The 144,179-nt window shown below is 42.6% G+C and overlaps 1 protein-coding gene, 1 long non-coding RNA gene and 1 pseudogene across 2 annotated transcripts; 1 reads left to right on the top strand and 2 right to left on the bottom strand.

Moving 5' to 3' along the window:
- Positions 1-34,052: 34,052 nt before the first annotated feature.
- On the bottom strand, positions 34,053-41,477 carry LOC143442446 (uncharacterized). The gene is made up of 2 exons (XR_013110668.1): positions 40,052-41,477; positions 34,053-34,390 (listed from the first exon to the last, which is right to left on the bottom strand). It is a non-coding gene; the product is annotated as an uncharacterized LOC143442446 (long non-coding RNA).
- Positions 41,478-41,708: 231 nt separating this feature from the next.
- Positions 41,709-80,585, top strand: Rad23b (RAD23 nucleotide excision repair protein B). The gene is made up of 10 exons (XM_034502403.2): positions 41,709-42,107; positions 59,105-59,186; positions 60,358-60,437; positions 62,289-62,557; positions 68,936-68,991; positions 71,803-71,930; positions 73,205-73,340; positions 74,304-74,431; positions 75,143-75,328; positions 79,235-80,585. The coding sequence occupies exons 1-10, from the start codon at positions 42,042-42,044 to the stop codon at positions 79,346-79,348; spliced, it is 1,245 nt and encodes a 414-aa protein (XP_034358294.1). The 5' UTR covers positions 41,709-42,041; the 3' UTR covers positions 79,349-80,585.
- Positions 80,586-143,299: 62,714 nt separating this feature from the next.
- LOC117709718 (small nucleolar RNA SNORA17) lies at positions 143,300-143,449 on the bottom strand (annotated as a pseudogene).
- Between the last annotated feature and the right edge of the window lie 730 nt (positions 143,450-144,179).

Raw genomic sequence — 144,179 nt, 5'->3', positions numbered from 1 at the left:
AAAAAACAGTGAAGCAGCTCACCCACGAAAGCTCTTCTGTGGTGGACTTAATTCAGAGCAAATTTTAAAAAGCCCTCACAGCAGGGTAAGTTGGTAACTGTGGACGAATAGAAAAGTATTTTTGAGGCAAGACTGTGAAACCAACAAATCAAGAGTAATTTCTGTTGCCTTTGAAAGAGCAGCAGATGCTAAGGATGCAGCCAGCACTCGCTGCACTTCCAGAGAACCTGAGTTCAGATCCCACATCAGAACTCACATCAGGGAGCTCACAACTGCTTGTAACTTCAGCTCTAGGTATCTGACACCTTCTCTGGCCTCCTTGGGTACCTGCATACCCATGGTGTGTGCTCTGTCATGCACGTGGACACGTACACTCTCGCTCGCGCGCGCGCGCGCGCGCGCACACACACACACACACACAGAGAGAGAGAGAGAGAGAGAGAGAGAGAGAGAGAGAGAGAGAGAGAAAGAGAAGAGACTGTTATAGAGGCTGCCACAATGGAATCCCTGACTTCTTACAGAGATGATATTGGTTTATCTCTAAGAGATGATGATGATGAATACAGTCTTAAAACTATTCAAGCAGAGAATACTCAATTTCTCATAAGACAGCGATTATACTCCACCACCAAGAGGCTGAACTTTAACTGTGGTTCTAGTCATTAATACGGTTCATGTGATGACTGTTTATTAATAGTCTCTAGAGATACTGATGTCGAGGTGGCTCAGCAGGTAAAAGTGGTTGCCATGCAAGACTGAGGAGCAGAGTACGAGCCCTGGATCCTATGATAGAAGGAGAGGGCTGACTTCCTGAAGCTGTCCTCGAAATTCCACACACATGCCATGGTATGCCCAACCCCAACACAATAGATAAACAAAACCACTTGAAAAGAAAAGGAAAAAAAGGAAAGAAACTAGTCTATAGTCAGGTAGAAGAGATGGCTCATCAATTAAGAGCACTGACTCTTCTCCCAGAGGAACAAAGTGTGAGTTCACCCACACGACAGCTCACAACCATCTATAACTACACTTACAAGAGATCTGACATCCTCTTTTGGCCTCTGCAGGCACCAGGCACACATGTAATGCACAGACATACATGCATGCAAAACACCTATATGCTTAACATAAATAAATTTTTAAGAAAAAAATGAGTCTGTAGAGATAGAAACATATATGGGCAGAATCCTGACCACTGACATCATCCAAATGGAAATGTCCACAGAAATTCATATAAAGGTTATGTTAAGTCAAAGTATGCAATCTATAGAAAGGGCCCCATCATCTCCTGGGAGAAACAGCCACTATGGTGATTATAGCAGCCCAACTGGTAAATATGGCAATGTGGGACAGTTACTGAAGAGGCTTCTGTGGTCTTAAATGGTCAAGACTGCACTGTCAGAGAAGATTAAGGCTCCCCCTTTTATGGCCAGGAAAGCCAATGTGATGGAGGGATACTAAAACAGATACTAAATTAGACATTTTAAAATTTTTATTTATTTAATGTATATGATGAGTACACTGTAGCTCTTCTCAAACACACCAGCAGAAGGCATCAGATCCCATTACAGATGGTTGTGAGCCACCATGTGGTTGCTGGGAATTGAACTCAGGACCTTTAGAAGAGCAGTCAGTGTTCTTAACTGCTTAGCCATCCCTCCATGCCTAAAAAAGATACTAAAACTCAGCAAAATTTTGTACAAAAAGCAAAGAAAAAAGTTCTGTTCTATCAGAGTTCAAGGTGCTCTCAGAGTTCTATCAGAGTTCTAGGCTGGCCTTGAACTCAGTAATCTGTTTATCTTTGCCTCCAGGGATTGAAGGCTTGTATTACCATGCCTAGACCTAAATTTAGCTGGATGGGATCTTGCCCCAGGGTCACTACTCCCTTAATTCAATTTAATATCCGTGAACACAAGATTCAGCTCCATTTAACTTCCTGGCATCCTTTTATATTCTTCCTTTCCAAGCTTGCTATGTTTGTTCAAAATGCTCTTCATGAGACTTAACCAGAAAACACAGTCTATGCTGGGTGTTTCTGAGATGTCCTTTGTCAAAGCAGTTAATCTGAGTCTCTTCACCTTAGCATCAGGCAGACTCTTCAGATGAGGGCAAAAAGCAACTACATTCTTTGACAAAATACCACAGAAACAGTCTCTAGGTCACATATTGAAATCACTCTCAGCAAAAAAAGTCTTCCATACTCCTACTAGGACGGCCCATTAAGCCCCATTTAAAAAATTCCACTGCTTTCCAAACCCAAAGTCCCCAAATCCACATTCTTCCAAGCAAAAGCATGGTCAGGCCTATCACAGCAATACCCTAGTCTGTGGTACCAATTTCTGCTTTAGTCATGGTTTTACTGCTGTGAACAGACACCACAACCAAGGCAACTCTCATAAGAACAACATTTAATTGGAGCTGGCTTACAGGTTCAGAGGTTCAGTCCATTATCATCAAGGTGGGAACATGGCAGCATCCAGACAGGCATGGTGCAGGCAGAACTGACAGTTCTACATCTTCATCTGAAGGCTGCTATTGGAAGACTGACTTTCATCCAGGCAGCTAGAATTAGGGTCTTAAGCCCACCCCCACAGTGACACACCCGCTCCAAATATTGCCACTCCCTGGCCCAAACATTCAAACCACTACACATAGCTATCCAAAGATCAGTAAGAACTAAAAAATTGTCATAATGATTACTCTTTAATATCAACTTGAAGGGATTTGAAATCACCTAGTAAAGCATACCTTTGTATTTCTGTGAGAGTGTGCCCTGAATTTTGGTGGTACATTCCAGGGTGGCTCTGCATCTGCCACCTGCCTCCCTTTGCTTCTTCCTTTCCGTGTGTCCTCAGTAAATGAGACAAGCAATCCAAGACCTTCACAACCATGTAGCATTCTAGGATGTCCACTGGCCGCCATGGAGAGATGAATCATCCTGCTACCCAGACAAGCCAGTGATGATGGGGTGCTTAAGCATGCTATTCATAGGACTGAGATCTCAACATTTTGGTATGAAAATCCAGAATTTAACATTAGGAAGTGATATTCATAATCCCAGCACTTGGGAGGCAGAGGCAGGAGGATTTCTGAGTTAGAGGCCAGCCTGGTCTACAGAGTGAGTTTCAGGACAGCCCGGGCTATACAGAGAAACTCTGTCTTGAAAAACAAACAAACAAACAAACAAAAGTGATATTCACCCAGTAAACCCAGAAAAGAGGTAAGGGTGGGAAAAATAATACTGTCTATAATTTGCTTTTCTGACATTTTCTTGAGAATCTGCCAGAACCTTTCCCTCCCTCTTCCTCCAGCACTATTTAAGTGTATGTTAAAGAAAAAAAGGATACTATATGAAATGTTTGACCAAAAAAAAAAAAAAAAAAAAAAAAAATCCAGCCGGGCAGTGGTGGCGCACGCCTTTAATCCCAGCACTTGGGAGGCAGAGGCAGGCGGATTTCTGAGTTCGAGGCTAGCCTGGTCTACAGAGTGAGTTCCAGGACAGCCAGGGCTACACAGAGAAACCCTGTCTCGAAAAACCAAAAAAAAAAAAAAAAAAAAAAAAAAAAAAAATCCATGAAGCTGGGGATGAGTTGACTAAGGCAGGTATGGAAACACACACATGAAATCCCAAGACTTGGGAGGAAGGTTGGAAATTCAGGGTCAGCCTAGGCTTCTCAAAAAATTTTTACTTCTATTTTTGAAAAAAGTTGACGAGGCGTTCCTGTCACACTCTGGGAACTGAGCTGACAAGCAGCCACTCACCTGAGTATTGCTGGCCTCTGTAGCAGAAAGAGAAGGTCGTAGCCATAGTTAAACGCTTAGTTCGGAAATGTCAAGCATTTATATTCATGAACTAAAGAAAAGGAGATGCTAAAGAGCCCCACCTAATCCCCAGGGGTGGGGGTGGGGAGAGCCGTCCACTGTCCATCAATGAGCTACATCAGTAACTGTCCTGAAGTCCAAGATGGAAGCTACCTCAGGATGTGAATATGTGAAGCCAGCGTAGAAAGAAGACACAAAACACTTGAACGAGGAGAAGAACAGGACAGCAGCAGCCAGCCATAACCAGGAAGAGAAGTAGTGAAGAAAGGAGCGAATGTGTAACCCTTAAACAGCGTGGTGCATAATGGGATTTATCAAGAAGGCCAGTTGGCTATTTCAGTAAGAGAGCTTTAAACATGACGTCACTTCCTTGCTGGATTTCTTGGGTCACGTGCTTCTACTCTCCAACCTATACGGAGGCCTGGCACCAAAACCTCAGTTGGGATACAAACCTTGGGCTGCCATAACTTACACCACTGCGCATTTTAGAAATGAAGCCCCAAACCTCTTCTTCCAAATTCACCCTTACTAAGCACATCTTTGCTTGGTGTTCAGCTTTCCCTGCAGGTCTATTTTCAGCAAGACAGACTGCTCATCACATAGACTTTGTAAATTTAAACCACACGACGGTTCCACAGTTGACGGAGTAGATTTGAAGCCTGGCAATCCTGACTTTGTATTTCACAGCGAGGAGCGTGGTGTTACGTCTCCTGGCGTATAGTTCCTCAGTGATATGCAAGGAAATGTACGTTCTATGAGCCTTCTGGAGGATGCCTGGTTTTTCTGCAATAAGCATTTAGAAGAAGAAAAAAAATCCAACAAAAACAAGCTCACACTGAGAAGGAAGAAAAGTAAAAGCTGCCCACCATGTTATAAGAAAGCAGACGAGCAGCCACAGAGAGAATTGGAGAGAGACCCCAGAAAGACCAGAGGAGTTGGGTGGTCTTTATTATTGTTGCCAATTTCAAACATTTTCTTTATACATTATAAAGAAAATGCAATGTAGTGAAAATTCAAGTACCAATAATGGGATAACAACATCACATCTAAATTAATCCAGATTTGCTTGGTTGTTTAGGTTTTTTGAGGAAGAATGTTTCATGGAGCCCGGACTGACCTTAAATTCACGATCCTCCTGCCTCAGCCTTCCAAGTGTTGGGGTTCCAGGCATGTGTGACCACATTCAGCTAGATTTTTGTATTTTTAAAAATAGCAATCATATTAAGAATTGCTAAATTATAAGAGACCAAGAATATGTATTACAATATAAAATAACACACATAATATATCAACTGTAAGATATTATAGAATGAGGGAAAACAATTCAGTCTTACAAATTAGATTGTCGACAATTTTTAATGAGAAAAAGAGAAGGGAAAAAAAGTGGTCACAGTGTTATGTGGGAAGCCAGCAGCATATAATAAAACACATATTATTTCAGTAACTTCGAAAAATAAAAAGGGCTGGAGAATCTCAAGAATGGAAGGGAAATGGCAGTGTGATTGTGTCTGGTTTTTAATTTTATTCTTTATGCTTTCCTGCAATTTTCAAATTTTCTATAATGAACTCAGGGTCCTTTTATGATCATGTAAATTACTTCTATGGAGAAGCGTCCCTCCATCAGCAATTCGGTTTTTCAATTATTTTTGTTAGTTAGAGTGGAATTAAAAACTCATTAGATACATTAAATGTAGCATTTTTAGATGCTTGGGGTATACGTGCTCCTGACTGCTTTTTAAAATGAATCTGTAATTAGAGAGAATAAGAGAAATGGGAGTAGAAAGGCTCTCAGGGTAACAGCAGACATGAAAGGCCCCACTTCAAACATTGTCAAATACTTACCATGGAAATGACTGCCTTGTGGACATAGTTTACAGGAATAGACAATAAATAGAAATTGAGATTTGACTTCAGATCTGCTCGTGGGTTTTAATACGGATAGAACATGTAACCCAGATTCAAATCAAACTATAAGTTTATTTTCACATCATATGAAAATGAGGTGATCATCAAACCCATATTAAAACAAGGTGATACACTAAAACCCATTACTTTGCACATCAACTGAAAAAACTAAGTCCAACTGCCTAGCAGAATATACTGTTTTAATTTTCCTTTTATTTTTTTTTAAAGATTTATTTTTATCTTATGTGCATGGGCGTTTTGCCTGCATGCCTGCATGCCTAGTGCCAGCAGAAGCCCAAAGAGAATACATGATCCTCTAGAACTGGTCCTATACACAGTTATTAGCTACCGTGTGGGTGCTGGGAACTGAACCCTGGAGTACAGCCAGCACAATTAACTGCTGGAGCCACTCTTTAGCCTGTTAGGTAATATATTCATTATGACATGTATGTTTGTGTGTTCAGCGGTGTATTAAGTGTGTATACATGCATGTAGTATTTCCAGGGGCCAGAAGAGAGTACTGGATCCTCTCGAACTGGAGTTACAGGTGCTTTTAAATCTGGGTGCTAAGAGCTCTGGTCCTCTGGAAAAGTAGCCAGCACTGTTAACTTCTAAGGCATCTATCTCCCCAGCCCCAGAATATCAGGATATAGTATTTTCAATGAGTGAAGCCATCCACTACATACTTAGTTACATGTATGGGATTTGTTTGTTTGTTTGTTTGGTTGTTTGGTTTGGTTTGGTTTGGTTTGGTTTGGTTTGGTTTGGTTTTTCAAGACAGGGTTTCTCTGTGTAAGCCTGGCTGTCCTGGAACTTACTCTGTAGACCAGGCTGGCCTCCAACTCAGAAATCCACCTGCCTCTGCCTTCCAAGTGCTGGAATTAAAAGCGTGCGTGAGCCACCACTGCCCGGCTACATGTATGTTAACTAATAAATATTCTGAGTTCTGAGCTCTGTTTGGTAACACAGAAGGCACTGAGGGTGTCTTCTCACTCAGTGAATTTGATTTATACAAACCAAGGCAAGTTCATTAGAGAGTGAGGAACAATGTGAAGACAAAGAAGCCTCAGCAGAAAAGAGGAGAGGGTCACCTGTTGAATGAAAGGAGTTAACTTTGCAATGGCTTCAATGTTGAGACCTAGCTAACGAACTGAGACGATCATTGCTTTCAGCGATACTAATGTAATGACCCACACTGAGGATAGTAGACTCTCTTAGGCTCAAAGAGGACATAATGTCTTCTTCACCTCCAAGTCAACATTCCGTTTGTGTCGTTGGATTTTTGTTTTCTCCGGTTTGTTTTTTGCAGGCTGAGGATTGAACCCAGACCTCATCCATCCTAGCCAGCACTCGCCCTCTGAGGCCGACCCATCTGGATAGTCTTCTTCATTTAGCTCTTTTCCTGCCTTCCAGGCAAGACAATGGATAGTCTCGGACTATAAACTGTTCTCTGGTTACTTCACCCTGAAATTATAGTCTGTGTTTATACATCAATATGCCTGGAACTATTGTAATTAAACTTCAAACTTTATTGTGAGTTTGGGTGTGCTAAGCTTAGACTTCAAGAGCTCCCATTGGGAATGAGATGCTCACCCCAACTTCCCATTCCAGACACGCCCCTTAACTCCAATTCCATCTCTCTACTGCTCACCTACTAGTGTGTGTTGGGAGCAGAGGCAGTCGGGTAGTCAGGGGGATGGGGGAGTCCTTGTGGCACAAAGAGATGCTGATGTAACTGCTCTCTGGCTCTATTCTCTCTATCAGCACCTACAGCCTCCTCAGCCTCTCTCCTGCAGGACCCCTCCCACTGGAATTCCTTTGTTCAGAGAGTCCCCGCCTCCCGGAAACAGCCGTTTATCGTCCCTGCTCCTCCATTCAGTGATACCTCCAGTCCCTTCTGTGCTAACCCTTCACCTATCAGAAGATCAGGTCAAGGGTCTTTTCCAACGATCCAGACACATACACTTTCTCTGAGTTTTATAGTTGACTCTTGGAGGAGAAATGTAGTTCTGACTAAAATCAGACTGACTTTGGTCTGACTAAAAGCCAAATCTCTCCCATCTAGCTGCCTCTTCAGTAGCACTTCATGCATCTTGTCCTTTGGGCATGAGTCAGATGCTGTCAGTGTCTCCTAAGCTTTCAGAGACCTGTTTCTCTCTGTATGAAGCTCTCCCATGAGAGAGGCAGACAGGAAGAGTTCACAGCTAAAGAAAAGCATACTGAGAACTACAGAGTTGTTCTTATTCCCTCCTTTAGATGCCATGAATGCTTGGCAATGCTTTGCCCTGGGGCGTGACAGTATTGAACATCCTTGGTCTTAAGACCTCAATGGCAGCTGGGAATGAATCCTGTTAACTTTTCTTTCCTTCTCTGTTGCCATACCACTCAGCCTCCCAGGGTGAAACAGAAGGTCATTGAGTGGCCAAATTATGAAAATAGAAATGACGGCAAGAAGAGGAACTCAGGACACCGGAAGATGGTAACAGAATGATGTGCCATGGACTCAAAGGTGGAGAGGGGAGGAAGTTAGAAAGATTTCTGGAATAAAGGGTTTTCAGGAGGTCAGAAAATATAGAAGAAATTATTGAATAAACACTCTGGGAAGATTCAGTTAGCGATGCAATTGATTGGCAGAAGGCAAAGAAGATGAGAAACAGCAAAACTGACCTTGGTGTTTCAGTTTAAGGATCAGCTATGAAGATCGTCGATGGCAGGGTTCAAGTATCCAGAAGACTTGCTCTTCAGAGCACAGTGATGATGCTTTTGAATAAGCTGAACTTGAGGGACAAGTTATTAACTTTTCTTAGAGTACAAGTCAAGGCCTAATCTACCCAGATAGGGAACCAAAAAAGAAAAAAAAAAAAAAAGAAAGAAAGAAATTGTTGCTCAAGTGATGGAGCACATGTTCAACCAAACTGAGAGGCAGAGGCAGGCAGACCTCTGTGAGTTCAAAGCCAGACTGAACTACAACGCAAGTTCAGGACAGCTGGGGATATGCAGAGAAGCCCTGCCTCAAAAAAACAAACGGGGGGTGGGGGGGGGGAGAGAGAGAGAGAGAGAGAGAGAGAGAGAGAGAGAGAGAGAGAGAGAGACAGAGACAGAGACAGAGACAGAGAGACAGAGACAGAGACAGAGACAGAAAGACAGAGAGAGATTGATTATTGCACTCAAGTCTAGCCAGGTGCATTCATTGCTGTTACTTACAGGAGCATGGGCTAGACTTTACTTAAGGATTACGGGCAACTTACAGGTAACTACACCAGCAAAGAAGAAGTCTTCCTCCCCATCAATTGTTAACTGTTTAATATCTTCAGTGGGGACTGGGTCTCATATACTTTACTCGTCAGCACTCATGTGCATTACCTTGTAAGAAGCCTGTGCAACTTCTCCAAAGAGCCCTTCATTCCGCAGGAGAATGTTAATGTGCCCAGGCGTGTGATGATGGCCTCAGGAAGGTAATCACAACTACTCTGATTTCAAGGCTACAATGATCATGTCATGCCCAAAGGACAAAGTTCCTTAATAACTAGTAAGATATCCAAGTGGAAACAAACCTGAACTCAAAACACTTCTTAAGATGCATCTTTCAGAGCTGGGTCAGAGATGTCACCAGGAGTCAGACTCAATAATTTCAAAGTAGCAGGTAGAAAGACTAAGAGGCAGAAGTTGTGACCTCCAGGGAAAGTTCCATCTTGTCAGAGGACATAACTCTCACAGAGGAAGTGGAGCTCACTGATATCCCAGAGAAAGAACTTCATATGAATCTATTAATCCATTCTAAAAAGCACTATAGCCAAAACTACCTCCTCTGCTTTCACTGCTTGGTTTTAAAGACAAAAAGAAGAGAAGGGAGGGGAAGGGAGGGGAAGGGAGGAGAAGGGAGGAGAAAAGAATTCAGAGTCCACATCTGCAAAATGAAGATAACAATACTATCTCCCTCCCAGGGTTCTAAGGAGCAGTAATTGAGGCAAGGGGATGTCCCTGGCATAGAGCACAGTCAGAGAAAATGTGGACTACTCTAGTCATTGTGACTGTTTGTCTTGGTTTGCCTTCTACTCCTGTGATAAACACCATGACCAAAAAAGCAACTTGGAGAGGAAAGGGTTTATTTCCACTTACAGTTGTCCTCCATCATTTAGAGAAGTTGGGGCAGGAACTCAAGGCAGAAACCTGGAGGCAGGAACTAAAGCAGAGACCGTGACAGTATGCTTATTGGCTTTCTCCTCAGGGTTTGCACTGCCTGTTTTCTCACACCACTCAGAAGCAGCTACCTGGAGGTGGAAACCATGCCCTGCAGTGGGGGTAGACCCTCATCTCATCTATAATTTAGCGATCAAGAAAATGCCCTAAAGACTTGCCTGCAGGCAATCCAATGGAGAGATTTTTCTCTGTTGAAATTCCTTTTCCCATTTGACTCCAGCTTGAGTTGACCAAAAACATCTAACCATCACACTAAAAATATCTCTAACAGTTGCTTCTGCTTAATCAATAGTCATGAAATGAGGGTCTCACACTTATTTCTTTCTTTTCTTTTTTTTTTTTTTTTTTGGCTTTTCGAGACAGGGTTTCTCTGTATAGCCTTGGCTGTCCTGGAACTCACTCGGTAGACCAGGCCGGCCTCGATTCAAACTTATTTCTAACACCCTTTTCTATACACTAGACTGCAGGTTCCCTGGCACAGCTCATATAAATACATTGCCATTCTGCTGTTGCTTTGACTTTCAGGTCTACTCTACCAGGGTTTGGATTACTCCTTGCAGGCAGTACAAGAAGTTGAGTAGCATTGCCACTAGCTGAATAGGGGCTGTTGAATTACAACATGTACTTGGTACGCTGGTTTTTTACGGCTGTGTTAACAAATTACCACAAACTTAATGGCTTAAAACTACACCCTGTGTTTTAGCTCACGGGGCTGAAATCTGAATACCACTTGGCTGGGTTCTCAGCTTTAGATCTTATGAGGCTAAACTCAAAGTGTAAGTCGTGATGCTTCTTTAGGGGATCAAAATCCTGTTACACGATAACTATTGTTGAAATCTGTTTTCTTCCTATGTGTTATCTAGAGACCTGGTTTAGTTCCTAAAACCCTGCTAGATTCTAAGAGCAGTCGCTACAAATCGGCATCCTTTTTTTTCTAGGCCAGATGTAATGCTTTCTTCCAGCACCAGGAAGAGATGCAACTCTGTTTCGCCCAATCAGGATGGATCCACACAAGACAATCTCCCCTTTTCAGCATATAATCTAAAAAGAAAGGGGGCTGAAGAGATGTCATGCATGTTGGAAGACCTGAGTTTGAATCCTTAGAATCTGTGGAAAGCCAGACATGGGAGTGTATATCTATAATACCAACACTCCTGTGGTGAGAGGGGAGATAGAAACAGGAGAATTCCCAGAAGCTCATGGGCAAGCCAGCTTGGAATACACAATGGTGACTAATAAAGAGACTTTGCCTCAAGCAAGTAAGAAGGTAAGGACCAACACCCAAGAGTGTCCTCTGACCTCCACCACAGCAAGCATTCACCTGCCTTTCTCTCTCTCTCTCTCTCTCTCTCTCTCTCTCTCTCTCTCTCTCTCTCTCTCTCACACACACACACACACACACACACACACACATACACACACACATACACACATGCGACAAAGATGTTGAAAGGCACCTTAACATTCTACTTACTCCATGAATCTGTGGAACAATGTCTATCTTCTAGATGTTTCACAAAGCTATGTGACTAAAATGACATATTACAAATCGTCTTTAAGCTGCACCTCCTCTAGTTCAGCACTATCTAACAGAGATATCACCAGTCACCTACTGCCATTGTGCACTGGAAGTGTGTTTAATCCGAACTACAATACACAGTATTGAAACGAAGAGACTGTAAAATATTCCATTGATTTTTTTTACATTGCTTGTGTTTGAAAGTGACAATACTCATGTTATGTTGATTTAAAAAAATTTTATTAGAATTCATTTCACCCATTTCTTGTTACTCCTTTTATTGTCTACCAGAAAACTTAACAATCACATATGTGGCTTATGTTTTATTTCTATGGGACATCCAAGAGAAAGCTAAGACCAAGAAAAGAAATCCAGACCAGGCCCAGACCAGGAAAAGGGTCATCACTTTCACAAATACATGAGAGGAAGTCAGTGACATTTGGTGGAACAGTGGTCAGTTTAGCTGGGGAAACATGGTGACTAGGAGACTTGATTCCCTGTTTCTAGCTGAGGAAGGACTTTATTCTCCCATGCAAACCCCTTCCCAAGGGCCAGAGACTTTATAGGAAACTGCAGGACAACTGCTAAGTGGGTGTTTATTTTCAGCGACATCATCCGTAGCAAGGTTACAAAACAATCAGGAGTGTTGGAGCGCATGAGCCCTTCCTTGCCTGACAAATCCCAGGCTGGATCCTTTGTGCTTTCTCATCCTTCTCTTTGGCACTGGCAGATGTGTCAGACTCTCAGCTACTTTGTACAAGCTCCTAGGCTCTCACCACTGGGAGCAGCTTGTCTGCAAAATTCCTCATTGGCAGGGCTTCCCTGGCTTTTGATCTTGCCAATAGAGGGCAGCTATTATCAGCTTAATTAGAGGGTAGTTAATTACCCTCGTGGCCCTCCCAATTAGTTCAAAGAGCTCCCTTAGCTTCTTAGCTTTTGAAAAAAAAAATAGAGAAGGAAAGAGATGGGAATGCTATGTATAATTTTTTTCAATAACATTTTCCCCCATAATGAATATCCCTCTCTGTTACCTTTTTTGCCTGAGTCCCCACTTCCCATAAAGACTCACACGAATCTTTGGTATTCATTAGACAAACACTCTTACATGAAAAATGGTGAATATTTATTAGGCATGCAACATGTAAACATACAACATCTCATTTAACCTCTTCAGCTGATAAATGAGAAAATAATAATTAGTAGGCATTTTCCATGTGCCGAGGCTTTTTCTGATCTTTTTTGTGCGCGATGTCCACTTAAAGATTTAGCATTAAATGAGCTGAGACATGAGAGGTACCAAGAATAGTTCCTGCACTGAATAAATAGTCAAAAATGTTAGTTAATATTTAATCCTCACATTCTTGCACCATAAATAATATTGTCCTTCTTGTTTTACATCTAAGTAAACAGAGGCTAGCAGAGTTAAGTTGCAGACTCTATGTTCTTGTTTTCTTGTCATTTCTTTGATAAAATGCACAGCCAAGGAGCTGGGGTGATGGCTCAGCAGTTAAGAGCATTTGTTCCTCTCAAAGAGGTCCTGGGTTCAGTTCCCAAGAGCCACGTGGTGGACCATAACCATCTGTGGCTTCAGTTCCAGGGGATCTGATACCTTCTTCTGGCTTCTGTGGACACCAGACACATACATGATGGTCATAGTTCATCACTGGGGGAAGTCAAGGCAGGAACACAAAGGCAAGCCTGCTTGCCATTCTACATAGTGTCGTCCAGAGAACTCACTCACAAGCAAGCAAGTACAGCAGACACTGGAAGAACGTAGCTTATGGCTTACTCATAGGCTCATGCTTAGCTAGCTTTCTTCTACAGACCAAGACAGTTTGTCCAGGGAACATAGCTGCTACAGTGATCTGGACCCTCCTACATCAATTAAAAATAAAGTTTTAAAAATAGAGCTGCAGGGAGAGAACAGACCCATGAGACTTCGTGTATGGCATGCTTAATGGTGTGGTGCTGTTTGATTCAAAAGTTCCGATGAGCAATGTGAATGAGTCCTCTTTTAAGTTCTACTATAGTTTGCATAAAGTAGTCAAACTTCTGACATTAACTTGAATATTAGACACCTCCAGATCTAAGACCACAACCTGGCAGAGAGGACAAGTTATGATGGGACAGACTAGAGACAGTTGAGGGCGGGGAACTTTACTAACTTTATGGCCTCCAGCCCTATAATCTTCAGTGCAGCATGGTGAAGGCCCACTCAGGAACATGCTAGAAACAGAAATCCTCTGACCTCACAAGAGACTCACTGCTTCACAGATCTCTGAGCGTGAAGCCCAGCGCTTGGTTCTATCAAGTCTTGTGGGTAGAATAGGGGGAATGTTAAAGTTTGAAAGTAACTGATGGAGGAGTCTTAGTTTTAACTGTCAGCTTGGCACCGTTTAGGTCTGTCTATAAAGGGAATCTCAATTGATTAGATCAGATTGGTCTTTGGGCTTGTCAGTTTGGAATTGTTGAATTATCTTGACTGTTAGTTGATGCAGGAGGGCCCAGCCTACTGTGGGTAGCACTGTTTTCTGATCAGGCAGTCCTGGGCTGCATTATGAGTCTATCTAAGGGACTGGAGTAATAGACACTGGTTGCTCTTTCAGAGGACCCAGGTTCAAGTCCCAGCACCCACATGGAGGCTCCAAACATCTTTAACTTTAGTTTCAGATGTTCTAACACACACACACACACACACACACACACACATGATTACACAGAGAGAGAGAAATGAGGAAAGAAGAGAGAAAGAAAGAAAGAAAGAAAGAAAGAAAGAAAGAAAGAAAGCAAGCAAGCAAGCAAGCAAGCCGGGCGGTGGTGGTGCACACCTTTAATCCCAGCACTTGGGAGGCAGAGGCAGGTGGATTTCTGAGTTCGAGGCCAGCCTGGTCTACAGAGTGAGTTCCAGGATAGCCAGGGCTACACAGAGAAACCCTGTCTTTAAAAAAAAAAAAAAAAAAACCGAAAGAAAGAAAGAAGAGAAAGAAAAGCATGAGCCTATGACCTAGCAACTTAGATGGAGATGAGTTTTGGCCATTCTGGTGGTTTGACTATGCTTGGCCCAAGGAGTGGCACTATTTGGAGGTGTGGCTTTGTTGAAGTGGGTGTGGCCTTATTGGAAAAAGCGTCATTGGTCTTTAGGACCCTCATCCTAGCTGCCTGGAAGCCAGTCTTCTCCTAGTGGCCTTCAGATGAAGATGTAGAACTCTCAACTTTTCCTGCACCATGACTGCCTGGACACCGCCATGCCGTATCAATATTCTTGTTCTTAAAAAAAAACAAAACTTTTAAGGGCTGGTGAGATGGCCTCCTAGGTAAAGTTGACATTTTTAGTCTGGTTCTTGGGATCCACGAAGAAGGAGAGAACTGACTCCCTAAAGTTGTCCTGTGATACACACACAAGTAAATAAATGTAATTTAAAAACTAAAACAATGTTTTGAATAATCCTGGTTAACTGTCAGTTTATGAAAACCACCAGGTGAGTATAGAGGACTCGTACTGACTGCTGAGAATTATTGTACTGGTTATTTTGCTTAACATGACCAAATTCCTGCCAGAGTAGCCCCAGGAAAGAGGTTTATTTCAGGACCTTTTTGAGAGGCGTCAGTTCATCACGGTGGGAAGGCTATGACATAGCCAAGCAATTTATGTTACGGCGGTCCAGGAAACAGAGGAAGGACACGGTCACTGGTGCCTCTTTGGCTTTTGCCTTTCTTCCCTTTTATTGTGTCTGAACTCCTATCCGTGGAGTGATGCTACCAACATTTAAGGTGAGTCTGACTCACTACTACTTTCTCTGTAAATACGCAGACACATCCAGAGATGTGCATGTCCCTTAGGTAAATGTAAATCCATTCAAGTTGACAATGAAAATTAACCATCATAATTATACAATTCTGTATATATTTTTCTGAATCTTTGAACTGTATTTTGTGTATATTTAAAGCCTGATATTTACTATTTTCTGGAAAACTCAAGAAGCCAAACCAAATAGCCTCATCTCCCATGGGAGTCACCCACCTAATGAAGGAGATATTTCAGAATTAAAGGATCATGAGTAGATCATTTTATGTTGTAAACTGTAATCTGTGTTACAAGGCAAGCTGTTTAGCATAGTGGGCAAACTTTTAACTCTTAACATAAAACTGGAACTTTGAATCAGAAGATACTCCCCTGAAAATGTAGAAACTCAGCTGTGAGATGAATGATAGATACACAGATATTGACTAGGATCATGTGGTTTCTGACTGAGAAGCAACTTTAAAATAGTGAAGGGATTGAGTAGCATCTGTGTGTCTCAAGAGTAGTAGCAAGTGAAAGGACAGAGAATGAAGTTTTAAAAGTGACTGAGGATAGATGGAAAGATGATAGCACAGCATTTGAAAGCACATACTGCTCAATAATGAGAACCAGTGTTTAGATCCCACAACTTATACAGCAAGATGGGCATGCTGCACGTGAATACAAGTCTAGCTCCATAGTGGGGACAGACAAGAGGATCAGGCAAAAGCTTGCTGGCTTCCAGCCCAGCCCAGAATATACCTCGGGTTCTAAGGAAGACATTACCTCAAAGGAATAGATGCAGAGTGGTAAAGGAGGATACTCAATGCCTTCTGACTTTTACAATGACACACACATGTACACACACATGCACACATATGCACACATGCATAAATTCACACACACATACATGGGTGTTGGGGAACAGAGAGAGAGGGGGGAAGGAGAGAGATCTTTAAAAATGAATTGAGCAGAGAGGGCTTGGACATGGTGGTCAACAATACAGCACATGACTGGCCTCATGCAAAACCATCTTGCAAGCAGTGGTGCCTCACAGAATATAAGCAGCCTTTGTGAAAACAGGATGAAACTACATATGTTAGGTCTCAACTACTCAGCAAGTCTTACATATCAGGAGGCAAACAGGCAAACCAGTTCCCAAGATTTTTTTTTTTTTTTTTAAAAAGTCCTGGATACGATGTCTGTCCACATCTGTGATATAAATACTTCTGTTAGATTTGATTTCAGACAGGTGACATGAAGCCATGGGACAGAGAGTGGAGACGAGATGTGTACCTTGCCTTGGCATGCTAATATAAGTTGACCTCGACTTGCCATTCCATTAACCTTCACTCTAGATGAACCCCAAATATTATAGAAACAGTAGGCAGCTGCTGAAGGTAAATAGGATGCCTGCCACGCACCTTCCAGAGAGTGAAAACTGTCCCCTGATTTTATGAGGAAGTCGTGAGGAGGAATATGATGCTTTCCTACTTTATGTCGTCAAAAGCTGTGATTCCAATGTAACCTTGACTTTACAAGTTTCATCAACCCTCCCTTTCTGTATGCATAGAATAAGAAGCTCCTTTAATGGGTGAAATCTTTACAATTTAATAGAATGAAGCCTTTTATTAATCAAGATTTGAGTTATACCATAAAGTGTTTTAAATTTTCTAGTTTTATTATCAGGCTATAGGAACACACACACACACACACACACACACACAATCAACCATCCATTTGTTCGTGGTCACTGACTCATAAAATGGCACTTTGGAACTAGAGAGAGAACTCAGCAGTTAAGAGTGTGTACTGACCTTTGCAGAGAGCCCATGTGCGGTTCACAACATCCACGGTAGGTAGCTCCCAATAACGTATGACCACAGCTTTAAGGGGACCTGACTTCCTCTACTGGCCTGTACATGTACTCTCCCAACCCCACATAAAATTTAAAGTAAAATAATTCTCTTTCTCTCTCTCTCACTCTCTTTTATAGGCATTTCCCTCTTGTTGCTGTGTGGTCAACATCAATGCCAGTTAGATGACTTAACTGCCACGCACCTTCCAGAGCCTCCTATAAGGAAGGGCCTAAAAAGGCAAAACACAAGCCAGGTGGTGGTGGCACACGCCTTTAATCCCAGCACCTGGGAGGCAGAGGCAGGCGGATTTCTGAGTTCGAGGCCAGCCTTGTCTTTAGAGTGAGTTCCCGGACAGCCAGGGCTACACAGAGAAACCCTATCTCAAAACAAAACAAACAAACAAAAAGTGATTGCCTTGGTAGAGTGTCCAAGGCAAGATCCTCCAGCATCATGGAGGCTATAACTGCCCTTCTAGATTGTTCCCCAATGATGCATCTATTACATTTTTAAAAGTGAATGGAGTATACCAGCCTATGGACTAGCACTTGAAATCTCTCCAAAGACTTACTGGTTTTAAAACAGCCCCTTATAGTGATCAATTGCGATATCTCCTTCATCCACATTTGCTTTGAGAGCTGCACATGGTACACTGAAGAAGTTCTACTCATGGGCACAGGGCCATGAGCTGGCCATATTGCTGTGAGAAGTCTCCTAACTTTCTATTGTGGCCATGAATTTTTAAACACACCCCAAATTAGAGAGAAATGAGCCACAATGCACACCTAAGTCTCATCATTGTCAACTCACCATCAACCTTCTTCCATTTTTGCCCTCCCCCTTCAATTCATTCAACCCCAGTTCATATTTCTGAGCGGCTTTCCCAGGAAGCTGCGCAATCAGCCTGCCTTCCTAAAGATGTAGATGTTATTGTCGCCCTCCTCTCCAAGCTCAGCCACCAAAGAAGGAATGAACACATCCCCCAAGGTTGTCTTCAGTCACTTAAGAGAGTTTCATTTTCAGCTCAAGCTAGAGACTCAAGCCAGAAAGGCAGGTCACTGAGGCCAAAGGACACTTTCCAGTTTAACCTGTTCTACAGCCCTGAACACCATAAATTTCCCCTTGAGGTTTCAGTTCTGAGAGGCACTGTTTACTGAGTGCTATAAAGAGTGACTTCAGGACTCATTGGAGGCATCCTCGTTGTGGAGACTAAAATTTAAATCAGATTTAGAAGTAAATTCCTATCTTTAGAATCAATGCAGCAGACCATTTGAAAAACACTAGGAAGAAGGACAGTGAGAAATTTTCTTTCATCCAGCAAGTCTGTGGATATTGGGTTTTTTTTTTTCTGCTTTTAAAGTAGATTCATATTTATTTGTTTATTTGTGTGTACATGTGCACATTGTGCGCGCACGTGTGTGTGTGTGTGTGTGTGTGTGTGTGTATGTGTGTGTGTAGGTGCTTATGGAGGCCAGAGGAAGATATCAAATGCCCTAGAGCTGGAGTTACAAGCAGCTGTGGTAACGCAAGCTCTGGGAAACAATGCAGTCCTCCGGAAGATCTGCAGGTGCTCTCAACTGCTACGCCATCTCTTGAGCCCCTCTCTTAGATTTTTCTTAATGAAATAAACAAGTAGGGTCAAGAGAGACAGATGGCTGAGGGGGTAAAGACACTTACGACCAAGCCTCATGACCTGATTTCCATCACATGATCCACAAGGTTAAAAGAGAAGTATGTGACCTCCTCAGGTACAGGCGTGCATGCACACCCACATGATTTTAAGATTTTTGAAAGAAATGTAAATAAGCAAGTATTCAGACACAGGTACTAGTTGAATATTAAGAAAATGTTGGAAATAACTACCCAACGATGGGAGATTGTGAAACTAACTCACAGAATATTGGTACGATGAGAGTTTATGAAACTTTGGAGCATGAAGACAATGTATTAAGTAAAAGGAGGTATATCTTTGAATAAATAAATAGTGGAAACAGATGGCAGAAGAACCTAAACTGTAAAAATACTCAGATTATATTAACCAATGACATATTGTGTTCCCAAACAACTCTACACCTGCACATATAAAAACCTTGAGGTAATAGTCGAGCACTGACTAGTTTTTGAAAGTTACAATGGTATGCTTGTAATTACTCTTCGCTGTTACAGTGGCATGCAGTTTTTCAAGTCCTAGATTTAGATATGAAATGTTTTGCTGACAGATGTGGAACTGTAGATAAAACAAGCCCGGTGAAGTTTGGGGGGTTATTATATGCTGGTCTCTATAATTATACGTCTTGAAAATATCTACTATGAGAATGTTGGGGGAGCTGGAGAAATGATTCAGGAGTTAAGAGTACTTGATGTTCTTTTGGGAGACTCAAGTCAGGCTCCCCAAAACACCCATGTTGGATGGTTCACAATTGTCTCAACTCCAGTTCTAGGGAATTGAGATGCCCTCTCTGGACTTCAGGAGTACCCATACACAGATGGGAAGAACACTTTCAAAATCTGATGGTTGTGACTTTATCTCTCCCTAAGACTCCAAGTCATTGACTCTCAACCTTCCTAATGCTGTGATCCTTTAATACAGATCCTCATGTTGTGGTGACCTCCAAACATAACATTACTTTTGTTGCTACTTCATGGCTGTAATTTTGCCACTGTTATGAATTATAATGCAATATCTGTGTTTTCTGATGGTCTTAGGCAACCCCTGTGAAAGGGTCATTTGAATCCCCCCAAAGGGTCATGACCCACAGGTTGAGAACTGCTGATCTAAATTATTTAACTAGAAAATTCTTCTTTGTCACTACTGCTTGTCATACCTCCTGTGTTTGCTCAAACACAGACAAGTTAAATTCTGTCCCACTCAGCTTCTGAGTCCACATCATTCATCCAGAATGAGTCCCCACTCTACCCACAGCATCAGTGGGTGGAAGACAGTGGTCCTTATGGCCTGGCCTCTAGTCAGATGGGTGCAAAGGCCAGGAAGCTGTTTCTCTTCTGCAGCAGCACCTCAAGGCTTCAGTTCTAGTTTCTGGATTCCACCCCTGGCCCACAACCAGGAAGAGGCCCTGGCTTAGCCTTCTCTCGCTTCCTCCAGTAACCACAGCCTGAGGTCTGGTGCCTACATGAGAGACCATAGTATACCTCATTGTTCACTTCTGGCCTTTGCTGTGAGCATCTTCCATCTTCCATCTCTGTGGGCACACAGAGCCTTTCTGGGGATAGGATGAAATGATGATAATCTACCACCTCTAGAGGAAACTAGCAGTAGTCTTCAGTGATCAGTTTTAAGGATTTTGGTTTTTTGCAAGCTGGAGTGTTAAATACAACTATTATTAAATTTTCAGGACTTTCTATCCGTTGTCCCAGCACTCTGGAGGCAAAGACAGACAGATCTCTGTGAGTTCAAGGCTATTCTGATCTACACAGTGAGTTCCAGAATAGCCAGGGCTACATAGTAAAACCCTGTTTAGAAAAACAAACAAAAAGATGTCAGCTAGACACACTTACAGTGAATTTATATTAAAATCAAAAGTCCTATCATTTTGTTTTGGTTTTGGTATTTTTGAGATAGGCCCTCTCTATGTCGATTTGGCAGTCCTGGGACTCTTATGTTGACCAGGTTGACCTCAAACTTACAGAGATTACCCTGCCTCTGTCACCATAGTGCTGGGATTAAAGGTGTGTGCCATCATGCCGAGCCTATCACTTCTTAGTTTACCTTTCCACATCTTGCTTTTATCTATGATCTTGGATTATTTCCATCTACTACATGGATGAACTGCTAAAACAGGTTAAATTTGGAGACAAATATTCAGCAGAAGTGAGAACATTCTGTGAAAATCAACCAGCCATGTGAATCTTAAAGGGTACACTTTATCATTATAATAATTGGTCTGTAATTTACAAATTATATAAATGATCCCTTATATAAAGTGGGTTGTGTCCGTGCCATGTGCCACCCCACCCCCACCCTACCCGCTGCCCCAGCAAGTCAGTTTTCAGACATTTAAAAGCACTCTTTTGTATTTTTCTTCCGCTGTGGAGCCAATTTTAAAGTGTCCCTAACTCTCTCAGTTGTGCTGGCTGCTCATACAGACCCAGAACCTGTTTGTTCATGCGTGACTAACTCTTAGCTTCTCTTTAGCACAGTTAGCACAACACCTGTGTGGGGCTTCTTCACACACTCCTCCAGAGAGAGGCGAGAGCTGGCCTAGTTGGTGAGTTTGGAAAAACTGGGGTATCATTTAGAGCTTTTTCATCTGTTCAGAGTGACATTCTTCTCATAGGAAAAGCTGCTTTGCTTTGGTGTTGCCAAAGACCACTGGGAAGCTGACCAAACCCCAAATCCCGGATTTGAGCACTGGAGCCCCCATTCGTCAGATAAGGAAGCTTCACTTTCCCGGGTAGCACTGACCACTAGCAAGTACCATCTATTGACTTCTATCTGCTCGCTTCTTGTTTCACTTCTCATTTAGTTCAAAAAATGAATAACAAACTAATGTACTCTTTATTGAGCCCCCTTCAAGAGTTCATAAGTCCCCTCTCATCAGCCTTTGCTCCTGAAGTCCCAGAATGCCTTGTGGCCTGGATCATATATATCAGCACATGCCGTATAAACCCTTTCCAAGAAAACCTCACTTAACAAAGCTAGTTTATTCAAATCTTCTTTATTTCTAATATAGCTATATTTATATAAAGAAGCTAAAACTCTCCAGCAATTGAGTTCCTTTCTCATGTCAGAAATTGTATATGTAAACTTCATGTTATATATATATATATATATATATATATATATATATATATATATCCTTTACAGAAATGGAAATTATGACCAAGAGTGTTTAAGTAATTTGCCCAAGGTCACAAGGTGACCTAGCTGGCTGCTGGATGCCAAGGCCCTCATCTTCCCAATGTGGTTTTTGCTTCTTCTGCTTTTGTTTCTCCTCCCATTTCTATCTGTCCAGGAGTCCTCCATCTCTGCTTCAAGACCAGATCATCGCCCCCACACTTTATCCAGCTGGGCCCCACCTCCTGAAGTTTCTAGCTCACCTCAAAATAGAACCACCAGCTGGAGAGAAAGCCTTCAATACAGGAGCCTTGGGGCAGAGGGAACTTTATATCTACAGCACTCTGCCCCTGCCCCCAAGCATGATTTTTAGCCCATCCCCTTTCTTTCAGTGATCCTCTGTAGACCTTCCCCCGTCACATTTTCTAGCCTTTTGGCCCAACAGAAAACTAAAAGACTTTTGAAGCCATAGAAATCTCAGTGTACATTTTTAAAATGATCTTTAGAGCTTCACTCCAAGAGCTAGGCTCCCACAAAACTTGGCAGCAGGCAGCTGGTAGGCTGTGGCTGTCTTTTAGTTTCCTTCTTAGATTTCTCACAAGGAATGTCCAGCATCCACTTCAAAAGCCTAGGGGAGAAAACCAGTATGCACAGAGCCAGCAGCTGGATCCATCCAGGCTTGACCTAGGAGCTGGGCTTTATCTGGAAAGGGTAGCCGTTTCGTAAGTAAGTCAAGGGTCCTTCCCACAGGTCAAGAGTTGTGTAATATGTTCAAAGACTGAACAAACATTTTTGTAGGCTACTTGAGGAATGAGAGGAGGACGAAGAAGAGCACACATATATGCACATATATGTGTGTGTGTGCATATGTATAATGTATATATCTGTGTGTATGTATAAGACTGTTACACACATAATGACAATCTCAGTGGAAATAAGATAACCTAACCTTCAGTGGACATGTGTTTTAGTTTCTGCTCTGGTTGTTGTAATTTAAAAACATGATAGGCATATTGTAGGGTTTATTTCAGCTCACAGTTCCAGGTTATAGCCCATCATAGATGGGAAGTCACAGCAGCAGAAGCTTGAGGGACATCCACAGTCATAGAGATCAAAGGATGCATACATACTTGTGCACGGTTCATTTTCTCCACTATTATTCAGGTCATACACAAATCTCCTGAGCCTGAGGAATAGTTTCACCCACAATGGGTGGATCTTTTACCCCAATTAACATAATCAAGACAATTTTCCATGGACAGACCATAGATCAATCTGATCTAGACTGTCCCCCACTGAAACTCTTTTCTCAGGTGATTTCAGGTTGTGTCAAATTGACAGTTCAAACTAACCCCAAGAGGGAGCAAAAAAAACGGATTTTCTGAGAAACAACAATCTCACTTCAGGGTTTAGAGGAGTGGTTCAGGGGCCTAGCACATACTTAGGATACATGAGACTCTGGGCTTAATATCTAGCAAACACACACACATACACACACACACACCATATACAAATCAGTGTAATTTAAAAGAAAAATTCTATCACTTCCAAAACAGTGCCACCAGCTAGAAAACAAAACTTGGGGCAGGGGTAAACTTCTAAACCATAATGTTTTGCCTCTAAAAAGGCTCAAGTCCATTTCATAATAGATAATTCATTCCATATGTCTCCAAGGGCTCCCATGGTCTTAACAGTTCTGCACTCTGAGATTTTTACCTCCTCTGAAACTGAAGGCCAACCCTTAACTGTGAGCCCCTATAAAAATCAGAAAACAAAACCAGGTACAGGGGCACACGTTAGTACTAGTACTGATGCAGGAACTGAGAGAGTTCAAAGCCAGACCGGACAACACAGTGACTTTAAGACCAGCCTAATCTATATAATGAGACAACATCTTTTTAAAAAATCAGAAAATGTGGTGGTTTGAAAAAGAATGGTGTCGCCGGGCTGTGGTGGCGCATGCCTTTAATCCCAGCACTTGGGAGGCAGAGGCAGACGGATTTCTGAGTTCGAGGCCAGCCTGGCCTACAAAGTGAATTCCAGGACAGCCAGAGCTATACAGAGAAACCCTGTCTCAAAAAAAAAAAAAAAAAAAAAAAAAAAAAGAGAATGGTGTCTACAGGCTCGTATATTTGAATGCTTAGTCTTCAATGATGTGACATTCCTTGAGAAGAATGAGCAGGCGTGGCCTTGTTGGAGGAAGTGTGTCTCTGGGTGTGGGCTTTGAGGATTCAGAGGCCCATGCCAGGCTCAAGCTTTTTCTCTCACTGTCTCTGTCTACAGGTAAGGATGTAACTCTCAGCTTCTGCTCCAGTGCCTGCCCACATGCTACCATGCTCCCCACCATGGTGATAATGAACTAAGTCTCCAAAAGTATAAGTGGCCCTCGAGTCAAGTGAATAAAGAAAAATTAGATCAAAGCAGAACACAACACCTACAGGACAAACATTAAATCCGGTAGTTTCATGGCTGGTATCAAGCACATGGCATTGAGATATGGGCCCCAGAAGGCCCTGGACACCCTCATATGGCCCTGGCATTTACAGCACACAGAGAAAGTCTCTCTAAGGCTGACTCCATTCATTGCCTATGGCTTTTTTTCTGGCAGCTAGTCCACATTCCTAGCATGTCTAACTTCCTGGGGTCTCTGTAACTGTTTAGAACTCACCATCAGAGCTTCACACCTCACCAGCTGCTGCCTTTGGAAATCCTGACTCTACTGTCAGACATTGCTTCATCCTCTGACATTTCCTTTAAGGTCTGGGTCCTGGCCTCCTTGACCCCTTAACTGCGTTTGGAATACATATAAAACCAGCCATAAGTGAACAGTGCCGGCATCTGCCCTCAGCCAGCTCAAGCAGCAGCTGGTCTCACTTGAACCACAATTGCTGTGCCGTCTAAGTGCCTGTGTGCCTCACAATGGCAAACACTTTTCTAGACATTTCTGGCCAGCGACACTACTCTTCTCCACGAAGGAATTTTAAATGAGTTTTTTTTTTTTTTTTTTTTTTTTTTTTTTTAATTCTTTAAACCTTTGAGCTTGCATTAGGTGCAGTCGGCTAGTTTCAGCAATGCCTTCGTAGCATCTCTCCTATTGTTTTTAATGCAAAGTACTTGGCTTCTTTTTAATGTTTCCAGTCTCTTTCATAACCATGACTTCCTTAGCCCCAACTTTACACAGGCTTTTATGAACAAACTATAAATCTGTCAAGTCTTTCTGCTCTGTTTTTGTTGTTGTTGTTGTTCCTGTTTCTCACTGTAAATCTGGCCAAACCCAGAAAACAATAGCTATGCCATCACTTGAATGCTGTAATGCCTTGACACTTCTTACATTAGGTTAATTAATTCATCACCCTTAAATTCAGCCTCCCAGACTTAGGATATGGAAAACGTATAGACAAGTTCTTTGCCAGAATATGACACGATCAGTCTTATATCCCCAGTAGAGTGGTTGCTCTCATCTGAAACCTCATGAACAAAGTCTTCACTACCAGATTTTCTGTCAGCATGTGGTCTTCTGACCTCCCACCAGCATCAAACATCACACTCTGTGCACAGCATTCCAGGGTTTCTCTACCATGTGTAACTTTCACAAATTCCTCCCACTGGCCAGTTCCAAAGGCTTCTGAGGCTGGCAATAAACACCTGACCTCACCTACAGGAGGAAAGATTTATTTTGACTCACAACTTCAGAGCTTGCTGTCACAGTCTCTGGCTCTGTTGATTCTGGGTCCAGGGTGAGGCAGACCATCATAGTCATGAGATCACAGGGCAGAGGTGCTAGCTCATGGTGGAATGTGAGAGAAAGGTGGCCAGGGGAGAAAGGTAGGAGCCAGGACCTGCCCCAGTGGTCTCATTTCTTCATCTAGGCCTCACCTCCTAAAATGTCTAGTACACCCCAAATTGTGCCACCAACTGTAGATCAAGCCTTCAATTCATGAGCCTTTTGAAAATATTTCATATCCAAACCATAAAAAATCTTTTAAATCAAAAAATAAAGATACATGTTAAGATATATGTATACCTCTTAGTATATGTAACATGTTGGACGTGAGGTGGCTCATGACAGACCACACCAGGCCAAACAGTTCCTCGAGAGGTTTATTCAAGAGATAAAGGAAAAGGTAGCAGCAAGAAGAGGGAGAAGAGGGAGAGAGAGAGGTCAGGGTACTCTGCCTATTGATATGGATAGTGACAGTAGCCTCTTGCAGGGAAGGTTGGGAAGTGAGCCAAGTGGATTCTGGGAACGTGAGGCGGTTGTCACCTAGATGTGATATCACTGAGTTCAGAGCCTGATACCAACATATAGTAGATGTTCAACAGGTAAAAAAAAAAGTATAATTATTGTTTCATGGTAAAAGCCTGTTATGATTATCCCACTAGTCAGTTAGAGAAACTACTTTTCTGATCATGGTTCTGGTATGGTGTGCATTGACAGATGAACTTAGTGTTGATCCTTCCTGAACTGGAGGTCTGAATGACATGGTTTTCTAGAAAGTAAGCACGTTTTTGCACATTGTTGTGATGACCTATTGGAATGCCAGAGGACATGTGAGCAAAAAACCATTAAAATCCAGCAAGTGAATGCAGTAGCATGCCCACGGTTACAATGTTTAGCATGACTTTCTAGGGAACGGGCATGCTCAATAACTATGTTAATATGGGTTTGGAAAAACACTGGTGACTTCTCACTTATAAAAAGTGTCCTGCTGGGGTGGTCAGTTTGAATGAAAATGATCTCATCTCCTTAGACTCATGTTTAAATACCTGGCTTACAGTTGGTGGAATTACTTGGGAAAGAATAAGAAGCATGATTTGTTGGAGGAGGTGTATCACTGGGACTAGGCTTCAAAGACCCATGCCGTTCCCAACATGCTCTCTGCTCCTTGTTTGTCAATCAAGACCTGAACTTTCGTTGCAGCTCCTGTGCCGTGCCTACCTGCCGGATGCCATGCTCCTTATGATGGTGATGGATTCCTATTCCTTTGGAACTGTAAACTCTAATTAAATCACCTCCTTCAATAAGTTGCCTGGTCATGATGTTTTACTACAGCAGTAGAAAAATAGCTAATACAGCAGGTTTGTGAAAAACTAAATAAATGAAAATCAAACCTGAAGCGTACGAATGTATCACTGTTAGTGTACACAGTGTTTTTACACACAAGGTCTTGTGAAATCACCCCCGACAACTCTTCAAAGCTCACTACAAGGTCCTCGGGATGGATAAAAGTCCTGAGGCTTACAGAGTCCCGCTTAGTTATTTACCCTTGTTAGCAACCCAGGCAAAAGCATTAAAACAAGCTTCATTTTCTGCTATCCTGCAGTTCTTCACTTAAGGATCCTTTCTCACAGAGAAAGGTATGGGATGGGAAAGCTATGGAAAGAAAGTCACATGTTGGAGCCTGAAGAGTCCCTATGAAGGACACAATAATGTCCATGACTGCCACCATCTAATTACAGCAAGTTACAACTGGGTGTGGTGGTGCACACCTATTATCACAACACTTCAGAGAATGAGACAGGAGGATTACAGTGAGCTCAAGGGCAGCCTTGGATAACATAATAAATTCAAGGTCAGCATAGAAGACATATGAATAGCCTATCAGTTAGAGAGAGAGAGAGGAAGGTAGGTTTAGGACAGTTTGTGCAGAGCCTACTGAGGTGGCTCTGCACATCAACTACTAAGTGTCAAGGAAATAAAAACACACCCAAACAGTAGAGAAGCCTCTTGAGATGCTGTGAAACTTAATAGATAAAATAAAATACTGCAGGGAATAAATGTTGAAAACAAAAATACAATTTAAAAAAAGAGAGAAAGGAATGATTAGGTACGAGAAGGGTGCCACCTTTCATTTCAAGGTCGTTATTTCAAAAGTAGGAATGATGGCTATTTGGCTAAGAAGAAAGATCATTTTCAAAGACTGAAAAGAATTTGTTTAGTCAGAGACCAGCTCATCTGGCCAAAGGATTACAAACACAAAACAGATGGAAAGGAGGGGAGGGAACCACCTAGACAGAATTGAGATGGGCTTCCATGTATGACATCAAAGAAGGCCTGGGAAGAGTTTCAACAAAGAGAGAGAAGAGGGGAGAGAGAGAGAGAGAGAGAGAGAGAGAGAGAGAGAGAGAGAGAGAGAGAGAGAGAGAGAGAGATGGGGGTCCTGGGTAATTCTTAAAGATGACTGGGAAAGATATCACAAACAAGCTGTTCACCGTGTTGTCTACGTCAGGATTTCTCATTAGCCTGGTACTTGAGCATTAGGCTAGGCTATCTGGCCTGAGAGCCCCAGGGATCCTCTATTTTCTGACTCTCCAGCATTGGGATTACAAGGATATATCACAATACTTGGCTTTTTATGTGGAATCTAGGGACTGGATTTAGCTACTCATGGTTGTGTTAAGCATTTGCTAACACCTCAGCTTCCAATTTGGTGTTTTGAAATTTTTTCATTTTTTCTTTGTTCCTCGTTTCTTTCTTTCCTTTTCTATACACATATGTCAATAACTGTTTTTTCTCAGCATTGCCTGGCATCAGTCCTGCACATACTGAAATCTACAGCTCTTCAGGCCCTTTATGTGTCATGGCATACTGTTACCTGTGACCACATCCTCATGCACTGTAGATCATCTCTAGGTTACTTGACACCTAATGCCATGTAAATCCTATATAAACACTTGTTATACATCCTTGCTTAGGACATAATAACAAGAAAAGGCATCTCCATGTATTCATTATGGACATTTTTTGTTTGTTTGTTTTTTGAGACAGGGTTTCTCTGTGTAGCCCTGGCTGTCCTGGAACTAACTTTGTAGACTAGGCTGGCCTCGAACTCAGAAATCTGCCTGCCTCTGCCTCCCAAGTGCTGGGATTAAAGGCGTGCGCCACCACTGCCCGGCTATGGACAACTTTAAAACAAAACTTTTATTTTATTTTTATGTGTAGAGGTATTTTGCTTGCATGGCTGTGTGTGCAATAACCACAGAGGTTGGAATAGGGTGGTGGAGTCCCCAGAACTGGAGTTAACAGTTTTGAGCTACCATGTGGGTGCTAGGAATGGAATCTAGACCCTCTAGAATTATAGCCAGTGCTCTTAACTACTGAGCCATCTCTCCAGCTTTTTGATCCACAGAGGATAAATCTGTAGCTGTGGACCCTCAGCTATAGTGATATCTCTAAAATATAAATTCTCTAAAAGCAGATCTCTCCCTCATTTGAAGGGACCAAGGAAACACAGAAGAGTGAGCAATCTGGCAAAAATCATTTTATTGTTAGAAGAATTAAGACTTAGGACAGTCCACGAACATACTAGAACTGCAGAAATGCCTAGTATCAACCACACTTTATCAACTAATTATCTCTTCTCTGCGGCTTTTCTTTATATGGCTTTTGTGATTTTTCCTAATTGACTCCTAACACTTCCCCAATCTGTATGAACAACTTGCATATTTACACTTTATTTGTCACATGCTAGAAATATTTTAGGAGAAAATAAAAATAAAAAAAAAAAGAAATATTTTAGGTTCGGGACTAGAAAAATGGCTCAGTAGTTAAGAACATTGACAGTTCCTTCAGAGGACTTGGGTTCAGATCCCAGCACCCACATGGTAGCTCACAACTGGCTGTAAACTCCTGTATCAGGGGATCTGACATCCTCACATAGACACACTTTCAGGCAAAAAACCAAATGCACATAAAATAATTTTTTTTTTTTTTTTTTTTTTTTTTTTTTTTTTGGTTTTTCGAGACAGGATTTCTCTGTGTAGCCCTGGCTGTCCTGGAACTCACTCTGTAGACCAGGCTGGCCTTGAACTCAGAAATCCGCCTGCCTCTGCCTCCCAAGTGCTTGCTGGGATTAAAGGCGTGCGCCACCACCGCCCGGCGCGATTTTCTGTTTATATTCTTATTTGATAATGAGATAATAAATTTCTGTTTGTTTTGTTCTAGGGTTTTGCTGGCCTAAAACCACGATCATTCTGCCTCAGCCTCTTCATGTTCTAAATTCCTTGTCCCAAGCAGATGATGTTGTGTTGGAAGAGAAAGAGGAGCTGTATGTTTTACTATGTTTAGGAACACATTCCATTCACAGCTCTCGTGTGTGTGTGTGTGTGTGTGTGTGTGTGTGTGTGTGTGTGTGTGTAAAATGTGCTTGTACCCCAGCAGTGGTGGCACAAGCCTTTAATCTCAGCACTCAGGAGGCAATGGCAGGCAGACTTCTGTGGCTTCAAGGCCAGCCTGGTCTAAAGAGTAAGTTTCAGGACTGCTAGATCTACACAGAGAAACCTTGTCTCAAAAAATAAAATAAACCCCTGGCAGCTAAACATCTAGAGAGACTTAAAATGCTAATCTAATCATATCTTGTGAAGACTGTCAGTCCCGGAAACACTTTCTATCCTCTTTAAGATAATGAACAATGAATTAGGGATCCTGTCCGTTTTTTAAAAATGGTATTTTATGGACATTGAACTATTACTTTTATGCATGCTTTCTATAATAGCATTCTATTAATGAAATAGTAACACTACCATTCCATTGCCTAGCTGTTCCGGAACAGCCAGGACTATACAGAGAAACCCTGTCTCAAAAGCAAGCAAGCAAACAAACAAAAAGAACGCAAGAAACAAAACAACAATGTGCTTGGATGTGGGTGAGTGTGCATGGTGCCTACGTGTAGGTACTCATGCCACTGTGTGTGTGGGTACTCATGCCACTGTGTGTGTGGGTACTCATGCCACTGTGTGTGTGGGTACTCATGCCAATGTGTGTGTAGGTACTCATGCCACTCTGTGTGTGTGTGTAGGGGGGCGGGGTCCGAGGACAACCTTGTGGTGTCACTTCTCCCTTTCCAACTAACTTTACGTAGAATCCAGAGATTGAAGCAGGTCACCAGATGTGAATGGCAAGTGCATTTACCTGCTGAGCTATCTTGCTGGCTCCCTTGATTTCAAGTTTAATTAAACTACAATGCAGACTATATTTATCTTATAATAACTTGAAATTTCAGGGAAGAAACAAAAAAAAAATGAGACATACAAATATAAGAGGGAACCCTAAACTATAAAACTAATTTCACCTAACAATGAACATGCGTGGGTGGGCAGACTAATAGGTCAAGCTGAATGTCATGAACTTGTAGACTTAAAGCTCCTTTGTCTTTGGAACAAAGTCTGTCTGCAGCCCAGGTTGCTTTGAACTGCAATCTTCACTACTGCTTGTATTAATGGCACATATTACATACCACACCTGGTCCTGAAGCTGCTTTTAATTCATACAGAGTGGAACAGCTCTGCAAAACACAAGCAAATTTACACTGCAAAAATAGAAATAGTAATATTAGATCAATAAAAAAGGAATTTGCATTATTCATTTAAAATTTTAAAAAAAAATTTTTTTTTTTTAGCTCTCTAAATTTTCTTCCAGAAAGCTACAGAATTATGTAAATTTGTTCGGGATTTATTTTATGAGAGGATGATATTCTAATTCCAGCAGTACATTCAGAACATTTAGCCAACACGTAGATTAGATAACCAGCTGTGAAAGGCCAAGAGCTGAAGCAGACGCCCACCCCCGCTTTCTCAGAGCCAATCAAGGCTTCCTGGCTTTCTGGAACATTCCTTCATCTCAACCTAAAACAAATCTTTTACTTTTATTTTGTTCTCCACTAAGCACCTCAGGTAGAGATTCAGACTACTATCTGATATGGCACCCTACATATAAATATATCCCAATAAATGCTAAAGAGTTAAATGATAACAAATTAATTAGCAAATACACATGATTTAAGCAAAAGGCCAGCTACGGTTTTTGGCTAAAGAGAAATAAGCCAGGTATATTTGAAATAAACTAGGTGTAAAAGTCAGCTTTAACTAAAACTGAGACCCCTTTTTGGAACGAGAAAAGGTGTTGAGGGGGTTGGGAGCAGAGGGAGACTGTTTAAACTCGCTGAACTTTAGTAGATCTATTTCACAATTTATTGTCAATAATTTTTTTAACTCTCTTGCAAAACTGATGAGAAAAGCAGTTCAAATAAGAAAAAAGAATGTTGAGTTGTATAAACAGTGCTGTTTAAACATAAAAAGGGGGGTGTGCCAGACCTTTGTCCCAGTAGCTGCTGCTGTGAAACAAAACCATTTACCATGAGGATTTGTTAAAGAAAATCGTGCAAGGGGGGATTGCTTGTTTATAGGACTCTTGTGTTCATTCTTAGGGTTTCATTGTGCCCAGAGGCTGAAGAAAGTAGGTGTTTGAATCACAGGGACGAGGAAATATAGGAAATTGTATTTCAAATGGGGAGGGGAAATTTTAAGTAGGACAAAGGTGATGATATATAACTGGGTTTGAAATAATTTATATCAGGTCTAAACACATGATAAAACAGCAACTGTGTTAAACTTACCTCAGTTTAAGTTTCTTGTGAAGGATCTTAGGTAAGGAATCACCTCTTTTCAGAAAAGGATCAAATCCAATTGTGTACATTATTGTATTTTCAACTGAATCAGTTTCGCCATCATTATAACATCTGAGAATAGTAAATTAAAGGGAGAGATTAATTTTAGCTCATGGTTTCAGAGGACCTGGTTTGTGGTCATGTGGCTCTGTGTTCTAGGCCTAGAGCAAAGCAGAATAGCATGGTTGCACAAGTGAATGACAGTGGCTGCTCAAATCATGACGGACAAGAAGCAGGGGCACAGGAAGGAGCCATGACAGGAAATGACCCTGCAAGACACATCCTTAGTGATGCTTTTCCAGATCCTAGCTCCTAGAGTTTACACCACTTTAAAACAGAACCACCAGCCCAGCTCCAAGTATTCAACACGTAAGTCCATGGGGGACTTTTCAAATTTTAAGCTGTAACATTCTGCTACAAGCCTCCAAAGGCTCACAGATTTATACATACATAATAAAAATGTATTTAGTCTACCTCCGGGAACCTCCAAATTCTTTTCTTGGTTTGTTGGTTTGGTTTTTAAAGACAGGGTTTGTGTCCTGAAACTCACTCTGTAGACCAAGATGACCTTGAATTCACAGACATCTACCTGCCTCTGCCTCCAAAGTGCTGGGATTATACCATGTGCCATCACCGCCCAGCAAGTCTCCAAAGTCATAAGAAGTCAATTGTTGAAGAGTTTAAGTCTCGATACTCAACAATAAACAGAAAGAAAAAGAAAAAACCTTACATTTGTACCAAGGCATATGGGCTAGAGACGCAGCTCAGTTGGCAGATGTTTGCTGAGCATGCGTGAACCCCTGGTGTCTACACAATCACCACACGAACTGGGTATGGTGGTGTATGTCTGTAAAGACCTGGAGTTTAGGGTCATCTTCTACAACATAACAAGTTCAATGTGAGCCTGGACTATATGCAACTATATGTCTCTGTCTCTGTCTCTGTCTCTGTCTCTGTCTCTGTCTCTGTCTCTCTCTCTCTCTTTCTCTCTCTCTCTCTCCTCCCTCCCTCCCTCTCTGTCTGTATGTGTGTATGTATATATACACATATACATACACACATACATACATACACACAATATAATAAAACAAAATACAACCACACGAAGTAAATAATAACTTTCAAAAAGGAAACCATGGGGCCATAGACAGGAGAAATGGGACCAAAAGAAGACGCAAATCTAGCAAGGCAATCATCCGATTTTGTAGCTCTATATTCAACATCTATGCATATGAAAGAATGCTGTGAGCTCTAACAGGCTGGGGCAGCCTTATGGGGCAGGACTTATGGCTTGCCACTTACAGCCCACATAGATGTTGTCACAGAGGCTGACTGTTGCAGAATATTTGACCACACTGTGAACCCCTAGATTGTATTATTTACTGGAAAAACCTAATATTTAGTCGTGGTGTGGCTCAGCCCTAACACACATCTTTAATCCCAGAGCTTTCTGTTTATTGTAAACAGGATTAAATAAAGTCAACCTTAGGTCAAGAGGTGGAGTTGAAGGGGAGTGAACATAGGGGAAAAACCCATAGAAAGTAAGAAGTCAGGAGGACAGAGAGATGGACAGGAACATGGAGATGGAGAGGGAGGAACATTTAGTTTGAGGAGTTTTTGAGGTGGGGTGGAAAGGAGAGCTTGCTTTTCCATTTGGGACACTGGCTGAGGAGGAAGGTCAGCTTGCTTTCTCTGCCTTTCTGAGCTAGCAGGCTTTTACCCCAGCATCTGGCTTCCAAGTCTTTATTGGTAAAATCAAACATGTGAGATTCTGTTTAAAACAACAGTTGACTCTATTCAATGGCTACAGCCTTCATGACAGACATTCCATGTTGGGGGCGGGGCTCCACTGTGGCTTAGGCTTCATCTTCATGGATCTGCATGCCAGACTGTCAGGACTTCTTTCAGAGATGTTGATTCTGCAATAAGTTGCTTGGTTTGACACACTTTCCTTTGAAAGGCAGATAGCAGCTTCCATGAGTCCGAGGCTCTTGCATTCTACATGCCTGACAAACACTACTTGGATGTTGACCAGATTGCAGCCATCTTGAGCAGTAGCCAGGCCTCCTGAAACCAACACAGGAGTAGCTTCTGAGTACTTGATGAGTACTGGATACTGTTAAATACTTACCTGCATGCCCCTGTGTCCCTGGGTGTCTTAGTTAGGGTTTACATTGCTGTGAGGAGACACCATGACCAAGGCAACTCTTAGAAAGGACCACATTTAATTGGGGCTGGCTTACTGGTTCTGAGGTTCATTATCATGGAGGGAAGCAGGGCAGCATCTAAGACACAGTGCTAGAGGAGTCGAAAGTTCCATATCTTGTTCCAAAGACAGACAGAAGGCTATTGTCTCCCAGGCAACTAGGAGGAAGGTCTCAATGCCTACCCCCACAGTGTCACACTTCCTCCGAAAAAGCCTCACCTACTCTAACAATGCCATGCCTCCCAATAGTGCCACTCCCTTGGGTTAAGTATATTCAAACCACCACACTGGGTGAACTCTCTTAAAAAAGCAGTCTTTTCTGGCTTATCTGCACATCCCCACTGCCCAATTCCAAAAATTATGCTTTGCATTTTGCTTCTAATTCTCACTGTAAAGCCAGCAATATCCGTGCCAAAGCCTAAAGGCTATGCTGTCTTAACATTTCCTCTATCAAATTCATCACTGTGTGATTTAGATTCAATATCTTGCAAAACCCTAGGAAGGTAGGTGAGCTACTATTGTTGGGGTGCATGAGGTGTCCCACAAACCACACAAACACTGATCTCAGTCAGACAGGGTTGCTTTACTGAACACACACCCTAATGCTGAGAGATCAGGACCCTAGCTCAGAATTCAGGGGCTGAGCCGCACCATTCAACATCTTTCTCTGTTAGCATATAAAGGGAAAAACCACAAAAACCATAGTGAGCTCATATTCAGGTGCAAAAAGTGCTGCCGGGTGGACAGCTCTGACTCAAGCAAGCCATTTTAGACATAATAGTTCATATGGACCTTTATTTGATGGGTCCTACATAAAGCTTTGTGAAATTTCTTAAGATTAACAAACATAACAGATATGTGATCATCATGATCTTGCTCAGAGTTGAGTTATCTTTCTGTGTCAATGACTGGCAGGCATATTACAGGAACAATATGAAATAGCTGCCAGGTATGGAACAAAATGGCTACAGCTATGCTAAGGTAGGTAGACTCAACACTATAAAAGGGCCTATCTCTTGAGGCTTCAAATACTTGGGGCTGGGGAGGGAATGAAACATAGCCAGAACATTGTAGTAACATTCCCCTTCCTGAGCATGATCCTTTAACTCTGAAAGGCTGTTTAGTCTCCCTTCTGTATCCCTGAAGCCAGAACTGTTTCTGGCATGAAGAAATTAAAAAACTGAGCCAGGCCTGGTGCTGCATACATTTCAATCCCAACACCCAGGAGGCAGAAGCAGGTGGAGCTCTGTGAGTTCAAGGTCAGCCTGGTCTACAAAATGAGTTCCAGGACAGCAAGGGCTACACAGAGAAACCCTATCTCAGAGAGGTGCTGGGAGGAGAGAGAGAGAGAGAGAGAGAGAGAGAGAGAGAGAGAGAGAGAGAGAGAGAGAGAGAGAGAGGAAGAAGAAGAGGAGGAGGAGGAGGAGGAAGAGGAGGAGGAGGAGGAGAAGAAGAAGAAGAAGAAGAAGAAGAAGAAGAAGAAGAAGAAGAAGAAGAAGAAGAAGAAGAAGAAGAAGAAGAAGAAAGGAAGGAAGGAAGGAAGGAAGGAGAAGAGACGGGAGGAGAGGAGAGGAGAGGGAAAGAAGACTCAAAAATTGTTGAGGGAATGAATTTTTTCAAGTCTGACACTTTCATCCTGGTACTAAAAGGCAGAGGAAAAAAGAGGGACTTGGAAGAGAGAGTAGTGCCTCATCCTGCTGGCTAAGAATTAAATCCTCACAAACAAGATTATGAACAGTTCACAGTAAAAACACAAGCCTAAGCTTCCTGTGACATGTGGGGTAAGAGTTTCTCTTCTGACCTATGTTTTTATCTTTTCAGCCTGTTAACTTGTACAATGTACTTCATAAACCATCTTATAATCTTGTTTACTAAAGTAGCTTAGATAAAAAGAAATGTACCAATCATTTGGCTTAGTCTTTTAAATTTTTAAAATATTGTCACATTGTCACTACCAAACCTCTTCAGATCTTATAGTGCTATTGTTAAGACACTTGGGAAGTCATCTTGGGGTACAGTTATCTAGTTCAGTGGTAGAATGCTTGCATAGGCCCTAGGGTCAATCCTTTTTTTTGGTCTTTCGAGACAGGGTTTCTCTGTGTAGCCCTGGCTGTCCTGGAACTCACTCTGTAGACCAGGCTGGCCTTGAACTCAGAAATCCGCCTGCCTCTGCCTCCCAAGTGCTGGGATTAAAGGCGTGCGCCACCACCACCCGGCTCTAGGGTCAATCCTTACAAGAGCAAATGATTTTTTTTAAATGTTTCTTTCTCTCTCCCCTTTCCTTAATGCTTAAATCTCCATTGAATCTTGTTTTTGTTTTAGACAGGGTCTCACATTGTAACTCTGGCTTTCTTTGGACTTGTGGTAGATCAGGCTGGTCTTGAGCTAACAGAGATGGCCTGCCTCCACCTCCTGAGCACCGAGATTAAAGGTGTGCGCCAGCGCCTCCACATCCAACTAGAATATTTTCTAAGAGACTCCCACTTGCCTCACACGCTTCACTCATAGCTCTTTGGACCTCACTGACAGTGCCTTAGATACAATTTGAATATGTCTGACAAAGGTTCTTATGTTGTCATTTCTCAGTTTGAGGCATTATTAAGAAGGTAGAAAGTATATTCAAGTATATTCATATTTACTTTTGTTTTTGAGACAGGGTCTTGCCTGCCGCTTAGCCCAGGTTGGCTCGAAGCTCAAGATCCACTGCCTTAGCTTCCCAAGATGGACAATAGGTGTGCACCATAACAATGTGATCAGGACCGGAGGTCATTAGAGTGGGGCCTCCATTGGATATTAATGGCTTTATATAAGGAGAAACGACACAGACACAGAAATAGCTACCTATCCACCCACCTACTCAGTGTTTCTAGTGATGCCTTGTAGTACTCCCAACACTATCAGCAGGAAAATCATCACCAGATGAGGTATCTAAACCTTCTATTTGTATAAATGAGAGCCAAAATAAACCTTTTTAAAAAGCTAATTCCCACGTCTCAAGCATTTCATTACAGTAATGGCAAAATGAACTAACACAATTACCTGTATATCTTCTTACTAATTCTATTCTCTGAAACCATTTGAGTGTTTTCCAAAGCTAACAATGGTAAGGCATTAATGATATAGTGGCACCATAGCTGCCTTCTGAGAATGCTAGTAAAACCCCTCACCTGGTGCCCTTGCCTTTTTTTCAGCCTGGTAACTGCAGAACCTCCCTGAGCCTTTGCTGACAGATACCTCCTCTTAACAGCTTTTCTGTTATGCATAAGGATGACATTTTATTATCTGGCACATGAACTATGGTACTCTGGGCTTAGGTATGACACCCTACAAGGATCCAAACAGTGCATTCAACCTGTGCTATTGGGTCGACAGTAGGTATGTGTAATGCCCACATGAATTCCACAGATCTCATCTTATGGGGAATAAGAGATAAATTTATTCTGGAGTGATTCCGAGTGACTGTGGCCCAGCAACACGGAGTTAGGTTACTCCAAATTCCATGTTCCACCATGGAAGCAGTTTTATGAAGTGTTTATACGTTTACAGAACTGAAAAAGTCATAAACCATGGGAAGTTTAAGATATATTGGTGGCTACATCCAGAGGGAGGGACGGTGAGATGGGGAAGCTCATCTGTAGGTGTCACACACCGTCTGAAGGCTTTCTTAGGTTTTTGATTGGGATATGCTAGTTGCCTCCTAAGTCGATAGATTCTAAAAGGCTTTTATTTGTTCCAAAGTGTTAGTAAGAACACAGAGGGGAAAAGAGAAGCTGTTCTGGAGGGCTAGAACTGATATAAGGTAACTAGCCTCTGGACCTGCAACATTCCAGTTTCTGCACTGTACTGTCTCTAATCAGCTGCTCTCTGCAGACACAGATTCCTTTCCTGACTCTACCCTCACACTAGATGCAGCTTCTCTTCAGAAGTGTTAAAGAACAGTAATATGTAGTTTTTCTAGAAATCAAAAACAATTACTCTAGTCATACAAAAGATTTCCCAGTACACCACTTAGGCTGCTGAGTGATGTATGAGCACCGCAGCCATTAGCCTGGCTCCAGAGTTTCTCTCAAACACAGCAAGGAGCTACAGAGATGGCTCAGCAGGGAAGAGCATTTGCTACTCTTCCAGAGGACATGGGTTTAGTTCCCAGCATCCATGTTGGGCAGTTCACAATGGCTTGTCACACCAGCTCCATGAGATCTGTCACCCTCTTCCAGACTCTGAAGTCACCCATAAACATGTGACATCTACTTTTACAAATAAACATTTATTTTATTTATTTATTTACTTATTTATTTATTTATTATTTATAGACAGGGTCTCTCTGTGTAGCCCTGGCTGTCCTAGAACTCTCTTTGTAGACCTGGCTGGCTTCCCAGAACTCAGAGATCTGCCTGCCTTTGTCTCCTAAGTGCTGGGATTAAAGGCCCTCACCACTACCGCCCAGCCTAAAAGTAAAACTCTTAAGAAAAGAACTAATGACAAAAACTGGAGAAGAATCCGAAAAATGAAAAATAGCCATTTAACTATTGGGAAAGATAGAGTTTCAGGCTGAAGAAACCTCACGTACAGAGGACAAAACCAGGTGTTTGAGAGATCAAAGAAAGATGGTCCAGAGGATAGCAGTGAGTAAGAGGGAGACAGAAGGAAAGACACAAGCTCAGAAGATTTGGCAAGAGTCAGATGATGAGGGCTCTTAAAGGCCAGGGAGAGTTTGCATTTTATTCTAATATACAACTAGGTATTGTTAGCATTTGGCTCTTAAATGTCTCATAAAGGCTTATGTGGTGAAGGTCAGGCTGCCAGTCAGTAGAGCTGTATAAGGTGGAAGTTGCTGGGGATGTGTGCTTAAAGGGAATAGGAGACCCCCATTTCTTCCCTGTTTCTTGTGTACCGTAAAGCAAGCAGCCCCAAGGCCACGCCCTCCCGATACAACATACTGTGTGGCCACAGATGCAAAACATAAGCAAGCATCCATGGACTAAGACCTCTGGAACCATGAGCTAAAGGAGATCTTTCCTCCTCTGTTGATCACTGTGACATTTTGTCATACGGAAGTAAAACACAAATATTAAGAATGTGACATGGTTTGGTTTATGTTTTCTTTTTTTCTTTTTTCTTTTTGGTTTTTCGAGTGATTTATGTTTTCAAAAGACAACTTTGATATAGTGGTGCACACCTGTAATCTCAGCACTCAAGAGGGCTGACACAGGAGAATTTATTGCAAGTTTCAGTTCAGCTTAGGCTATATAGAAACAAAATCACAACTAAAATCCCCAGTTTAACAAATTGAGTGCTTTGGCTGCTGGACTGTTGTTGGGGTGGGGATTGGATTTGAAGACCCCTTAGGAGCAACTGATGATGGCTGTCGACATAGACATCATGAGGAAAGTCGCTGAACTTGAGGGTACAGATTGGAGAGTAAAAGTGATAAGATTTAACACTGGGTTGGATGTGGCCAGGCAGCAGGAGTCAGGGAAGACAGGGACTTAAGGATGATGATTATGCTTTGATTTGAGTACCTGAGAGATGGAGATGTCATCCATTGAAGGGATAAGGAAGTCAGCTGCTACCTTTGCCCACAGGTTTTCTTTTCCCAGTGTCTGGTCACACTGGAAACAGTCATACTGCTTTTGCCTTTGGCTGACCCTACAGCTAAAGGAAGAGATCCCAGCTGCCAGTTTTTCAGAGCAAAAGTTGAGGACACCTGGTGACTAAGACCAGTCACCAGGAAGACTACAGGAAGTCCACAGGAAGAGAGAAGGCAGAGAATTCAATATGTGCCATAGTGCAGGGACATACCTTGTTAGTGGAGAGGGATCTTGGTTAGGGAAAGTTCCTTGACAAAATTATATCCTAGTTTCTGGAACCATGAAAATCTAAATAGTGATATTGTAATCATTGACGGTGCTGGCTCAGAGAGGGAGGTTGTAATTGTCCTCACTGTAGTCTGATGGTAGTAACTGTTTTTTATTCTCACTTTTTAAGTCTAACAGGGGTCACCACACTATTAAGAGGCTGCATACAGACAAGCACTTAAGGTGTCACTATTCTGGTGGCTGGGTGCTTATTACCGACACCTCTGCACTCTGGTCTAATCTCTGTGTAAATAGACAGACTGCTACAGCCAAGCACTTAACTCTGTGTTTCTGATACTAAGACTTACATGCATTATCCCACTCTTTCTAACCACCAACTAGCTGTGTGACTTTTCACCCTTAACTGCCAAGGAACCAGAAGCACGTTCACCCATTCTTCTAATATTTCCTTCTACCTACAACATGCTAGGCTTATTTTGTAGGCTTTGGGGGTACACCGTGGGCAAAACAAAATGCCTTTGTGTAGCTTCAGCCTGGGGGATTAGTAAAGTAAGAGAAGACACACATGCTAAATACACACGTTGTATAGTACTCAGAAGGTGATAAATGCTACCGAGACAAGTGGAGCTTGATAATGGGATCCGAAGAAGCTGATACTTTAGGTCGGGCAGACAGGACAGAGTTCAAGAAGGCGACACTTGAGCAAAAATTAGAAGGTGCCAAATGCAAAGGAAAGCAGCACTTGAGGTGAGACTAAGGGCAAAACTGCCTAATATCTACCACCAGCCCCTCAACTGGGACAGTAAAAAACGAAGGAGTGAAAGGCGTGACACACTAGGCCTTCTTCTTAAATCCGCCTTTCTTCACAGGTGGGAGGTCCCAAGGCTGCTGAGAGAACGCAAGACTAGCAAGCAAGCAATCCATTGCTGGAGCCAGTCTCAGAATCACGGAAGCAACCGGCATTACACACGCTCGACCGGCTACGCTCACCCCATCTGGGCGGACCCCAGACAATCCTGCTACTAAGGCTCCGCCCGTTCCACCGCCCTCTAGGTTCAGTGCTCACTGCTCCGCAGATACTAAGACGGGTCTCCACGTAGCCGTTCCCCGGCTACGGGTTGCGCAACTCGCGCCGCTAGGCGGAGCCTGGCCGTAGGCGGAGCGACTGTAGGCGGGCGGACCCGATCAGGCCTCCGCGAGCGCCTGCCTGCGAAGTGCGCCTGCGCACGCCGGCGCCGCGCCGCCGAGATTCCAGCACCACCCACCGCCCCGCCTCTTATTCCCGGGCGGAGTTCCTGTTCACGCCTGCGCACAGCGTCTCCGCACCCTGCGCCTGCTCAGATCGCCCGAGTCTGGCCCCATCCTCCGGGTTTTTTTCTGGTGGGGGAGGGGGTACGTCTCGGCGAGTCACGGTGATGGCGGCCACCATCCTGTGGTGAGGTAGCGGATTCTCTGCGTCTCTCGGGGAGTCCCTCGCGCCTCCTGCGGGCCCGGTGGCTGGCGCGTGAGGAAGCACCGCGGGTCGAGCTTGCGGGGAAAGCCGCGGGAGCGGCGGCGCGGCCGGGGGGGGACGCGGGGCCCGAGGTGAGCGCGACTCCGGGCGAATGTGACAAGCCCCCACCCCCACCGCCTTCCTCCCGAGAGCGCGAGGATCGCGGCCACCCCGGGGCGGCCAGGCCCCGGCTTAGACACCATGCAGGTCACCCTGAAGACCCTTCAGCAGCAGACCTTCAAGATCGACATCGACCCGGAGGAGACGGTATGCGTCGCAGGGTTAGGGGAGCGCGGGCCCGGATCGGGGCGGCGCGGGAGGGCCCCAGAGGGGCGTCAGGTCACCGCCGGCTTTGTGGGCCGACAACGAGGAAGGCCTGGGGGCAGATGGCGTGGAGCAGCACCGGCCCGCGCGGGCACTGGAGGCCGCGGCCCGGAGCGCGTGGTCGTGGGGACGGAGGGGGAGGGGAGGCCTGGCGGCCTGGGCGCTGGAGCCTGGCCTGAAGTGCACAGGTGGGGGAGGGAGACCCAGGCGTCGCCACCACCCTCCTACGACCTGGCTAGGTGCAGAGGTCTAGGGACCGGTTGCCCAAGACGATGGGCCTTAAATGCGCCTAGTTTTGTCTGCAGCCAGGAGAGATAGATGGTGGGGGAAAAATGATTTTTTTTTTTTTTTGCTTCTCAGAAGGAACCCTTTTATTTGTGTCTATTTTGGATAGTTTGTACAATCCTTCCCTCGCAGCCACCGAACCCACACCCACAGGTGGATTAAGCTCTGAGGCCACGTTGGTGGTGAAGAATTTTGCATTAGAAACCTTCAGATCCGGATTTAAATGAGTTCTCTCCGTCGTCTTGGGAACCTGAACGCTCCTCGGACTCCCAGAATAGTAGTATTTGAAGGGAGGGAAAACAAATATAAAAACTTGTGTTCTACAGTTAAAACCGATTACACTTAACTAATTCACGTGATAAATTCTAATGCTGTGTTCTCCGGTTTTGCCTGTAAAAAGATCTACTATATTAACTTTAATACAACTTTATGTCAGGAATCTAAAAAAATGCCATGCGTGTAAATTTCCTCACGTGAAATTGTGACGCTACGTTAAGATAGTCATAAGCCAGCAGATTACTGCATATTTGTGGGGTTTTTTTCTTAATTTTTTTAAAATGATTGATTGAATTTGTGATTGAATTTTGGTTGAAGAACCAGGACGTGGTGTTAATTAAATAGACCCGAGACCTGAATTCTATTTGTGTCTCTATAACTCGTTTACTACGACATGGACAAATTACCTTTGATTTTCTGAAGCAGAGTCAGTACCAGCTGAGATGGTGAGGATTAAATGGCATTTAGTTGGTTCCTAAATAATGCCTACTGTGTAATCAATATAAGTTTGTGTGAAGACACAGTATTCTGTTCTACCTATCTCATCTAATATTCTAAAGTCTCCTTCAATAAGAAGCCAAGAAATTGCGACCTTTTTGAAACTATGGCACAAATTGATTTTTATAAGAAGTTATTTAATTTCCAGACATCTGCAATAATTCTTGAAGGTATAGAAAAAAAAAAAAACATTAACATGAGAACTCTGCAGTCTTCTCAGAAACAGTTGTTAACATTTAGTGGACAGAGGCCCAGTAGAATCGAATCCCCCCCCCCACACACACCCCCACACCCACACACCTGCCTGCCTGCCTTTCTTCCTTTCTTTTTTTTTTTTTTTTTTTTTTTTTCTTTAGGTTTTTGAGACAGAGTGTATCCCAGGCTGGCCTCAAACTGAGAGATCGGCCTGCCTCTGCCTCCTAAGTGCTGGGATTAAAGGCGTGTGTGCCACCAGTTTCATTTACTGCTTGGAGAGTACTGAAGAGTATGCTGAGAGAAAAGAGTGCAGGGCTGGGTTGGCAGACACATGTTCATCTCCAGCACCTTGAAAAGGAATAACACAGTCATCTCCTTAGTGGTGGTATGCAAAATATGTAAAACGCCTCCTTGGCATTTGGCTCATTGCAGGTGATAAATGATGAGATGAATCATGGTAACTCTTTGGTCTTCTACTAATTTATCCCAGAACCACTGAAACCTGGAGAAACACGGTTTTGCTTTATGTCTTTAATATATGAGTGTGTTGGAGTTGTGTAGTAACTCACAGCACTGAAATATACATATATATATATATGGCCATGTAAAATTTGTGCTTCACTTTAGGCCCTCTACATGTCTGCTCTTACCTTTGAGCCAGTACTTCCTAGGTGCACTTATTATTTACAGGTTTATGTAGGGTGTGTGTGTGTGTGTGTGTGTGTAATATTTTACATTTTTAGAAATTCATGTTTGGTAAAATGTTAGTGACTTGCTCAACTTTTGTTACTAGAACAAATGTAATTTGTTGCTATTAATATAATATAGAATCCAGTATTGTGAAATGTTTTGATTCCGTATTCCATGCCTCCCTTTTCACTTTGCTGGGAATCCCCACTTTGGGCTTCATGCACACATAGACAAGCTTTGTACCAGTACTTGGACCACAGCCCCTTTGTTTACATCTACAGTGAGTTTGATTAGGGTATAAACACAAACATATCTTTTTCATTCATTCATTTGAGACAAGGTTTCACTATGTAGTCCTACTGACCTGGGATTCACAGAAAGCCACCTACCTCTGCTTCCTCTGTGTAGGGGTTAAAGCTGTGGCCACTACCCAGTAGAGGTTAATTGATAATTTTTTTGATGCAGTGCATTAGAATTCCAGTAAAAATAAAAAGCAGATGATACAAAATACTTTCTAATTTGTTACAAAAAGTAACCAGGGATTTTAGAAGTAGATCAGTTTGGGAATTTGTAAGTGAATCAGCAGTTAAAAGTTTATGTCACCAAGCCTGATGACTTAAATTCAGTCCTCTGGACTTGCATGGTGGGAGAGAACTGAGTCCAGAAAGAAGATTGTCTTCTGACTCATTCACTGGTTTGGACACTGTCCTACTTGGGGGATCCCCACTCCCATGAGTGATTAAATGAATGAATGATATGTTTTAAAGTAGATTTTTAAATTAGGATTTTAGGAATGCCTGCAATTTACAGACATAGTCTTTGGAAACTTAAATTTTGTCGTTTAAGGTTTGCCTTTGACTAGTTTTGCCTTAGAAGGGACTGAGGAAGTTAAGTGACTTAAGCTACCTTGTGAAGAACCTCTTTGGAGCTTTCCATACACATGAGCACAGTGAGAGAGGATTGAGAGCTAAAGGCAGGCAGCTCTAGAGTGTCATTGCTGGACCTGCAGGGTCCTGAGGTAACTCTGCTGGAGGCGTTGAGCATAGGGACATGGAAGCAATGGTTTGGGGTTTAGGAGAGCTTTATCACCCAGTTGAGGCTCAGTGGCTAAAGGGCAAGGGCATGTTTTGTTTGCTCTTGTGTTTTGAAGCTGAAAGTTTGTCTCCCTGCTTTTTAAAGTGGCAAGATTTAAAGATAAAAGTAGATTTTGTGAGCGAGTGTGCAGTGGCGCACGGCTTTGGCACCCGCCACCAGAGGGCGGACTGTGCCCGACTCTCCTAGTTCAAATCTCCTGTGACTCTCAGCCAGTCTCATGGGGGAAAAAAAAAAAGATTATATTTTGTGCTTGGGTGTTTTTCCTATACTTGCCACATATGTATAGTGCCTGTGGAGGCCAGAAGAGGGCATCACATCCCCCTGGACTGGCATTGAGGACTTTTGTTAGTTGTGGGTGCTGGGTTTTGAACCTTTACAAGAGCAGCCAGCACTCTTAACCCCTGAGCTCTCTTTTCAGCCACTGTTTTCAACAGTTTTAATCAACAGCAAGACTTGAGTCAACTCAGGAACTTGGATTAAAAACTTTGTTCTATCTCCTGTTAAATGTTCACTGATACCAAACTGCAAGAATTTAAAGCAATGGTTTTCAACCTTCTTCATACTTTGACCCTTTAATATAATTCCTTATATTGTGGTTAGCCCAACCATAAAATTATTTTCATTACTACTTCATAACTGTAATTATGCCACTGTTATAAATTGAAATGTAAATATCTGATAAGCAGGATATCTGATTACAACCGTTGTGAAAGAGTCGTTTGACCCCCCCACCCCAAAAGGGGGTCACAACCCATAAGCTGAGGTTAAGCCTGCCTAGTCTATACAGTTACTACAGACCCTCAAAAAACAAAACCCTCCATGCCAAAAATATCAAAAATTTACATTAGATATTTCAAAATTCATTAGCATGTGATAAGCTGCTTACACTTGCTTTATCATGTTTACAGTCACCATCTACTTAACAACACTAGAAAAATGAAGCAAATCTCTAAAAACCTCTCTTCTCACATGTCACATTTCTCATTTTGTTTCTTAATGTTTAAAGCTTCGAGCCTTTATAACATGCAATGGAGAAAACACTACATGGTATTGGCCAACCAAGTAAATGGCACAAAATAGTAAATGTATTCAGAGATGGCTCCTCTTTTAGCAGTTCAAATCCCAGCACCCACACTTGGCTGTTCTTCCAGAGCATCCAGGTTCAATACCCAGCACCCATATGGCGGCTTAGAACTGTTTAACTCTAGTTCCAGAGATTCTGACACCCTCCCAGACATACACACAGGCTAAACACCTAAACACATATTCTTAAAAACCTCTTAATAGGCTGATCAAAGACAATCACTTAATGGTAAGTGCTTGTGTAGAAACTGAAATAAGGTGAGATGGTGTGATAGTCTTTGACGATGGTACTTTAGAGGCCAGAAAGGCTTTTCTAGAGTACAGCTGAGGTCTGAACATATAGCACATAGCAACATAAGGAGTCTTTTCTGTGGGGAAGTTTTACAGTACAGACCTTAGGATTTTAAAAGTATTTTGGGGGAATCTATAAGGCCAGTGTTTCTAGGTTGATGTGTAGAGCTTAGAGTTAGACAGGGCTTGGGGCATGTAGGTTGTTAAAGGGTAGAATTTTTCAAAGATAGATGCGAAGAAGTCTTTTATAACAGTATTTATGGTTCGTTCTCTCTCTCTGTCTCTGTCTCTGTCTCTGTCTCTCTTTGAGCCCACAGGCACTGAAGCCTGTGGCAGTCAGTCTTATTCTACCTGGATTCTGGGATTATAGTCATGAGCCATCTGCCTGATTTATCTATGATGTTTTAACTAAAGGGTACCTGTTCTTGTTTGGGGGATGGACAAGAAAGCACGGAGGTTAGCTAGGACTTGTGCAATAGTTTTAAGCAACTAAGCCTTTGGCCAGGATTGGATATGAAATTGAGAGATATTTTGCAAAGTAGAATTTTAAGGATTTTTTTTTTGTTGGGTTAGCACTGTTAATTTGATAATGTAAATTTGTGAGTACTTGTATTCTTCCCAGGGATGTGGAAGCCTCAAAACAGAATTGGGGGTTGGAGTAGGAACATTACTATTGAGTCTGGATTACAGAGAATGTTAGATCAGAGATTACATGGAGATGTGGAAATAGTGAATATACTCCTTCCTTTAGTTCATGTGTGTGGATATGGTCCATGAGCAGTATCATTAGGTTATACTTTGCCATCACTTAACGTGTGTAGGTTGGTGATTGTAGCTCTGGTAGAGATGCTGCACATAGCAGTAGCATGGGCTTAGGATAGGATCTGGGTATGCTTGCATGTGTACAGGAGCAAAGGCCAGTCAAGGAGCAGTCTTTGAGACAGGGATAATCACAGAAGACTTTCAAGAAAAAAAGGGATCAGTTATATCTGATGCTTCAGAGATGAAAAGGATTAAAAACAGGCCTGGTAGTTTGGGCGTCTTATAGGTCATTATTGACCTATGGGCAGTATCCTAGTAGAAATGGAGCCAGAAGCTGGATTGAAGCGAATGGCATGTGCGGAAGTAGGATAGTAGCTATGGTAGGTAGTGTTCATTATATTTTTTCTTATTTGTGGTTTTAAAAATAAGAAGTTGAGCATAGTAGTTATCATAACCTTGAAGGATTTATTGTTTAAAAAGGAACAAATTGCTAAAAAAAATGTGATTAATATGTCTTAAAAAGAAGGAAAGAAAAGTAAATGACCTGAGTTTAACTATCTATGAAAGATGTCTTGCCTCTTTCCTTTTATTCTGTCTTATACACAGTGATTCTCTTCTGTCTCAGCATCAGTCCCATTAGTAGACTTTAGCTCTCAGTATTACTGGTAACTCTTTCCCCCAACACCAGTGTATTAGGTACTTTCTGCTGCTGTGACAAGATACTCATGACCAAGAGCAGCTTATGGAAGAAAGTGTATTTGACTTACGGTTCTAGAGGGAGAATTTATACTGGCCACAGAGACAGCAGCAGAAGGCCAGAGCAGGAAAATGAAATTTATATATTCACGAGAAGCTGAGAGTGAACTGGAACTGTAGTGAGGATATAAACTTTGTTGTTGTCATTTGGGTTTTTTTGTTTGTTTTGTATTTTTTTGTTTGTTTGTTTGTTTTGTTTGTTTTTTGAGACAGGGTTTCTCTGTGTAGCCCTGGCTGTCCTGGAACTCACTCTGTAGACCAGGCTGGCCTCTGCCTCCCAAGTGCTGGGATTAAAGGCGTGGATTAAAGGTGGGATTAAAACCGCCTGGCTTCATTTGTTTTTTTTGATGTTTTGTTTTGTTTGACACTGGGTTTCTCTGTATAACAGCCTTGGCTGTCCTGAAACTTCCTTTGTAGACCAGGTTGACTTTCAACTCAAAGAGATTGGCCTGCCTCTACCTTGCTTCCCAAGTGCTGGGGTTAAAGGTATGTGCCACCAAGACTGTTGGAGGCTGTAAACTTTTTTTGTTTTAAAAAAAGATTTACTTATTTATGTTATATATGAGTACACTGTTGCTCTGAGGGCATCGGATCCCATTACAGATGGTTGTGAGCCACCATGTGGTTGTTGGGAATTGAACTCAGGACCTCTGGAAAAGCAGTCGGTGCTCCTAACCGAAGAGCCATCTCTCCAGCCAGAGGCTATAAACTCTTAAAAGCCCATCCCCAGATATGTACTTCCTCCTCAAGGTTCTACTTCATAAAAGTGCCATAACCTCCACAAACTGCCACCAGCTGGGGACCAAGTGTTCAAATATGTGAGCCAGTGGGGCATTTCTCATTGAAAACACCATACTCAGTAATGTTTTTTTTTTTTTTTTTTTTTTTTTTTTTTTTTTTTTTAAGCTTCCCACTGTTTATTTTCTGATTGCAATTTTGTTGGAATTCTTTTTAAAGGTATTTGATAACAGTTTTCCTTTCACTGCCTGTCACTTTCTTGTCACTTCTACATTTGCCTCTTGAGAGTAGTAGGGTCAGTGATTATACTCACATGCTTGGAAGAGTCAGCATAGCATGCCTGAAGCCAGACTGCCTGAGTCAGTCCTGCCCAAATAGCTGATTGGTGACCTTGGGCAGGTTACCCAGCCAGGACTGTGTCTTCATCACAGTGTGGAAAGTGTTACAAGATAGCCTTTTTGAAGACTTGAAGATTCTGTGAGTCTGAAATAATGTGTACATAGAATTTGATGTCAACAGTGCTTGGCAGCATGGTCCCACTCCTGCACTGCTGTTTTCAATTGGGAAACCTTGGAAGCTGTAAAATTCACCTTGATATTTCCACTTGTGCTAGTGCAGTCAGTCAAATACTTTGCTGTGTGGAATTGTCTCAGATTCATGCCTGCCTATTATGGAGATACCCTGTAAGACTAGTCCTTGTATTTTTTCATTCTACCTATCTCCTGTCTTCTGAAAGGGTGATATACCCTACCAACCTATATTACTACCTATATTAGACACCTTGTGTAGCTGTGACTAAATATATCCAAAAGAGACCAGTGATATATTTCCTTCATGGTTTCAGAGGGTTCATCCCACAGTTGCTTGGCCTCATGTACTTGAGTAGAACATCATGGCACTTGGAGCTAGTGGAGGAGGAAGCTGTTCACCTCATGGAATCAGGAAGCAGAGAATAGAAATTACAGGTTAGACTTTAAAAGGAATGCCCCTACTCACTTAACTTCCTCACTGAAAGTTTCCAGACTCTCCCCAAATAGAGCTACTACTAGTAGCAGACTGGTTTTTGGTTTTTCAAGACAGGGTTTCTCTGTGTAGTCCTGGCTGTCGTGGAACTCACTCTGTAGACCAGGCTGGCCTTTAACTCAGAAATCCACCTGCCTCTGCCTCCCAAGTGTTGGGATTAAAGGTGTGCGCCACCACTGCCCACCTCTCTCTTCTCTTCTCTTCTCTTCTCTTCTCTTCTCTTCTCTTCTCTTCTCTTCTCTTCTCTTCCTTGCTTTGCTTTGCTTTGCTTTGCTTTGCTTTGCTTTGCTTTCTTTTTTAAACTTTTTTAGCAGACTGATTTTTAACACATGAACCTGCTAGGAACATTTCATACTTGACCCCAGCATCCCCATATTAATAAAACCCTCCTCTTTGCATCCCTCTTGAGCTATGGTTTTGTTTCTTGGTTCCACCTTATAGCAAAACTCAAAGAACATTGGTTTGGTTTCAGTTTTTTCTGTGTCTTGCTCTCTTCCCAGTGTCTAGACAGGGTTAGTCAAGAAGTGGCTCTCACCCTGCTCTCCACGTGCCCACTTGTCTTTTGTACTGAAGTTCAGTGTCTTTAAAATCTCTTTGGTTTAGAAAGGGAGTATCATAGAAATTACCTGCTTGCTTTAAATAAAGTTGATGTGAAAAATCAGGTAATTTGGTGCATAAAATATATAGTGAATTGTGGAAGAAATTGTGCTGTTTTTAAAATAAAAACCCCATTTTCATTTCTTTCTTTCTTTCTTTCTTTCTTTCTTTTTTTTTTTTTTTTTTTTTTTTTTTTGGTTTTTCGAGACAGGGTTTTCTGTGTAGCCCTGGCTGTCCTGGAACTCACTCTGTAGACCAGGCTGGCCTTTAACTCAGAAATCCACCTGCCTCTGCCTCCCAAGTGCTGGGATTAAGGGCGTGCGCCATCACCTCCCAGCTCCCCATTTTCATTTCAACTTGAAAATTACATTTTATTTATTCATCCATCCATCAATCCACCCTCTCCCTCCCTTTGGATAGGCAATGTATGAAATTTGCTTTTTAAAGAAATGTGCTATAGCAGAGTGCATCCTGCCAGATGATGCCGTGCCATCTGTTCCTTATAAACACCTGGGCAGTGAAGCCAGTCTCATTTCTGAATGAATTCTGTAAACTCTAAACATCACATAAGCTCATTCAGGCAGTGGAGGTAGATCTGCTGCAAATGACTGTGTGTGATCAAATCTCAAATGCTCAACAGTGAGTAAGACTATTTCTCATCTCCTGCTTTGGTTGATTAAGCAGGTGGGTTCCCCTGACACACACAATGAAATGGGTTATTGTTACTCTCCTAGAAACTTTAAAAGCTCTAGATCTAGAAACTTTAAAAGCTCTAGATCGTGTCGGAATCACCTTTCACACTTTCATTTCTATCTGTTTTGATCTTGTTAAGATCATAACATCTGGAATGCCTTTTAAAAGCAATTAAATTGATGTGTATAGGTTGACTTAGAAATGTTTTACATAGTTTTGTGGGAAAAATAATAGATTCCTGGTTTAAACTAACAGCCTTTGGGTAATAATACCAGTGAAGATTGCCTTTTAAAATAATTACATTTATTTATTTGTCTACAAATACCAAAGCTTCATGTGAAGGTCAGAAGGCAGCCTATGGGATTTGTTTCCTACTTTGACCTTGTGGGTCCTGGGGAATTGAGCTTTGAGGTTGCCCTACTTGGTAGCAGAACCTTCTATATAGCCTGAGGATTGGTTACCTTTGTTTACTGTATCTTCTCACTTGAGTTTAGTGGTGCAATTTTTCTGATTTCATTACACACTTGGTAGACCCCATTCCACCCACCCACACACATACCAGTTTCTTTGTGTATCCCTGGTAGTTCTGGAACTCAGTCTGTAGACCAGGCTGGCCTCAAACTCAGAGATCTAGCTGCCTCTGCCTCCCAAGTGCTGGGATTAAAGTTGTGTACCAACCGCTGCCCAGCAGTAAAAGCCTGATAACCACTTTTGGCTCTATAATTATCCAGAATTTGCTTTAGAAGAGAAATTTAGAAAATGCTCCTTGGTGCCTATGTCAGTTTTTTAGATGCCAGGAATATTACCTAAAGAAATTTGGGTAAATCTGAAGTCCTTGGAAGTCTCTCTCTTCCTCCTCCTCCTCCTCCTCCTCCTCCTCCTCCTCCTCCTCCTCCTCCTCCTCCTCCTCCTCCTCTTCCTCCTCTTCTTCTTCTTCTCTCTCTCTCTCTCTCTCTCTCTCTCTCCCCCCCCTCTCTCTCTCTCTCTCTGTGTGTGTGTGTGTGTGTGTGTGTGTGTGTGTGTGTGTGTTGGACAGCATGAACATTCCATGGTGTATATTGAAGATCAGTGTATAACGTTTTCTTACCTTCTGAGGCTCTTGAGATCTAAGCCACGTTCTTAGGGTTGACCACAGCACCTTTACTTGCTGAACCATCTTTTTGTCGCAGGGGCAGGGTCTCCTACTGTTTGCAGATGTATTTCACTCAGGTTAGCCTGTGAGTACTCTTGTGTGTGCATGCGTATAGTTTCCTTTTTCCCTTTTTGTAGATATACTGGGATAACAAGGTACGTTTCAGGAATCCAAGTTCATGTTGTCAGGTTTGAATTCAGGTTGCCATGCTTGCTTGTGCTTTTTTTACTCTTTGAGTCATCTTCCCAGACTGCTATTTTAAATTTTAATTTAGATTATACAGTGGTAGTTGTCCCCTTTGCCTACTTGGTCTTTTTTAATTAAAAATGCAATTTTCTTGTATATTGCTAATAAAAGTGTTGATGAGTGATAAAAACATCTTATTTCAAACTCTAGTTTTAGTTTGCTCTTTAGTTAAGTAGCCTAGGCTTGTTGTTATAATGTGGAAGCTTTGTCCTTATTTGAGTAACCTCTTTAGACTCTGCCTTAATAGGTTTGTTTTCAAAAATAAATTGTACAGCCACTAGGTTTTTTCCTTCCATGATTTTGCAAATATTTCATTCATTCACTCACTGATACTGCACAGTATTCAAATGAATATTTGTGCAGTAATTACTGACCCAGCTTGATGAGTGTTTAAGTTTGTTTTCAGGTTTTATTGTTAAAAATGTATATGTCTGCCTTGGAAAGATAATGTATCTCATTTGAGTTGAATTACTGGCTCAGTGAACATTGCTTTTAGAGTGTCTGCATCAGTGATTGTAAGTATTAAAAGCATGTTCACAAATAACTTTTTATATGACCAATGTGTGTTGGAGGAGAATTCCTTCCAAAGTGTCTCCCTCAAGTGGCTAACCCCTTGGTGCTTGCTGTTGACCAGAAAACTTTTTTCCCATATCCCATACAAATGTCTTCTGGGCTGCTTGGTTTTTCCAGAACATGGTGACAGGCATCCAGCTAGCACATCTCAGGGAGGTATAATGTAGGTGAGAAGTAATTGATTGCATCCTATCCTGTGATATGCAGACAGTTCCAGAGCACTCCTTAGCCCTAAGCAAAAGCCTCCCATGCATACATTTCCCATTATCCCTATATTGTAAATCTTGTCTAGGTTACTTGGATACCCAGTGTAGTGTAAATGTTACGGATATAGTGGGTACACTTTTTCTCAGACTAGAAACAAGTGTTTCAGTCATTGTTGACTCTTGTAATCTGCAACCTGCAGATGTAAATGGCGGCTACATTGTGAAGCTTGCTCTTCCCTGAGTGACACAAGGCGGGTTCACCACTAGTTACCCAAATATATCTGCTCCTGTCATTTCATTGTTTTACTGCAGGTTCAAGATGATATCATACTGCTTTTTAAATTTCATTTGCATTTCTTTTTCCTGGTTGAGTTGCATGCTCAGATGATCAGTTTTTGTTTGTTTAATAATGAATGCATTTAGTGGTACTCTGGTTCTTTAGCCAAATGGTATATTTATGCCTAGAACTCTCACTGTTAGACTCTTGATGTTTTTTAATCACAGTTTTGATTTCTTTCAAGCATAAGTCATATAGCAGTAAATAATTAAGCCCCCCCCTTTTTAGTCTAATGTACATATTTTTGTTGTAGTTCACAGGGGTTTCTGTTCTTCCTTTGATATACACAATTAGAAAGTGGTTTGTTGTCTAGGCCTTTAAAATAAAATACATCGCTCTAATGTTTTAAAAATACTGTGTTTATGAGAAATAAAACTATTGTTTCTTGGGCTAATGAGAAGACTCCTGGGTTAAGAGTTAGTCTTAGGGTTATCATAGCTGTGATGAAACATCTAGACAAAAGGCAGCTTGGGGAAGAAAGGGTTTATTGACTTACTTTTCCACACCACTGTTTATCTTTCAAGGAAGTCTGGACAGAGACCTGGAGGCAGGAGCTGAAAAATACTCCATGGAGGAGTATCCTTTAGTTTATTGACTTAGCCTGCTTTCTTAGAGAAACCAGAACCACCATCCAGGGATAGATAGCACACATCTCACAACTGGGTGCTCCCTCCCTAGTCAATCACTAATTAAGAAAATGGTGCCTACAGCCCAGTTTTTTTTTTTTTTTCTTTTTTCTTTTTTCTTTTTTCTTTTTTCTTTTTCTTTTTTGGAGACAGGGTTTCTCTGTGTAGCCCTGGCTGTCCTGGAACTCACTCTGTAGACCAGGCTGGCCTTGAACTCAGAAATCCTCCTCCGGAGTGCTGGGATTAAAGGCGTGTGCCACCACTGCCTGGCACCTACAGCCCAGTGTCTGTCTGTCTGTCTGTCTGTCTGTCTGTCTCTCTCTCTCTCTCTCTCTCTTTGGTTTTTCGAGACAGGGTTACCTACAGCCCAGTCTTAAGGAGGCATTTTCTCAGTTGAGGTTTCTTTAATGACTCTTTGACTCTTGTGCCAAGTTGACATAACAGTGCTTATAACAGAAGCCTAAGGACCATCTTTGGCACCTCTATCACCCATGTAAACACCAGGCAAGTAACACTAACCTTCCACACTAACCCTGGTACTCAGGAGGTGGAGATAGAGGAATCCCAGGAGCTAGCTGGCTAGATTGGCCACATCTTTAAGCAACCTTGCCTCAGTGTATAAGCTAGACCATAATTGAACAAGATGCTCAATGTCAGCTTGTGGATTTCAACACTTGTAATAAACACATGCATATGTACAAAAATCAAAAGTTTTTAAAATTGTTTTTGTTAGGTGACTACATGTTAATTTTGTCTTATAATATAAAGCAATATAATATTCAGCATGTGGTATCTGATCACTTACTAGCTCAAAAGCACTATGTGCTATTTTAAAAACTGGGTTCACTCAGTGACACATTTAATTTGTAATTCATTTGTGGAATATTTATACTTGCAAATATTCCACATAGAAATAGAATCTCTTTTTCTCTATAAATGTGATTGGGAGGAAATTTAACATCTGTATTAGCTACTTTTCTGTTGCTGTGATAAACACCATTACCAAAACAACTTTAGAAAGGGTTTATTTTAGCTCATGGTTCCAGAGGCAAAAGCTGGGAAGACATGGTATGCAAGGGGTCTGGAGCAGGGAGCTAGCAGTTTGCATTTTCATCTACACACAGGAAGCAGAGAGGGGAATCAACAAGTGGAGTGTGACTATAGCTTCAGATCTCAGTCCCAGAGGGATACTTCCTCCAGCAAGGATATACTTCTGATAGGTTTCATACCTCCCCAAACTGCATCACCATTGGGGGATCAAGTATTCAACTACACAGCAAACTTAGTGGGTATGCTTCATTCAGAATACCCCTCTATCCAGCAGCATGCCAGCTGTTCTCTGCTTTCTCATTTAGCTAACTTTGGGCAAGTAATTCAGCATGTTAAATGCCAGTTCTCAAATGTTTTGATGTCTACCATATGAGCTAGCTGTACCATGCCTGGCTATTTTCCCAAAGCATTCCATGTCAACACATCAGAGAGATACTTGGCTCAGTATTTTCTGTGGCACTATTCACAAAAGCTGAGTTAGGAAGCCATCAGGGGGTGCCTGTCAACAGAGAAATGTGTAAAAGAAAATTTGATATACATACCCAATGATTTTTTTGTCAGCCATAAAAGAACAGCTATATAGTTCATATGACAATGGTTATAACTCAAGATAATAGTGTTTAAATGAATTAAGTCAGTTTCAGAAATACCAGTTGTACAGGTTTTCTCTCATTTGTGGTTTCTAAATTTGTTGAAGATAAATCATATGTATTTATGGAATGAAAGTAGAGGTGAAACTGTCTTTTAAAAAAAAAAAAAAAAAAGACAGGAGGAAAGAGGTATCCCAAAAAGGGAGGAGATGAGGGAATATGCCCTAAGTGCATTGTATGCCTGTACGGAAATGTCCTCATGTAACCTAGTACCATGTGCAATGGATATATGCCAGTGGGGGAAAGTGAAAATTAAAATACATTTTCTCCTAAGAAATAAGTAATGACTTAGCATAGAGATAGATCAAAGTTGTTAAAGAGGTTGTAGACTGAAAAAATGTATGACATACACTTAAGTTTTATATCATGGGGAAAGTATATTAAATTGGCCAATGACTTGTAATTTATGAGTTTATTGATGCTGAGACAATTTTCTGAGTTTTTTTTTTTTTAAGTGTTGGATTTTAGGACAGTGGGAAATAGTATACCAAGAGTTTTGTGATGTTGGGTTACATCAGAATAGTATTTAAGGAACTGAATGTGGCACAGGCAACTGAGAGTGTTTCTAAGATGCACTAAAGCTTGGAGTCACAGGGAACCACTTTGGGTTCCAGCTAACCCAGAGTATGTAGTGTGTTGTCATAGGACAGAAAATTTAATTAACCTTTGCATTTTCACTTCCTCACTTGTAAAACGGGTAAAATACCATTATCTTAGTGTTGCATTCATGTTAGTATAGTTAAACACTCCAATCTTCTTTTATTTTGGAAAGAGCATCATCATTCACTCATTTTGGGAAACAGTCTTGCTGTGTAGCCCAAGCTAGCCTGTAGCTCACTGTGACTTTGTAGCCTAGACATCCCTGTGGCTCATTGTGATTCTGTAACCCAGATCACCCTCAAACAGGATTCCCTTGAGTGTTGATATTACAGGCGTCCACCTCTGTGCCCGGCTCCATGACATCACTTCAGTTACACAGAGAGGACTAGAGAGATGGCTCAGCAGTTAAAAAAAACTCTGGCTAGTCTTCCAGAAGACTGGTATTAGATTCCCAGCATCCACTTGGTGGTTCATAGCCATCTGTTAACTCCTGTTCCCTAAGGACTCTGGTGCCCTCTTCTGGCCGCTGCAAGTACTGCATGCACATGGTGCACAGATAATACATGCAGGCGAAGCACCCATACACATAAAAATAAATTGCACAAAGAAACTCTGTATCTCTTTTTCTCATCTAAGTCTTCACAAAAAACACAGGACCATCAGCCTAGACAGTTTCCAGAAATCTTCTAGAAAATTGAAGAGAATGGAATTTTCCAGTTGATCTGGTCTTTTATTTATGTGACTTTAAAGTAATAGAGTTCCATTAAGATAGGAGGGAGAGCCATGTCTGACTTTTCAAGTCATGAGCCGCTCTACTTGCTGATCAGGTCAAGGAGTTAATTAGACTCATTTTCTAATTCTTAATAATGAGCCTGTTATCACATTGTTTAAGGAATTGAAATACCATAAAGGTCATCCATTCTAGCCCTCCCTTATAGATGAAACTGGTGGTGAGAGAGGCTGAGGCACTTGTTGAGAGACATTTAAGTGGCCCAATGGCTCTCAGCCTATTCTGAACTTGCAACTACCTTGTGATGGGCTTAAAAAACACTGCTGGGTAAATGGCATTATATGTCCTTGGTCTTCTGAATTGCCTTTAACGTTGATGTATTTTATTTTAGCTGAAATATTTTCTTTCTTAGAATGCTTATTTTAAAAGGCTTTTGTTTTCCACTGCGCTTGTATGCACTTGTGTTCGTGTATACGTGTTTGTCATGGCATAGGAAGTTAGAGAACAACTTAGGAAGTCATGTCTCCTCCCACCAGTATGTCCTGGAGATTTCACTCAGGTCCTCAGTTTTAGGGGCAAGTACCTTTACTTACTAAGCCATTTTGCTAACCCCAGAAAGCATGTCCTTTCCCTCTCTTGCTGTACTTTCCCTCTCTTTGTGTACTCCAGTGCACTCTCTAACTTAAAGGAAGGGCTTTATTTTGTAACTCCACTATATACCTCACTATGTAGAGCAGGCTTGAACTCTGTCTTAAGGTTTTTATTGCTGTGATGAAACACCATGACCAAAAGCAAGTTGGGGAGGAAAGGGTTTCTTTGACTTACACTTTTACATTGTAGTCTGTCATCAAAGGAAATCAGGATAGGAACTCAAGCAGTAAGGAACTTGAAGGCAGGAGCTGATGCAAAGTCCACAGAGGGATGCTACTTACTGGGTTGCTCCTCCTGTCAAAAGCCAGGACTACCAGCCCAGGGATGGGTCCACAATGGGCTCTTTCTCCTTTGTGAATCACTGAGAAAATCTTTATTTCCTCATTAATTTATTCACTTTACATCCCAATTGCAGACCCCTCCCTCCAGGTCACCTGTATCACCCCACCCTGGTATATATCAGTCACTGCAGGACTAGGTGCATCCTCTCCCACTGAGGCCAGACAAGGCCCTTCAGTTGGGGGAACCAGATCCGTGGACAGGCAACAGATTTGGTCACAGCCCTATCCCTAGTAGTTGGAGGACTGGGGGACCTCAAAGTCCCTCCTTTCAGATAATTCTAGCTTGTGTCAGTTGCCATAAAGTTGGCATAAAACTCGCCAACTCTAACTCCTAAAGATCCACCTGCCTCCAAAGAGCTGAGATTAAAAGCATGTGCTACCATGCAAGGCAAGAATGCATTTCTTGTTCTTCGAAACAGGGTTTTATTGTGTAATAGCCACCCACCACTACCACCATCACCCAGCTAGAAGGCATTTCTTAATCTGAGTGATAAAGCTCATAAATTTTGTGAAATAAAAATCTTTAAATTTTGAAATTTTTGTTTTGAAGTGATTGAGTCAAAAGTAAATTTGTTAGATGTTTGTCTGTGGTGCTTTAGATGTATGTATGTGTAACGATGCACAGTAAAGCTCATTGCCAGAGGCACCTAATAATACAAGGAGGGTCTTGAGGAAGATACTGGGAAGACAAGATCTTCAGGGTGCTTGAAACACTAATTAAAATATACTAGAATCTTTATCTTGTGTTCTGTTTTCAGTATATTGTAATTTTTTGTTTGTTTAGGCTTAATTTTCTTACTATTTAACTTCCTATAGGTAAAGGCATTGAAAGAGAAGATTGAATCTGAAAAGGGAAAAGATGCCTTTCCGGTAGCAGGTCAGAAGTTAATTTATGCAGGTAGGAATTCAGTTATGAAATTCATTGCCATGTCTTGCCTGTTTGACATTGTTTTAGTTTTAAAAAATGTTTTCTTAGAAAAGACAGTATTTTCAATTTGATTCTGTCAGATTGCATAGATAAAAGTAGTGGAAACAGGTATTTAATTATGGTTTAATATTCAGTCTTTTCTTTACACATTTGCCTCCCTGCTCACGGAGTGATGTTTCTTAGTCTGTGAGCATTGTGACTGACTGCTGTGCCATTCATAAACTGAGCATCATTATTTTTTAATCTATTAATAATGTGTGTACTAGTTCACTTAATGTTCATGAAATATGTTACTTTCAAAGAAAATCAGTGTGTCTTTCTAAACTACCAAAGTAGAAGAATGAAAGTTTGTTTTATTTCAGACATCAAAAGACCTTTGTGATAGTATTTAAAAAAAAAAAAAAAGAACAAATTATATAGAGTACTTTGAAATTGATAATTAAAAGAAACCCAAATAGGAAAGTATCCAAGAGAATGACTAGGAAATTGCAAATTTAATTAGCATCACTGATAACCAAGGAAAATAGACTTGGTAGCCTCTTGCTGGGCATGGTGTCACTACTTTTAATCCCAGCACTTTGGAAACAGGTGGATCTGTTTAGCCTAAGCATAGCCCGAGAGACTTCCCCATTCTTGTGTATTGTACTGTTTTTCTGAAAGGTTTTGTTTGCTACTTGGCATGTTTTGTTTATAAGTATTTTGCTTGTACAACGTTGGAACATCTTCATCAAGTGTTTGGTATTTCAGAATAAGGGGTTGTTTATTTCTTTTATCAGGGAAAAAAATACTTATTTCCCAAAGGATGACTAGACTTGAAATGTTTAATTCCCCTTGCCTTTAAGATCTCCCTGTTTCAGGCCTTACTTCAGATTTCTTTGTCTAGTAAATCTTAAGTACAGCTAGTTAATAAATTAAAAAGCAAATTAATTGGGATTTTATATATTGGAGATGTTAGACATCTTCTCGTAAGATATCTGTGCTTTTAAAGTAGTACATGTCTTTATATTTATCTTACCTGGTTGTTAACGTTTTTCTTAGAAGTTTTACTTGATATAATTAATGTTGCCAATAAAATAAGAGTAGTTTCTTGGTAAGAAGAAGCTTAATATGTCTTTAACATTTTTTCCCCCTGAATTATTAGGCAAAATCCTCAGTGATGATACTGCTCTCAAAGAATATAAAATTGATGAGAAAAACTTTGTGGTGGTTATGGTAACAAAAGTAAGTTTCATGCTACTTCTGTATCTTTATGCTTGTGAATCATCTCAGAAGCAGTGACCAAGTCCACAATGGACAAAATTTATGCATTTCTATAACACACACAGCATATGTAATAAATAGCATGGTGCACTCACCTGTTTTCTAAAATGTAGGCAGATTTCCCACAGCCCCTTATAAAGGTAATATTTATAAAGTATTTGTAGCCATAAAGTCATCTTTATGTAAGATAAAATAAAATGTCATATTTTTTAAAGATCATTTCTCCCTTGACAACCCTTAAGAGTGTCTTAAGTTTTTCTTAATCTATGTTTACTGCTTTAAAAAGAGGTGCTAGAATAGTTAAATCACTATGTGATTATTTTAAAATATGCGTAGCAATCTAATATCTTTTGATGTGTAGCTTTTGGGTACTAGATAAGGTATGTGTTAGACCTAACAAGCTTAGAGCCAAAAAATAAATTTAAAAACACATGAAATGAATGCAAGTTCAGTTTTTATAAAATAAAGGAAAAGTCAACTGAAAAAACAATGGAATGATTTTTGTAGTAATTCTTAAGTAAGAACTGTTTGTGATTTATGATGTTGAACTGAATTAAATGTATTGGGTAATTTTATGAAAATAAACTTTTTTCTCAAGTACAGCTTGAGTACTGGGGGAAAGCTCAGCAGTAAAGGTAAAGGGAAGCTTACCTTGCAAGCCTAAGAACCTGAGTTCTGCTTTCTCCAGAACCTTCATTAAGCCAATGCTCACATACGCTGCTATAAACTCAGTACTGGGAGGCATACAGGCTCATCCCTGGGCTCACTGACCTTCCAGTCTACTCTACTTGGTGAGCTCCAGGCCAATGAGAGATTTTCTTTTTAAAAAGATGGATGCCTGCACATGCTTACAGATCAGAGCTTCAACATTGATTTCTTAAAGAGACTGCTTTACATATGTGCTTAAAGATACAACCCGAAGAAGAACAGTGTATTAGTCATCTTTAATAAAATATCCAAGATAGAAGTGTAAAGTAGAAAACGGTTTTTTATTAGGTCAAGACAAAGTTTTGGAGAATGGAAGTCCAAACAGCATGGTGAAAACTACACAAGGACACTTTGTAGTGTGTTGTCATTGTGGGAGGGACCAAACATTGAAAGCACTCTTTCAGTAATAATGAAGCAAGTTTAAGTGGATGGTTGAAGTTGCTTCATCAAATTAGTTAGTGGAATAAATGTGAATTTTCTCCAAAGTCACAGAATAACAATAACAGTAGGAAATAGTGAAATAGATGATGAAAATCTAGTATAGATAAAACGGAATATTATTCGGCTCTAAAGAAAAATGCAATCACAAATGTTTCAGAAAAGTAGACTTAGAATTAAGTTATGCAGGTCCTTACACCTGTTGCTTTATAGTCAGCAGGAGGGTTTTTCTCCTAAAACACAACAGATTATTTGGAATGTTTGTAGACAATCTACTTCAGTCCCAAAAGGTTTTTTTTGCTAATGCATTTAAGTGACAATATAATCTTTAAAGTTATAATTAAGGTGCATAAATAAAGATTTGTAGAAAATTGCACGGTACTTTTGGGTATGTGTATTCTATATTTAAAACAGTGACTTCTTTGGGTTCTTTTCATATTGAATTGTTGTGAAGATTGAAATGAGTGTTTAATGCTAATTGCACTTGATAGTTAAGATAATCAAATTATAGGTAATTTGAAGAGTAGTGAATTGCTTTCATTTGCTAATGTTGATCTTTTATCATCCACTTACAAATTATGATGCTCAGTGTACTGCTTATTAGACTGATTGTGTGGCTGTTGAAGTCCAATGATGCCTTATTTACTTTGCTGTTTAACACTCCAGCCCAAAGCAGTGACAACAGCAGTGCCAGCTACAACCCAGCAATCAAGTACTCCCAGCACCACTACAGTCAGCTCCTCCCCAGCAGCAGCTGTGGCCCAGGCTCCAGCTCCCACCCCTGCTCTGGCTCCCACCTCCACACCTGCCTCCACTACTCCAGCCTCAACTACAACATCTTCTGAACCTGCACCTACTGGTGCAACTCAGCCTGAGAAACCTGCAGAAAAGCCAGCACAGACACCAGTGCTTACTAGCCCAGCACCAGCTGACAGGTAAGGACTACATTTTAAGAATTATATCACAAGTAGCCATATTTTTTAATTTTTAAGAACCAAACTGACTACCATGTTACATCTTTAATTTCTAAATGAACTCTGAATCATGTACTTGTGTCTATTTTTCATGTCTGTGCATGTACATGCACACTCCTGTGAAGAATACAGGTTGATGTAATGTGTCTCCCTCTATTGCTCTCCACCTTACTTATTTAAGACAAGATTCTTGGCTGCATTCAGAGCTTGCCATTCAGCCATTCAGCTAGGCTGTCTAATGAACCTTTGAGATCCACCCCTTACCACCCTCACAGTGCTGGAGTTACAGGGCCATGGCCTCTGCAGTCTAATTTGTCATGGCTTTGGGGGGTCTGAAATAAATTTCTTATGGCTGCATAGCAGGCCATTCATCACCTGAGCTGTCTTCCCAGCCAGCTTGTCTGTTTTGCTAGTTTACTGTTAATAATATAGGCATATATTTTTAATGTAGATTTCTATATCCTCGATTTTTAAAAATAGGTTTACTAGAAAGCTACTACTTATATTTGATTACTCGTTATTTTGACTAGAGGTATTTAAGAAATATATAATGAAAAGAATAATTCTAAAGCAGCCAATCATTTTTATTTGTTTGTTTGTGGCTGTTGTTTTATATGAACAGAAGCATCCTTCCGTATCAGTCAATAATTCAGGTGCTGTGTTGCACTGTGTTTAGTTCTGACATTTGTTAGCTCTGATAAGCTTAGAGTAGTGGAGTTAAGATCTTTGGGTGTTTCCTTCATCTATAAAATGTGGGTCAAAGTAAGTCTACAGCAAATGGGAAGTGGCTCGTGTGCAGAGACTGCTGGGGAAGAGTCATCAGTGTAGCTGTTTCCTCTGACACCTTTTGTTGAGCCAACAACTATGAACAATGTGGATTCATGTATTCAGAAGTGCTGTCACAGGAGCTGACTGGCACCTGTGACTTTTGTATAACACTCTTAGCCACCTCCTCCTGACAGACCTGCTTCCTTATTACTGCCAAAGTGACTGCTCACTGAAACCTGGTGAATCAGATGAGATGGGTAGGGGTGGAATTGCAGTGAGTATTATTGAGCAGTTTTTTTGGTGGTATTTTTTTGTTTGTTTGTTTGCTTGCAGACAGTGGTGGGTTGTTCTTTATTAATAATGATAATGGGCCGGACAGTGGTGGTGTACACCTTTAATCCCAGCACTTGGGAGGCAGAGGCAGGCGGATTTCTGAGTTCGAGGCCAGCCTGGTCTACAGAGTGAGTTCCAGGACAGCCAGGGCTACACAGAGAAACCCTGTCTCGGGGGGAAAAAATGATAATGGCCAAAGCAAATGGTTCAGTCATAGTAATTTGCCTAAAAATCAGAGAAGGGATTCCCTGCCTTATCTAAAATATGACTTCTATTACTGCCAACCTGAAACTGGCACTAAGCTATTTTTGTTTTCTGACTTAGTACAACTTGTAATACCAGTAGCAGGAGCTGTGTGAACTTAGAAGCAAAGCCAGTCACAGTGGAAAATGGGCAGTAATTGGAAATGCTTTGAAAGCAAATATTTATTGTGTTGATGACAGTATACACAGGTTTGCCCCTTATACAAGGGTATGTTCCAGATATCTAGTGGGTTCCTGCTGTGCTGGTTTTTTCCTTAAACAAACATGCTCCTGATAAAGTGATTGAGAATACTAAGAGATTAATGACTAATGAAATTAGAACAATTAAAAAATTACTGGAATAAAAGTTGCATGTGAGCCAGGTGTTATGGTCCATGACTAATCAGAGCACTCCAGAGGCTAAAGCTCAAAGACTGCAAGTTCAAAGGCAGAGTGAGCCTACATAGCCAGATTCTGTCTCAAAGAAAAAAGTTGTTTGAAGTGGGCATAGTTGCACACGCCTTTAATTCCAGCACCTGGGAGGCAGAGGCAGGTGGATCTCAGAGTTCCAGGGCTATGTAGAGAGGCCCTGTCTCTAAAAATAAGTACTTTGAAATGTGTTCTTTTAAAATGTCTGATGGTACTGTAGATTTGTCAGTCTGCACCTCTTCCATTCCCAGTTTCAGTGAGAATGTTTACCCTGGCACTTACAGGAAGCTTCTGGTGTATTTCATTCCTCAGCATCACTGCTCTTGCATTTGGGGCCATTATTAAAATACAGGTTTCCTAAACACAATCCTGTGGCACCTTAACAACAGCTTTGGTAATTGAGACTGCAGGTGGCATATATAGTATGGATATAATGGACAAAAGATGGTCGTGACTCAGGTAGAAGCTGGAGGCACAGCTTTTATCATGCTGCTCAGAATGGCACACAGCTTGAAACAGTCTAGGAATTACTTCTTCCTGGAGGTTTTAGTAGTTTTAGAAAATAGTTTGGCGGGGGTTATGGGACACCCTTGTTTTAAATGTTCTACTCCCAGTTGTAGCGTCCATGTCTGACCTAGTCAGCTGTGATTTAGAAGTCTAGACTCTCCTGTTCATTGCTGACAAAATAGCACAAAGCTTAAGGAATATAATTTTTTGTGTGTTAAACTAGAGTACTTTTCAGCTTCTGTGGCACTTAAACCCGTTTCCCAGTATACAACTTGGTTGCATTCTATTCTCTTGAACACTGAAGAGCACCAGAATCGGGTTAAATCATTTCATCAAAGTCTGTGTGCAGAAAGGAATTTAGGAATCTGACAAATTGGTTACCCCCAAAATCAAGATAAAAATTTAATGTCTTTTGTCAGTAATACAGTGACTTCCTTAATATCTTCACAAAGCTCATAGTATGAATACCTCATATCTGAACAGAACATTAATGTGCTTCTTTTTTTTTTTTTTTTTGCATAAACTCAAGCCATTCATCATTCCGGCATGGGTGGGTGGTCATGTGGCCCCACCCCTAGCTGAGGAGTTACTGGCAGTAGATGGTTGCTGGGGAAGGGAGTCATTTTTCTATGAGTAGGGGACAGTTATAGCCACAGGTGGGTTTTTCCGAGCTCTAATGGATGCCATCACACCCAGGCGCATATAGGCAGTACTGTTAGACTCACTGGGTTATGTAAAAGGAAGGATCATGAAGGTAGAGAGGTAGGAGAGTTGAGGGACAGACAGGTAATAGTTGAGAGTTGGATGGATATGGTCACGATACATTAAATACATGATTTATATTCATTAAATACATAACATGTATAAAATTTCCAGAGAGTTAAATTTTTAAGTTAGTATTGTTAATTCTTCCAAGAGTTATATAAGTGATGAAAGAATCTCTAGTGATCTAAGAAAGCAGGCTATAGGCTTCTTTTTTTATTTGGGTTTTTGAGACAGGGTTTTTCTCTGTGTAGCCTTGGCTGTCCTGAAACAGTCTGGCTGGGAACTCAGAGAGATCCTCTTGCCTCTGCTTCTCTATGGTTCTCAGTTGCGTTTAATTCACTAGCTACTTGAGTGTCCGCATTGTTCAGGGGTTTTATTATATGTGCTGCTGAAGCAAGCACTTAGCTACTTTGTCTTTTTTCTTAATTGTGTATCTTCAGGGAATATGACAGTCAGTCTAGAAAACAAGATACGTCCTTTTAAAGCACAACACTTGGTGAATAGGTATCAGGGGCTATACTGAAGGCTTCCTCTCCATCACTGCTGGCCAAGACATTTTGTTTTCTATGATTTGTTTTGTTCAGGTCAGTTTTGTTCTCCAAAAGCCACCTGTTAGCAATATAGATTATGGTGTTGATCACTGCCATTAATAACTGTACTTGTAGGCTGGAGAGGTGTCTCAGACAGAGGACTTGGGTTCAGTTTCATCATCTACATAGTGTCTCACAATCTTCTGTTGCTCTCTAGTCTTAGAGCCTTCTCAGGCACCAGGCAACGAAAGAAAGAAATTTCACTTGTGCTTTGTGAGGTCAGTATTGTTGGTCAAGGATATATTAGAATCAACCCAAAATTTCTGTCATTGAAGTAGGAGCAGGTCTCCTGAGTGCTGAGAGTACAGCGGTGACCTGCCACACCCAGTCAGTACTTTCTGACATGGGAAAGTGGCTGTGGAACATAAGCCAAGCACTGCAGCGAAACATTGTATATTTTCTAGGAGTGTATCTTTCACAATTTTTATTGCATTTCTGTATGTGCATGAACCTCCATGGCATACATATAAAAAAGTCAGAGTACAGCTTGTGAGAGTTGGTTCTCCTCGTTTCCAGGGATCAAACTCAAGTCCTCTGGCTTGGGGTGGGGGTGGGGGGGAGCAAGTCTGGGCATGTTTATTAATGTTTGGTCTGATACATTCAGAAATGAGTGATTGATTGTCTAAGTTAGGAAGAAGTGAAGAGACTGAATCAGGGTTAAGAAATAGTGTTTTAAGTATACCTCAGTTTAAAGTCCTTAAAGAGATTTTTAAGATAACTTGAAAATAGTCCAGATTATTCCAGAGGAGATTAATCTTAGCAGATTCTGAACTCCTATCATGCACGGCGGTAACTAAGAGTTTTAGTAGCTTAACATTAACATTAATTGGGATGCACACTATAGACATACACCTAAATAGAACTTAATGTATAGATGTATTAGTAATGTGATACTCTGTGGAGGAAATACTGTTGATAAATGCTTCATCATCTGGAGGTGGAAAACAGATTCCACATTCCATACTGACAATTCTAAAAGTATAACGATTCTATGTAAGATAAGTTAAACTTTAGAAACTAGCTGGGAAGGTAATGTGTAGTGGTACAGTTCTAGCACTTGGGAGGCTAAGGCAGAAAGATCATGAGTTCAAGGCCAGCCTAGGTAATATAGAAAACTAAACAAGAAGCCCTATAAAAGCAAAACTAAGATATAATTATTCTTTAAAATAGAAACTGGTATATTCGTGATTATTTTGGTGGGGTAAGAGCCTTGGGCAGGGAAATTATATATTATTTTGAAATTTTTTGTCCTCCACATACTTAATGTTTTTTTTAAGAAGAAACTTTAAAAATTATATAGCAGAATTATTTTAGTTGTGATAATCATTATGGGTGTTATGCTTGGTACTTTCCTGAGTACATTCTGTTCTTAAAGTTGGAATGGGGGATGGTGAGATGCCTCAGTGGGTAGAGGTACTAGATTCCAAACCAGACAACCTGAGTTTGATTTACTTGCCTAGCCCACATGGTAGAAGAGAGCCAGCCGCTGCTCATTGTCCTTTGTCCACTGTGGACACTGTGCCTATGAACACAAATGCGTTTAACTCAAAAACTGAAATTGGAAAAAAGTGTAAATGTATGGAGTGCATGTGATAATTTAATCTTACTGTGCCTTTAAAGTTTGTAATAGTGGGGTTGGCGAAATGGCCTAGCAATTATAAGCACTAGTTGCTCTGTCAGAGAACCTGGGGTTCAGTTTCCAGTACCCACACGGCAGCTCACAACTGTCTGTAACTCCAAGTCCAGGAAATCTCGAGTACCTCTTCTGACCTCCAAGGCATGGGTACACATACATATACTCTGAGATACTAAAATAAAGATTTTAATTATTTGTTACTTAATATCATAAATATGTACCCCTTCTCTATTTCTTTGTGGGGTTGGGTTTTGTTTTTGTTTTTGTTTTTTTTTTTTTTGGTCTTTTCTTTTCTTGAGACAGGGTTTCTCTGTAGTCCTGGCTGTCCTGGAATCCACCCTCTCTTTCATTGCTCCTCCTATTTGTCCTCTTCATTCGTCTAGGTAGCTTCACTTCCACTTTGTTAAATATGCAACACGACTGTGTCTCTCCACTGTCAGCATCTGCATGGTGTTTTATACACTTGTTTGTCAACCTTTTATTTTGAACTTCATCAATTTCTCAACAGAATAGAAATGTGCATTTCTGCGTGCATGGTTTTGCTTGTTAACCTAGAACCTTATGCCTAAAATTGGTTTTCTTTGGGTTAGCATAGGATCTATACCTTCACCTCCCTTTTTGCATATACAATATAACTTGTGTGCCTTTTTCCCCTGATAATTGATGAAAACTTTCATAGAAAACCTCACTGCAAGACTTGACTGCTTCGTTGCTTTCCATATGTGTACTACTTTTATCATGTATCTTTTTTTTTAATCATGTATCATTATCATTTTCATGTTTCTTCTGCTCTGACTTGATTCTAGGGTATTTTAGCTGCAGTGCCATTTTAAGGGTGTTGTGTTTATAGCCTTTTGAGGTTGTTTACAATGATGAATTCTCAGAAGTCTTAAGATTGAAATTTTTTTTCCTTAACTATAAATTCTACAGGTACAGCCCTGGTTGTAACCTCTTAAGAGACTGGCTTACCCACACACTTTAATACCTAAAGTATCCTTTAGAAATTAGTTACTATAAAATGAATTTTGTATACTTTTTGAAATGTGATTTTTCTAAAAACTCTTTACAGTACACCAGGAGATTCTTCCCGGTCAAATCTTTTTGAAGATGCAACAAGTGCCCTTGGTGAGTGTCTAACTTAGAAAACATGTTGTCGGATGTGCATTATCATCTTCTAGACCACACTGACAATGTCAGCTTTGTGACCACTTACAATTAAACTGTAAAATGATTTGTTTATATTGTTAGCACTAGAGACTGGTGTGTTCTACTGAATTCTTGAAAATCTTCTCTTGCAGTTAAGTATATCCATTGAAGCAAATCATTTTTGCACTGTGAACTTTATGTGGTCTTAACAGGTTTGGTCTGTGGGTGGCCTGTTACAGAAGTGCCTTTAGAAGGCCTTGCCGTTTTCTTTTGTGTACCCCATATTTGCTTGTTCATGAACTTTCCGTTTTCATCCGCTGGGATGGCTTTCTAGATTTCCAGCTGTATCCTGTTGCTTATATGGGCACATAGTGAAAAGTTCTTCTTGCTCCAGTCTTTGATTTGACATGTTTTAATAAAGTTTTCCCCTTTCCCTTCATCCCCACACTGTCAGCTTTTCCCTCCCATGATTAAACCCCTGCTGTACAGTTGCTGTTTTCATTGTTTATTGGATAATATTCCTGTTCCTGTTTTGTTACTGTAGGTAAAAGGCTAGGATAGTTGCAGTCATCTGTTTGACTGGGTTCTAGACTTCCCAGCAGCAGCAGCAGCAGCATTCCGATGGCTCTACGAAGCCTTGGTGGGGGGAAGTAACACATCAGTCCTGAACTACTTGGGCTTTAACTCCTTGATACCCTCATTGTATGTAGAGACAAAAATGTAGATGTTTTAAATACTCAGCCCATGATTACCTGGATATATTAAACTCAGAATTTCATCTTAGAGAAACTGTCCTGGGACAACACTGCTATCAAAAGCTTTCCGTAAGCATTCGTTCATGAGTCTGAAGGCATAGTACTTCATACACGAAAAGCCATGAATTGTAGAGAATTGTTATAAAGGAAGAACTTCACCAATATACTTCCAACTTCTTCCAGTAGTTGGAAGAACTAGACAAGAGGATTACTTAGAGAATGGTAAGAGCTAGTCTGTAGGTTCAGAGCTAGAGCAAGTTGGCACTTGTCCCTAATGTTACTAAAGGTTCTGGTTGTTACCAGTATCGACATAATAGAGTACACAATAGATTACTCTTGATCAGGAGCCAAGTGGATGATGCTTTTTGCTGCTGTTCCTGTTCCTGCTGCTGCTGCTACATCTAAACCTCAGCTGCTGGTGGTGCTGTTTTTCTTACACACTTTTTAAGAAGAGGAACAGAACAATTTATGACCCGGTCAAAGAGCCAACAAATAGGAATGCTAATAACCCCTTATATTTATGTCTTTATGTCACTGGGTCATTCCACCTCAGCTTTGTAATCGCAGGGTCTCTGTTTTGTTGAATCCCTGCTTCTGTAACTTCCCATTTGGCTTTTGTGGTTCCTTTCCTGTTCTGTGTATGTCTCAGACCATTTTTCTTAAGCACTCTAGTAAATATTATTCCTGACTCTAATTTATGTGCTTTCTGTGGTTCTGGTTTAGGCCATAATTAAACATTTAAACTGTGGGGATGAATACAGTGTATATTCTGTGGAGATTCCCCACATGGATTGTGCTACTCATTTCCCTCTGAACTTGCAGACTTGTTTGTTTACATTTCCAAGGGGGAATCTGCAGCCTCCCAAGTCTTTGTTTTCTTACTTGTTGTGTCAGTGTGCTTGCTGTTGTTCATAGGTGACAACATGGCTGTTGGTCACTTAAAGTAGAGGGCAGAGTTGGGGACAGAGAAGGGAGACCATAACCAATCCACTTTCTGAGGTGCTACCCAGAACACAAGTGGGAAAGAAAATAGTTTTGACAGAGGTGAGTTGAGAGTGGGAGTAGCTTTCACTCAGGCAAGCTACTATCCATCTGGGGAGATTGGAGATAGCTGTGCATTAGTGACTCAGGCACAGTGCTTGTAACTCCATCCCTGGTATGAAATTGTAACTTTCCCAAACTATGTTTCCCATCAGTTTGAAAATACAAGGTGTCAAAAGAAAAAGATAAAACACAGTCTTAGTATTGCACCAGAATTGGTTGTTTGAAATATGTACAGCAGTGGACTTGGTCTTTTGTGAGATAGCATGTCTTTATGTCTCATCCTGTCCTTGAACTTGTGTAGATAACACTGGCCTTCAATGCACAGCAGCAGCCATCCAAATGGATTGTAAGGATCCCCAAGTCCTGGCTCCCTTGTTGCTTTCCCTGACCTGTAATTTCTTTCTTGTATGTATAACTGGTATTTCTATTTTGCATATAAAACCTCCTAGTTATCTGTTACTTTTGTAAGTTACCACAAATTCAGTGGTATAAAACAGTTTGTTATCTGGCCATTTTTTATAGGTCAGAACCTTTGATGTGGATCTTGCTGACTGATACCAAGGAATCAGCAAGAATGTATATTATTTGGGGACTTGGGAGAACCTAGTTCCTTACCACTTATAGAAGCTTGCTGAACCTTTCTCCACCTGCAAAAAACAGCAGCAGAGCTCTGGTTCTGCTTTGGTCTTTATTGTCTCTTAACACTGTTTTTGTCCCACTTTACTTTTAAGGATCCTTGTTGATGACATTGGGCACATCTGGAAGGTCACTTCCCTTTGTCATACATACTTACCTACATATTTATAGGTTCTGGGGGTTAGAATGTGGACATTGACTAACTACGTTGTTAATTGTCTTTACAATTAACAGTAAATGAAACATAGTGTAACAGTATATGAAACATAGACATCATGCAGTCAAGAGCTATGGAGAGAATGTCTGTTGACTGTTCCTGTACTTTTTTTCCCTTGTCCCCCATACACCGGTTTAGTGACAGGTCAGTCTTACGAGAATATGGTAACTGAGATCATGTCAATGGGCTATGAACGAGAACAAGTAATTGCAGCTCTGAGAGCCAGTTTCAACAACCCTGACAGAGCTGTGGAATATCTTCTAATGGTGAGAAGTGTGTTTTTCTTGTCTCTTTCAAACTCTTAAAGAAATTAAGATTTTAATAGATGAATTAACAATTCAGTGGAGAGCATTATATGATAGATAGTTCCCACTACTACCCCTACCCAATGTTGCTAAAATGTAACCTTCTGGAAAATATTCTGAAATGATTTATTTAGAAAATGATGTGAGGTGAGTTATGAAGTGGCTCTTCTTTTAATACCTTTCACACTAGTGAAGCTCTGGTGAAGGTAACTTTGTAATTGAACAGACTGACACCTTAGATCTGTTAGGAATTACTTAGAGCAAAATTTCAGTTATCCTCTGTGAGGAAGTAGCATTAACTTTTCTATTTGAGAATTTGATGGATGTTCTGGATCCTGAATCTGCTAATACTCTTGTAATTTCATGTGGAAAATGGCTGTTTTGAGTGCCTGTGGTATAGCCCCTGTTAGCCACTGCTCTTTCTTTAAGTGAATTTGGCATTGGTTTAATAGGAAATAAACTCATTACCATCTGTTATAGTCTAAGAATTTGATGGATTTTAAAATGGGTATAACTGCCATTTGTTTAAATCTTACGCATTAAAATAGAAAATCTGAGTGTACTTTTTAAATTGTAATAGTTTCACAAGATAAATGCTTGAAACATACGAAAAGCATCATTTGAAAATGTATTTATTTTATATATGTGAGTACACTGTAGCTGTCTTCAGACACACTAGAAGAGGGCATCGGATCCCATTACAGATGGTTGGGAGCCACCATCCCATGTGGCTGGGAATTGAACTCAGGACCTCTGCAAGAGCAGTCAGTGCTCTTAATCACTGAGCCATCTCTCCAGCCTGAAAAGCATCATTTGAAATGTAAACTATTAACATTACATACCAATTTGTCCATCTTTAAAGTTTTTGTGTATGATACTTCCCAGGTGATACTTGTTTAGAAGCATTAGGTCAGTAGAGGACACTTTGGTGCCTGGTTCATGGAAACACAGTCCTTTGTTTCACGGAATGACAGATTATGAAAACCTCTGCAGCAAAAGTCGCCTGGAACCCATGGGCAGCACGAGTTATTGCTGTTACTGGACAGTGCATCTGTCTGTCACTTGAAAATTCTGTTGAACAATACTACCTTGTGATACAGCATTGTTCTGGACTACTTGTAAGATTTCATAAGCAGACTGTATCATACACAGACAATGTTAAGTAAGCTACAAATGTTTTGCTGTGTCAGAGAGAGAGAGATGGAGATGTTAAAATGTGGGAATTGTTTTGGCAGGGAATCCCTGGAGATAGAGAAAGTCAGGCTGTGGTTGATCCTCCTCCCCAGGCTGTGAGTACTGGAACCCCTCAGTCTCCAGCAGTAGCTGCAGCTGCAGCGACCACAACAGCAACAACAACCACCACTTCTGGAGGTAAAGTGATTGTCAGATGGCAAATGGTCTTGAGTTTTTAGTGTACGATTGTTTAATGTGACGTACTTCAGTGGTTAAGATTCATCCCCAGAACTCTCAGATAAGCCTTATGTTTCTTCACTCACAGTAGAAAGATTCTCCGGCTTTTAGTGTACACCAGTGTTGTCAGAGCTTACACTACTAATTTGCTCTGAAAAATGATTATTCACAGTTTGAATTCAGCATCTATTTTGAATGGATGGCTCACCTTGCTAAGAATAAATCATTTCAGGCAGGGTGTGGAGACTCTTTTTTTAATCTGAGCATTGGAAGGCAAAGGAAGACACATAATCTGAGTTTGAGGGAACATACTACACAGCAGAGTTCTCAAACAGCCAGGATACAGAGGGAGAGAGATGCTATCTCAAAAAATGGCGACAGTGGCAGAGGCAGTGGTGGTAGTGGTTGAGTGGTTAATTTCAAAACAGCTGGGGTTTTTGTCATTGTGGCAGACAGTTGGGACTCTTATATAGTGGAAAGAAGAGACATAACTCTGGCTCAGATTTTATTATTTACCACTCACCTACTAGGTAAATTTAGTCTCTGAGTCTCACTTTATTATTACATATAATATAGGACTAAATACCCATAAACATGCATATGTTTCTTATTTGGGAGCAACTGCAGTATGCAACATGACAACCTTCTATTTTGATAGAGGACACCAGGTTTTTGTGGTGGTTCACAGGGCATTGTGGGTGGGCTTGCCTCTCAGTATTCTAGCCTTTTTCTAATAGTAGGGTAACTCTAGAGCAAAGGTGGCAGACACATTGGGGTTTGGAGAGTGTGACTTACTTCCTTCTCTGTAACACACGAACTCAAGTCGTTTTTGGGTATAATATTTTCTGTATGAATGATGGTTTAACTACTTGCTGTTACATGTACTTACTGTTGTTGTTTTTGAAATGTTTGTGTGTATTTCAGGTCACCCCCTTGAATTTTTACGAAATCAGCCTCAGTTTCAACAAATGAGACAAATTATCCAGCAGAATCCTTCCTTGCTTCCAGCTTTGCTACAGCAGATCGGTCGGGAGAACCCTCAGTTGCTGCAGGTGACTAGTCCACATTAAATTGGAAAATGGGGTTGGAATGTTGTTTTGTTTTGTACTATAGTTAAACCCAGAGCCTATGTTTTAGGTAGGCATACTGAAGAACAATTGCTCAGCTTATATTGGTTAACAGATTAAGTTTGGGAAAGGTTTATTTCCTCTTTCAGATTTCCCAGGCACATTAATGTATTTGAGAATCTGAGAGTGTGTTTTACTTTGTAAATTGCTTTTGCTGCTAGTGGAACATTGCCTCTTAAAAACTTATAGGCATACTTCATTCTCAGACCAGAAAATAGTTAAGTTTTATACAGCACAGAGTAGCCTACTAGTGTGGAAAATAAAGTATACATGAAGTGTAAGTTCTCTACTTAGGCCCATGGTACATGGTAGCTTTTTAATGTTGATTTTTGTGACTGGAGTATTTTTGAAAGAATTTGCATTCTCTCCATTTATTTACCTCTCAGAATTGTTGTGTTTCTTTAATAATAATGTAAGAAATCACTGAAAACTAACTTTCTGGCTCTTTTAGACAGAGCTGGTCTGAAATTCAATTTACTCTAGGACTCAGGGATGCCTAAGATGATCCCCTGCCTTCCAAGTGCTGGAGTTAGAGTGTGATTCCTCATCCTGGCTTATCTTGTTTTTATTTAGGATTGCTGTTTTCCTACAGACAGTAAGTAAGTGTTATTTCTTCTGTTTTTTACATCACTACAGCAAATTAGCCAACACCAGGAGCATTTTATTCAGATGCTAAATGAACCAGTTCAGGAAGCAGGTGGTCAAGGTGGAGGAGGTGGTGGAGGAGGTGGTGGTGGAGGAGGTGGAGGAATTGCAGAAGCTGGAAGTGGACACATGAACTACATTCAAGTAACACCTCAGGAGAAAGAAGCTATAGAACGGGTGAGTTTAGGTACAGTTTGGGTTCCTTGGTCACCCTAGCACCTGGGCTAGTGGCTCCCATTGGCCTACAGCTGTGACGTTTCTGTCCCTTGCCCCAGGGACTGCAATAAAGACTGTCTCTTAGCCATATCCCCTACTTTTTCTCCTTGGCCCCAATAGCAACAAAGTACCTTCTTGAGTAAATTAAATATGAATATTAATTGGCTAAAGCACTAAACATACCTAATTCAAAATCATTCATTTTTCATACTTTAAATTTTAATTTGCTACTGTCCCCAAAATATCAAATATCTATGTGAATTGCATGCACAATTCACAATAAACACAAGATGTTAGCTATCTCTTTCTGTCCTAACAAGTGGACTGGTACAAGCTTGGGCCCTTCAATAACCTACATCTTATGATGCTGTGATCAGTAACTCAATTTCCCCCTCACTTTTTACATTGTTTTCACTTTGTTGTGAAGTGTTTTGAGATGGTAATCAGAGGCCTGTGTTCACAGAGATCTCTGCCTCTCATGCTGAGATTAAAGATGTGCTTGCCCATGTCTGGCTTTAATTTTCTTCTGTACTTAGGATTCAATTGGTTTCTTGTTGTAGCTCTTTTTTTCTTTGTGATTTTTTTTTTTTCCTGTTTTCTTGGTGTTGTGTAGAACATTGTTTAATCCAAGTGAAAGTCAGGTTTACTAATTCTTCCAAAGAATTCACAGATCACTCATTGTGAGTTCTTTTGGTATGGAGAATGAGTATCTGCTGTTTTGCATGTGAATGTCCATCCATGTATCCAAGACCAGTTGAAAAGACTTTGCAGTTATAGGTTCCTATAAAAAATTAGTGGTGCATGGATGTGTCAGAGTTATTTGGGGGCTCAGTTTTAATCCCTTGATTTATGAAGTACATACTTAACATACCAAAGTGTACCAGGCCTCCAGTTTTTCTCAGCATCCCTCAGTCCCTGTTACAGGGTATGGCTGGCATACCCCACCATGTTTGCTGAACTTTCCAACCATGGGCTGGGTTTCCTCTCACCCAGTGGATCTTCACTATATGATCCAGACATTCCAGTCCGTCGTCTCCCTCCCTTCCTTTCTCCCTCTTTCCCTCCCTCCCTCCCCCCTCTCTCCAGCAACACTATGCCCCTTCTGTCTCCTTGTTTGCATGGCAACTTCACTGACCCTCCTGTGAGGTTGGAGAACCTGCCCGAAGCTTCCCCCTAAGAAACCCATCTTTATACTTTAATTTGGCTTGATTAGCTCATTCTCTGGCAGAGAATTACTTCTCAGCAAGTATGAAATCAGGGTATGGAGTACTCCAATTTTGTTTATAAAATAATTGACTGTTCATTCTACTGTGTAAATCTCAGGATGAGCTTGTCCAGTTTCTGGGGGTAGAACTTTTGGCTGAGTTTAGAGCCCTTATTATGCTCACCCTGGAAGTGAATTTGAGAAATGTCCTATATCCTTTTTTCCCTCTTTTTGGTTTTTGGATTTGTCATTTGAGGCAGTCTTGATACATAGTAGCCTGTGGTGGCTTTCAGCTTAGTATGTGGGTAAGGATAATTTTGAAGTCTTGAGTCTTCTGCCATCATTTTGCAAATGCTGGGATTACAGCATGCAGCACTATGCCCCCTGGGACCTTGTTAACTATCAGAGTGTGATGGAGCAGCATCATGACACCCCAGCACCTGGGAGGTATAGTCTTGAGACTGTGTGGTAAGATCGTTTCCAAAAAAAAAAAAAAAAAAAGCAACTGGTACACTATAACTGTAGTCATTAAAAATTAAAAAATTCTAATACTTTTGAGTTTATTCCTAAGAACTATCTTTTCTGTTGCTGTTAGGAATTGTTCTTTTTATTTTCAAAATGTTGATTATTAGTTGCATAGAAGTACAGTTTGGTTTTGTGTGGTGGTTTAATATTCCCCAGAATCTTGGCTGAACTCATTTGTTAGTTTATTTGCATGAAGTTTGCTGGTTAGGGAAGTTCCCATTCAAGAGTAGGGTGTAAAGACTTTGTCATAACAAGTTGAATACTTTTTCTAAGTTTATCAAAGGATTATCTTTCATTGTTGTTATTCTATAGTAATTTATTCTATATATAGAAACAACATTTGCATTCCTGGGATAAAGCCCACTGTCCATTAGATAAAGGTGTTTGATAGGATCACATGATATTTGGTTGAGGGTTTTGGTATCCATATTCATAACAACTATTACTTTGTAGTTTTCTGGTGGTGGATATCTTGTTTTTTAGTACTGGGGAATTTTGGCCCCACAGAAGGAGTAGAGGGTGGTTTTGGAAGAATTTTGCATTTCTTTTATTTTATTTATTTTATTCTACCTAAGATTTGTTTGTTTTATGTATGTGGGTCTTGTTAATGTTGTGCTTAGTTTTACTCTTAGTTTATTAAGATAGATTGAATCATTAAAGGAACATGTATGCATGTATACACTTCATATTTGAGAATGTAATATACTCTTATTAAACATTCTCCTGCTGTCAAGACCAGTTAGTTGCCTTAGAGTGCTGGTGACTTTCTTTGATTCCCTTGTTGGTGCTTTGTCTGACTGTACTGTGACTGAGAGTGGTGGCATTAAGTCTCCAGGTGCAGCAGTATTGCTGATTTTTCTCTTCTGTGTTAGTTTTGTTTGGTGTATTTTTGGCCTCTTGTTATATATGTCTATCATTATATTTTCTTTGTCGTAAACATGTCTTTTATCTCTGGTAACAGTTCTGTCTAGTGACTGAAGCTACTCTAGTTGTCTTTTGGTTATTGTGTGCATGGTGCTGTCTTTACAGTTTGAACATCTTTGACTTTAAGTCTAAGTTTAATGTCTCACTGCAGTGTGTTACTAAATTGTCCCAACTCTTTTTCTGTTACTTCAGCTACTCCGGTTTTAATTTGGACACAACATCGATAATAAATTCTTTTTTGGAATTCTCCTATTTTAATTTATAAATAGCTTCTTGTGCTGAATTGGGGTTTGATTTTTTTTTAGTTTATTGTTGTTGTTGTTTTTCCAGTTCTTAATAGTCAGTCTTCTGTAGTGAGTAATAGAAAGTTTTTGAGACAGTTGAGGAGGGTATTCATCTGATTGAGAAGTAATAATTCTATATAGTAAAGTATTTAGATAACTTGAGAATTTAAAGGCTTTAAAAGCAGTGAGTATTAGATCTTAGGTAATTTTAATGGAGTTTTCAAATGAGATTAAATAACTGGTAATTTAGATACGTTGTAAATTTAACCACAGTTGTCTTCATTTCACAATATATCATGGTACTGTAATTGATCACCCACTTTTTTACTATAAAGTGTTGACTAAAGGCAAGGAACTGAAGAGCAACATTGAAAGGTACAAACCGTGTTAAGAAATGAAACATTGATATTGGGATGTAAAATGAATAAATAAGTTTAACAATAAAAAGAGAAATGAAGCATTTGCTTTTACAAAAGGTTGGTGTACAAGTTAAGATATTTCCACTTGTTCTTCCCCTTTCTTAAACCTTCTGTTACTAAAGCCATTTGAGACCCACATTTATTTGTGGTCATTTACTTTTAAATCAGGACAGGTAACTACTGGTTTTTAGTGTAGATACCAGAATGTACTTAATACTTTCTAGTTCTTAATACGTTTTAGTAAATAGAGTGCCTGTTAACTTAATCTCCTTAACTCAGGACATTTTTCTAAAAAGTCTTTTGGGTGGTCACAAATTTCTTTCCACCCTAAGAATATTGAACAGTGAATCCAGATCCCAGTGAGGCTAAACTTGTGACATTTCGATGAGCATTTTCTGTGGTTCTGTTTGTCTAAAGTGTTCAGGGGCAGGGTTGCAATCCCTAGTATATAATGCAAACTTATTCGCCATAATTGATGAATTGAATTTAATTGCTTTCTTTTTTTTTCCAGTTAAAGGCATTAGGATTTCCTGAAGGACTTGTGATTCAAGCATATTTTGCTTGTGAGAAGAATGAGAATCTGGCTGCCAACTTTCTTCTACAGCAGAACTTTGATGAAGACTGAAGGGACTCTTTTGTACCTCACACTCACACCAGTGCATTACACTAACCTTGTTCACTGGATTGTCTGGGGTGACTTGGGCTCATATCCACAATATTTGGTATACGGTAGTAGGTTGGTGGGGGTGGGGGTGGGGAGCTAGGATATAGGGCAGGGATACATACAGTGCATGTCTGCTTTAGTTAGCAGATGCTGCAGATCCACACAGTGTAAAATACTATACAACCAAACATCCACCTTTACAGGTCTTTATTCTTCTAAGCAGTAGGTAACATTTCCTGGGTTTCATTCTTTCTAGTGTACTAGATCCAGAAATTTAGTGTGATGCCCTGCTTTCTCTTTTCTTTGATTTAACATTGGTTTCTGAAAGAATCTTTGCTACCTAGAACCTACAGTCTGTTTTATGGCAACACTGGATAATGGCTTTTTGAAATTGAGGGGGAAAAAATTGGAGCATCTGTAAACAGAAATGCCAAATTATTGATAGTCATTGTTGCTGCTTCACATAAGTATGAAATTGGTGCGGAAGGAAGCCCATTCTTCATGTTCAGTGCTCGGGGTGGGGAGGGTAGAAAGGCGGCTTTTTCTTAAAAATGAAAATAATTACTGCTATTTTAAAATTCCTTAATTATTGAATGTGAGACCCTCTAACATGATTTGAGAAGCTGTACACATATAGGCAGAGTTATTTTCCTGTTTACATTCTTTGTTTGTTTGGGGGGAAATTGGTAGGTGTCTAATTACTGTTTACTTCATTGTTGTATTGCAGTAAAAGATTCAAAACAACCATTGCATGTTTGCTTTTGATGTATCCCTTTTGTGAAATTAGCACTTTGGGGGCCAATGAAGAAACTTTGCAGCATTCACTTCCCTTCCCCCTTCCTTTTCCTCAGTAGAAACGTGTTTGATCAGCAAGTCGTGAGTCAAACTGCTGCCTTTAAAAAAAAAAAAAACATCACAAAAAGCTGATTCAGTTCAAAATTAATGCAAATCTTTCAAAACTGGGTTTCTGATACTTGTGGATGTTTTTCTTTATTAGATAAGAATGTATTACCATTAAATCCATTAGTATTACATTGCTTTCAAAGAGAAGGTGGGTGGAGCTATAATCCAGCATCTTTTACTACATTTAAAGATGGGAGCAAACTTTTGTATGGTTAGGAGATGTGGCTGGAAAGTACTTTGGAAAATATACAATCAAGATATTTCATCGCATATTAAAAGAAAAATCTCAATCACAGTGTTGGCTTTTATTTGGATTTTGCTCATCTTGGTCATCTTGGTTTTTTTTTTTTCTCTTGGACACTCTCTCATTGGCATTGCTATTTGATTGTAAAGAGGGGCCCAGTGTCAGCTTGTTGAATTTGTCAAATCTTTCTCTGATCATAAATGATATTATTGAAGGAAGTAATGTTTCCCACTGTCTGATACTGTGTAATAAGATGGCTTTGCAGACCATCTGCGCAGTCTCTTGCAGTATGCTCACCACCACTTGGTGATGACTCTTAACCTTTCTCATCATGTGCTCATAACCTGTTTCATGAAAATAAATGAGACCGTAATTTTCCTTCATGATATACCATGTTTAACTTTCATGTATTTATTCCGTAAACTTGGCAGGCTGTTGAATGTGTATTGCCTGTGTGCTTTACAGTGGATAATGTGGGATGTCTCAGGAGAATGGAACAGAATGCATCATTCTTTCAAGACAGAACAGCAGTGTGTTAGGGAAAGGGGTAACATTTCTAGTGGGATAGGGGAATGCTTCCATTTGTTCTGTCTGCTTCCTTACTGCTCAGAGTGTTAGCATAAGATGACACAGGAAGCTTATCAAAATAGCAGCTGTTTCTCTTTGGAAAGTGACAGCAGAACTTGGTGGCATGGAACTTCTGTCCTTGGACACAGACCTACAGATAGTAGGAGTAATGATTTCCCCAGAGGACAGCACTGTCAGTGTGATCATTTCTTCCTCAGCTGAGACATCATACATGAGTGAAGTGGGCTTTCGTGCCTGTTGCTGTTACTGCTAAATTAGATAGTTTAGGTAAATGTCTTTAATAGAGGTGACTATTGGACTTTTGAATCTTGCATTGAGATATACTGGCATCTTTAGTATTTTTATTGTTTAGCTGCTCTATAGGAAATATGAGGAGCCTGAATTTATATTTGTAAAATTATTTTGCCATCCTCTAGTCAATATTTTGTTTCGTTGTTTAAAAGTACTAAAATGTTCCACCCTGTGGCATTTTCCTGTACTAGATGACTAGGATTCCAGAGAATTGACTATAAAGTATTTTCAACACACCTGATATTGCATTTCTCATTTTTTAAGATTCTTAAGTACAAGCTTAGACGGGAAGTAATATTGTTTCCATCACCAGTACTTGTCCTCAATAGAAGTTGGTTGGTGTATCATTTAGGAGGCCAGCTGCAGGGTCCTGGTTCTCAGTTAACATGTGGACACAGTAGTGAAATACCTGATAGACTATATAACTCATGAAGGTTCATAAAGGCACTTAGATTTATAGATGGCACAGAATTACCAATTGCTCCATTTCCAGGACCCAACCCAAAAGTGATAACACCTATAACCAGAGAGTACTGATTGCTTTCAGAAGGGTGGGGACTTCTTGATCACACACCCCCATGTATACCCAAAAAATACCAGGCCGGAAAGCAATGGCCATACAAGTAAAATCAGTGGTAAATAGTCTTTACCTTTGTTTTTTTTTTTTTTTGTTTTTTGTTTTTTGTTTTTTGTTTTTTGTTTTTTTTCTCAAGACAGTTTCTCTGTGTAGCCTTGGCTATCCCAGAGTTCACTGTGTAGATCAGGATGTCCATCCTCCTGTCTCTGCCTCCTGAGGGCTGAGATTAAAAGTGCACCACTGCATCAGGCACAGTCTTTATCTTTTTAAATGATACTAAAATGAGGTTCTTTGTGCATGCTCGTACTTAGCTGTTAAGTCCTACTTGAGGTTTGGTCTGGATTACTTACTTGGAACAAAGCCTAAAATAGTCCTAATTCGTCACAGAAAATGTTCGACCTTTCCTCTCTGACAGTGCTTCCTTTGCTTTCTACCTTGCCATGATGGGACATGACGTCAGGTCTTCACTTAGTTTGCTTTTTATGTGGATATCACAAGCTCCTAAATCCTTGGCATTGCCACTGGGAATTTTTTTGTGTCTGATACATTAACCTTCTGGCCTTGGGCTGCTTCAAAGTTTCTCTGTTGCTTCATAGTGCTTGTTCTTGGAGTAGGATGGTGACAATTAGTCCAGAGCATACTGGCAGTAGTAGGTGCATCTGCAGATCAGAGGCCTGCAATCACAGTGCAGGATGAGAGGCAAGAGAAGAGCGGTTTGGCTGCTTTGACTGATTGGCTTTCAGGATCTTTTTCTGCTATTGATTTGCAGAGGAAATGGAAAGGATGGTGATGAGGTGGGGCAGAGGCGTGGACTTGTCTAGGAAGCATTTGTCAGTAATGGGAACTGTAAGAAAGCTCAGGAATCTGTTGGAGAGAGCCTTCCCCATCAACAGTTTCTATAACTGGTCTCAGATTATGTTCTCACTCCCCAGGGGGCTGAGACCAAAGAAGACCAAGTGGTCCTTGACATCCTAACATCCTTCAGGAACAGATGAAAACGATGGTGAAAAAGCTGTCTTCCAGGCTTGTGCCTCCTGCTGCCAAGCTGTTTGCTATTTACTGTTTAACTGCTTTTAAATGGCCTTGTTTTCAGGGCTTCTTTCTTTGGGTATGCAATGGGTAGCGTAGCATTGCCCTGTGTTGTACAAGGCTTTCCTTGATATGCATGGGAAGTTGCTTCTAGGATCTCTCCACTCCAAGGACTCCAAAGTCTCTTAGATGCCTAAGCACCTCACCATAAAATTGTGTAAGACCTGTTCAGTTCCCATGCTTTATCTGCAGATAACTTGCAGTACTCAATATGAAAGCTTTTGAATAGTTCTTACACTTTCTTTTAGGTGAGACAAAAAGTACATGGTCAACACAGGTGCAGACTTAGATACAAAGAATGAGTCTGTACCTCACTACATGGTTCTAGTTGCCCTGTTACCCAGCGTGTAATCTTGGGTGGTTTTGTCTCCGTTCCTGCTCCAGCCCCTCAAGTGGGATTCCAGGAGTACCACCACTCTTGGGCTCGAACTTAGTTGGATGTGTGGATGAGAATTCAGGAGAAGCATGGTGTAAAGATCGGGAAACTCCATCCTCATTGCTCTTAAAAGGATTTGTGTTGAGTCAGCATTCTCCAGAAGCATGGGACCAATAAGAGATTCAGACATTCAGATGAGATATGAGAAAGGCTTAAGAGCTAAGTGGTGAATCGGTCCAAGGCCAGAGAGTTGAAAGGCTGAACTGTTGGAGTGGGATGATGCTGGTGCCGAGCATCACAGTGAGCTGTGTATGCTGGTAGTCAAAGGTTGAGGAAACTTTGTTTTCCATTGAGGTTCTCCTCCCAAGGGTTGTGTTGCACACCTGTAATCTTAGCACCTAGGTGTCAGGAGGCTCTGGAGTTCTGGAACAGCCTTGGCTACATAGCAAATTCAAGGCCAGTCTGGGCAAAAACAAACAACAAACAACCCTTCAGAAATTAAAAACAGATTGTGTGATAGCCACCCACATTGGTGACAACAGTCAGCTTTACTCATAAATTGACAGATTGGGATTCTGATTGCCTAGGTCAGTGGGTTGAATATCATGTCCTGCATATTAGATATTTACATTGTGATTCATAACTAGCAGAATTGCAGTTATGAAGTAAAAACAAAAATCACACGAGGAACTGTATTAAAGGGTCGCAGCATTAGGAAGGTCGAGACAGTGGCTCCCACCGTGAACACATCCAGACAACACTTTGCTAATTGGGTCTCCCTGCCTGGGTCATAACTGAGGTAACTAACCACCACAGACTGCTTTCTGTCCTTCCATACTTACGTGGGTCCTTAGAACAGAAATGCTACTTTAAAGCAATGTCTGACCAGATGCTGGATTAGGTTATTAACAGCTTCCACTCCAGTATCAAACTCCCAAAATTATTTGAAAACTGATTTTAAGGTGTTCAGTTGTACAGTCACAGAAGTTGTGTGCACATGGAAGCACTTGATGTATCACTTCAAGTCTGGAAAAAAAAAGTTTACTGAGAAAGTAATGCTTACAGTGATTTAGAGTGGGAGGACTGTTTATTCAATTGTTTGAGCCTAGAGTAACTTCTGTAACTTCTCAGCATTTTAATGTATAGTTTTAAAGTGTATAGTTTCAGGCTTTTTTTTCCTAGATTTTCTTTTGCTCTGTTAGATTTGCTTGATCATTTTGACTAAGACATGGTTCTAAGGAAATTAAAACTTAATTACTGCCGGGCAGTGGTGGTGCATACCTTTGATCCCAGCACTTGGGAGGCAGAGGCAGGTGGATTTCTGAGTTGGAGGCCAGCCTGGTCTACAGAGTGAGTTCCAGGACAGCCAGGGCTACACAGAGAAACCCTGTCTTTAAAAAAAAAAAAAAAAAAAACTTAATTAGTTATTAAACATTTCATGTCTATATTTGAAAATAGTATTGCTATGTTCTAAGGAAATTAAGACAATTAGTCATTAAACATTTCATGTCTATATTTGAGACTATTCTTAATGTAGTTCTGTGTACAACTAGTCTTACTAGTCCTGGAACTTACTGTGTAAGTCACAGAGATTCATTATTCTCACCTCACAGGTGCTTGGACTAAAATCATGTGCCACCATGCCCCTGACTCCACTCCTTCTGAAATAGTGCAATTCAATTTGGCTTTTATAATTTTGTGCCATTTTTTCAAATGTAGTACTATATAAAAAATAATATAACATATAATATTTAATTTGCAGAAGAGCATGAACTGAACAAAGAGCTTCCGTAACCTCATGTCCACCTCTGAGAACCCTTTTCAGTTCTGCAGCCATCCCAGCAATGTCCACTGCAGTCAGAGCCCCGACAGTTAGTAAGCTGCTTTTCGTTTGTCTCAGTACAGGCCCATTCTTTGATCTTCATGACTTCACTGCTTCATATTCCCAGGCAGCTGCCATAAAATCTGACTTGGGCACAAACCTGTTGGGGAAAAAATTGAGGATTCTCTTTACTTGAAGGGGGTGGCCCTGCCAGGCTTCTGCACTAACAAGTTGATGGGGAGTCAAGTTAACCTTTTATAAATGCCTTGCTTGTCACCTACTCGCTTTAGTGTCTACTGATGCTTCTGAATCAGTTATTACTGCCATGGTTGCCGTTGGTGACTTTCAGACCTAGTGGGTTTGTTAGTAGTTCCTGTCCTGTATTCTTGTATCTTCCCCCTGGTGATCTGTAGTGCTCAGGCCTTGGCCTCCTGTTGTGCTCCATAGTTCATGTGTTACTATCCTTATTCCAGGGGTGGACTTGTCAGGCTCCTCCATGTGTGCTGTGCCAGGACCTAGCTAACCTGACTGGTTCCTTACTCCCTGGCATGCTTCTACCCTGCTTGCTGCTTTGACCACTATTGCTGGAATAGTAGCTTTCTAAACTGAAGTGAGAACTACTTGTCTTAATGTCTCTAAAGTGCAAACTCAGAATGCTACGGCTCTGTGGGCTGTTCTCAGTTCCACTCGTCGCTTATTTAGCACATTTTGCATAGGGTAGATGAGGTGATGTCATAGCCTCTGACCAGACCAAGAGAAGTGAGACTACAGCCATCCTTGGTGGAACCAGAAGGCACAGAGGTTGGCAAAGCCAATACAATGAGTAATACTCTGATTATTTGAAAGTTGCTTATTAAAGGATTTGTTCTTATGGTTTTTTTTAAATTATGTGTATGTGATTGGGCTGCCAGTGCTTGAGAAAGCCATAAGCAAGGGATCTCCTTGGAGTTTGAGTGACAGCAGTTGTCACCCAGCTGGATCCTAGGAACCAATCTTGGGTCCTCTGTAAGAGCAGTGTGCATTCTTTACCATGGGGGCATCTCTTCAGCCCCTGCAAAAATTATTTTTATTAAAAGATATTTTTAAAAATTTGTGTGATGAATTTATTTTAGGTAAATATTTTTAAAGAACCGAGTCTTGGTGGCACTAGCCTTTAATCCCAGTACTTGGGAAGATGAGGCAGGAGAACTGTGAGTTCCAAATCAGCCTGAACTCTCTTTTTATTTATTTATTTATTTATTTATTTATTTATTTATTTATTTATTTATTTATTTTTTCAAGACAGAGTTTCTCTGTGTAGCCCTGGCTGTCCTGGAACTCACTCTGTAGACCAGGCTGGCCTTGAACTCAGATATCTGCCTGCCTCTGCCTCCCAAGTGCTGGGATTAAAGGCGTGCGCCACCACTGCCCGGCTGAACTCTGTTTCAAAACAAGGAAACCATTCATCTTGACATTTAATGTAGGTAAATGAAAACCGACACAAACTGAAACCTTGAGTTTCTCCGAGGTTTTTTTTGAAGGGAAAGGAGGCCCTAGGACCCTTAAATGAGAGTGTTACCATGGCAGATGGTGGGTTTTCCATTTCACACTTAAATGACACAGAAAAATGAGCTGTTACCTCCTGTCTGCAGGAGCCTGCTGGGAGAGCCCCTGGGATGCTCATGATACTGCAGTCACACGCCCCCCCCCCCCCCCCCCCCCCGTTTCCCAGATGGAGGAAGACCCTCTCAAAGCTGCCCTGTTCCACTAGGCTTCCTGACACAAATTCATTTTCTTTGTTTTAAAAGAAATGTTTGTTGTTGTTTGGTTTTTGGTTTTTCGAGACAGGGTTTCTCTGTGTAGCCCTGGCTGTCCTGGAACTCACTCTGTAGACCAGGCTGGCCTCCAACTCAGAAATCCACCTGCCTCTGCCTCCCAAGTGCTGGGATCAAAGGTGTGCGCCACCACTGCCCGCGAAATGTTTGACATTAATAGTCATATACATACCACACTGAAATGTGTCTCCCCAAGTAAAGGTCAACGTCTTTCAATGCGTGTGGGATGTTTCTAATTAAGTTGGCATAATCAAGAACAATGCAGATATATTTTTTTAAACCATTATCTGTTCCTGGCTAATGAATACAAATTGAAACAAGTCTTGCTTTTGAGACATTGGAGAGAATCTTCCATATGCATATAAGTAGCTATGTAACTAAAACCAGTCTTCAACAGATTTTAAGGTAGCATTCCCCAACTTTGTAAAAGTTGGACATTTCTTAAGTCCAGACATCTTTAGAAAGGAGGAAGTGTTGACAGTATTAGTAGAGCTGGAATATTTTTTTATGTATAATCAACACTTTGACACAAACTAATTTTACTTAAACCAGATCAACAAAAATCTTGTTTGCCATTCGTAGTCTGAATTCTGGTCCGTGAGGTAGATCATAGTTCATTGAAGGCAGGGGACGTTTGTGCTGGGATAGAAACAACAGTGACTCGGTCTCATTAGCAGCCTCTTAAAGACCAGTCACTAAACCTGCCTACCGGGGAAGATCATTTCCTGTCCTGGGTTGCACTGTTGGGTTTTGCAAACCTCCATCAGGGTGTCCTCTCTCCAGATGAAGCCTTTGCTCTTGGCATCCGTGTTGGAGTATCTGATGTGTCTTTCACCCACACTGACAACGAGATCTTGTCCTATATTTTCTTTCTACAGTGTGGCATGTGGCACACTTCTAACAGAAATCTCCCCTTTCTCAGCATGGCCCATTTGGTCTCTGGTCCTCAACACACAACTGTTTTGACTCTCTGGTCTCTCCCTCATCCATCCCCTCCCGGTCTAACTCTGTCTCCTTCCCTTTCTCTTTCCCTCCTTCCGTCATCTCTGTATCTATCTTCCTCTCCACTTCATCTTACCCTCCACCCAGGGCATCGGGTGTCCTGAATCCCTGGTCTTAACCTTAGACTCATTATGTGGGCAATGATGACCTAGAAATTTGTCTTTCTGCCCCCACCACCTAAGTGCTTGCATTACGGGCACAGACCTTAGTTTATGTGATGCCTGGACTTCCAACCTAGGGCTTTTGTACATGCTAGGCAAACAGTACCAACTGAGCCACTTGCTGGCTCACTGCTTGGCTTTAAACCTCCCCTATAAACCTTATCCAGTGTATGTTTTTACACTGGCCCAGGCCTGTTTATCCGGGCCTTTGTATACACTGCCATATGTATATGCTGACTAGAAATTCTCCTGTAGTCCTTTCTCCAATGAACTCCTATGCACCTTAAGATCCCACTTGAACCCTGAAGGCTTTGTGGAGGCTTTTGTGTCTAGTGCCAACAGAGGATACTCTCTGAAGAAGCAGCAGGAAAACCACACCTCTGATCATAGTTCTTTATTTGTGTGGTTTTTATGTACAGTGTGTCAAACTAAAAAAAAAAAAAATCAAAACTTGTTTTTATGGACAGTATATCGAAGAAAAATCAAAACATGTTTTTTTTAGTCATGTGGGGGCTGACCCCAAGAACTGTGGCTTGAGGCCTTTAAATGCTACTGGGTTGGATTGGCTCACCTGACACTGAAAAGGGAAATATAAACAACCAAAAGTAAGTGATTTGGAAAAAGGGAGGGGAAAAAAAGGACTCGTTCTGCCCTGACTCGCCCCCTTGTGGTGAGGACCAGTTTCGCAGACTCCCATGAGGTACACGGGTAAGGATTGGACAGGTGAGGGAGAGAGGTGCTCTGGGGCCTTGGAAAGGGGTTCATCTGTCAGGGGAAGACCTGGCACACAGCAGCCTCGATTGCCCAGGCTGTATTGCGGAAGAGCGGTGAAACTGAACCTCCAGGGCTGCAATCTGAAAAGTGCACAGACTTGCTTAAACCTCAGGAGGCTGCTGTGGAGATGGAGAAATGGCAGCAGAGAGAGAGAGAGAGGGAGGGAGAGAGAGCGCTAGCTAGCTGTGTGTGTTCCGGCCATCATAATTAGAACCCGCAGTTAGAGGGTGGGAACACACCCCTGGCTCCTGGCCTCCACTTTGCCCATCTGTCTAGAGAAGGTGAGGATCAAGGAGCAGTGGAATTTTCTTTTAGTCTTTGAGATGGTCTTAGACCTTTGCCCTAACGCATGCCTGGCGGAAGGAGCACACAGGGGGCTAATGAGATCTGCAATCTAATGGATGCTCTCTCGCTCTCTCACAGCGCTCTCTTGTTTATATTGCTGTAAATTGGCTATCAATTTAGAAGAACTAACCTGTTCACTGATCACCTTTAAAACGCATCCACAGTGACTCATGCAGTCAGAGGCTGGGCCCGGCAGCTTTGGTGGAGTAGGCATGAGCCTGTGATCTACTGAGAGCCTGTTGTTTCCATTATCCATCTCTGGCTCAGCTCAGTGCCATCGTCCAGCCGGAGCAGTAGCCCTTTTTCAACTATGTAGATTCTTTAGGGAGAGGTGGCTGTTGGGAGAAGGTAAGAGCATACTGAGCAGAGTGAACCCAAACTACTTCGAAGTAGCCACTCTTGTGGCCTGAAATACGGAAGCAATTTTGTGCATCCATTAACACCACTGCACTTGGCCGGGCGGTGGTGGCACACTCCTTTAATCCCAGCACTTGGGAGGCAGAGGCAGGCGGATTTCTGAGTTAGAGGCCAGCCTGGTCTACAGAGTGAGTTCCAGGACAGCCAGGACTGCCTCGGAAAAAAACAAAACAAAACAAAAACCAGCAACAACAAAAAAACACCACTGCACTTGTGGCTTGTGGCAAGCCAGAAAATCTGCTTTAGGCTTGTGGGCTCAGAACACAACATGCATCCATGCAAATGGCAGTGTGTGTGTGTGTGTGTGTGTGTGTGTGTGTGTGTGTGTAAGGATAAAAAAAAAAAAAAAAGGACTAGACTTTCAAAACCTTGTTGCTCTGGATATGTCTTCCCATCATCCCCGCTATTTAAGCCTCAAAGGTTCACCCCACTATTCCCTCTCCCCAGCTTTACAGGGTCTCCCTCAATGCACCAGAGCATTTCATGGCCAGAGCCCCATGCAAGAAGAACCTAACATGATGTCCCACAGTGGCCTGGAGTGCCCTTCAGTCCTTCATTCTGACTGACTGAATAGCCGTCCATGACAACCTCATGCCTTTGTGTGTTTGTATGTGACCAAGTGTGTGCGCATGTGTGCATTCACATGTGGAGACCAGAGACCAACATCTGGCATCTTTCTCTTAAATTTATTTTTTTGAGACAAAGTCTCTCACTGTTTCAGATGAACTAGCTGGCAAGCATGCCTCCAGGATCCATGCCACTTTTCATGACACCAGAACCAGGATTACAGATGAATGCCACCAAGTTTAGCTTTTACGTACAGGTTGGGAATAAGCTTGGTTTCTCAGGCTTGCACAGCAATCTTTACTCACTGGATTATCTCCTCAGCCCCTCTTATGCCTCTAGTGCCTGGATGAACAAATATGACTTTTTTGAAGCAAAAAAAAAAAAAAAAAAATTCAATGATAAAAGATTTTAAGTGACAGATTAATCACATCTTTGATGGCTTCTATGACCCTTGTCTTTCATAGTGAATAAAAGGATAAAATCGGTGACTGCCTTTTATTTTCAAAGCCCGTGAAATGAAAGGATGAGTGTTCTGACCAAGCAATTATTCATTTAGTTCTAAACACTGGGGTAACCTGTTCATGGCTATCAGCCTGTGGCTCAGTTTCTTTACTGTTGCTGTGATCAAATACCCAGACAAAAGCAATGTGAAGGAGAGAGGGTTCTGTTCATTCTGGCTCATAGTTTAAGGTACAGTCCATCATTGTGCTGGTTCGGTTTATTGTCAACTTGACATAAGCTAGGGGCATCTCGGAAGAGGGAACCTGTTGGGGGCTGGGAATCAACCCACAAACCGCTCAAACATAGATCTCAAATAGAGATGGTTTGTTGAATGCCATAACCCAAGACTGGTCTATGAGGGGCACAATCCAGACTTGAGAGCTGCCTGTGACGTTGAGTCAAGATTCTATAGGGTTTTCCAAGCATGAGATCTACAAACATCTGTGCCAAGTTTTTCCACCAGTCAGGGTTTAGGGATAGGGGATTTCCTTAGGAGTGCATCTTTGTTATACTTTTATCCTGTTCTCATTGGTTAGCGTATTCAACTGTGGCAGGGGACTTGCCTTGTCTAACATTAACGTCTTAACTTGCTAACCAGAATGTCAGTTATTATGTACATGCCTCTTTCTGCCAAGTAGAATGTCAGTTCCCAGGAAGGTCTTAGGAACTTAACTTGTATTGGATCACTACTCAAAATGGAAGTCTTATTCTAAATAGGTACAGGTGTGTCTCCTATGTTGGGGTCTATTCCAGGGGCAGCTTATAAAGGCAAATACCATAAAAGTTCATACACAGGTGCAGGAAGTACTGCTAGATGGTTGGTTTGGGTCCAAGCTTGTTGTGGCTAACTATACAAAGTAGTTCTGACATCTGTTGTGATCGGTTTCCAAGAACACCAAAACACAGAACATCCTAGTAACAGCGTATGAGAAAATTTCCTTATGATGTTAGTAACAGCACAAAATGGCAGGCAGTGCCATTCTTGGGCAGGTAGACCTAGGTTGTATAATTAGCAGGGTGCGGAAGGCACACAGAGCAAGCTAGTAAGCGGCATTCCTCCGTGGACTGTGTTCCAGTCCCTGCCTCCAGGTTTCTGCTTTGAGTTCCTGCCTTGTCTTCCTTTCACGACAGATGAGGTTGGGAAACGTAAGGCAAATAAACCTCTTCTAGTTGCTTTTAGTCACAGTGTTTTATGACAAGAATAGAAAGCAAATTAATATGATCCTGGTGGGAAAGGAAAACGGGTGGAGATGGGGGTGGCTTGAAGCATCTGGTCACATCATCCCCACAGTCAGGAAATGATGATGAATTCATCTTACATTATGACACGGTCATGAGTCTATAGACAAGTGCAGATGTTTATGGCTTTAAAATGATGTGTTTGAGTCCAGTTGACAAGGGTGAAATTGTAGTGCCTACTGTCTGTTGTCAAGTTGACAGAATCTAGAATCACATCGGAGATGGACTTCTGGGGGTTATCTTGATTGCATTAATTAGTGGCTGCAATCTAGGACCCTAAGTGGAGAGAGGGAGCTGGGTACTTGCATGGGCTGGTCATGTAGTTGGGGGCTGGCTGAGTACTTGCATGGTTTCATCACTGTGCGGGGTGGGGTATGAATAAACTTTCATCCATCCATCACTCTCTGCTTCTTGACCATGGATGCGATGTGACAAAGCTGCTTCGAGTGCCTGCCTCTTTGACCCCCCTGCCAAATACCTTGAACTCGAGAGCAAAAATGTTCTTTTCCTTCCTCTGGTTGCTTTTGTCAGGGTATTTTCTCACAGCAACAGGGGACAGAAACAGAGATACCTTTGTTCCCTCTTCTTGTACCCATCCTTCAGTAACCTGATGATCAAAATTTACCCACACATCATAGCAACTAGCATCTGGCATTGCAATAGGTGCTTAATGAAAATATGTCCATGAATATAGCCTGCCATATGGCCTGTTGTCTTCTGTTAGAGTGGAGCTCCACCTGGCCTCTCTGCCATCCTGAGGCTGCTGGAGTTATATCAACTTGTCCCCAGAGGTTTGCCGGGTGTTTTATTCTAACTGACAGGAAGATGGCCCTCATTAGGCAACCCTATAGGCAGCAGATAACAGTGAATACTGAATACGGAGCACTCTAGACCTCTGAAAGGATCACTCTTAGGGAAGGGGACTCCGTGTTCTTAGGCATAGTGCTGTCACTGGTTGGCAGTGGCAAGAATCCAAAAGAAACACTGGACTTAGGATGTAGGAGAAACTCTTTCCCAGCCTGGATGTTCAGATGTAGGATGGAGTTAAAATGTAGGAGAAACTCTTCCCCAGCCTGGGGCAGGTCGAGAAGTAGGTGGGGCTTTTTTAGGGCCTGGGTCAAAGAGCCATTAGAAAAGGAGTCTGTGGTCAAAAGAGACCTTCCCCAAGTGCTACTCTTGATTCCCTGTTGCTTCTCAGCAGTAGGTAGTAAGATCCCAGCTCTCCACACTCCTGGCTTTCTCAGACTTTGAGGCAAGCAGCGCTATCATCGGCCCATCATCGTTCAGTTGATACTTGTTGCCAAGTGTCTGCCATTGCTGCTCCACCCAGGAGGTCTGTCCTGGGCTGACCCCTATCATCATGTGTCCAGACCAAGCTGTGGGCTCATGAATTCAGGTTTTCATTTAATAGGTACTGAGTACTAAGTACCAGGCCAAATGCTAGAGTGAGCACAGGCACTAAAAGCCCCAGACCTGCCAGGAAGAGGGTGACAGACAGTGCTTCCCAGAGCCAACCTAAACACAAGAGTAAATGAATCACGAGCACCAAGATAGGGTCTGCAGGGGCACTGGCCAAAAATCAAGGAAGGCTTCATGGAAGAGGTGATATTATTGTCCTGGGCCTGGAGGGTCAAGTTCACACAGCAGAAATCCTAGCATTTTAAGCCCAAACCAACCAACCATACAAACAAAACCAGTTTTTGTAGAAACATACAAGAAATCAGCAAGCAAACTGAGGTATGTATTTGATGTGACTTGGGTGTTTTATAGAGTGTGAGAAGTTAGGGAATTGGAGAGGAGTGCAGGCAGGAGAAATGTTTAAGTGCTGTTGTGTATTAATCAGTGGGTAGAGTACTGGCCCCATGGCCAGGCCACAAGGCCTCCTTTATTGATTCTGTATTTTATCAAGCATCTTCTATATTCCAGGCTCAAAGACCAGACAGTACAGGAGTGGACCCAGAGCCCCCGCCTCTGAAGCTACATGCACTCTCATATGTGGGACAGTTGCCTGTAAATTGATTGGTCGTATGACATGATATATGGGTCTATTTTGTTGGGAAGTAATGGATGATGTGGGTTATTTTCCTCCCTGAGAGGGAAGATTTGCTTATCTTGTTTTTAATAAACAGTAGGTGCACTTTTGCATAATAGAGACCACTGTTCAGCAGTCCAGTCCTTCCTACAGACAAAGCCAGGGAGGCAGGGAGTCCTCTGAAACTAGGCTGCATTTTGGGTTCCTTGCCCTGGACTGATTTTTTCCCCTTTGCTGGATATGTTTCTGTCCCAGGAAAGAGAGATAAGTCAGGATGACCCAGGGGAGCAGAAAGAACCCTGCCTGCAAAGTAACTTAGGCCTGAGTTCAAATCCTGCTTTGCCCACCTATCAGCTGTGTAATCTTAGACAAGCCAGAGTTTTCTGAGCCTGAATGTCTTCATGTCTGGTGATAATTCTCAGTTCTTATACTTCACTCACTTAGCGGTTACTGATAAATTATAAAGTCACTGCCAAAGAGGTTACACAGGACAAAACAGAAAAAAAAAAAAAAAAAAAAAAAAAAAAAAAAAAAAAAAAAGGGACAAAATAGAAAATTCCTGAAGGCAATTTGGCAGCAGGGCTGTTCAGTGAGATAACAAGAGCAGGTCCTACTCTGGGTGGCTTATGACACTGTCCCACCCCCTTCTAGACCACATCCTCCTCACCACCATGCACCACAGGCCTTTGACCAAGATTATAGTACCAGGCATGAAATTCCTCCCATGGAACAGGCTTCAAATCCAATCACAAAGGGTTGTGTTACCACATAATAATCCTGCCCACTGTTGTACCAGTGGGCACATTTTTTTGCCTGGCAGGTCAGAGTAACAGCATGCAGAGGCCAGTGCTGGGTATGACTATTGATGTCCTTTGTCCCCCAGCAGCCTGAATGGCACATTCTGGCTTTATGAAAGCTGGCCAGCAGAGAGGACATTTTCTGGTTGGTTTGCGGTCGATTCCTTTATGACCTGCAGTCAATGTGTGAGGGTCCTTGGTCAGATAAGCTGCTTTTTGCAACAGGCAGCAGTCAGTACAGAGAGGCACACATGGAAAATTGCTGAGATTAGAGGCAGAGTGCCTAGTCTGTGAGCTGGCTACTTTGATGGGCTGGTGGGCAAGCCTGTGGGGTGTTTTCTTTATAGATGATTGATTTATGAGAACCTAGCTCACTTTGGGCAGATGGTTCTGTAGAAGAAAGCAGGCTGAGCAAACCACACAGCACACACTGTAAGCAGCATTCTTTTGTGGCTTCTGTTGCAGTTCTTGTCTCCAGGTTCCTGTCTTCAGTTCCCAACCTGAGTGATAGTCCCTGGATGATGGACTACAAGATCTAAGATGAAATAAACCCTTTCCTCCTCAAGTTGCCTTTGGTCATGGTGTAGAAACAAAAACTTAGGCATAAAGGGGATATTACGTTAACCCCTGTACCATCGATACTCAGGGAACATTACAGAAGAGGAGGCAGAAAAAATGTAAGAGTCAGAGGATGGGGGGACTCTGTGAAATGCTGTTTCCAGGACACATGGCCTTTGTACCCAGGAATCCACGGCAGCTGTGGCTACCTGCGTAGGATCCAGCCAACCAAAATTCCAGCTCTGATGGGGCGTGGAGGATGTTCTCCAGGCCCCACCCCTTACTGAGGAGCAACTGGCAATTGGTAGTTGCTAGGATATGGTCACTGTAGGATCCCACGCTCCAGTGGATGGTAGCACTCCCATGCACATGTGGGCAGCACTAACTGGACACAGTGGGTTGTTCACAGAAGAAGAAGGCAAGAAGCTGGAAGAGAGACATGTTGGTGAAGCTATGGAAGGAGTTGGAGGTAGGGGATGGAAATAGAGATGATCATATTTCATTATATACACGCATGAAGTTCTCAAGAGTAAAGAATAATTTAAATGAAGAAAAAAAGATATGCAGGGTGCACACTTTTAATTCCAGCACTCACAAGGTAGAGGCAGGTAGACCTCTGTGAGTTTGAGGCCAGCCTGGTCTACAGAATGAGTTCCAGGATAACCAAGGCTACACAGAGAAAAACAAAACAAAAATCCAACAACCCTCCCCCCAAACCAACCAACCAACCAACCTAGAATCTAGAAGACAAGAGAGGCAGCTCTGTATAGGCCCATGGAGAGTGCCCTGCGTGGGAAGAATGACTGGATAGTTAGGGATGAACTTGCTGAGTTCAAGAGGCAGGAACAAAGGCCTGGAAGGTGGATGGAGTTCAGTAATACAGCACTTGTTCAGTATGCATAAATCATTTGTTCCATCCCCACTATCACAAAGGCATAAACAAATAAACAAGTAGCTAGATAGATGACAGATAGATAGATAGATAGATAGATAGATAGATATAGGCAGACAGATAAAATTTTTACTTATGCATCACCAGAGGTATTTGATACAATGGAAGGATCCAACACTTGGGAAAATTGAAGGGTATATATACCTCCAAGCAAGAATGGCAGAAGCAGAGGAAGAGGTAGTGGCTGTTAATGGGGTCAGGAGACAAGTTGGGGTTCAGGTAGAGCAGGAACAGTCAGTATCCCTCAAGAAAGGTTGCAGAGAGGCAGAGGTGGGCCTGTGGGGGCCTGAGGAGAAGACAAACATGTCTGGAGGGAAGGTGTGAGTCAGAGAAGGAAACAAGCTGGGAGAGGCAGGCGGACAGGCTGCCTTTGTGAGCAAGTGACTCTAGTTGTAGGCATTTACATTTCCCGATTGGAACATCAGGAAGTACAACACCTACCTTTTGCTCGCTGTCTCCTCACAGCAAGACTCAGCTGGCTGCCAATGTCAAGGTGTGTGTGCCCACTGAGGTCCCTTCCTAACAAGTCCCTGCTTGTATCAAGGCAATATCTATGCAGAGGACAGTCTTAATTAACAATCAATCATGGGAAAAGCTGGCCTCACAGATATCAAAGAGTGGTAGCCTTCTCAGGCTTAAACTTTTCCTGTGTGTTCCTGTTCCAAGACATGTGTGTACTTCCTGGGTGTCTTATGCAGTGGCACTTTATTATCTTACAGTCCTGGAATCAAGAAATCTGTAATCCAGGTGTGGCTAGAGTTGCTTTCTTCTATAGGCCTTGAAGGAGAATCTTCCAGGCCTTTGTCCCAGCTCTCAGGTTTTGCTGACAATCCTTGACTTGTAGAAGCATCATCCTGAACTCTGCCTGTATGTTAAGGTCGGAATTTCCTGATTTTAGAAATGTACAGTCATGCTGAGTCAGTCAGGACTCACTATTGATACTTTTGTTTCTTAAAACCAGATTTCTATATGTAGTGTAGACTACCCTTGCTCTCTCAGTCTTCCTGCTTCAGCCATCCAAGAACTGGTATCATCAACAAAAGGAGACCAACCATGTGCAGAACCCAGGGTATGTGTATGTGTCTCCTCTCCTGGCCTGCAACTGTGCCTTGATAATCTGCAAAGACCCTCTTGCCAAATCGGTTCACTTTGAAAGTAACAGGGACGGAGCCTCAGTATCTTTGGGGACACCACAATCAAAGTCAGAGCACTAAGTATGATGCTAACTCTGGAGAGTAGAAAGGACAAGGATTTGGGACCTGTGCTTACCTGAAATCTATGGGCCACAGGCTCTTCCCATTCTCTAGACTTTCAGGAAGAGTTCCATCCCTCTTCAGGTCTCCTACAGCATCTGCTCTGGTCAAAACATCCCATTCAGCAGATAAGCTAGGTGAGACTCAGGAAGTCCCTGAAACTGATCAGATGTAGTATTCCCCTCCCTCTCCAAGTTTCTAAAAACTGTAAGGACTGCTGAGGAGATGGGACAAACCAAGTGTATGAGTGGAAAGCTAGAATCCAGCCACTGCTCAGGCCACAATACCCAGCAGCAGCCTTTCTCCTTTCACAGATGGGGACACAACATATTGGGACCGTATCTGTTGAGTCCCTAGCTGGTAGACTTCCTGGAGCTAGGATCTCTCATGGGGGCAGGGAATAATGGATCGGGGGTAGGTGAGTTCTCATCAAAGGGGTGTTGGTGGCCACACATATTATTCTCCAACCCTTCTCTACTTCCTGCCTGAGAAATAAAGAGTCTTGCTGCAGGCTTTGTAAAACCTCACCCATCCTTAGGAGGAGGGTACGAGAAGGAGCTTCCACTTTTGGCACATGGGTCCTCATATCCTCCCTCCGTGGCCTCACCATATTGTCTGTCTCTGGTGCTGGGGTCTGAACTCTCCTGAGAGTTCCCCACAAGTTGCCATCTATCTGTCTGTCTGTCCATGGTGTTAAACAATCCTGTCTTAATGTCTGAGACCTTACACCAAAGCTGCCTGGAAAATGCCCAAACTAACAGGGCTGTGCAGATGAGATATTTTCTTAACTGTGGAGCTGCCTGAAAGGTGTAGTGAAGTGAGCTCTGGGTTTTAAGTTAACATAAGCCGTCATCCATGCTGGGCTGGGCTTTCTGTGATGCAGCTGGCTTTTGAGTCATTCCTACTCCTGTAGGTAACCCCAATAAACTCACTGGCTCCCCAAGTTGGACTTCAGCACTCCCCTTACTTTGATCTGTTGTTGGTTCCCTATCCAGGGTAAGAAGACATTTACTTACATCTCCCAAGAAATAGTGTCCTATAAAACCAGGTTATGTCTCAGGAGGGTCTACTTTTAAGGACCCCCCTTTCCCCTCCAAGTTTAGATTTTTTATTCTTTGAGACGAAGTCTTATGTAGCCCAAGCTGACTTCAATACTTTATGTAGGTGGACATACATGCCTTTGAATTCTTAATCCTCCTGTCTCTACCTCTCAAGTGCTAAGATTCTAGGCGTGCTTCACCAGAACTGTCTACTCTTCTTATCCTAGATTGAACAACTCTCAACCCAGAATGCCACCCCTTCCCATTTCCCAGAAAAGCCTTGTCTGGGCCCCATAGTGGTTCCCTTATCCACTGCCTGAGAGCAGTAAGCAGGCCATTTGCTGCACATTGTTGGAACACAGAACTCTTAGGGTCATTAGATATCATCCATCCCAACTTCTCCTCTCAGAGATGGGAACATTGAGTTCCCAATGGGAAATTGAAGGATTCAGCATGGTGGTGTGTGCCTGTAACCCCAGTACTTAAGATGTTGAGGCAGGAGGAACAGGAGGTCAAGGATAGTGTTGATTATATAGCAAGTTTAATGTCAACCTGGGCTAAAAGAAACCTTGTCTCAAAAATATAGGGTGAAATGGAAGTGGATCTTTCTCATTTGAGGCGACTGGCATTGGGAAAAATTTAACATCTTTACCATGAGAGCCTTGGATTGAAATAAATGTATAAGGGAAACTCTGGTACTTTCAGGGGGTGACCAGAAACTAATTGAATGGGCATGTACCCCATGGGAAACAAAGTAAGGTCTCACCATATTCATCTAATGAATCCGTTGTCAGACTGCTACCATGAACAGATTGGATTCCCCATACATGTGTTGAATGAGTACACTGGTCATTTCTCTTCTTCTTCTTCTTCTTCTTCTTCTTCTTCTTCTTCTTCTTCTTCTTCTTCTTCTTCTTCTTCTTCTTCTTCTTTTTAAACAAAGCTGGCAGAATAGGCTGCTCCAAACAAAGCTGGCAGAATAGGCTGCTCCAAAGTAGAGCCTAAGGGCAGGAAAGGAGCCTGGTGAGTGTCATGCTGGCTGAAGAGATGGGAGGCCCACAGAATCCTGCATGGGGTTTATAGTGTATATGGCTAACAGGGAGAACAGGCGACTGAGGACAAACAGATGCAGTATAACAGCTGCACAGCTGCTTTCTTCTCTTGTTGTTGGTCCCACCAGCTTGTCCAGACTTCTCCCTGAATCTGGGTCCTAGTTCCTGGTAACTGCCCAGCTTCCATGGTCCTATAGGTAAAGGTATTATTCTTCAACAGATGGCAAGAGCAGACTGTCATTGGTTTGGGGATAGACTTAACAGTAGCAGCCCTTGTCACAGTTACTGAGGTCCTGGGGACACTAAGGGACAAATTTCTTTGTGTGATCATGTAAGGAGGATGATGTGTCTTAAGTGTACTCGAATCCCAGTGTGATAATAATTACCAATCACTACTTTCTACCCACCATATACCACATGATGTCTGAAAGCTTAATTAGATTAACTAACTAGACTCCCCAAACAGCCCTTTAAGATATATACTTACCCCTGGGATGGTTAATTTTATGTCAGTTTGCTGGGCCACAGTACACAGATATTTGGTTAAACATTATTCTGGATGTTTCTGTGAAAATGTTTTATGGATGGGATTCATTTGAAAAGGTAAGTTGGTTGCTTCTCTTTCTTCCTCCCCCTCTGAGTTCACAGCATCTGAGTAGCTAGCCATCTGCAAACCCAGAAGGGAGCCACCAGTAAGAACCCAATGAGTTGGTACCTTGATCTTGGACTTCTAACCTATAGATCTATGAGAAATACTCCTCTGGGTTTAAATATTCCAGCCTATAGTATTTTGCTAGGACATCTTGAGCTGACAAGACTATTATCGGCTACTCTCTGAGACCGCTGGCACTGTATACTGGTACTAAGGTCAAGGTCTGGACTGTAGAAGCAATCACCACATATTGGTTAAACAAATAAGTAACAGCGTGAGAAGAATATTCTTAGACAAAGACCTGGCTAGACTGCTGATCTTCAATAGTTACAAGCTCCTGGATGCAGCAGGTGGTAACAGTGGCTCACAGGAGGTAGGAGTGAAGTCTCAGAGGATGTTCTGGGACTTGCCCTGGCCCAGCTGTCTAGTGACATCTTGATGCCTCTGAAGGAAGGCTCCTCCAGGCCGGGCGGTGGTGGTGCACGCCTTTAATCCCAGCACTTGGGAGGCAGAGGCAGGTGGATTTCTGAGTTTGAGGCCAGCCTGGTCTACAGAGTGAGTTCTAGGACAGCCAGGGCTACACAGAGAAACCCTGTCTCGAAAAATCAAAAAAAAAAAAAAAAAAAAAAAAAAAAAAAAGAGGGTAAATGTCCCTGTCATACCAACTAGAGGTACAGATTGACTATTTGAAGACTATCAAGACAGAACTCTCAGAGGACAGAACAAACACTTCACAGTCACAGAGATTTGAGTCTGGGTAACATCTCCCACACACTCACACTTTTGCTGTTTCTCTATGTTTCTTTTTTTATGTTTTGTTTTTAAGACAAAATATTCATCCATCCATCCATCCATCCACCCACCCACCCATTTTCAAGAATCTCCTGTAGCCTAGGCTGTCAGTGAATTCACAATATCCCCAACAATGACTTCTCATTTCTGACCCTTCTGTCTCTACATTCTGAGTTCAGATGCTGGGATTATAGGTGTGAGTCCCTGTGCCTGGTTTGTGTGGTGCTGGGGATCAAACCCAAGGTTTTGTGCATGCTAGTAAGCACAATACCAACTAAATTAACTCCCTAGTCCATGGGCTCACTTTGTAGCTCAGACTCTTCTGGAACCTACTGTGTAACCCAGGATAGCCTTGAACTCTGGACATTGTCCCACCACAGCATCCTAGGCTGAGATCACAGGCAAGCACCACCTTGCCCAGTCATTTCCTCCCCAGAGTAACACAGACAATACAAACCTCTGCAAGGCGTGCTTCATTCTCTCTGCTTCATCCCAAATCATTTTCTGATTTTTATTTTGCGTTCACTTCTGCCTTTGGAACTGGGAGGGAAGGAGGACACATGGCCATTGTGTAAGCCAAATCACTGTGTCCTGGTTGTCATAACCATGTAACTCAAACCTGCCCAATCCAGTGACTCTCAAGACTAGCAGAAGCCTCACGCTTCCCAGCCACTTAAACCCAGCGGATGTGGATGGAGCCTGGGTAACAGCAGCCAGGATTGCCCACTCAGAGCTTGTGCTCAGATGAAGTCAGCAGTTAGCTGGAGCACATCTGAAGCCTAATGATGTCATTTCATCCTTCTTGATGCTAATCTAATGCCCTTCATGGGCTTTTCCTGGCTGACAAAGTCTCATTTTTCAATAATAATAATTAAAAAAATGCTCCTAACTGATCTGCTCCCTCCTGGGGCTGCTTTGAAGATCAAGTGAGGAATTCCATTTAGAGTTCTCAGTCTCAGTCAGCTATTATGACATTAATGTAATGAGGGAGAACTAAGCCATTACTGCCGCTGTTGCCCCTGTTGTTGGCTGTGACTGGTGCAGCCTGGCCTGCAGTTGCAGCTCTAGTTGACTTCCAGCTGCAGAGATCTGGGGTAGACCCAGGTGGAGCTCCCCAGGGCTTCCTTTGTTTGGAAGCTGCGTCTCAGTGTGAGCCTCTGGTGGCTTCCCTGCATGCTCATCACGCTGAAATTGCAGCCTTCCCAGCTGTTGGCTATGGAGACATCCCAGAAAATGAGGCTGGCTCAGTAAATATTGAACCAAATTATGCAAATGAGTTCACACAAGCAACTCAGCTGCAGAAAGAGAGTCTGATTGATGGAGCCTGGCCTAGTCTGTAGGACATCCCTCCCTCTTTCTTCTTGTCAATGCTGTTAGCCAAAGACTAACACTTGGGTCCCACTAGAGAGGTGGGCATACGATGGGGGACCTTGGCTGATCTAAGACCCATTGAGGAGGAGAACTGGAATTGCTTTGGGAGGAGGAGGAGGAGGAGGAAGAGGAGGAAGAGGAGGAAGAAGAGGAAGAGGAGGAGGAAGAGGATGAAGGCAGTTGTACCCAGTTCTTTTTTTCCTTCCCTCTTCAAAGACACTGACTTGATAACTGAACCTTTAAGGCCACAATCTGTCAAGGTGATTTCTCACCCATTAAGGGCCAGAAGGCACCCTACAGAAACAATGGGACAATGGCCCTTTTCCCCCCTGGGAGATAACATTTTTCATGGAGTTCACTGAAGAAAAACCTAGATATGGGAGATGAGGATCTGACACAGGGTGGGCAACTTCAAATTGAAAGACCTGTGTGCTAGTGGAAGGCATGGGTGAGATGAATTGGAGGCTTCTAGCAATCCAGTGGACACTTCCATAAAGGTCCTGTGTACAAAGGCATTTGCCTAAGGACAGGCAGTCTGTAACTAGAGCCATGGGCTCACATGAAATAGAGTCAATGACTGGTGCATCTTTTGGCTTTTGAGTCACTAACCACAATTCCCAACAGTAAAAGACCAAAGGAGGAAAGTTTCATATTGATGCTGATCTACATGTTAGACCATCATGGTGGGAAAAACAGAGTGGAGAGAATGTAAAACCATCACAATGGAGAAAGCTGAATGTAGAGGTGAGTGTTCTCATTACTCTAGAGGAATTTTAATCCAGCAACATGGCTGTTCTGGCAAGGGTTCACATTCAAAGATACAATCCTGTTGGAATGCATATATGCCACACATCTTTAATCCCTCTGGCTGGAATAGAAACACTTATAGTATACACTTTTAATCCCTAACAGTGAAGGTAAAGTTAGTTTGTAGAAGGAAGCAGTCATGTTTGAAAGTGACGTCTAATTGAGGGGCAGACATAGTGACTAGTGACGAAAGATTTGACAGAATCTGTCAGAGATAAGATACAGCCAACTCATAGAAGAACAGCACAGGGAAGAAGCTACTTAAGAGAAGTACGTGTGCCACACGTACAGACACACACACATGCACACTCATATATATGTGTATTATATATATATATATATATATATATATATATATATAGAGAGAGAGAGAGAGAGAGAGAGAGAGAGAGAGAGAGAATGAGCAGTTTATGAGTTCTGTTCAGTTTGTGCTAGTTTGTGCAGCACAGGTCAGCAGAGGCAATTGAAGCCAGAGAATACGGAGCCAAAAGATTAGAAGAAATTGTCAAAGTTAGTATGAAGTTAGTATGAAGCCAAGTAGAGCAATTCAGTGAGAAGCTGAGCAAAGCCAGATAGAATCAGTCAGCTGGGAGAGGAGTTTGAGTCAGAACAGCTGAGTTGAACCAGCCAGACAGTTTCAGAAAGAACTAGAAAGGGTGAGCTTATTCAGCAGTAAGCCTCTGAGATGATAATTACACCAGGCAAATAAAAGTTACTTTTATACATTACCATGAAAGCAGAGTGGGCACCAGAAGCAAGGGCTAGGCTAAAACTTTTAAAGATTGCCCCCTTGTGACCTACTTCCACCAGTGAGGCCTCATCTCCTGAAACTTCTGTAGCCCTTCAAAATGCCACTACCAGGGTTCAAAACCCAAGCCTGTGAAGGACAGTTCAAGTTCAAAACATCACAGCTGAGGTGTGTAGACAGTTTGGTCCCCTGTGCAGATCCCAGCCCTTCCCGATCTGTCACTTGAAGGAATGGGGCTGTGGGCCCACACTGAAGAGTCTGAACAGGGATGGAAGAAGCCCTCCCCTGAGATCCAGATGGCCAGAGAAGCAGCATGGGAATGAGCCTTCTCTTGTTCCTCCATGGATGACTATGAGGCTTGATGTAACAAGGGCATCAGGGCAAAGGGTTGCTTTGGTGATGAAGGACTTGATGCTCTGTGTGTCCTGCCAGGTAGTGTAATGAGATGGACTTGGGAACTCTCAGGCAGCAGTGGCCATGGCCACAAGGTCATCAAATATCACTAATGCTTCTAAAATGGAAAATGAAGGAGAACCACTTACAAGTTCTTTTGCTATGTGTCTAGAGGAAACAGGGAGCCAGGAGTGGGTAGAAGGAGCATCCTAGCAGTAGGGAGGTACTGTATACTCCCCCCACCTCTGGTGCAGCAAATGGCCACAAGCCACAGTAGTTTGAGTGTACGCAAATGCAGTATCTTACAGCTCTGAAGTCAGAGCTCCCACACGTGTGTCTTTGGGCTAAAACTAGCTGTCTTTGTGTTGAGAACCGCACTACTCCCTGTTCGGGCGCCAAAAATGTTGAGGCCCTCTCCACTCCACACTTGGCGGTCACTGTATCCTGGCCCAAGCTGCCCCTCCAGTCCTCAGGTCGGGGTTCAGCAAGAGAGAAAGTGAGGACGGACTTGAAGAGTGGAGACCAGACAGAGTGTGATTCAATCCCGTTTATTCTTCAGTCTCTCTTCCTAGTCCAAGTTCCAAGTCTTGAGTTCCTAGTTCCTAGTTCCTAGTTGTACTCCTTTTTTCTCTTCCGAGTGTCTAATGTCTACTCCTACTCCTCTTGTCTGAATCTCTGTTACTCCAAATTATTCTCCAAGTTGTATTCTCTAAAGTGTCTGATTCTCAGCTCTCTCTTCTGTCTGCCTCTAACCTTTTATATGTCTCACTTCTAAGCCATGACTTCAGGTCACGCCTTTAATCATGCCCTTAGGTCTTGTCTCTAAATCTGATCTCTAAGCCACACTCTTTTTTTTTTTTTTAAGATTTATTTATTTATTTATTTATTTATTTATTTAATGTATGAGTACACTGTAGCTGTCTTCAGACACACCAGAAGAGGGCATCAGATCCTATTACAGATGGTTGTGAGCCACCATGTGGTTGCTGGGAATTGAACTCAGGTCCTCTGGAAAAGAACAGTCAGTGCTCTTAACCACTGAGCCATCTCTCCAGCCCCCTCTAAGCCACACTCTTAAATCACACACCTTTAATCTCACACACCTTTAATCTCACAAACCTTTAATCTCACACACCCAAGGAAAGACCTGGGTATCCAAAGCAAGATGTTATCAGAGTGTGCTCAGCTGTTGCAGGCTATTGTAATACAAGTCACATGTCAGGGTATATGGCTCAAGATGGCTGCAAAGCTGATAGCCACTTTCTACTAAAAGTCGTCCCCCAACATCTTTGGAGCTATCTCCCTATGTGGCTCTAGGAAAGAATCCATTTCTTTCCCTTTCCCAATTCCCAGAGGCTTCCCACATTTCTTACCTTGTGGCTACATCACTCAGGCCTTGTGTCTGTTGTCTCTTTGACTCTCTGATCTTCCCATCTCTCTCTTTGGAGACCTCTGTGGTTGGTTTTATCTGGGTCACCAAGAGAATCCAGAATAATCTTCATCTCTAAATTTGGTTTTCGTTTTTGTTGTTGTTTGTTTTTATATTTACTTATTTGTGTGTTGGGGTGCATGCATGAGAAAATCAGAGGTTAACTTCTGAGAGTCAGTTTTTTTTCCTGTTACCATTCAGGTAATTCAGAGGCCAACTTGTGAGGAGATCAGAGGCCAACTTGTGAGAGTCAGTTTTTTCCTGTTACCATTCAGGTAATTCAGGTTCCAGAATTGAATTCAGCTTATCAGGTTTGGAGCTAAGCTTTCTTACCTGTTGAACCACCTTCATGGTTCTAACTTTCTTTCTTTCTTTCTTTCTTTTTTGTTTTGTTTTTTGAGACAGGGTTTTTCTGTGTAGCCATGGCCGTCCTGAAACTCACTCTGTAGACCAGGCTGGCCTCCAACTCAGAAATCTGCCTGCCTCTGCCTCCCAAGTGCTGGGATTAAAGGCATGCGCCACCACTGCCTGTTTTTTTTTTTTTTTTTTTTTTTTTTTTTTTTAAATTGTTTATTTAATGTCTATGAGTACACTGTAGCTATCTTTAGACACAACAGAAGAGGGCATCAGATCCCATTGCAGGTGGTTGTGAGCCACTATGTGGTTGCTGGGAATTGAACTCAGGACCTCTGGAAGAGCAGTCAATACTCTTAATCGCTGAGTCAGCTCTCCAGCCCCATCCTAACATTCTTATTTCAAGAATAACTAGCAACCTCAACTTCTTCTGCCATGCAACCTAATATACTCACAGGTTCTTTGTTTCTTTCTTTTGTTTCCATGTGCATGTATGTGCATGCTTGTGTCTATGTGTGCATATGTATGCACATGCACACATAGGCTAGAAGTCACCCTCAGGTGTTGTACCTCAGGTGCCATCTACCTTTTTAAAAATGTGCTTTTGTTTATGTATATATGTGTGTTCATGTGCCAGTATATGCAAGTGGCTTCAGAGGCCAGAAAAGGGTGTCAGATTCTCTGGAGCTGGAATTACAGGCTGTCATGAGACATTGCACCTGAGTGCTAGGAACTGAACTAAGGTCCTCTGCAATAGCAGCAAGTACTCTTAGCCTCTGAACCATCTCTCCAGCCTTCTTACCCTCCTCTTCCTCTCCTCTTATCTTTTTTTCAGAGTTTCTCAAAGTTTGAAACTGGCCTGGAACTCACCTGATAGGCAAGGTTTGGTTGTCTGACAAACCCCTGGGATCCATTTGTCTCCTTATAGGGCTGGGATTGCAACGAGCACTTTCTTTTCTAAACATGGCTCTGGGAGGTTGAATTCAGGTTATCAGGTTGTCATGCTTGCAGGGCAAGCACTTTACCAATTGGGCTAGCTCCCCAGACCCAGGATATGGTTTCTTTTTAAAGATGTATTTATTTATTTATATATTTATATATAATAAAATATATTTATAAATATAAATATTTATTTATATTAATTAAATAAAATTTATTTATAAAAATATTTATAGCTGCCTTCAGACACACCAGAAGAGGGCATCAGATGCCTGTTACAGACAGTTGTGAGCCACCATGTGCTTGCTGGGAATTGAATTCAGGTCCTCTGGAAGAACAGCCAGTGCTCTCAACCACTGAGCCATCTCTCCAGCCCCAGGATATGGGTATTTCTATGATGTATTATTTTGCCTATCAAAGACATGGTTTAAACAAATTGAATGAATGCTATTGTAATGTGCCGGGAGCCAAACTCAGGAAATTACCTGCCGTCTTAGAAAGTCTAGTCAGTACAAGGTTAAGAAAGGACATTCACAGGTCTCAGGTCCCAGGAACTTAAAGAACGTCTGGCATTTCCTTGGAGCTGGCTATGACAGTGGGATGGTCTAGGGCAATAAGGATTCCATTGTAGGATGGCCCTAAGCAATGACCCTCGCCCAAACTTCCCGGTTTGCTGTGTCTTTATAACCTGCCCCAAAAATTAAAGTTTCAGAGCTTGATCAGAACCCAGACTTGCTCTCCTTCTTTGTGTCTCTTGTCCTTTCATTTGTTCACCCCCTTCCCTAAGGTCTCGTCGAATCCCCGCAGGCCCGGGGCAGTAATGTAACCTCAACTCTTCCTACAGGCTGTCAAGTCCTGGAGGAACCAAGTCTTATTTGGTAATATTTTACCCTCATGAAAATGAGCAAGAAACCCGCCAGTGAGCCTGATGACATACTGCCCATGTGAACTAGAGACCATGGACACCACACTGTTGCTCTCCACATGCCCTCTGATTGGTTGGAGACGTCCTCTTTCCAGTTTAAACAAGAAGCTTACAGACATATGTGCCATATTGCAGACAGGGAACAACAATAAAATATCTCTCTCTCTCTTTTTTCTTTTGTTCTCATCCTTTGTCTCCATAGTCCAAATCTTTATGGTTTTATAGTTCAACATCCCTAAGTGTTTCCACTTTCAATTCTATGGGATCGTGTTTATCTGAAATTATTCTAGCCACAGGAAGGGTAGGCTGGTAAATTCAGAGAACACATAGCTGTCTGTAAGGAAAACTTGCAACTGGGAATTGAGAAGCAGACAAGTTCTACTGAGACCAAAAATTCTGCTCCTGTCAATCATCTGTGAGACACCGAGAGAGGATTCTCTCTCCTTCTTTCTTTTTTGCCAGACAAGGGTTGTAACTCTGTAGGCTTTGGTTCTCATCATGAAAACCCCCGCCCAGTAAGCCTCAAGCCAATCTTGTTTTCAGTTTAACTGTGCCATGGTCTTTCTTATCTCTGTTAGTTTATCTCTTCCCACACCTGCTCAGGGACACCTGCTACATCCAGTCCCAGGAGGGAAGTCGTGATTTGGGGAAAACCCCAGCTACACTCACAAGGGCTGTTTTTTGTTCCTGCTGGTCTGCTTCCTCCTCCTCTTCCTCTTCCTCTTCCTCCTCTTCCTCCTTCCTCTTCTTCATCATCCCTCTTCCTCATTATTCCTCTGACTGTTCATCCTTCCACCTTCAGTTCTGATGGTAACTGGTTTGTGCACAGCACTGGCTCAAACCAAAAGATGAGCAAGTCTAGGTTTCCCTTGTGAGGGGCAAGGAAGAAAACTAAATGTTTTAAGCCAGGCGGTGGTAACACATGCCTTTGATATCAGCACTTGGGAAGCAGATGCAAGTAGATCTTTATAAATTCCAGGCCAGCCTGGTCTACAGAGTGAGTTCCAGGACAGCCAGGGCTACACAGAGAAACACTGTCTCATAAAACCAAACCAAATCAAGCCAAAACAAAACAAAAAACCAATTTACTAATTTAAAGCATTAATCAGGAGCTAGAACGGTGGCACAGTGGGTAAGGGACACTTGCTAGGCAAGTGTGAGAACCTGAGTTTGGATCCTAATGCCCATGTAAATGCTTAGTATGATAATTCTTCATAGATCTTGAATGAACAATTCTTAGCTTCATATAGAAAAAAAATCCAGAATCGATAAAACAATCCTGAACAGTAATCCTGAAAGAATTGCTGTAGGTCTCACCATCCCTGACTTCAAGCTGTGCTACAAAGCTATAGCCATAAAGACATCATGGTATGGACATAGAAACAGACATGTTGACCCATGGAATCAAAGTGAAGACCTAGACATAAATCCACACACCTACGGACACCTGACCTTTGATAAAGAAGCCAGAAACACACTGGAAAAATAAAAGAAAGAAAGAACATCTTCAACAAATGGTGCTGGTCAAACTGGATGTTACATGTGGAAGAATGCAAATTGATTTGTACTTATCACCCTGCACAAAACTCAACTCCAATTGGATCAAAGTCCTCAACATAAATGAGACACATTGAACCTGATTGAAAACAAAGTAGGGGATAGCTTTGAACTCATTGGCACAGGATAAGACTTTCTGAACAGAACACTAGTAGTGCAGGCACTAGGATCAACAATTAATAAATGGAACCTCACAAAATTGAAAATCTTCTGTAAGGCAAAGGATCCCACCATTTGGACAAAAGAGCAGCTTACAGAATAGGAAAAGATTTTGTTGTTGTTGTTTCGAAACAGGGTTTTTTCATGTAGCTCTGGCTATACTGGAACTTGCTCTGTAAACCAGAAACCCAGAAATACAACTGCCTCTGCCTGCTGAGTGCTGGGATTAAAGGCATGTACCACCATCACCTGGCTTAGGAAAACGTTTTTTACCAACATCACACTTGACCGAATATTAATGTCCAAATATATAAAGAACTCAAGAAACTTAGATATCAAGAAAGCAACCCAATTTAAAAATGGGTACAGATCTAAACAAAATTCTCAACAGAAGAATCTCAAATGGCTAAGAAGCACTTAAAGAAATCTTCAACATCCTTAGCCATCAGGGAAGTGCAAATTAAAATTATTTGTAGATTTCATCTTACACTTGTCAGAATGGCTAAGATCAATATCACAAGTGACAACACATGCTGGTGAGGCTGTGGAGCAAGGGGAGCACTCATCCATTGCTGGTGGGAGTCATCCATTGCTGGTGGGAGTGCAATCATGTATGGCCACTATGGAAATCAGTATCATGGTTCCTCAGAAAGATGGGAATCAATCTACTTCAAGATCTAGCTATATCACTCTTGGGCATACACCCAAAGGATGTTTCATCCTACCACAGAGACACTTGCTCAACCATGACCATTGCTACTCTATTCATAATAGCCAGACATTGAAAACAACTTACATGTCTCTCAATAGAACAGATAAAGAAAATGTGGTACCTTTACACAATAGAGTGTTAGCTATTAAAAAATAGTGGATGGAATTATAAAAACCATCCTGAGTGAGAAATCTCAGACCCAGAAAGATAAATATAGTACATATTTGCTTAAATGTGGACATTAGGCATTAATAGATGATAAACAGACTACAATCTGTAGAACCAGAGGAGTTAGGTATAGAGAAGATGATGGGGGGGTGGAGCACATAGATCTCATTGGGAGGAGAAAATAGAATAGATCTTATGGGTGAACTAGGGATGGGTGGGAATGAGAGACTCAGGTGGGAACAGGAGGAGACAAGTTGAAGGAGGAGATTTGGAGAGACACAGCTAGAAATGGGGGGCATTTGAGGGGTCAAATGGAAAGCTAGTGTAGTGAAAACTTCCTAAATTATATGCAGGTGATCCTAATGAAGTTTCCCGATAATGTGGGAGACAGAGTCTCAACTGGCCATCTCTTGTCACCAAGCAAAGCTTCCAGTACCAGAACTGGGTTACATCAAAAGGAGTTGTTGGGCAAGGAGGTTCCATGGAAATCCCCAAACAACCCAGCTTGTCAATACAGTAGTTTGCTCTCCACAAACTGACAGCAAGGCCTCGTTGCTGAAGACAACACCCACACAACTCACTGAACATGGTGAGATCAAGGTGGCGCCTACATAGAACTTTCACACCCAAGTCTTAGTGTCTTTGGTACAGAAAAGTACTCTGCTGGCTACCAAAAGAGAAATTTAAACATCTTCGAAGTCACAAAACCTCTGAGGTACAATGCTGTCCTGCCTGCAAAATATGTCGGGGCAGTGGTAGCACAAAGCTTGTGGGGGTAACAAATTAATGCCTGATTTGACTTAAGTCCCACTCCATGAGATGGAACCAAACCCTGACACATTTGAGTGACCAAGAAACTAGAGACTAGAGAGTTCTGAGACCTAGGTAAAACCAATTAATTCTGGTCTTAAAAAAAATTAAGAATAAAATGACTCTGAATGATAGATATTCTGTATACTCATGTTGCCGGATGGTTTTATGGTCATTTTAGAGTAAGGAGCTTCCAGGGGCTGGAGAGGTGGCTCAGTGGTTAAGAGCACTGACTGCTCTTCCAGAGGTCCTGAGTTCAATCCCCAGCAACCACATGGTGGGTCACAACCAATGCCCTCTTCTGATATATCTGAAGAGAGTAACAGTGAACTCACATACATAAAATAAATAAATAAATCTTTTAAAAAGTGCTTCCATAAGGTCGGCTGTAGGCAAGCCTATAAGGCATTTTCTTAGTGATTGATCAGAGGACACGCAGAAGTGGGTGGTGCAATCCCTAGGCTGGTGGTCCTGGGTCCTAGAAAAAGCAGGATGAGCAAACCATGGGGAGCAAGCCTTTAAGCAGCACCCCTCCATGACCTCTACATTAGCTCCTGCCTCTAAGTTACTGCTGTGTTTGAGTTCCTGTCCTGACTTCCTTCAATAATGAACAGTGACGTGAACGTTTAAGCCAAATAAACACTTTCCTTCCCAACTTGCTCTTGGTCATGGTGTTTTATCATAGCAATAGCAACCCCAACTAAGACACTCAAACACTGGTGCTCTGTTCAGTCATCATGAGAGAGCCCGTGTCAGAACAAGTTCCAAGAATGGAGCTGTGTGAAGAGAATTCTGAGAGCTTGTAAGAAAATTCAGGAAAACAAGACAAGAGTCTTGTGACCTCTGTTCCTTCTAAACTTGGGTTTGTTCCTGGAGCACTCTTTGCCCCTCCCAGATGGAGAAAATACAAGTGAGTTTACTTCAGATTGCCCATTATCTTACTTTTGTTATTCAAAACTGTGTCCCCACGTGGCTTGTCCTTGAGTCTATATACACTTGGAAGTCATGCAAATTTTGCTTATATGACCTTGCATATTTCCTGGCAAGCCTTGCCCTTGTGATTCTATATGGCTTGAACTCATTTGAACTTTGCTCCAGTGACCTTGTTAACGCTCATAATATGAATTGTTTTATGCTCTAAATGAAGTTGGCTATTGGCGGCGACTTTAGTCTGCCTCGTTTTTTAGGCTCCATTTTCTCAGGTTTATTACACCAACTAGAGTGTTCCCAACTGCTGCAGAAGATGGGAACAAATATGGAGATCCACAGCTAGGTAACACACACACACACACACACACACACACTTGCTGTTGCTGTTAACCTCAGGCTGCCCTGCCTGGCCACAAAATTACCCTGACTCTTGACGACAACAAGATATCTGATATTAGTCTCCACAATAGTCAAGTATTTACGGTGCCTCAGAAACCAGAAACCTCTGACCATACCAATAACTTATTACAATAATATTTGCATGTAAAGCTGTTTGGGGAAAAATACTGTGTGGCACACTGCAGTGTGCAGTGTCACTTCAGTGAATAAATGTGCCATGGAGAGGTGAGAAAGATGGCAGAATGGAGCAACATGTGCACATGGAATGACAAGAGGTGGAACTAGAGCGAGGCAGCAGTGGTGACCGGTATCTGAGCATGGCTGTGATGGACAGGGGAGCATGCCATTGCATAGGGTCAGCAGGGTGGTGCAGTGTGCAGCAGCCTGGCTCTGCCCCCCCACGCTGCAGCTGCACAGCCGCACAATCACACTGGCTCTGAGCAAGGGCAGGATGTCCAGGATGGAGAGCAGTTCATTTTCTGGATTGGGTCTCCTCCAAAAACCTCCATAGTCTGGTCCATGTTGGTGTCTGTAGTCTGTACTGTGGCTTGGGGCCATGTTGAAGTCTGTGGTTCATCCTGCCACCAGAATTCATGTGGAAGCCCATGATGTGGCTGCCACTGGCTGTTTTAAACAAAAAAGCTTCTCTTGTTATGGTATTGATGACCGCAGACTCACAGTTGAGAATGAGAGAGTTTTTTTTTTTCCCCTTTAAGACAGGGATTTTCTGTGTAGTCCTGGCTGTCCTGGAACTCACTCTGTAGACCAGGCTGGCCTTGAACTCAGAAATCCACCTGCCTCTGCCTCCCAAGTGCTGGGATTAAAGGTGTGCGCCACCACTGCCTGGCTGAGAGTGAGAGATATTGAAGGATTCTATGACAACTCCTCTCCCCTCAAAAAGAAGTAGTGTAGACAGGAAGCCTTTGAAGAGAGTTTTTAAAAATTGTGATCGGAATACTGGGGCGTAGCTCTTCCCAGCTGGTGGCTTCTGGAGGAGGTGGAGGGGTGGAGTGTGCTCAGTTAAGGGGCTAACCACTGGAAGTTTGACCCTGCTCCACTGAGTATATGGGCAACACAAACTGGACTTGGTAGGAGTGTGGACTGAGAAGGAATGGGGAACAAGTGTGAAAAGAGTGAGTATATGAAATTCCCCCCAAATCAATAACAATATGATGTTGGAAAATTACATACATATATTATATGTATATATGGTATGGGGAGCATGTATGTATGTACACTGGTGCATATGTAGAGGTCAGAGGACAACTTGCAAAAGGTCGTTATCTCCTTCCACTCCTATCACAAGAAGCTTCTCGAAAGGCCCTGAGTAGAGACATCATCAATGGATTTAACCAGCAGAGGACCCATATGTTATAATAGTGACCTGACAAGCAAAGTGTGCCCACTAGTGCAAAAGGCATGACTGTAGGTAACTGATTGCATCTGAGGCCTGATCCACAGGAGAGAATCTATGCCTGGTACTGTGAATCTGGTTAAAATTCCATGGCTCACGGAGGTCACAGGCCCTCAGTCAGGAACTACTTTTGTTTTGCTAAATGGACATGCTTGTCAAACTGATGTATGTATGTATGTATGTATGTATGTATGTATGTATGTATGTGTATTAATGTCGTGTGCCACCACTATGGCATCCAGCTGACTTTTAAACAGTTGTATTTGCACCCTTTTGTTAGTGCTGCTCCTGCCCCGGCCCGCGGGGATTCGACGAGACCTTAGGGAAGAGGGCGAATGAATGAAAGGACAAGAGACACAAAGAAGGAGAGCAAGTCTGAGGTTCTGATCAAGCTCTGAAACTTTAATTTTGGGGGCAGGTTATAAAGACACAGCAAACCGGGAAGTTTGGGCGAGGGTCATTGCTTAGGGCCATCCTACTATGGAATCCTTATTGCCCTAGACCATCCCACTGTCATAACCTTATTGCCCTAGACCATCCCACTGTCATAGCCAGCTCCAAGGAAATGCCAGACGTTCTTTAAGTTCCTGGGACCTGAGACCTGTGAATGTCCTTTCTTAACCTTGTACTGACTAGACTTTCTAAAACAGCAGGTAATTTCCTGGGCTTGGCTCCCGGCATGCTCCCAGTCTTTTCCAGAGAAGCTTCTTTCTGGAACAGGCAGCAGTCAATGCAGAATTTATTACTGATCAAAGTGTTGACCGTAACTGACTGTACAGTGCTCGTCATCAAGTGGAACGTTTATGAACCACCAGAATCCCAAGGCTCAGGGCACACCATGGAGGAAAGGAGAAGAAAGAACGGGAAGAGTTGGAGCATAGAGAGGAACGCTGTGAAACACCGTTTTCTGGACATGATGTGACGTGACCTTTGCCCTAATGAGCTCATAGCAGCTGTGGTTACTGTAAGGTCAAGCCTGCCAATATCCCAGCATGCACCGAAGGATGGAGAAGACACTGTACCCGATCTGAAGCTATTGGCAATTGATGGAGAGAAAAGGGGAGGGGGAGTCATTTTTCTTCAGGACTGTGGCACTGGCATGTTGTACATGATCTCTCCTGGATGGTCCCCCACACAGGTGCATACAGGCAGCACTAATTAGACTCAGGGTTTTTTGTTTGGTTGGTTTTTTGTTTGTTTGTTTGTTTTTTTTTAAGAAGAAATGAAGGTGGGAGGGAGAAACATTGGGAATGTTGAGGGAAGTGGGAGGGGACTGGGATGGATGTGATCAAGTTGCATTACATGTTTGTATGAAATTGTCGAAGAATAAACTTAGAAATCTATCTTGTAAACAGCTGCCAGGCCTAGTGCTAAGTATTTGTAATTTCAGGAGGCAGAGGCAGGAAGAGTGTGAATTTGGAGCCAGACTAAGCTACATATCGAGGCCACGTTTCTATCCAATAAACACAAACACATTTGCATGTATGGGTGCATAAAGATGTGGAGGAAAAACTACTAAGTAGCATTTATGGTGGTTCTCTTAAGGTGAGAAGATTCTAGATGATATTTCTGTGTTCTGTGTTTTATAGTTCTAACGAAAGAAAATCTACACACATTATTTGTAAATAATGTAAAATGTAATTCTTTTTTTCTCTTTATTTATTTTTAGTTTAGTTTTGACAATCTATGTTAGATAGATTTATGTCAGCTTGTCACAGGCTAAAGTAACCCAAGCGGAAAGAGCATCAATTTAGAAAATGCCTCTGTGAGACTGTGCTGTAGGCAAACCTGTAGAGCATTTTCTCAATTAGTGATTGATTGATAGGGGAGGGCCCACCCTCCCACCCTCACCCCCACCCCCACCCCCTTGTAGGGGATGCCACCCTGGGCTGGTGATCCTGGGTTCTGTAAGAAAGCAGGCTGAGCCAGCCATGAGGAACAAGCCAGTAAGCAGCACCCATCCATGGCTTCTGTATCAACTCCTGCCTCCAGGTTCCTGTACTGTTTGAGTTCCTTTCCTAACTTCCTTTGATGATGAACAGTGATATGGAAGTACAAGCCGAATAAACCCTTTCCCCCACAACTTGCCTTTGGCCATGGTGTTTCAACGCAGCAGTAGAAACCTTAACTAAGACCCAATGACATATATGTATGAGATATATCGAAATTATAATAACCTCCCATCTACTGTCTTGTCCACCTCTGACTCTCACTAACGCCTTTTCTTTCTTTCTTTCTTTCTTTTTTTTTTTTTTTGGTTTTTTTGAGACAGGGTTTCTCTGTATAGTCCTGGCTGTCCTGGAACTCACTCTGTAGACCAGGCTGGCCTCGAACTCAGAAATCTGCCTGCCTCTGCCTCCCAAGTTCTAGGATTAAAGGCGTGAGCCACCACCGCCCGGCACTAACGCCTTTTCATAACTAGTTCCTCTCCTATTCCTCTGTGTCTCTCTCTGTCTGTATGTCTTTGTCTCTGTCTCTCTCTGTGTCTCTGTCTTTCTGTGTGTGTGTGCCCGGAAGACATGCTTGGCTTGTACAGGTAGCCACAGCTGTCATGTGTTTGTGACTGTGACAGTCACTCCGTATCCAGCAGACAGCACACACAGCTCCATCCTCCAGTCTTTCCTGTCCCTCTTCTGTGATGTCCCCTGGATGCAGAGGGTGTGATATGGACGTCTCAATTAGGCTGAAGCATTCAATATCAAAATTCAAACTAAAAGACACCCTAAATAGGGAATAACTGATGGGTCCTAATAGCTTGAGTTACATTTACGATATCCGTAGCCCTGTCCATACATGTCTATTTGCTCTCCTGGCTTCTAACTCTTTCTCTCTGGCTCTTGCACTGCCCTTGGCATCTTTAGCATCTGAAGCCAGGTTTGTTGAAAAAATGGCAAATGAATCCAATCCTGCCACCTACAGAGAATAGATATCAAAGTACTATACAAGCCAAATACATGATAGCTTAGGAAGCATGCATATCCTCATTTTGTTAACCATTTAAATATTGTTTATTCTTCATCACAACAGCTAGACAGAGAGTGATTGATTTCAGCCACCTTTGATATTTTTCTGAGTTTAACTGGCAACACTAGCATTTGGATATTGTGCCCTTCCCCCCACCATGGGCAGGCCCGAGAGACCTTGTTTACCACAACAAGACCAAGTGATAGGATCTAGGTGGAGTTACCCACCTTGGCTGCCCAGAACACAGAAGCAGAACTGCCCCTGGGCTTGCCTTGAGACATCTCTGGCAACATCTCTGACCTGGAACTGACTATGGATTATCCCACCCATCTGAAACCAGGAGGGGTTGTGGGTTGGGCCTTCCCCCCTTTAAATTGAGAGCTGAACATTAAAGCTTTGAGCCTTGATCAGAGAACTTTGTCTTGGCTTCATCTCTTCTCGCCCTCCGTCCCCTTTCATTCCCAGCCCCCTTTCAGGTGAACCCAGTTGACTTGTGGCCGCCGGCGGCAACAGGATATTTTATATTTTCTGTCATTACTAAGGTGTATTGTCAAAGTAAGAGACTGCAAATATTTTACTTGGCAGTTTGTTAACTTGGTTATATATTTTTGAGACAGGTTCTCACTGTGTAGCTCAGGCTGCCCTAGAATTTAATATGTAGCCCAAGTGGACCTTGAAGCCTCTGTCTTCCTGCCATAGCCTCCCAGAAGTTGGGATCACACAGTTCTCTTGGGTGTTTGTTTTCAATTCATTTGTAATTTCAGTTACAAAGCTAACAATTTGGGTTTTTTTTGTTGTTGTTTTTTTTTTGTTGTTGTTGTTTTGTTTTGTTTTTCGAGACAGGGTTTCCCTGTGTAGCCCCGGCTGTCCTGGAACTCTGTAGACCAGGCTGGCCTCGAACTCAGAAATCTGCCTGCCTCTGCCTCCCAAGTGCTGGGATTAAAGGCGTGCGCCACCATGGCCCGGCCAAAGCTAACAATTTGTAAAATTACAGGGAGGACTGGGCAATCTGAGTTCCTAGAAGTTCTGTGAGTCCATAAAAGGTTGATATACCTTTCTCTTACAATATTAAGATCTTGGGCCGGGCAGTGGTGGCCCACACTTTTAATCCCAGCCTCTGGGAGGCAGAGGCAGGTGGATTTCTGAGTTCAAGGCCAACCTGGTCTACAGAGTGAGTTCCAGGACAGCCAGGACTACACAGAAAATCCCTGTCTGGAAAAAACCAAATCTGCCTCACCCCCCCCCCCAAAAAAAAAAAATCTTGGTGCTGAGGAGACATTCATTCATTCAATAAAGTGTTTGCTGTGGAATCATGAGGAACAGCATTCAGGCCTTAGTGCATAGGAAGCAAATTCAGGTGTACACATCTGTAATCCCCAGACTGGGGACATGGCGACAGGAGGCTTCCAGAAGACGAACACCACAGGGATTCCCTCCATCTCCAGGGTTCACAGTTTTTCCTCTCCCTCTTCCATGATGTTCCTCCCTGGGCCTTAGAGGGCATAACTGAGATGTCTCAATTAAGACTGAGCATTCACGTCAAAATTTAGCTCAAATGTGGAAGTCAGCCAAAAACAAACTATGTAACTGATGGGTGCTCGTGTGTGTGTGTGTGTGTGTGTGTGTGTGTGTGTGTGTGTGTCTGTTAAAAGTAAGTTGGGGGGCTGGCGAGATGGCTCAGTGGTTAAGAGCACTGACTGCTCTTCCAGAGGTCATGAGTTCAAATCCCAGCAACCACATGGTGGCTCACAACCATCCATAATGAGATCTGATGCCCTCATATGGGTGTCTGAAGACAGCTACAGTGTACTTACACTAAATAAATAAATAAATTCTTTAAAAAAAAAAGTAAGTTGGGGCTGGAGAGATTTCTCAGTGGTTAAGATCATTGGTTGTCCATCCAGAGGTTTTGAATTTGGTTCCCTGTATCTACATGGTGGCTGTAAGTTCATCACTTCAGTTCCAGAGGATCTGATGCCCTCTTCTGGAATCTGCAGGCACCAGGCACATACATGATGCACATATATACATGCATGCAAAATAATTATATACATAAAAAATACATCACATATATGTATACACATACATACACACACATACACACACACATATATATAATTTTTTTTGCTAGGTTGTTTTTTGGTGATAGGGTCTTACTGTGTTACCTAGGCTGTCCTGAGGCTTGAATTCATCCTACTTAAGTTCTGGGAATATAGAATGTGCCATCACACCTGGCTAATTATAATCTTTAAAGAGTTGACCATGTCGAGGAGACAGTGCAGGAGAGGCAGTCTGCAACCTTCAGTGAGATGGTCAGAGTGAGACTTTGTTATAGAGGGCAATGCAGGCCAGGAGGCTACCTGACAGCTGTCTGTGAGAACCTAAGGTCAAGGTGTAAGCATGACAGACAAATCAGAGAGCTGTAAAAGCAACTTTTATTCTCCTGATGTAGCTGTTTTCTCAGAGATTTATTGCCTCTGTCTGCTAACCTAGGCCTGGTCCTAGAAGCTTCTAGCCTCCATACAATCTAGCCTAGACCTAGAATGTTTTTAGCTTCTGAGACTTCCTGCTGAATAAACTCACCCTTTCTAGCTCTTTCTGATCTCTGGCTGGAAGATCAAATAAGCTGTTCTGGCTCAAACTCCTCTCCTAGCTGACTGATTCAATATGGCTTCTTTCTTAGCCTCTGAATTGTTCTTCTCGACCTGACATTAATTTTAGCAATATGTTTTAATCTTCTGGCTCCTTTTTTATCCTTTGGCTCATTTTGTCTTCACCTGTGTCTAGCTTGTTCTCTCTTCCTGTCAAATCTTTCTCCAACTTGCAGCTTCGTCCGCCCCTCACTTTCAAGCGTGGTGCTTCAGTCTACAAAGTAACTTTCCCTTCATTGTTCGGGATTAAAGGTGTGTCCTGAGTGTAGGTCTGTATTTCCGGCTAGAGGAATTAAAGGTGTGTGCTAAGGGCTTAGCCACACCACCACTAGAAACAGGCTTTTCCAATAAAAAACACAGCCTCGGGGTTCACAGTGTGATCAAATATCCTGCAAGGGAGAGTGGAGAGATCCAAGGTGTCTGGGGTAGAGCGAGTGGGAGATGAACAGAGGGAGGTGACATTTAGTGACATATAGGGAACTGGAAACAGATTATAGATGCCACAGTACTCTGAGTGCAACAGGAAACAATCCTGGGGTTCAAGGAAAACTGTGGCCTTAGGTGACACATGCTTTCAAAGACTCATTCACACTCAGCTGGGGGGCGGGGACCAGACTCGGCAGGGGGCAAAATAAGCAGGACAAGAGGCTGCTCTACAACTCCAGAGAGATGCATGAAGGCAGCAGGAAAGTTTCTTTTCCAGAAGGATTCTGGCACTTCCTAATCAACTGAATATGGAGGCTGAGAAGGTAGACAGGTGCCAAAGATGGATCAAGGTAAGCTAGTTACTTTTCTTGCAACTGTGACCAAACGCTTGATGAGAAACAACTTACAGAGGAGAGTTCATTTGGTTTACAGTGAGGTGATAATGGCACGCCATCAGGAAGCAGAAAGTGGACCGGAGGTGGGACGGGTTTATAAAAACCTCAAGGTCTGCTCCCACTGGTTGTCTCTTCCAACCAGGCTGTGCCTCCTAAGACCTCCATAACATTCCCAAACAGCACCCTCAACTGGAGACCAAGTGTTGAGACACGAGTCTATGTGGGACATTTCCTGTTCAAACCACAACACACGGTTTTTAGCGTGAGTAAATGGAAGATAGGGGCTCTCTTCATCTGACACTGAGAGTTCCCTGGGTGAGGCAGAGTGGCTTCCATTTTGGTCTTGCTGAACTTGAGGTGTCTCTCAGATGCCCAAGAGAGATGTCAAAAGACTACAGAGTAGAGGTTCTCAACCTATGGGTTGTGACTCCTTTAGGTAGTCAAACAACCTTTAACAGGGGTCACCCATGGCCATTGGAAAGCACAGATATTTACATTACAGTTCGTAACAGTAGCAAAATTACAGTTATTAAAGTAGCAAGCAATAATTTTATGGCTGGGGGGTCACCACAACACAAGGAACTGTATTAAAGGGTGCGTCCTTAGGAGGGTTGAAAACCGTATAGAGTATAGAGGGATCTAGAATCAGAAGTATTGGTTTCAAGATAATAAGGAAACTAATATTACTGAGGACTGAATGCCAGCAGAAAGAAGGAGAAGTTGGAGACTAGGAAGGACTTACCAGTGAGGGTGAAAGAAGGGAAAGGGGGGAGCTGAAAGGTGAGAAGGGAGAGTGCATGGGAGAGGAAGGGAGAGAATGAGTTCACACTGAGTAAGTGTGCCCTGTACACTACAGGGTACAGAGTGGGAAGCCTGAGAACACGCCTGTGGATTTTGTGGCTCAGAAGTCACTAGTGATGAGGACTTTGGGGTGGGTCTAGGGAGTTCGTGGCTATGGTTAGTTTAAGAGAAGGCAGAACTGGAAATTGGAAATAGAACACACAGATAAGACGCACGAGGGAGCTTCCTCTGTTCAAGGGCACAGAGACAAGGACAGGAGATTCTCTTTCAAAGACTTGAGACTAGCATCCTGCTGGCTGACTGATGCCTGGAGTCCCAAGTGAGAGGACAGTGAGAGAGTTGGAGCTATGTTCTCAAAAGCAAGAGTTGGGGGTGGGGGAGGGGAGGGCTGTGACTGGAGGCATCATAAAACAATTGTTCCCAGGCTTTCAGCCATAGTCATAGGCTGGAGCTGTTGTCATTTATCTGATACTGCAGAGCAGGTGACATCTAAACGCTGAGGCACCTCCATGCTGGGTTCAGCAGGCTCTTGGTTAAACCAGACACTGGAGCTCAGTTTAACTCCCAGTGAGCATTAGTGGAAGCCAGTGCTCATGCCCCACTTTGTGAGGTGATCTCTCCGCTCTTCCCATGTCCGGGGCTAGGCATGCGGAGGGAAAGTCCAAATTGAAGTGTTCCCACAGAGCAGAATACTGAAAATGGAGGAGGAGGATCAGGAGAGGAAGGTGAGGAAACCTCGGGGAAAGAGCTTCATGAAGAAAAGGATGCTTAACCCGAAAGTCTGCTAGAGAGGTACAGCACGACAAAGACCGAAGCGCACCCACTGGGTTCAGCAAAGGAGGCTTTGTCAAGGTGGTTTCAGTGGCGAGGTCAGGAGGAAACCGGATTGCTGTGGGCTGAGCATGCGTGGGAGGTGAGGAAGTGCAGACAGGGTGTGAGGACTATTTGTTTAATTCATTTGGCTGGGAAGAGAAGAAAAGCCACAAAGGTCAGGGCGAGGGGAAGGGAGACTTATGTCAGGATAGGAGGCATGGGATGTTTCTGTGCAGGGAGGAGGGAACTGAAGAGGAAGGAGTGCACTGACTGAGAATGAGGAGCGTTAACGCGATATAGGAGCCTCTGAGGGATGAGGAGAGGGAAAGTGGCATGTGCAGACAAATTAGGGAGCATTCCGCAGTGGAGAGAGATGGGCTTCATGTGGTACAGACGAGGACAAGGTGGACTGAAGGATGTCAGGACGTCTGAGGTATGAGAAGAGACATTGCAGCCTTGGGGCAGGAAAGCTGTAACGGCTGGATGCCCACAGGCAGGGCAAGATGTGGGGCCCACCGACCCTGATTCACCATAAGCTTAGAGGCTGTTGAAGACCCCTGCTCACTCTGGAAGAAAGCAAGTACACATGTTCAAGGAACAAAAAGACAGATCAAAACACAAGCCAAGGCACGACAAAAGTACCATACGGCCTTTCTCACCACCCAGCCCCTCAGAAGTAGGCGTCCATGCTTTCTCTCTGCTTTCTGTTTTACTCTTTGGAGTTTTGTTATCTAGACCTGCCTGGCTTTGAACTCACAGCCATCCTCTGTCCTGCTGCAGCTTCCCTACAGCTGGAATGAGGCATGCATCACCAGTCAGGCTGCTGCCTTGCTCTTTGACCTATGAAAATGTGTTGAGAAGGCGGAAATGCCGTCTGCCTTCTGTCCAAGAAAGCAACAAGATCATGACATCGTGTCACGGTTCTATATGTCTCAGTCAGCAAAACTCGGGAGCCACACGTGGTATGCACATTTATAACCCCGGCATCTCTGGAGATGGAGAAGGGCCAGGAGTTCAAGGCCAGCTCCCACTAAATAATGAGTTTGAGGCCAGCCTGGGTTACAGGAGACCCTGTTTCAAGTGCCTCAAAGAAAACAATGAAAAAAACGTTAAGACAGCGAGGAGCTCTTTGGAATAAAAAAGGAAAAAGCAGAAAGGTCTGGGAACTCAGTAACTCCAGGGCAGTGCAAGGAGGCTCTGATGCTTCCTTAAGAAAAAAAAGATGTGATCTACCTCAGGGACCAAGTGTTTCCTTCTTTTCGAGAAAGTCAGCGCCTGCTGTAGGGAAGGCTGATTGATGTCCCGCTTCACCCATTTTATTTATTTTCCAATATTTCTGTTTATTGAAACAAGCTTTGGTTCTGTAGTGTAGGTTAGCACAGCATTCACTAAGTAGCCTAGGTTGGCTTCAAAGCCGTGTTTGTGTTTGTCAGTGCTCCCAGGTGCACACCACCACATCTGTCCACCCTCAGACAATTCAGAGAAAACTGGGGGAAGCTTCTCGCTCGAGGAGAGAGAAGAACAAACCACAGTGAGAGCACCTGGCCATGCCCACGCCAGTGCACAGGGTGACTCAGGAATCAGGTGGTGAAGAATAACATGGGTGAACTGGAGCTCCAGAGTTTGAAAGACACAGGAACAGAGAGAGTTGGGACACTTTTGCAACATGAAGTGCATGGGCTATCCCAGGGTAGAATGTGAGACTGAGGGCTGACTGGCAGAGCAAATCTGAGATGAACAGTGAGGGACTGGGTATTAGAGGAAGATGTGTGTGGGGATGTAGACTGCAGGCATGATGGGCCTGAAACCTGGGCATTTACACTCTGTTTGCTTTTAAGTTTTGTTTTGTTTTGTTTTTTTGTTTTTCGAGACAGGGTTTCTCTGTGTAGCCCTGGCTGTCCTGGAACTCACTCTGTAGACCAGGCTGGCCTCCAACTCAGAAATTCGCCTGCCTCTGCCTCCCAAGTGCTGGGATTAAAGGTGTGCACCACCACTGCTCGGCTGCTTTTAAGTTTTTAAGTAAGTTAATTAACATCAGACAGGGTCTCATATAGTCCAGGCTGGCACTGAAAGAATGACCTTAAACTCATGATCCTCCTACTTCAGACTCCCAAGTGCTGGGATTAGAGTTTGCCACCATGGGTGACCTCTGGATGACATCAAACAGCTCTGTGCTTGCCCTAATTCTCTGATGTAGCTGTTGAATATCACCGATTAGTTTTGAACAGGAGGGCTTACCCTTGCATTTTATACTGGGCCTCATGAAGGATGTGATTGATCCTATGAGAATGTTTGTAAGAGTCCGAAAGAGGCTAGGTAGCAAGGTGCATGTCTGTATCCTCAGCTACTCAGCATGCTATAGAGGGAGGACTGTGAGTTGTCCCTTTCCAGCCACCTAAAAAATGCTAAGTAAAACATTGACAGAGAGAGAGAAAGAGAGAGAGAGAGAGAGAGAGAGAGAGAGAGAGAGAGAGAGAGAGAGAACAATGAGACTAGGCCTTCAGCTCTGTCGGGACCAGAGAGCACTTCAAGTTCTCATCACTACAGATCAAGCCATGATGCCTTCTCGTCACAGTGAACTATACACTAAAACTCTTGTCTTAAATTGCTTCCATACACCATTTTCTCACATCAACAAGAAAAGTACTAATGGTGCGTGTCTTGAGCAAAGCTTGTATTGACAATATTGTACCTGTGACTTGTGTGAATTTCCAGGACCTTGTGATAAGAAGAACATGGTTTCCCAAGGCTTTGCATGAGAAAGGAAGAAGGGTAGGAGGAAGAGAAGGAGGAGGAAGAAGAGAAGGAGGAGGAGGAAGAGAAAAATGGGAAAAGAAAAGGAAAAAAAAGGAAAGGAAAGAGAAAAGGAAATCTAGCAAGGAGGGGAGATATAATTGTAACACATTGGGAGAATGTTTATAATTCTTCCTGTAGAAATGTTGGGGTGACTATTAGATGACAGAGGTTTGTACAAGTGAACTATCTGTAGCATGGTGAGCAACTGGTGGGCTTAATTCTTACCCAAATGGACAGGGAGGACAAATAATGGCATCTACATGGCTGCTCCATCTCCCTAATCCAAGAGAGACCTTCTAACTCCATCCTAACTCAGCCCACTAAACCTAAGCCTGGCCTCAAAGCCGGACCCTGGTCCCAACAGGACCACGTAGAGCTCTACCACCATGTAGAGTTCCACAGAGCCACCTCAGTTGGCCTCAGCCTAAAGGACAGACTTAGTATTTGGGAACTGATGGAATCTTTCTAATCTCTCTGACTAGCATTCATTGAACTCTCTTGTGTGTGAGTGGGGGCATGCTCTGTGGTGCTGTGGTGGCCACTTACAGCACCTGACCCCCATCTTCAGTTTTTGTTACATTCAGGTTACTTTGGGTTTTGGACTTCACATATCACCAGCAACTGGAGAGGCCTTTTTCAACCTTTACTGTGCACCTAGTCTTGGGTAATGCAAAATCTGATGTCACAGTCCCCTTGGGGCCTGAGCCTATGCCCAGCCACCAAGTTCACAGGGAATATTGTGCTATCTGTTGTCATCACCAAGAAGCAAGAGGACGGAGCACCTAAGTTTGATTCACTGGAAAAGACCGAAAATTTTCAGACCAACAGGAGTCTAGTAGAACTCACTCACAATGTTCTAGAGAAAACTTGGCAAGATTCTGCAGCCACCTGAACAAGCAGTCTGGGATGAGGTAATTTCTCCGTGCAGAGCCATGTGATGAAACTCACAAGTAGCTTTGAGGAAGATACACATTCTGAGTTCTCATGGCCTCAAGTGCAAAGCTGCTCATGGCAGGACAGCTGAAAACGATGGGCCTGGTCATTTGGCATGGGGTGGCATCAAGAGGATCCCTGGGGAAGTTGTTGAACTCCCTATGGAAACGGGAGATGAGAGAATGTACAGAATCCCAGGAGTAGAGTTATCGGGTAGGGGGCTGCACCTACCCTAGATTTTCTAGGTCCCGGGGTGACCCTGGACCTGTGATCATCCAGTGAGCAGTCACCTCTGTCACTGTCTCCTAAGCAGTCCACCTGAGGGTAAAAGAAAAATTGGTGTAGGGGCTAGAGAGAAGGCTCAGCAGTTAAGGACACTTGCTGTTCTTACAGAGGACTCAGATTCAGTTCCCATTATCCACATGGCAGCGCACAACTGTCTGTAACTCCAGTCCTAAAGGCTCTGCTGCCCTCTGCTGCCCTCCACAGGCACCAGGCATACATGCAGTACATACAGATACATTCAGGCAAATACAGAAAATGTAAATACAGAAAATACAGATACACCCATATACAGAAAATGAATAACTCTAAACAAGTTCTGAAAGAAACATAGGCATAATGATGGTATAGTTTCTTCTTTCATGCACATATTTCATACTGTAGCTGTGACTGATCGGGAGGAATACTTAGATAACTGTCTGAAGGCTAACATTATAATTAGCTACTGAAGTTGGGAGAGAAGCTTGTTGGAGAGCAGCTCTCACTACCCAAGTAGAGCCTCCTGAGGGCCCTTCATAAGGGGTTACGTCACCGTGGAAGCAGTGTAGTGTATGGGAAAGGCCCGATGCTGGCTTCACTCACTACTTCTGTGGCCTTGGACAAGCTACTTGAATTCTATAGGGCTTGTTTTCCTCCAATGCAAAACTTGTCAGGAATGACACTGTACTGAAGACCAAGCCCATTGTGTGTGGTAGATGCCTCCCAGGCTTCACAGTGCACATCCCTCTAGCAACACCATGCTGACCATGGGAGACAGGAGCCACTGACCTTCACCCTGCCTCTGTGGGGCCACCTTCCTATTTCAGTTCCCTGGTTGTTTATCACCCATCTGGAGCTGGCTAAGAGGAAACCTACCCACATGTCTCCAAAACTATAGATGGAGCTGGCAAGGTCTACCCTCGGGCTCTTGGGTGGGTCTTACAAGGTCCTGGATTTGGCTGTATTTTGGGGTGTATTCAGAAGAGCTACAGTTACTAGCCAGTGTCTTACTGTTCTATTTAACAATAGAATGCTTTCAAGGGTCCTGGTTGGGATGTAAAATATTCAAAACTTTAAGGGGTTGGACAAGTTGCTGGTCATTCTATGTTGTACTTGAAGTTAGAAGTTGTTGGTGCTCACTATAAACAAGAACAAAGAAAGAATGCTGAACTGGTTTTCAGGTTACAGGTACTACCTGAATACCTCTGCCTTCCAGTCCCTATTACTTGGGGGCAATAGGAAACCCAAGGATTTTTGGTGCCTAGGGAAAGCTTTAGGGACAAGAAAATGTTGCTGACCAGAAGTTGAGCTCTTTCTGGGGACAGCCTCCACACACATGCACTGGGTGCTTGGCTTCTCTTTTACATGTGGCTGTTGACATACTTCCGTGCAGTCCCAGACACGTGTTCAGTCAGGGCAGGGAGCACTTCCACTCCTGCCAGAGAGGACAACAGACATCATCCTAAGAACGCGAACTTCACACTCACTCTTGTTGGCCACAGCCTGCTGGAGCCTCCTTGATTGCTCAACCATCTCTCTTCTCCCTCACCCTCCTCCTCTTTTGCTGCCTCGGTGGAAGCTAGGCTCAGATTGAGCAATGCTGTGGAATAACTGGGTCAGATCAAACGTGCGCCACGAGGAGGAGACAGTCAGACTGTGGAGGTGACTGTTATCAAGAAGCGGCAAAGGTGTTTCGAACTGAACAGGAAAATCAGGAATGTCCACACAGACGACTCGGCAGCCTAGTGCCGACTGGATCCAGTCCAGCTCTACTGAGTATGCAGATTTGGATCATCAGGCGCCCACTAGCTCCTCCACCCTCTGCTGCCCCACTATCCACAATGCACACGCATCCTCATCCACACTGGGGTTTCTAATGTCTCCTGAAATGTGTCTAGGATCTGTGCCTCTGGACCGTTTGTATCCCATTCTTTCTCCCTGCAGTATCCTCGTATATGTATGCACATATGTATGTGTGAAGGCTAGCGACTGACACTAGGTGTCTTATTCTATTACTTTCATTCTTGTCTTTTAAATTTTAGATTACATGTGTGTCTGTCTGTCTGTCTGTATGTATGTATGTATTTGTGGGGGATAGGACGTGGATGTCACGATGTGTATTTGGAGCTCAGAAGACCCCTTTTGGAAGTTGAATCTCTCTTTCCACTACGTAGATTTTACAGATTAAGCCCAGGCTGTCAGGCTTGGTGCAACCTCTACCTGCTGAGATATCTTGCCACCTTAAAAGAATCTCTGATTGAGCCTGGAGCTTACCAATGTGTCAGTTCATCTGGGCTGCTTGGCACCAAGCCACGAAGATCCTTGCATTTCCACCTCTCCATGAAGGGATTACAGGTGCTTGCTGCCTCATCTTTCTTTTATGTGGGTGTTGGGGATCTGAACTCATGACCTCATGCTTGTATGCCACACACTATCAACAGAGTCATCCCCCTAGCTCTCTTTATTGTTTCTTCTTCTCTCTTTATACTGCCTCTCTGAGGTGTCCGTAAGACCCCCTGGCATAGTTCTCTGCTTTCCCCTCTTTCTCCAAAGCACATTACTTATACTCTCCCACACACTGTATAGCTCTGTCTCTTAACTCACCAGATTGAGCTACCAAAGGCTGAGCCATGTCTCACTCATCGCTGAATATTCAGAACTTGGCAGGGTACTTTTGTATGATGTTCTTAGTAAATGTCTGTCAGATGGATGGATGAATGAATGAATGAACAATAGTAAGAAGATTAGCTATTGGGGTCCAGACACCTTGTTGTTGATATAGGTGTGCTAGTGATTGCTACATGATTTGGTCCACATCACTTAGCCCACCCTAATCTCAGATGCCTTCCCTCTAGGGTAGATAGCATCACCTACACACCTCAATGAAGATTCAGTGACATAATTTGTTGGGAAACATCTTGAAAGCAGAACAGTGAAGTGCACACACAAACCACCAGTGTGCAGTCTACTAAGCTGGTTGTGTTCCAAGTCTCACTCCCGTGCGAGGTGAGCATTGGAAGGGAGGCCTCCTGCTCAGTGAACTTGCCAAGAAGCTATCAGCAGTGACTCTTTCAGAGAGAGCGTAGAGACAGATGCATGTGCTTATATGGAAATGTGTTTTGAACTAACATAACACGAGAATGGAATCCTTTCAAAACTTCCTACATCCAGCCTCCATAGCTAATTACCTCTGCCTGGAGAATAGAGTCAGGCATCAGGAAAGCAAGAGTTTAGAGAAAGAATTTACAGTAGCTGTAAATCTCACGGGTCAGCCAAGCCACTGGTCTGAAGAGTCCCAAAGTCACCAGTCTGGTCTTGTTACTTACTGGAAGGGGGCATGAAGGAAGGGGACACAATTAACCTAAGATACATCTATGGTGGAATTGATCATGACCCTTTGTCTGTCTTAAACTTTCTCCTGTAGACCAGATACCTCAGACTGGCTTTGAACTCTGTGATAGCCAAGAATGACCTTGAGCTTTCCAATGCTGCTCCCACCTGTTCATCTCTAGAGTGCTGGGATTTGGTAATGTGTCACTCTGCCTGGCTTTCCAAATCTGAGCATCCAGCTTAGAATTTTGTGCACATGAGGTATGGCGGATATGAGAAATGTCTTCCACGGGATCAGGCATTTGAACACTCACTGTCCAGTTGGTGATATACAGGGATATCTAGAAGATGGGGCCTTGTTTGAAGGAGTATGTTACTGGGGTGGGCTTTGAGAGTTTATACCCATGTCCCATTTCCAGTTCACTCTCAGTGTTTCACATTTATAGTTGAGATAAGTTTACTCAGCCTCCTGCTCTGGCTACCTGCTGCTATGCCTCTCGCACCATTATATACTCTCTGTCTGGAACCAGAAGCTCAGAATAAACCCTTTCTTCTATAAGCTGTCTTTGATTATCTGTCTTACCACAGCATTAGAAAAGAGACTAATGTACCAGGAAGGTAGTCTACTTGCCTAGCCATTTCCCAGTTCCTGACATGGTATTTCTTTCTTTTTTTTAAGATTTAAAAATTCTCATAGACTGTATCTGATCATATTTGTTCCCAGCTCCTCTCATACCATCCCCTTCTCTACTCACCAAAGTTCATGCTTTTTCTCTTTAAAAACAACAAAACAACCATAAACACTCCCTTTCCCTCTTGCTCCCCCGCCCCAACTGAGGAATACATCTAAAGGGTTACCCACCATGATCAAGTTGGCTTCATCCAGGAGATTCAGGGATGGTTCAATAAATGTTATCCATCCCGTAAAACAGACAAAACCACGGGATCATCTCATTAGATTTAGAAAAGGTCTTTGACAAAATTCAACAACCCTTGATAAAATTCCTAGAGAGACTATTGATATGCAGAACACGCCTCAACACAATAAAGACAGTTTATAGCAAGTCCTAGAGCCAATATCAACCTAAATGGAAAACAGGAACAAGACAAGGTTGCCCACTCTCCACATCTATTCAGTATTGTACTTGAAGCCATAAACAGAGCAATAAGAAACCTGAAAGAGGTCAAGGAATGCAGATAGGACAGGAAGAACTCAAAATATCTTTATTTGCAGATGATATCATTTTATACATAAAAGATCCCAAAGACTCAACCTGGAAACTTCCCTAGCTGATAAATCCTTAAAGCAAAGCAAGTTTATAAAATTAATACACAAAAACCATCAGTCTCTCTGTATATAAATGATAAACATCCTGAGAAAGAAATCAGGGAAACAATACTTTTACAACAGCTTCAAAAAACAAATTACCTAGCCGGGCAGTGGTGGTACACACCTTTAATCCCAGCACTTGGGAGGCAGGGGCAGGCAGATTTCTGAGTTTGAGGCTAGCCTGGTCTACAGAGAGAGTTCCAGGTCAGCCAAGGCTACACAGAGAAACCCTGTCTTGAAAAAACCAAAAAAAAAAAAAAAAAAAAAAAAAAAAAAAAAACCAAAAAACAAATTACCTTGGAGTAACTTTAATAAAACACGTGAAAGACTTACCTAATGCAAATTTTAAGCCATTTAAGAAACAAACTGAAGAAGACATCAGAAAATGAAAAGGCCTGCCTTGCTCATGGATTGGTAGGGCTAATATTGTGGAAATGGCCATTGTACCAAAAGCAATCTATAGATGCAATGCAGTCCTATCAAGATTCCAACACAATTTTTCAGAGGTAAAAAAAAAATTCTTAAATGTCATATGGAAGCCCCTCCCCCCCCACATGTTAGGTAACATAATCCTGATTAATAAAAGAGCTGCTGGGGGAATCACCATCCCAGAGTTCACATTGTACAACAGAGCTATAGTAACAAAACTAGCATTGTAGTGACATAAAAACAGACACATTGATCAATGGAATAGAATTGAAGACCCAGAAATAAGTCCACACACCTGTGAACACCTGATTTTTGACAAAAAAAAAAAAAAAAAAAAAAAAAAAAAAAAAAAAAAAAAAGCCAGAAAATACACACTGGAGAAAAGATAGCATCCAAGATGGTGCTGGTCAAACTGGGTGATTGTATGTAGAAGAATGAAAATAGAACTATATTTATCATCTTGCACAAACCTCAACTCCAAATGGATCAAGGACCTCAGAGTAAGACTGGGTACCCTGATATATGATTTCTTAACCAGTCTGTTGGTGGCTGTCAGATTGAGCAGGTGTAGACAAAGCCAATTGTTTCAGAAAATACTCTTTTGTGTAGCTATGTATCCCTTTGCTTTACCAAATAGCATGCCCAAATGAACACACCAGGATTGATGATCCCTGGCTCTCTTTTACCTTCTGCTTAATGATTTCCATTTTCTCAGATATCAAATGTTTCTGGAACACTGTTTATCTCTTTAATGTGTTTGCAAATCACGTCTAGTTTGTTAAATGCCCTTAATGACTGAGCTCGGTACTGGATTTTGCCACAAGGAGATACCATGTCCACAACTACAGTGAAGGATGCAGTGGAGTGTTCCCAGGGGGCCATGATACTAACTCTGTAACCCTGCTACCTACCCTCTGGAGGACCTTGATGAGGCACTTTCATCCTCTGACATTGTTTTTAAGCCTTTAGAACCATGCTGAACTCTTCATCTCAGGTCCATGAAATTGACTAGGATTCTTAGTTGTGGGGTAAGTGGACCATGTCACCAGACAGAAGGCATGGTAAGTTTGAAACAGGTTCAAAACCCTGGGAATTATCATAATTGAGAATGGCAGGTGTTATTAGAACTAGTTCCCAGGCAGGGTCTGCCTGTCCTGGCACATAAAAGCATGACACCCCATTGAGAGGGCCATGACAACTGCTCACTGTAGCATAAAATCTTAGAGTTCTCCATGCTAATGAGTTATCTAGATAAGCCCTGCGTATTTAGTCAATAAGCTTCCCTTCCTGGGCATCCCTTCCTACAAAGGTATGTAATACCTTTCCACCCTGAGTAAGACTTATGCATTCACATACACCGTAACAACAAAGCAGTTTGGACAAGCAGGGACTATCTCCTTCATCAAGAATTGCCATGGAGGGGTAAGGGGAGACCTTTCTTTTAAAGTTCCACTCTTAATTCACAGGGAGAAAGCCTCTCTTCTAGTCCCTACTTACTTTCAGCACTCATTCAGAGCCAAACCAGATTCTGCCCTGTCCTGGGCTCAGCCACCCCCTTTCTGCCTGTCGAGTAGGGGAAGCGGGCCTACAGACCCTGTTCTCAACTCCCTTCAGTCCCCAGCAGCATCTGGGTACAAAGAAGATTAAGGACCACAGCATCTCGAACCCCCCCCCCCCAAAAAAAAAGAACCACAGCATCCACCCCAGCCCTCCTGCTGTTTCTGGGGAGGGTGGGATGGGCACAGACTGGGTTCCCCCATCTTGAACTTCATTCTGCCTTCCCTAAGTGGCATGTTGTCCCCTCAGGGAGGCAGACATGCAGCCTGATACTTAGCCTCTAGTGGACCATGTGGCATTCAATTCTTTTTCAAATTTAGATGTATCCCTGAACCAGCGGAGGAGAGGGATGGTAGGATGGGTTCAGAGACCATGGAAAAAACTTTAAAGTATTTGAAGATGTCAGACACAGTGATAGTCACAGGTGGGAGCCAAGTGATGACTCAGAGGTTTTGTTCCCTTCTCTGTGAATTGCTCTTCCATTCCTGCCCTGTCCTCTGAGATGCTAAGGGACAAGAGTGGTTGACATTAGCACTGGTCACTGTTTAGTGTTACTCTATTCTAACTAGTTCTCCTAGTTGGTGTTGCTGTGTGTCTGTTCACATGTGTCAGGGGGCAGAGTTCGATGTTGTGTGTCTTCCTTAATTTGCTCTCTACCTCAGTTTTTAAGACAGTGTCTCTCTGTGAACCTGAAGCTCACCAACTCAGGTATTGTGAGAGCTTGGATTGCAGATGTGCACTGCTGCGACCTGCTTGTCTCTGTAGATGGCTGGGGATCTGAATTCAGGTACTCTTACTTACTTGGCAAACATGTTACTGACTTAACCATCTCTCCAGTCCCTAGCTGATATTCCTGATTGTGTTCCCACCTTTCACCCCTGGCCATGTCAGTAGCGCCCAGTTTACTCTACTTCCTGTCATAGCATCTCTCACAAGGACATCTGTACCAGTCTTTTAAACTGCCCCCTTTCTTTCTTAGTAACTTTTCTTTCACTCTGTTATTCGTTATTCACACAGGAGGGAAGAGCAGCTGGTCTCATTATTTGTTTTCTGGTTGATTGGGTTTTTTTTGGGGGGGGGTGGTGCTAGAGACAAAGTCTTGTATAGGCTATTCTGGCCTCAAATTCTTGACTTCTTGCTTCCCCCTTCCAAGAGTTGTTTCTGAGACAGAGTCTTACTGTTAAAGATATTCTGCTACACTTGCAGACAGGAGCCTAGCATAACTGTCATAACCTAGAGAACTGAGGGAAATGGATACAGAGACCCACTGCCAAACATTAGGTGGAGCTTGGGGAATTTTTCAGAAGAAAGGGAGGAAGGATTGTATGAGCCAGAGGGGTCACGGACACCACAAGACAATCTATAGAATCAACTGGCCTGGCTCCATAGGGGCTCACAGAGACTGAGCCACTAGCCAGGGAGCACGCATGGTACTGGCCTAGACCCCTATATGTAATAGTACTATATGCAGTAGTAGTGTGGATTGGTCTTCACATGGGACTCCTAATAGCAAGAGCGCTCTCAGGCTCTGCTCCCTGCTTTTGGAACCCTTTCCCCAGACTGGGCGGCCTCTTCTAGCTTCAGTAGGAGAAGATGCACCTAGTCTTGTTGCAACTTGACATGTCAAGGCTGGTTGATGTCTATGGGAGGCCTTCTCTTTTCTTTTTCTTTCTTTTTTGTTTTGTTTTTCGAGACAGGGTTTCTCTGTGTAGCCCTGGTTGTCCTGGAACTCACTCTGTAGACCAGGCTGGCCTCAAACTCACAAATCCCCCTGCCTCTGCCTCCCAAGTGCTGGGATTAAAGGCATGTAGGCGGCCTTCTCTTTTCTAAGGAGAAACAGAAGAGTGGATGGAGTTGGGGGAATAGGGAGGTAGGAGGAAGGAGTTAGAGGAGAGGAGAGAAGGGAAACTGTGGTCAGTGGGATGTAAAGTGAATAAATAAATAAATAAATAAATACCCCCCCCCCAAAAAAAGAGGAGAGAGACAGAATCGTATTACGATCCCTGCTGACTTCAAATTTAACCTTCCTACCTCAGCTTCCCAAATGCTGGGATCACAAGTTTTTGTCACTACACTCAGCCAAGGTCTCATTCTTAATGACAGATAAGAGTCTCCTGAGAGTTTTCGCCTAGATGCCTGGGTCTTGCTCTCACAGACTCTAATGATTTGGCCTTGTCCCCATATACGAAATCTTGAATGCCTTTTGGAGGGATTCTAATGTGGAATTAAAATAGTCTTTCTGAAACTTGAAGGATAGAGTCTCAACCCTCTCCTGGCATTACTGAACTGTTCCCAGGCAGGACATGGCATCTCCCATCTATTACTTTAGTTTTCCAGTCGGTTCCTGTGCACAGACATGTACACTGTCTGCATCTACAGTATGGAAGATGGGTTAGTCTGAAGGAGAAGCAGGGAGGCCATTTGGGAGTCTGATACCGTGTGACCAGAGACATGATGAAACAAGAGCCAGGGCGTAAAGTGACAGGAACAGAAAATTCTACTGACTACTATGTCCACTTTCAAGCCCAGAGGCTCAGCTACTAACAATGTTCATGGATACAAATACTTAGGGACCATTCTACTCCTTCCAGCAAAGAAGTAAGTTTGTATAGACCAACACAACATCTTAGAATCACTGTCAGATCAGGAAGAGTGAAAAGGGACAGCCTGGTAGCATACACACTTCCAGTAAACCATGGCTCATATATGCCAGTTCCAAAGAGGCTGTTACTACAAACCTGTTTGTCCCCTCCCTCTGAGCAGCCATCTATCCTCCACTCTGAGCTCATCAATATGTCTACTGAGGCTGCACCTGCCTACTTCACACCCCATCATCCTATTTGCTTGTCTGCTCACTGTCTCTACATCCCTTTCTTTTGGTTGGGACTCGTGCTCAATCAGTTGGATGCATCTGGCTGTCCTTGGTTAAGATGGTGGGGGTGAGGCTGTGGAACTCTTGGACAGGTATGCAAAACTCTCCCATCTACACTCTTTCTGCTGGGCCAAGCATCCCCTAGGAACTTTTGTCACTCCGATCAACTAGGACCTTTCCAAGAACCAACTGGTATGAACAGCATGAGGTCAGAAAGCAGATGTGCAGAAGAGAGCATTTCCGGAACTTTCTGGCTTCCAGATTGATGTCCTGTGGTGAGAGAGAGAGCCACAGTTCTCTTGAGATCTCTCCAACAGGCATTTTCTTCCAGGATAATACTTTAGAGGCAATGCAGAGGCTAAGACTAAAAACCTCAGAAACTCACCGCCTCTCTGAGTTTTTTTTTTTTTTTTTTTTTTTTTTTTTATTGTTTGTTTGTTCGTTTTTAACACCAAAGGTAATCTATTTGTTTTGTCATGGTTCACTGTGGAGAGTCTGTGGAAGAGTGCCTGGGAAGGAGCTTTGTAAATTGTAAAGAACTCTGGGTCCAGCATGTGTTGTGATTCTAAGTGTAAATGCAAACAATTGATGTCTGGTGGTGAGACATATGGGTTGAAGCATTCCCTTGAAGTGCCAAAGCTGGCCAGGTATTGATTCACCAAGTGGTACATATGGTCTTCCAACTAGGGATCATAATTTATCTTTGGACATCCACAAGCTCCTGTAAAACAACGCTGTGCAGGTTTTTTAACAAATCTAAGATAAAGGCGTATGGGCAAGATATCCAGATTTACAACATACTGGCTGTTGTGTAATTCGAAAATCTGAAACCCCGATTTTGGAAAGAATTGTCTGTCTCCTAGCCAAGCAGCAGAGCCAAAGAAAGGCAGAATCCAATGGGGATGGTTCAGTGCCTGCTTCCAGAGTCCAATCAGGGTTGGGACACACTGGTGCCTACTGGGGCAACCGTAGGGGTAAGATATCAGTGGGGACTCAGGTGGGCAGGGCTTCTGAAGGCAGTGGCTCTGTAATATAGGCTCATAGTAGCCATGTAGGTACTGGGGCTTAGGGTCCTTGAGTTAGGATTTTAAAGGAGAAATTGGAAATCTAGGTGTTTGTATGCATACTTATACAAAATTTCCATGTTTAAATGTTGGCAGGCAAAATATGAGACCCCGTGTGGGTCAGGCTAACTAGATGTGCTGACTGCTTTTGGCCACTCACATACAACCTTTGTTTTGCACTGCCTGACTGCTCATGACAACCAGTTGGGAAGGCTTTAGAAGTGCTAGAGCTTGGATGGACTTCACACAAGACCCTTCAAGTCAGAATTCTGAGGATGAGATCAGACATTGTAGAAGTTAAAGCTGGCTGGGCAATCTCAGTGTTCAGTCAAGTTATCAAATTGGTGTGATAATTACAGCCTAGCATAGACCCTCCTGGGAGCTCATAAGATGCTCAGAGATGAGGCCAGGAATGCGTGCTTTAATAAAGAATCACAGAGAAAATGCTATGCATTGTATTCATGCATCTTATAGAAATGTAGACTCTCATCTAGGCCTGGTGGCACCCATAGACTCTAGGCCAAAGCAGGAGTGGATTCAAGGTCACAAGATTATGTTTTGATTAAAAAAAAAGAAAGAAAAAGAAAGAAAGAAAAAAAAAAGAAGTGGGGGAGGAGAGGAAGAGGAAAAAGGAAAAGAGTTGGAGGAAGAGGAAGAGGAGGAGAAGGAGGAGGAATTCTGGGTCTCAGCCAGCCATCTATGGGTGAGGAATCAGAGACTATGTATTGTCCAGAGTTTCTAGAGCAGTTGTTCTCAACCTTCCTAAAGCTGCAACCCTTTAATCCAGTTCCTCGTGTTGTGATGACCCCAAAACATACAATTATTTTTGTTGCTACTTCATAACTGTAATTTTGCTACTTGTATAATTGTAATGTAAATATCTGTTTTCCAATGGTCTTTGGAGACCCCTGTGAAAGGGTCATTTGACTCCCAAAAGGGTCACGACCCACAGGTTGAGAACCACTGTTTTAGATGATGACTATTCATCCAGCATAAAAACCAGTCTGAGGCTGGGGAGATAGCTCAGTAAGAAAGGGCTTTACCAAACATCCTGAAGACCTGAATTTCATCTCTAGAACCCAGAGTATAAAAACGCAGAGTACAGCCAGGCGGTGGTGGCGCACGCCTTTAATCCCAGCACTTGGGAGGCAGAGGCAGGCAGATTTCTGAGTTTGAGGCCAGCCTGGTCTACAGAGTGAGTTCCAGGACAGCCAGGCCTACACAGAGAAACCCTGTCTTGTAAAACCAAAACAAACAAACAAACAAAAAAACCCCAAAACCAAAAAACAAAAACAATAAAACCCCCCCAAAACCAAAAATGCAGAGTGCATTGGTGCTTGTAATCTCAGTGCTGGGGAAGTGGAGACAGATGCCCTGGAGATGCTCTCTGGCCAGGTTGCCTACCTGAATTTGTCAATTTCTGATAAAAGTGAGAGAGCTTATCGAAGAGAAAAGAAAAGAAAACGAACAACAACAAAAACCCAAGATGGCGGGTTCCTGATTGACTCCCCGGCTTCCACACACACTAGCAAGAACATCCACATGAACAAGGACATACACCACACAATGTTGTACAACTCAAGATACTCAAGAGGGCATTGGTAGTGTGGCCTGTCCCCACTCCAGGTAGTCACGGGTGTTCCCCATGTATAATCTCCACAGCCACTGTCCTTTAGCTAGTGCACTGCTTAACAATGGTTGTTTCTTAGCTGCAATCCATGGCCTTTGCCTTGCTTGCTGATGATGGAACTAAACCCTCAAGGCACTTCTCCATAGCCGGTGAACTCAGCTTTAAGCTTGTTTCCTTCCTCCTTCTAGGGTGCTGCCATTGGCTCTGCTAACAGACCATCAGTATGCACGGGGCTACCAGCATTCTCCTTATCATGCGAGCTGGCTTTCACCTGTGACTTCCAGCAAATTCTCCTCTCTTTTCTGCCAGTAAACCACTGCCGTTGAAGGACACCACCCAGCTTGTTCCTTCTAAAGATCTTTTCTGTCCCCCCCCCCCCACCCCCTGGGGCCATTTTTTTTTTTTTTTTTTTTTTTTTTTTTTACAGTCTCTCCTGTGCCCTGCAGGGAAGCTTCTAGTCCACCAGGTGGATCTCAGCCTCGGTGGGAGGGAGAGGGGAAGTGAAGATAAGCCCTTCTGAGCACTTGATTCTTTCTTCGTTCACTTTCTCAGCTACTTCCCTATTATTCTTCTGTATCCTTTAAAGTCCACCCAGCTTTTGAACACTAATCAAGTTGCACCTGTAAAGTCCTTTGTAATTTTATGTGCTCTATAGAGTAGTCAATCTCAAGTAAAGCAAAACAACCCCCGCCCCCCAAACCAACCAACCAACCAACCAAAAACAAACAAGAAAAACAAAAGATAATCATCCCCAGGAACTGGGGGAAAAGGGAAACAGAAGCTAGTGCTTCATGGGGACAAAGTTCAGTTTGAGAAGCCTGTACTCTGGAGATAGATGGTGCCGACAGCTCTGTACTTGAGGTCATCACTTTGAAAATGGTTAGAACAGGACTAGCGGTGCAGGTAGAACGTTTGCCTAGCGTGCGCAAAGCCCTGGGTTCAGTCTTCTGCATAAACAGGGCTTGATGGTACATTCCTATAATATCAGTCTCAGAGGTAAAATGGGGAGGGTTTGGAGTTCAAGGTTGTCCTTGGCTAACTCTGCAAGTTTGAAGTCAGTCTGGAATACATAAACTCTCTTTTAAAAAAAGTTAGGATGATAAATTTAGTAGATTTTACCAAAAATTTCAAAACTATCTTTTGTGTTAAAATTTCAAGTGCAGATATGTCCTCGTCTGTGGACTGGAGCTAGGCTGATACACTCGGACTCTGTGACTCCACGCCCAGAGGCGACTCCCTCTGGGCTCTTTAACTTCACAGCCTGTCAGTGAGCCACAAAGCCTTGTTCCTAAGTGCTTGTGTGGCTGACACACTTTCTGTTCAAGATCTCCCACCTTGGCTTTCTCTACAGAGTATGGCCTTCACCCCAAGTCTGATATTCAAGGCCCTGAACCATTGGAGGCGAGGAGACCTTCCACCATCAGAGGACAGGTGGTCTTTCAAACCTTAGTGGTTTTTTGTCCTACTTTTTTTTCTTCCTAGCCAGATGGAGCCACCTTCTCTCCACTTTGTTCACCGTGACCTTTGCTTTGCCCTCTGGGTACTTGCTCAGTCAGTTCCCCTTCTTCTAGAATCCGTTCCTCCACTTCTTCCATCCCCACATTACCACAGTTTTAAAGCTCAGACATCCTCCAAGACTCTGGACTGCCAGCTCCCATCAGGACACGCTCATCCCTCATGACACTTTAGATACATCTCCATGTTACTCCTTCATATCTTGTAATATCATCATTCACATGACTCCAGCTCTTGATAGTGGAGAAGCTTCTCGAGATCGAATCAACACTAAAAAGTCATTGGATTCCACTAAAGCATTCAGCAGAGATCCTTGCTCATAAGTATTCATAAAGCAAATCAATAACAGAGACTTTTAAATGCTTCGGCACTTTCAAACTCATCTTCGTTTTATTCGGGCATAGCTAAATTGTTTTAGTCTGGCCTCCCAATCCAATTACCTGAAAGTGGCCACTTGAGGTGCTGGACAAAGATAGATAGAGCCAATACCCAGTCTCCAGACAAACGAGTGTATGATTGATTGACTAGTAATGTCTGCCATGGATGTAGGGTTAAAAATGGCCACAAGCCTCAAATAGATTGATATTTCTGTTTCAGATGCTAGGGTGAACAGAGTGCTCATGATATCTTTAGAATTTCTGTGTGGTTTGTAATAGAATGCCAGGATAAGGAAAAGTGTCTTTAGTATTCTGTGGGTTCATACTTTTAGTTTGAAGCACTGGAGAGCAAACATGGCACTCACGTGTTCTACCTCCAAGTTATCTGAAGCCATTTAATATATATATTGGGATACAGCATTGCTAAGTTTCCTAGGCTACTTTTGAATTTACTCCATAGTCCAGTCAGCTTGGGACTTGCAATCCTTTTGCCTCAGGCTCTGGAGTAGCTGGGGTTACAGGCCTACAGGAGCAGGGTTAGCTCATACTCTTTCTTTTAGTGAGGAAATTGCATGTAATCTTGGATAATAAAGCCTGGCAACAGCTCTTCTCTAATCCAGTAGCATCCATATGGCTTTGTGGTACCAGGGCAATGTTAGCGATCCCCACAAAACAGACGGGAGCCGATCCGATGCAGTCACAATAGAGCCTTTATATTAGAGCTAGCTCTGGCCCCTCAGCGCATAGCACCACTGTCACGCAGGATGGTGTTGGTGAGGAGGAGCCCTGAATATCTATGGGGCAAGGCTTTATAGAAAGCTACAATCGGGGTGAAGGTGTATGTTTAAGAATCTGATTGGGGAGCTACCATGGCCTTTAATATAATTGGCTGGTGCTGGGAGTCATATCATAAACTTAATTTCTGCTTCCCTCCGAGTTGGTGGTTGTTAGGCGGGGGTGGGCTTGTAACCTGGGGGTGCAGGTCTGTTGGGGTAATAACCTGGAGACTCTGGTCTTGTTGGGGGTTAGCCTAGAGACTGGAGTTAGGTCTGGGTTTTGTTGGGGGGTAACTTGGAAACTAATGCTAGGTACCGGCCTGTTAGTTTACCTGAGTTCAAACGTAGGTCAGATTCTCTAACGTGGAGTCTGAACTTAAAAGATTAGGCCTCTCAGCTTCAGTTATAACATACTAGTTACTTTAAGCCCAAAGCACTATGGAGCAGAGAAGTAAATACGTGAAAACTAATTGGGAAAGAGCCGAGGAGACGGCTCAGTTGGTAGAGTGCTTATCCGGCATGCACAAGGCCCTCCTTGCATCTGATCCTCAGCTAGTACCACATAAACCAGATGTGGTCGTTTACAGCTATCATCTCAGTATTCAAGATAAGGAGACAGGAAAAACAGGAGTTCAGGATCCTGCTCAGCTACACAGCAAATTTAAGGCCAGCCTGAGCTATTACAGACTGTGCCTGAAAAACAAACAGACAAACCAACCTAATTGATACAGGTGGCTATGATGATGTGCACTTAAAAATCCTTTCTTTTGCCCGGCAGTGGTGGCGCACACCTTTAATCCCAGCACTTGGGAGGCAGAGACAGGTGGATATCTGCGTTCGAGGCTGGCCTGGTCTACAGAGTGAGTTCCCCCAACACAGGGGAAAAAAAATCTCATTGTGGAAACTTTAGGGTATCACAGTGTGTCCCACAATATAAACTTTTGTCCACACAAAAGTTTTGTTTTTGCTTTCAAATGTTCATTGACTCATTGGTCTGATACAAGGCCTCTGGCTTCTGCTACTCTATCAGTACTGAAGTCCCACTGGCACTCCTTTAGGATAACCTGTTGTTGCCCTGTGTCACGGAGGTCCTGTCAACTTTTCTACCCAGCACCAGTGGTGAAGGTCAAAGGGTGGGGAGGAGAATCTCTTCCTCCCCTATACCACCACAAACAGACAAGAGGCAAGGGCCAGCTCTTCCACACTTACGCCCCTGGGGCCAGCTCATTCCCAAGCCCCATATCCAGGGTCAGCTCTACTGTGCTGCCCAGGTGAGGTGCAGGGCTTGCTCTCCCAAGTGCTGCAGCAGGTGAGAGACAGGACCAGCTCTCTTACTCACTCTGATAACCTGAGACATGTCTCCTGCCTGCCATAGGTGACAAAGAGAGGGGTGGGGTGGGGTGGATATCTTTGCCTCCCATGTCAACACATGGCACATAAATGATGGGGCCAGCTCACACCCTTGGGGCTGGCTCACCCTTTCCCTCACCACCAGGGGCAGCTCTTATGCTGCCCAGACGAGATGCAGAGCCTGCTCTTCCAAGTGTTGCAGCTGGTGAGGGGCAGGGACAGATCTCCTGATCTCATGACCCACTAGGGCCAGGTCTCCCACCTGCCTTAGGTAGTGAGGGATGAGGAGGGAGGAGACTATCTCTTTCTCAACCTCACTACCACATGGGAGACAAATGGTAGGGCTACCTCTCCCATCCTCATATCCTTGTAGCTGCTCATTTACAACTCTAGCAATGAAGAGGGGTCAGCATTCCTGTTCTCATGCCCCAAGGCCAGCTCTCCCACAGTGCCCAGGGGTCGGGGCAGTTCTGCACAGCCTTCAGATAGGCAGAAGCCTAGACCAGGAATGGCTTTTGGTGGTAATAGATTCCTGCTGCTACAGGGCCATGGACCAAGACTGGTGGCCATCTCAGGCTACTTCTGGGTCTGGTACCCCTGGCATTGGACTGGTGTTTGTCTAGGGCTAGGGTTTTTTTTTTTTTTTTTTTTGTTTGTTTGTTTGTTTGTTTTTGTTTTTTTGGGGGAATGTTCGGATACTACTAATCATTCAGATGTTCACAGGTCTGAATAGTGAGCAAAGACATAGCCCCTGTCCTCTCTGCCACCTACTGATGCACACGTGACACAGCGGCCACACATGACACAGTGGGCACACCTGCCACGTTCCTAGGGGCAGGGATGCTAAGCACTTTTAATCCTAGTATTTGGAAGGCTGAAGCAGGATGTATGTGAGTTTGGGGCCAGCCTGGGCTACACAGTGAATTCATGACTAGCCTGAGATACAGAGTGAAACATTGTTTAAAAAAAAAAATCAACAATGAAAAACAGGGTCGTAGGACAGTCTTTGTGCTGTCTCTAGAAATGGTTCCTAGCACATCACAGACCTGGACTCTAGAGGCATTTCTTGGTCACATCCGACCAAATTTACAAACAACCCCTCAAGCCCTGGTTACATTTTGAAATGGCAGTCTTCATGTAACTCTCCAAATTCCTTCCCTGCACTTCCCATCTGAGTGTGTACCCCAGAATGCCCAGCTTCCCCCCCCCTTCTTCCCAGAAGTGGGACACACGGAAGCAGAAAGACCTACTACACAGTGATGGTGTAGGGGAGGGAATAACATACATTTGGCCTGTTCAGCTTCTGTTGCCATTGTCATCACCATATCCCAAGTGATGCTACTTCAGGGCTCCATCAGTCCACTGTGGGAAGGTTTTGCCCTGTGTGTGTGTTTGTGTGTGTGTGTGTGTGTGTATGTGTGTGTGTATGTGTGTGTATGTGTGTGTATGTATGTGTGTGTGTGTGTATATGTGTGTGTGTGTATGTATGTGTGTGTATGTGTGTGTGTGTGGTCTATGTGATAAGAGAAGAGAATGTTTTGTTACTCTCCATTTTGAATTTTGAAATAG

This window comes from Arvicanthis niloticus, chromosome 5 (assembly GCF_011762505.2).
Source record: "Arvicanthis niloticus isolate mArvNil1 chromosome 5, mArvNil1.pat.X, whole genome shotgun sequence".
In the NCBI taxonomy this organism is placed as follows: Eukaryota; Metazoa; Chordata; class Mammalia; order Rodentia; family Muridae; genus Arvicanthis; species Arvicanthis niloticus.
Note: the sequence above shows the minus strand (reverse complement) of the source record. Positions and strands in the feature narration are given on the sequence as shown.

Bases quoted from the DNA above. Each gene is read 5' to 3' on its own strand.
- Rad23b (XM_034502403.2), top strand. From the start codon at position 42,042: ATGCAGGTCACCCTGAAGACCCTTCAGCAGCAGACCTTCAAGATCGAC. The intron at 62,558-68,935 runs GTAAGGACTACA...AACTCTTTACAG, and splicing joins AGCCCAGCACCAGCTGACAG to TACACCAGGAGATTCTTCCC. The intron at 73,341-74,303 runs GTAAAGTGATTG...TGTGTATTTCAG, and splicing joins AACAACCACCACTTCTGGAG to GTCACCCCCTTGAATTTTTA.